Source organism: Erpetoichthys calabaricus, chromosome 16 (assembly GCF_900747795.2).
Source record: "Erpetoichthys calabaricus chromosome 16, fErpCal1.3, whole genome shotgun sequence".
Taxonomy (NCBI): Eukaryota; Metazoa; Chordata; class Cladistia; order Polypteriformes; family Polypteridae; genus Erpetoichthys; species Erpetoichthys calabaricus.
The window spans coordinates 69799606-69941827 of NC_041409.2; the positions used below are offsets into that span (position 1 = coordinate 69799606).

General features: G+C 39.3%; 3 protein-coding genes, 1 long non-coding RNA gene and 1 other non-coding gene across 5 annotated transcripts; 2 read left to right on the top strand and 3 right to left on the bottom strand.

Moving 5' to 3' along the window:
* Positions 1 to 14818: 14818 nt before the first annotated feature.
* LOC127525998 (uncharacterized) lies at positions 14819 to 23989 on the bottom strand. Its single transcript, XR_007933625.1, has 2 exons — positions 23750 to 23989; positions 14819 to 18138 (listed from the first exon to the last, which is right to left on the bottom strand). It is a non-coding gene; the product is annotated as an uncharacterized LOC127525998 (long non-coding RNA).
* A 936-nt stretch (positions 23990 to 24925) lies between these two features.
* Positions 24926 to 85706, bottom strand: LOC114666849 (uncharacterized). The gene is made up of 6 exons (XM_051919712.1): positions 85589 to 85706; positions 74088 to 75701; positions 71382 to 72665; positions 63420 to 63578; positions 62390 to 62584; positions 24926 to 25030 (listed from the first exon to the last, which is right to left on the bottom strand). The coding sequence occupies exons 2-6, from the start codon at positions 75643 to 75645 to the stop codon at positions 24954 to 24956; spliced, it is 3273 nt and encodes a 1090-aa protein (XP_051775672.1). The 5' UTR covers positions 75646 to 75701; positions 85589 to 85706; the 3' UTR covers positions 24926 to 24953.
* A 1103-nt stretch (positions 85707 to 86809) lies between these two features.
* actr10 (actin related protein 10) lies at positions 86810 to 107034 on the top strand. Its single transcript, XM_028821199.2, has 13 exons — positions 86810 to 87014; positions 88932 to 89004; positions 90831 to 90913; positions 91079 to 91187; positions 91733 to 91840; positions 94434 to 94501; positions 98215 to 98294; positions 98594 to 98629; positions 98868 to 98947; positions 99759 to 99832; positions 101042 to 101123; positions 102135 to 102336; positions 106726 to 107034. The coding sequence occupies exons 1-13, from the start codon at positions 86938 to 86940 to the stop codon at positions 106905 to 106907; spliced, it is 1254 nt and encodes a 417-aa protein (XP_028677032.1). The 5' UTR covers positions 86810 to 86937; the 3' UTR covers positions 106908 to 107034.
* A 10084-nt stretch (positions 107035 to 117118) lies between these two features.
* Positions 117119 to 117191, bottom strand: trnak-cuu (transfer RNA lysine (anticodon CUU)). Its single transcript has one exon. It is a non-coding gene; the product is annotated as a tRNA-Lys (tRNA).
* Positions 117192 to 119245: 2054 nt separating this feature from the next.
* Positions 119246 to 125417, top strand: LOC114666829 (acyl-coenzyme A thioesterase 5-like). The gene is made up of 3 exons (XM_028821846.2): positions 119246 to 119965; positions 120705 to 120907; positions 124517 to 125417. Exons 1-3 carry the CDS (start codon positions 119416 to 119418, stop codon positions 125123 to 125125), a joined length of 1362 nt encoding a protein of 453 aa, XP_028677679.1. The 5' UTR covers positions 119246 to 119415; the 3' UTR covers positions 125126 to 125417.
* The last annotated feature ends 16805 nt before the right edge of the window (positions 125418 to 142222 follow it).

Sequence of the window (142222 nt, forward strand, 5' to 3'; positions counted from 1 at the left end):
TGCCCTTACAATTCTGGCACGTCTTGTGGTAGACTGGTTTATAGGTTACTTTGGTTATTTGGTTAGAGGGAGTCAGTCATATTATGTTCTTTACCAAGTTTGCCTCTTGTTGTGCACATCAACATGTCCAATATACTCTACACCTTGCCTTGCCGTCCTTACTGCCACATAATGTGCTCTTCCACAGTGCTTCTCCAACCTGAGGTCGTCTTTCCATTTTGACGATTCGTGGAGCCCACATCACCATCTGTTCTAGTCTGGACATTTGCACTGTGCTGAAGGCCTGCTTCTCTAGCTTGCCTTTCTATTTATTCCTTTGCCGAGGATTAAGTGCATTAATTCAGTCAGCAGGAGAGGAGGGACCTCCAATAGAATTGATATGGTAGCACAATATAAAATAAAGTGTGGGCTTACAGAACTGATACAGTTGCATGATGTTGTCATGCTGTAGTCAGGATGTGGCTTATATTTATTTTTCCTTCAGATGTCTTCTTTGTTCATTGTTTTGTATTATTTTTTGTGTATTTATCGTATGCATTTTTTTTCTTGTCATTGCTCTGTTTTGTTAAGCATCTTTGTACTTCAGTGTGTTCCTCCACTGTTCCTTGAACTTTTTGAGTGGAACCCCAGGGGGTAGGGCCACCCTTTCATCACTACTAAAGCAGACAATGCAAATCCCTCAGCAGTTTACTGAGTGACTTTTCAAAGTGTTTTGTGAGTATTGACAGCTCTTTTCTTTTATTAGTTTTTTGATTATTTTTGCTTCTGAACTTGGATTTTGATTTCTGGAAAGTGTTTTGGGACATGTTCACCTTAAGATTGCCTTTCAAGCAACTCATTTTTGCTCTTTTTAAAATTTTCTTGTGTTTACCTATTTTATGAATAAATCCTGATATTTTTTTATAAAGATTCCTGGGGGAGCTGTCGCTATATAAGCCAGAGTTTTACAGTTCTCACTCTAGTGAGACATTTCTTTCTTTTTTTTTTTTTTTTAGATATCTGAGACTCTCTTGTTATTTTTGTAATTTAAATGCCTGTTCCCCATATTGGGGTCTGGAGAGACCCAAAGTCTTTCTGTTGCCTTAGGTCAGGCATCCCCAGGTGGGACTTATTCTGGTGCAGTCCAGTGAGGATTCTTGTTGTTTTTGAAGGACTCAGCTGTTTTTCTATTCTGTGGTGTCTGAATCAGGGAAGAATTATAGAATTAAGTACTGTATGTGCTTCATACAATTGATATGGTAGCACGACATAGAATTTACTATGGGCTGTATACCCCAGATGCTATTAAACTCAGAGTAAAAGAGATATTATACCATAGGTCCCTTTTAAAAAGACTCTGCACAGCTAAGAGAAGGGATATGCTTTGAGAAGAGGTGTACCCTGAAGCCTATCCATGATAAAACAATATGTACAGTAGATGCAAAAACTTTTTATTTATTTATACTAGGGGGCTCTGCCCCCTGCTTGCTTCACTCGCTAACCCCCTTGCGGGCCCTACGCGCTTGTCATTTCCCGGATCTGCCACTTGTGAGAAATTGTGCTGTGCTTTTAGATAAACACAAATATCAACTCTGTCATTGATATCTCTGTCTTTCGCAACTATTATCTCTGACAATTCGTCACATGTTGGTTTATGATATATGTGAACATGATCTTTCGGATTCACATAGATAATCCAAGAAAACTTCTTTGTCTGTGTTTTTCAGATAAATTTCGTGTAAGTGCGATACTTTTGGACGTATGGATTTGTATCCATTATTGGCTGTAGAATTTCTAATACGTCAGATTGTTTAACTCTTTCGATTCTATGTTGCATCGCTTCTCCGTGATCATATATATATAAACCTGACTTAATTGTGGTTTCTTTGAAATTAAACTTCTAACAGCTTTAATTGTTGCGGGACCACAGATTCTCATAGCATATGGTTCTGAATTGTGTAAATCTACGTTTTGAGCATTAAATGATGCAAACGCGAACAGATTATTGTAGATGTGAATATTTTGACTGTAGTGTTTGTGGATTTCACTTTCACCAAATAACAAATCTTTTATTTCTCATGGATACACCTCTTCATTGGGAAGAAACACTACTTTTCCCTGCTGGCAACATGAATTAGACAATCTACAAGTCTCCAACTTAAACTTTAAAGCCAAACAATACCTATGTCCATATATTTGATCTCTTTTCACTGTTCCGTTATTTCACCGAGTAATAATTTACATTTGTTAGCGCTAATACGATCTTTACTATCAGTTTTTTGAGACTTTCAAATTTTAGTACCTTCATAATCTCTAACCTGCTGCATGTGTATCATACCAACATTTTTGGACTTCTTTACGATGTTCTACTTTGTCTTCTACTCTTTGACTTTTATTTCCGCCTCTGCTTGGACCTGTTAGGTTTTCAATTCCACTTGGTCCAGACTGATTATAACTTTCCTAATTACGCTTAGATTATTTTGTTCATTTTTTAATTCTTTTGTCTGCAATGCTTTTTGGTCTCTTTTTGACGCGCTGCCATTTTATCTTCGCTTAGTTGTTGACGTTTCATCTAGAATGTATAAAATTATTGTCCAGAAAAGGACTACATCAAAGGAAACAAACAGATTGTATGTTGTGGCACACGGCTGGGGATGGCACCCAGCCGGGATGCCCAGGAGGACAGGAGGAGGGCTTATGCCTCCTCCAGACCATGAGGGGGCAACCGCCCTGGTTCCTTTGGGGGCCATGGGTGCAGGGCTTGGAAGCCCAACCCTGTAGGGACCCGTGGTCTCCGCCAGGGGGCGCCCCCATGCCTGAAGGACCCGGAACCCCAGCACTTCCGCCACACCAGGAAGTGCTGGGGGGAAGAAGACTGGGAACATCTGGTGGGCTTCGGGAGCGTAGCCGGCACTTCCGCCACACAGGGGAGTGTCTAAGGAGTGTCAGGAATCACCTGGAGACCATCCGGGTAATTATAAAAGGGGCCGCCTCCTTGCAGACGAGGACTGGAGTCGGGTGAGGAGTGGACAAAGTTTGGAGGCAGGAGAGAAGAGGCGGCCTGAAGAGCAGGCAGAGAGTGAGAGAGGCCTGGACTTTGGGGGAGTTTGGTGCTTAAGGCACTGGGTTGTGCACTATTGGACTTTGTAAAATATGTACAATAAACGTGTGGTGGACTGTACAATGGTGTCCGTCTGTCTGTGTCCAGGCAGCTTATCACAATGTCTTGTATTAAAATGAGGAAAACATAAAAATTTATAAGAGCTGAGAGCACAGGAACTGTGTCTGACAATAGCATTTACATGAATGAGAGATGAGTGGACCGTGGGCGCGGTTAAATCTCTTGGCACAAAGTCTTGTCTCATGGGACTTGAAATTATTTCTCTGAAAAAGTCTTATCTCATCCCAGGATTTTTTATATAATACAGCGATTTATTTCTAATCCTGAGTTGGATTCCTGCCTTGCATTCTATGCTGCCAGATCTCTAACTCTCTGAGACCCAGACTTGAATTATCTGTGTCTGAAAATTTTACATTATTCTACCAGCCATGTGATGGACTGGCATCCTGACCACTGCCATTCCCAGCTTTGCCCTGGATGCTCCCAGGATAGGGACTCTGATCCCCACAACCCTGAACTGTGTTAAGTGCGTTTGAGAATACTGAGCCATCTGATTGTTAAATTGTATTACAATTACTGGTTCTTAACTGGAAGACCTTCCCTCACCCTTGACATTGAATTAGAAGGCACTTGTGGTCTGTCTGAAGTGTACCTCGTGTTCTGTTTGTATGTATGCTTGAATGTGGCAATCATTGTATAAATCGAGGGAACATTTCAAGTCATGATGTTCACTTAATGTTCTGTTGCTTTACAGTTCTACTTTAATGTTTAACTAGGAAACAAATTCCCTGAATCGTCCGTCAGCATGAGTCAGTGAATTCTAATTTGAAATTTTTGACAGGAGTTGATTAAACTGAAACAAAATCGTTGCACCTTTATGCCTGAGCTATCAGCCATCATTACAAGCATCAAATTGATGGGCCACAGCATAATTAGATCAATACTCTCTTTTATATTGTGGCATTTACAGCATGCCTCATTATAAGGGGCTTTACAGAGCAAAACAGATTAATTTATTGCTTTAGAATAATAAAATATGAAGACAGTGGAAGTGGTCAACAAAGGAATGGTAGGAGCTTGGAAAGGACCAAACATCAGGAACAGAGAGCAAGACACTATGGACCAAGGGAAATCCTTTGGAACCAGAAGCGGCATCAAGCTAAAGTGGAGCAGAGGACAATTTTTTACAGTTAAACCGAGAAAAATATTTCTAGAGCACAAGAGACAGGACGAGAGTTGTCAGTAGTGAGTAAAATATAACACTTGATGAAGAATCTCAAACAGACCTGGGTAAAGTCATCCAAGGAATAGGAGCCACAAAAGTAAATTGATGTTGGTGAGCTTTAGTATATCATGAAAAGCCATGTCTAAAGATCAAAGTTTTCACACTGGCTTTTGTAAACATGGTACCTTCAGGTTAGGATGGGATCTTGCAAGAAAAAATGCTTTCATATCACCAAAGGAGCTTGTGAAAGGAAGTGCCACCATGGCAGTTCTGGATAATCAATAACTGCATCCAAGATTTGCATACCGTCATTTCCACATGAGTTCTGATGTCACTAACTTGGCTTATCACAACTGATGCCTGATCTACCCTCAGCAGCTGACTGCCACTGTAACACTGACCAGGATAAGCAGATTACAAAATGATTCATCCATCCATCCATTACTCCACCAGCCTAATCAAACTTTAAGTTTGTGGAGCCATAGCCATTCCTGGAATCATCAGTTCTGGAAGCACCTCTAGAGGGAATGCCACTCAATCACAGGGTCAGAAATCTAATGATGTGTTATAATCTTATTATCTTATGTACTCAATTCTTTAATTAGCAAACCCATCTAATTAGGTCAGGGTCACCATGAGATTGTACCTATCTGAATTGGGTGAATGGCAGGAGTCAATCCTGGACCTGGTGCGAGTCCTTTACTGGGAAATTTTAGGTAAGCAGTCATTACCTCTTTGCAGATCTCTTTAGAGCAGTTGGTTGAAATGCATGTCCTTGAAATGTTGGAGGAAAACCAGAATGCTAAAGATTAATTGACCCAAACACAGACTGTCAAGGCTAAGGTTCAAACTCAGGTCTGTGGAGCTGTGAGGCATCAGCACTAACCAGTGCACCACAATGACTCAATACTATCAGGTACACACAAAGATGAATATCAATTTTATATTTCATTCACAGGGTGTGTGAATCTGTTCCTGTAATCAACCAAAGCCTTGCATGCAATTTTACAAGAATTGTGTTTGTTACATTTCTGTGTGTGTTGATGTGTATAATAAATGCAGGAAGTAAAGTAAATTCATTTTAGGACATTTTTTTAAAAAAGCCAATGCACTTATATCAGTAAATAACTTTTAATAGGATTCTGGCATTCATCCACACATCCCTCCATGGGGCATCTTGTGAGTGTGAGATGGCAATTAGACATTGGCAAAGGACAAAAGGTGGAAAGAAGTCAACTAATCAGACCACTCAAACCTCAACTCTGAGTTCAGAACATCATAAGGACTTTCAATGGATGGTGGAAACATATTGCTGTAACTGTCATTGACCATAAATTGACCTTCAGGCTATGGGTGGGTTAGAAGAACCGTAAAAAATAAGTACAGTTTTTAGAGCCACAGCTGTACTACCACATACTGAAATCAAATCCTAAGTCAACTGTCATTAATTGTTTGAAATATAAAGTTACAATATCAACTGAATCTCTCTTACAGTAACATATTTAAAACTTTGCAAGTACAAAAAAGTACTCAAGGATTGATAAAGATATTGAAATAACAGAAAATGTTTTTTCTTTAGTTTGTTTGACTACTGATTGTAATTGAGGCAAAATAAATACCTTCTTAGTTTTTTAGGCAAGTTAGAAAACTTAGGAATGCCATAATGTTTGGAAGCTTTCTGGGATTGGGTTAACTGTTTTCTAGGTTTGAGTGTTTTTTTATTTACTTCATGAAAGAAATGTTTGTTTCTTAACTGTTTCATCGCAGTGGCGTGCGTGATGCATCGCAGAGATTTGCTCAGATCACCGTACCACTGTTTATACAGGCAGCACATTCGGGCATAAGAAGCAGACACGCAGGCTCAACTCGGCAGCCATTTCTGTAAGTCGGACTGACTAATGAGGATATATATATAATATCCATTGTCTGTCTGTATGTCTGTCCACTTTTCACGAGAGAACTACTTAATGGATTTAGATTGTTTTTTTTCTATAATTTGCTTGAACATTCCGGTTGATTTTGCGACTTCTCTCATTGCGCTAAGAATCATAGTTCGCTTACAGGAGCGATATATACGTGCTAAAACAAAACAGAGGCTACAGGTCGAGGGGAGGAGGAAGAGTGACGTTAGGAGTGGGGAGCCAGGCAGGCCCTCCTCACTGTTCTTTTTCAGTACTACGCGGGCGGAGCAGGGGAGCATGGCTAGTACTGAATAAAATAGTGCAAGTTCAAGATGCAAGTGACCTCTCTTAAGTGTAAACCTGAAATGGTAAACTGTTCTGTAATTGAAGTTGTACAGAATGTTTCTTTGTTTGTTGTATGAGTAGATGATATGTAAGAAAGAGTTGCTTATGGAAGGATGGATTTATTATTTTGCTCTTTCATAATTTCTATACTTACATTAGCTGTGGTCTTAAAAAAACTGGTGAGGACAAAGTACCCATCATCAGAGATTTATTTTAGTGACTTCCTACTGCAGACTGGTAGAACATTTCTAGCAGAACTGAGTGTCCTCAGGAAGTCCAGTTTGCTCTGGTCCTTCTTGCACAGTGCCAAGGTGTTGTCAGACCAGTTCAGTTTCTGAACCCCCAGGTAATTGTAGCTCTGCACCACTTCCATGTCCTAATCCTGAATGGTGACTGGCCTCAGAGACTTCCAGAGCACATTGGAAGTCCAACACCAGCTGTTTTGTCTTGCTGAAGTTGAGTTGCAGGTTGTTGTCCCTGCACCACAAGATGAAGTCCTCCACAACTTTCCTGTACTCTTGACTTGTCACCATTTTTATGATGAAGAGGTATTCTGAGAATTTCTGTAGATGGCAAGCGCTGGCATTGTGCTGGAAGTCTGTTGTGTTGAGGGTGAACAGGAAGGGGGACATGACAGTTCCCATGAGATATCCATGGGGGGAGCACCCCTTTAATTCTACCCATGCATAAATTTGATGGTTCAGAAAGGTTTATTTGGAAAACTCCCAGGCAGACCTAGGTAGGTTAAAGAAATGTGTATTTCGTGTTTAATATAATGAAGTTACATATTTTAATACATTGTTGTTTATCATAATGATGGAGAGTGGTGACGTGTTGCGAATTAGAATTTGATTACAATATACAAATACAATTACTAATACAGCTACGAATAAAGAATATATAAAAGCTGTTATGGGTGTCACTGTTTTATGAGGGTCACATTATCCAGCAACAAACACACTGCTATGTTTGATGCCATCATGTTACCAGTGTTGAAGATGACGCTGTGGATAAAAATTCAGAATGAACAAATCTGTGGTTTTGACTTTTTAACATTTTGTAGGTTTGATGATTGTTTTTCCTTTTGACTTTCTGGCGTTTTGGCAGTTGCTAGTCTTTTAGTTAGAAGAGATGCTAAAAAAAATGGACCCCGTCACTTATCCATTTATTAATTTTCTGATTCCATAAGGTCCATTACAGAAATCTGAGGAGTTAGAGCTTATCGTGGCACCACTGGATATAAGGAAGGGCACCAACAGCAGATGAGGTGCCAGTCACAGGACACACACACCCCCACTGGGCCAATTCTGAGTCAGCTGTGGGATGTTTCCTTGCAGATGGCGAGGGTACCAGGAACTGAATTTGGGGCCTGGAGCATTGAAACAGCAGTGCAGTTTGTGGACTTACATTCATTCTGACTAGAAGAGGACTCGGTTACGACCTTTTGAAGATTTATACAAGCAGTATATCATCAAAGTAAAATCATTAATACCATTTTGAGCTTACCCTCTTCTCTGTCAAGTATAAACAGGTCTTCTAATGGCTAAGCCCAGTATTTATTACACCTTTCTAGTATCAGGGCAGGTCCAGACATATGGCTTCCTCCTTCAGTAACCTTTGATCAAGCATCACGGATCCTTTGCAATCCGTTTCCTTGAAAATATGGCTGACATTATATCTGTGCCCAAATCTTAAACAAGTGGCATTGCACTGTGACAGCAGATGACATGATTAATGCTCCCTTTCTCAAAATTAACAGAAGTGTGGCTTACTGACTAAGACACTGGAATATAGAACACAAGGTTGCTGGTTATTTGGGAACATAAGCAGAGGCCAGGAATCCATTTCCAGGCGCACAATGTGCCAACAGCAGCTTGACAGCATTTATCTGTAAAACTTCAGGCCTTATGATCCAGCTATCATATAATTCCATTTCTGAAGAAAAAGCTTTAATTTCGACTGGTAAGTTAATCTTAAGTTTCTAAAACATCATAACATGTGAAAAACTGGGAATACTTTATTCAGTGCATTGCCAGATTGTTTAAAGGGCAAATACATTTGGAGAGAGTGCATTTGTATAATCTGTCACAGAAAAGCACCTCAACATGCAGAAGTATACCAATGTGAGTAATATGGAGCAGATCAGGTATGACAGTTGACTAACTCAGTGCTCATGGGTACTGGATATTTAATCAGGGTGACGTGGTGTTCCACGGCAGGTAATATTTGGTGGTACTGTAGAAACGTCTAGCGTGTATCTTGTTTCTGTAATACTAATGGGCAGTAGTCCTCTATGGGTAGTGTAATAGACATAATGTATGGACTGGCATACCAACTGGGATGTTCCTTCCCCAGCTGGAAGCCATTATGGAAGGACGGTGCACATGAATGCACATCTTGGCTTTGATGATTCCTATTTCTTTTGTCAGTCAGGAAGAAGATATAATGGGTGGATAGAGGTAGACTGCCTGGCAAGAACAACTGTTCCCCCAGTATGAAAAGTGGCAGGGGAACCCAGTTGGGTTCTGTGAGTGCTGCCAGGAAAGGATAGCCATGCTTTATGATGGTTCCACCTTACTGGCGGGTATTCCAGTGCCAGAACATTGTGTGTTTGCTCTTTCTGTATATTCATTAACAATAAGAATATTTTATCTTTGTCAAGGGTTGGTGCTCTTGACCCTTATGGACAAGTCACCACTGATCATTTGTTTGTAACTATCTTTTCATTTTCATCTTCTGGTCCTTTATCAATAGGAGGAAGACAAAAATTAACTGTGTGATGAAAATAGCTTTATCTGACTTTTGGGGGCCTCTTGGATGTAACTTGTGTCTAATGTGACTCAAAAACAAACAAGCCATTCAAGACACGTGCTCCTCCATACATTTTCTCTCTTTTTGTTCTGCTATTTTTATTTTACTTCTCTCCATACTCATACTACTCATAGCATAAAGAAGAGGGACGCCTCACGCCTGGACAAACTGGTGAGGAAGGCAGGCTCTATTGTAGGCACGGAGCTGGACAGTTTGACATCCGTGGCAGAGCGACGGGCACTGAGCAGGCTCCTATCAATCATGGAGAATCCACTGCATCCACTAAACAGTGTCATCTCCAGACAGAAGAGCAGCTTCAGCGACAGACTGCTGTCAATGTCCTGCTCCACTGACAGACAGAGGAGATCGTTCCTCCCCCATAGAATGCGACTCTTCAATTCCACCCGGGGGGGTAAATGTTAACATTATACAAAGTTATTGTCTGTTATACCTATATTTTTATCACTCTTTAATATTGTTTTTTATCAATTTGCTGCTGCTGGAGTATGTGAATTTCCCCTAGAGATTAATAAAGTCTATCTATCTATCTATCTATCTATCTATCTATCTATCTATCTATCTATCTATCTATCTATCTATCTATCTATCTATCTATCTATCTATCTATCTATCTGTTATATAGTGCCTTTCTTTATCTATCTATCTATCTATCTATCTATCTATCTATCTATCTATCTATCTATCTATCTATCTATCTATCTATCTATCTATCTATCTATCTATCTATCTATCGCTACTTAGCCTCTTGTTGTTTTGCCAGTTATTTTTCTCATGCCTCTCCACATCTATTGCAGAGTCCATCAGCTCCATTCCCACACTTCATAGCAACAAAGTACCATCAGCCTCAAGGAGACTGCGTTTTACAGGCCATTCCTTGGCAAGTGTTCTTCATTATATACTTCAGAATCCACAATTCAGCCATATCTCAAATAAAGAAAATGCAAAAAACTGGTTATTGCAAGCATAATAAAATGTCTTGTTTTTATGTAGTGTGTTAAATTTAATTTAGGTAAGCACATTAAACTAAGAATGATAAGTCACTTGAAAACGTTTCTTATTGGCTGACATTTAAGAGCTGAATAGAGTCCTAGGGCTTACCCTGCTCAGTAGGCCTCTGTGTGATTTGTGAGCACTGATGGTCGTTCTCCATGGTACTGTACAGCAGTAAAACTGCAGTTTAAGCTGATAAGGAATCAAACATTACTTACCACTGTAAAACTGGCAAACCTCCAAAACATGAGATGATTGGCCTGCAAAACAGTAAAATGGCACAGGAGCTGCGGGAGGGGTGCATCTTGAAGCTTGTGATTAGCTTTATAAAGATGACAAAATGAGTCCCAGGTGACATAAAACGGCTGCCATTTGGTACTAGTGAGGGGTGGAGAACCTGCCCTTTGCTGAAATAAGATATACTTTTTAGTGTCTACAAACCACAACCTCATCATGACCTGAATGTAAAAATGGCTGCAGTCCAATAATGCCACACACACACACACACACTACTGAACCCACTTAATGCACTTCAGGGTCTTAGGAGTACCTTAGCAGCATCAGGTTCAAGGTGGGGGCCTACAATGGAAACTATTTAATGCATATGGGAAAAGATGACCAATATAACAGAAAATCATAGCGCTGCCACCACATTGAGCAGAAAACAGTGACAGACCGAGCACCGGCACATCATGGCATGTTGGAAGCAACTCCAAATTAGACATCAGTTTCATTTTATTTTTTGCTGCAGTGCGGAAAAGTTTTCTATAACAATGCACTATTTCTATGCAGCGTTTCACATGATTGATTTTATGCTCATGCTAAAAGTTGTTCTTTTGGTGTTCGTTACGCTTTATTGAGTAGTATTTAATTAATGCACACGATGACTAAATTTATTTCTATAACACATCCCCACTAATATTAACATGTCTGCACCACTATTTCTTCACAACATCTTCTTGCAACCTTGAAAGCTTTCATGCTTAATTTCCGACGGAGATAAGACAGCCAGATGGACAAATGGATGAGGCAGTTAGGTATTTGGGGTGCAAGATGCAAGGTCGGACTGATTTTTGAAAGGCAGACTACAGACTTGCCATACATGTTCGGAATCAAATAATCTTTAAAACATAACGCTTATTTCTTTTCCTTTTATTCCTTCTTGCTATTCAGGATTATTTCTTCTTTTCAGTACTCACAGTTAGTTGCAGGGGTGGAGTTTCATTGACTTTTTTTTCATGTCTGAGGAAACTAACACAATGTTATCTAGTCAGTGCTTGCACTGTACAAATATACATCATTTATACTGTACCTATAAACGCACTATAGAAAAATTAGCTGAATTAAAAATGGGCTTCATTAATAAACCATTCACCTTTGGTATATTGCAGTGTATTTCCTTTTCGTAAGAGCTTCCTCAAAGACTTCTAGTGTGTATTTTTTAACATTCATCTGGTTAGGGCAATTTTTGACTCTGATTTTTGGTTAATCAGGCTTACTTCAAAGATCACTTGACTTCTTGGTTATTTGTTTCGACTGTGATTCATCTCCTGGTCCCATCGCTTGCTTACTGTCTGTCTTCCCTTTGTCCATCTCCTGGCAGAACAATAAAGTGATTTGTCTTTTCCTAAGAGTGATGGACTCATGCATGGTGAGCTCCTGCATCATATTGTTCAGTGCATTGGACTTTATTCCTGTGAGATGCTGGTTCAAATCCAGCCTTCAACTGTCATGCTTTCTGAGGACATGTACGTTCAGAGTATTTCTTCACTACTTTGGTGACACGATCGTGATGTCATTTTGTTGGTGGTGTTTGAGATAGGTTATGCAGTGGAGTCATGGCCACAGTCATACTGCTTGTACATGAGACCAAAGCTGTTATGTTTGACCTTATCACCGAGGTTTGAATAAAGTCTTTGGTGTGCAGTTTATGTGGGAAAGACTGTTAGACAGGTTATGAGTTCTTTGCTTTGTTCATTTGACTTTGACTTTTGCTTTACATTTTTCAGTTTGATTATTGGTTTTCCTTTTTGACCTCCTGGTGATTAGACTGTTACCAGATATTGCGTATTTTCCTTCTCCTTATAAGACTTTATCCCCTGCTCATGGTTTTGTAACTAAGATTTTGGGTGTCCCACATCTCCCTCACGAGATCTTTACACTAACTGCTTAGGTTAACAGGCATGTTATGATGTGTATAGGTGGTTGCGTGGCTGTTCCCTGTGCCTTACTCAGTGACTATCATGACCGTATTCATTGTTCATGACTGAATTTGGCAGCTTTTTATCTGATTGAGCTATAAATTATGATAATGTAGTGTTGATGAGGGATTTTAATATCTACATAGATGTGAAAACTGACACCTTTAGCAAATGTTTTACTCATCTGTTAAAAATACTATGGTTTTGTCAGATTTCCAATGGTCCGACTTATTGCCATAATCATACATTAGAGCTAATTATTACTTAGAGAAGTAAGACACAAAATTTAAATATTACTCTACTAAATTCTTCCAGATTAGTACTTAATTACTTTTGAATTGTTTATGCCTTTACTAATGCAATTGCAGATTAAACCAAGGACAGTGTGATATCTAGATTATTTCTCTGCATCAAAATCTGTAGTTATTTTGCGAAACTCAAACATAATTATAGAAAAAAATAAATCCGCTGATATCTACCTGTAAAGCGACTTTGAAGAACATAAATATATTATATTTAACAGAAACATTGTATTACCAAAATGTCAGCATAAATATAGTAGGAAATGTATGTCTAGTGTCCGCTGCTCTAGTGGTGCAGATTTAGTACATGTCAGCAGTATTGGAGAGATGAGACTGAGGGAGCCTTCTGTGACTCTTACTCATTAGACAATACTGTATACCCTAATCCTCAATTATAATCAGATTAACTGGTGGAGTGTCCTCTTGGACTGGGTGTTACTCCTAGGAAAAAACACCAGAAAAGAGCAAACTGAGTTTATGGACATAAATGAATGAGGCGAGACAAGTACTCTTAAGCAGATTTCATCTGAGATCATTACCGAAACCAAAATGCTAACCAAAATCGTTAGACAAAGCCAAACAAGAATTCTAGTCCAATCCTGATATTGTAAATTGTTATGTTTTATTGTTTGCCTGCGTTCTAGGATCTTACAAGTCTTCCCTAAATTTTCACAAAGTTCAGATGCTTTCTTAATTTGAGAGGCCATTATGCATCATGATGTCATGATGTCAATATGTATCACATGCTTAGCAACCATACAGCATCATAGCAACCTGGCACACAACATGATGGCAGCCATGAAATCTGGAAACATAAAACTGTGATGCAGTAAAGTCACCAAAAAAAAAAAAATTAAAAACTACCATTAATATTGTTCAAAAAATGTAAAACGAAACAAAGGTTTATTTTCTGACCTCCAAAAAAAGGACACGCAAAAAGATAATTTCCTTTCAGGGAATAACAAAGTATATCAAAATCAAAGAAAAAAATGTCTCCCCTTCCAGCACACAAAATACTACTGGATTAGAGGTAAATAAAAATAAAGCAAGTACATGTTATGATTGTGCATGATTTAAATTATTCTCATGCTTCTCATTGCATTTTTGCAGTTTTATTCTCAGGGGTTTTGTTTAGCGCAGAATTCAATTGTTATTTATTTTTATTTTTGATGTTATTTTGAGTTGAAATTTTTTCATGTCTCACTTTGGTGGGTACCAATTGTTTGTGGTTTCTACAGCATTGCTATGGTGGGACAGAAGGGAATGCACAACGGTCAGCATTGTGTACTTCCTAAGTTGTCCAAGATTGCAGATTCTCTCTACAAATTTCTCATGTGCTTTAGTGTTTATTTTCTGACTCTCAACTTTTTGCTTTCGATTATTTATCTACGATTTGGCTTAGCATTTTGGTTTTGGTGCTGATTATTGGCTTTTTTTCTCACTATGTTACATTTCCTGGTCCTTTATTAAGCTGCCTGGTATGTACAGTACAATAGTAAGACAGTATCACCTGAGCGCGGTAAACTGCACTGCGGTAAAGCTGCACAATCAACATGACAATAATCGTGGTGGTGACTACAGCGAGTGTAACAGAGATTGAGACATTAGAATAGTAGAGAAAGGCCAATGGTTGAAGGGGTTGGACTGCAGGGCTCATCATGACAGGAGATGTTCCTGTACTGTATGTCACAGCTTTAATCTCAATCTCTGTGTTTCCATTTATTTAATATTTCTAATGGAGCATTTTGACTTTCTTAGACTGCAATTTGCTCATCAAGGTCATGTTTGTCTTCCTAGAAACAAGAAATAATATTTCAGGACATGTGCTCTTGAATGTGAGGCATCGGTGCTCTCTTGTCTCTTCTCCTGCTGCTTCTCCTGGGTTGGTGCTTCGTATACTTGAAGGACCACAGAAGTCGGCATTAACGTGTTATCATTTATTTCAGTATATATAGGGACCAGAGCGAGTGCACACAATCAAATAAAAACAAGTCAGTTTTACGCATTTTCTCAAAACAGTTAGAGATTGTATTCCTCTTACAGAATGTAAAAGAGAGCCAAGTTATTTTATTGTGGTTTTCTCATAAAAAAATAACTAATCCAAATTGAACAGAAACTTCCACTATGTCAAGCAAGCTATGCAGGGACAGGGGACACTGAACTCAAGTAGAAGCTTGGGCTTCTCTAATGGCACCCGACTGCTAAACTGGCAGCACACAACATCCATCCTGGTGAGTCACCACACCCACTGGTTTTTCTTTGGGTTTAGTGTTTAAGGACTATGGAGGACAACAAGCATTGACCCACAGCCCAGGAAATGAGGGGCATCCTGTGGGGCACGGCCATGCATGCAGAGTAGGCCTTAGTTTATAGCCTGATGCCATGAAGGAAAAGCTGTGGCACTCCAAAAATGAGGACATTTTCAAACCTGGAGGCACATTATGAATAGAGTACTTTGTTTCTGTGTTAATAAGATCTATGTCCTTTAGCAACAATTAACCATTCCTGTTCATCTATCCATTTTTTAATCTAGTTATTCAATATAAGGTTGTAGGGAAGCAAAACTTATTCCAACCCCTGCAAGTGTAAAGCAGCAACCAGCGGCAAAAAGGACACCAGGCTGTGACATGATGCACACATATAGGTACTAACACTCAATCAGTCGTCTGTTACCCTAACAGCATCAGTATGGACCATGGGAGGGTAACGAAGTGTGTGTCAGCTGCTCTAATGCTATGCCTCGATAAACACTTACCATGTTGAGGTGGGAAACTGAGCAGGAAGAAAAGGGATACCTGTATTACAGGTGTGGATCTACGATCATGGCATTTAGGGTGTGCACTAAGGGGCCTGAGACAGTACGGAGCCATTTCAATAAGAGCCCTCAAGCTTGAGGAATTGTTAGAGTATCCTACGAGCTGAAATTACCATATGAGACCAAAAGACTCCCCCTACTCCCCCCACTAAGCAAGCAAGTATCTGATATGATCAAGAGGGACCCCCCCCCAACCAGATGGTGAAGTGAGTGAGAAATAACACACTGCGCTTAATGACTGAGTTTCTGCATTCTACGATCAATGCTCTGTTAAGGAGCTAAGTCACCTACGGGCCTGTGGGGGTCTTAATCCAGCCTATCTGTGGCAGAAATGGATACCCAAGTATAGTAGACAGAATAAAGCACAGTATTAATTGGAAAGACAATATAATAAGAGACTTAGCATCTAAAAAACTCAAAGCAAATCACTCTGCCTGTTGACAGGGGTGAATAATAAGTCTGGGGTTTATGACTTTAATAGAAAATTCTGAAGCACACAAGCAAAATGCATTATTGATAAAGTGGATAATAAAAACTGGAGTATTAAAACTAGCCAAAACAAGAAAGTGTTTTCATCATAATCATCACTACAACTTCAGCATATTCATTTACATTAAGCATGGAGGTTAAGAAACTAGGAGACAACTACAGATTTTGACAGTTCGCTGACCAGTCTAACCACGGAGTGCTGCTTGCTATTAATGATGTGGTTAGTCAAGACATTTATCCCTTCTGGAAACTATTCAAGGAGAATGGATTGCTGCTCTTTGAGCCAAAACGTCAAAATCCACTCTGTGCGGGTCCCTGTGTCTGCCTTGATAAGGTCGACTTTGCAGGGCATTTATAGACCTGGAAGAAACTGGAGTTGGAACTTGGACATGCCTTGGTTTTCTTAAAGTAGACTCTAATCTGTCTCTGTAAGAAAACGTTTGTGTTTTAAGCCAGAACATCCTGACAGCTACATATAGTCATACTGAGATGTACTGTAAATGCTGTAGAGGCGGTTTAAAAATGGATGGACATTAATAAAAATGAGCGGGTAAAAGAGTAGAAACACTCCATCAGCCTGGAATGCAGAGCAGAGCAGTGAGGATCTGAAGGACATCAAAGTGGCCACAACACCAAGGAAGGATGTGATGAAACTGGACTTGCTGAACATGCTTGCAGCTTAAAATTTGACAAAAAGGTGGACCGCATGAAAACTGTGGGATCATTACCCTGAGAAATCAAGCCAAGGTTATTATTACAATGGTACAACTCTTCAAATAAAACAGGATGGGCTTTTGAAGAGCCATAAACTAGTTGGCTACCTAGGAATCAGGAAACACCCCAGCCAAAGAGGCTGAGCCCTTAATGATGTCTGCTGCAGTTGCTCATTTGGAAGAACACTGGATAAGGCATTCACCTGAAGACAATGGACATCTCTGCCAGAATAGGTCATTTTTTTTACAATCCATCATGTTAGTCTGAAGATTTTTCTGTTGTAGGTTTATCTTCTGAAACTAAGAGAGGTTTGATTTGAAGCTAGCAGACAGCAGTGTCTCTTTAGTTCTTGAAATGACGTTGCCTTAAAAAATAAAGAAGTCACTTGTCCGATTCCAGAACCTGCGGTGTTTCAGAGGTTGTAAATTAGCTTGCATAACAAGATGTTGGTCAAACCTTCATTTTGTTTCTCTGTCTTTAATGATCAAGACTTTTCTTTATGATCCTATTCATCGTCTACTAAAACCAGGACATCAGATTTCTCAGACGTTGCTATGATGTCCTTGTGAATGAGGAAGGTTTCACTGTTTTCCTCTTCCATGATGAATCTTTCTGTTGTTGTCCTCAATATCCAGAAATTGTCTGACTGTACTAATTTGTGTCCATGTCTGTGTCTTGTGTGAATCAGTGTCCCACTTCAAATTATTTCATCGAACGCTGAATACTAGAGTTTACCAAATAATGGTGGCTCATCATATCATGACTAATATAGAGCCTCTGGCAGAAACTGAACTTCATGTGAGCTCCATCTTCAACCTCTACCAAAGCAGCTGAGTGATGAATCTCTTAAATTAGTCGGATGGAATGAACGGCCTCTTTGAGTTCCTTATCTATTCACTGTCTCTTATTTAAGACATCCCCATCTTATTTTTGTTGGGCTCATTTTGCAGATCCAAGTCTTGTTCCTCTTTTTTTTTCACCCACTCCTCTTCTCCAATCCCCATCCCAATCCCCACAAAGGCTGGTCCAAATAGATGGAGCAATATCTGAGGTAATGTAAGACACACGGTTGAGCTCCAGATGCAGTGAAGGTGCCGAAAGCTCCAAAAGATGTTGGAAGGATTTATTGCTAGAGAAGTGGGGATGCTGGCAGAATTAGAACTCATCTTCCGAACTGTCAGCCAGTAGCATCACTCTGTCCTGTCTGGTGCTCATTTCCCTGTGCTGAAAAACAGAAGTTAGAATAAAAGGCATCAGTAGGCATCAAGGCATGGCAATACACACTCACAGAAGCGCTGCCAATGGTTCCCAGGGCTTTATGCATATTTGCTGGCTACACCTGAACCTTTCACCTGGTTATCTGTCAGATGTCATAGTCAGCTGAACACGTTGTGGCACTGCCACATAAACGCTATATGATTTTCTTTTGTCTCTTAGCCATCCTCAATGTCAACCCTGTTGCTGCCTATGCACCCTTAATATGGGAGGGGTTGGCGGGATCAGGCACATTGGGCAGACGGTCATAAAGAAGACATTTGGGAGGGTGTGGTCTGTTGCTGTGGTTTCCAGGGGTAGTCATGAAGAAAGATGTCATGATACAGTGTAAAAAAGGCCGTGAAAGGCAAGAATGGGAGAAAAAAAAGAAAAGAGAAAAACTTGTCAACACATATTGATAAGCAAGAAAAAAAACAGCAAACATTCACTATCCACGGCCAGAGAAAGGATTGCCTAGCCTGCTTACAGAGGTGGCCACCTCAAAGACTTTGCCGGGAAACCCACTCTGAAGTAGAAATGGAGGGGACGGTTAGGAGGAATTAAAGTGGGTGAGCTAAGAGTGATCCTTGCTTATATGGGGTTGTGTGTTTGGAGACTCTGGGAAAAAGAGAACAAGGAAAATGGACTAATGTTATCATAAGTGTCTGGAAACTGCCTGGGTTTTGGGGTTTGCCTGGGACGAAGGGGTTTCTTTCTTTTAAGTTATTTACATACGGTATTTGTGGGAACGTGGGGGAGGGAGGTGCGTTCATAAATTTGGTTGTTGCCATTTATGTTTGTATATTAATTTTTTTTAAGATTGATTTAATACAGTTATTTTCACCTTGTCTGTTTCTCACAGTTATTTTGTTGAAGTTATATCATTTATCATATTAGTATCGCAGGAAGGGGTCCGAGGGCATTTTGAGGTTGACCTGCTATCCAACTCACATACACCAATGTGGTGACGTATAGCGATATCGGCCGGGAAAGGTCAAAACTTTATATTGTGTCATCCTTGCATTGTGTTTTTAGTATTTTCTTATTATTTATTTTTGTATTGATTGGCTAGCGATCTTACATGGCTCCAGGCTATCTGTGATGGCCACTCCATAATGACGTTATGGGTGATGTTCATGTGGTTGTTGTGCAAGATTATGTGAGTGTCGTTATGAGACAACAAGTCAGAATTATTCTGTGAATGAAAATCCATCAGGAAGTATGAAATGCACACCATGACTAAGGCCAAAAACAGGAAGAGAACCATAAAAAAGCAAGAAGCATGAGTAACCAACACCTAAGGACAAAGCAAAACTCAAAGTCAGGCACCCAAAGCCTTTCAGAAAGCCTAGTACTGGGGCCTACTTGCATTGAAAGCTGACTACCATTAATTCTCTACAGAGAATATCCACAGAAGCATAACAAAGAATACGAACGCCATATGTGATGAAGTCAATGACTCAACTGAACTGGTCACGTTATAAAATTAAAACAAGACATTAATAACAATTCAAGTCAAAATAAAATTAAACAACACAAACACAAATCCTCAACATTGTAAAAACAAACTATAAACTGTTATAAAATGACGCAAGTAAAACTGGCCTGAGACACGGCAAGTGTGTGCTACGTGATCGTGATGACTAACTTCCCCCCAATATAAGCAGTCAAGCACAGTATTATAATTATCCACTTTGGTCAGAGCTTCTCCTTATGATCTTCTTTTTTCAGCTGTAAAGTTTCTTTGCCTGTACCTTTGTATTTTGGTATTTAACTTTTCACATCCAAGTTTTTGTTTTTTGAATCAGGGTGATGGTTCTGCAGCCATTTTCATAGGCAGGTGCTCACACTGAGTACATGGGGTAAAATAAGTTAAGATTATTTTCCATTTTTAATTTTTTACTGTATTTCTAAATCATTATTTACTTTGTTTTTTTTTTAAGATGCAGAATCATTTCTGATGTCAGTTTTCTGTTTCACGTTCGTCTTAATATTGTTAGAATTTATTTATGTCTTTTTCCGGCTCCATTTTATGGGCACTGCCATTTTGTGATGTCGATAGTTACTGCATTACTAGGGTCGGAGTGTGCAACATGTGATGTCATCAGAGTGACAGCATAAAGGTCACGTTGTTCTCTTCCTCTTTATCAGAGCTTGAAACTTAGGTTACATCCACACCACTAGACTTTTGTTTAAAAAATGCAGACATTAGTCTCCATTTTCACCTTTCGTCCACACTACCCCAGTGTTAACTCTCTGCAGAGCTGTATACTTCAGAAGATGCCGGCTCGGCATTGCACTGTTGATGAGTGAAAATGTAGTCTTTTAAAAATGCAGACTGTAATCACACTCTGCTTTGCTTGTGCTTGTTATACATCCCTTTTCTGGTTGGTCATCCTTCATGGGAGAAAATCATATTCCAACATAGCTGACACAGAGGAGTTGTTTTCCACGGATTCGTTTAGAGTTTTGCAATGAATCCCACAGCTGGTGGTGTTACCAACCCTTCAAAGATTATTATGGGACATTCGGCATTGTACCAGCTGTTGTACTAAAATGGCAGTACCCATAAAGTAACCGATGTAATGGAATGACAAAAACAAAAATACCACACCTACTTACTAAATCCTGACATGTGCACATTTCACGTAGCTGACAAGTCTTGGAGCAAACAGTATCGTTTTTGTATTTACATATAATAGTGTGGAGATTTGTCTTCCTTACAGAAATCGGTACACTCATCTTAGAGAGTCAAGTAGATCACGAGTAGTTAAGTGATCAATGGCATCCCATGTTCCAGCATTTCCTTTTTGTCTTCTTGTTCTGTCATACCATCCTCCTCTTGCTTTTTCTTAGTTTGCTGTTCTACTCGTTTCCCATGTTGGCATTTTTCATTGCCATCTGTCCTCTATTTTTCAAGCATTTCCTCTGTTACCCACAGCTTCTACTTTCTTTGCCCTGTCTCTCTGCCAATGTAATTTTCGGTGCTAATGGGAATTGTGCTTTTTATGCTTTTCCAGTGTTTACCTACACTCATGTTTGCTCTGTAGCTGATTTTTTTCTGTTGTAGTGTTGCCTCAATCTGTTTTGAGAATGCCATTCCTTTTGTCCTTTTTGTAGTTTGAGATTCCATTTTTATTTTGTTCACTTGCATTAATTCACCTTAGTTTTAGCCTTGAAGTTGGCATCAACAAGGTGTGATCAGAGTCTGCACCTGCTTCTGGGTAGCTGTGTGTATTTCGCTTGCTGTTTTGTACTGTGGCCCTGAAGCGCAAGCTGAAGAAAATTAAAACAAGTGTCGTTCACAAAATAAGAAGAGGTATTTTTCTTTGCTTAAGTATGCTATGATCATTATTTACAGTATAATTCAATTACAAAAACCATATATAGCAACTAAAATAAAAGAACACTTCTATACAGTTTGCTACTATGGTTATTGCATTCACTCAGAAGTGATTGACAGTTCTTTCCACCAACCAGAATTCTTTTCTCATTTTGAATTTGTAACTATCTTTTCTGTAAACTCAATTCTGAATTGGGGCAAGACACTTATTTGAAATTTTATGTGTGTTACCAGTTATTTTGTGTGCAGCACTTGTTTGAATTTCCTGACAATCCTCTTATTTTGCACGCATCACCTCTTGGTTTGTGTGCACCATGTTTTATTTAGTGCATGGCACTTGTTTTAATTTTTCCTTCAAGTTGCCATAGTTTTGGTTTCTCTGTGTGTCTATGATACTATTAAGCTGGTATCTTCCAGAATCAACATTTTTTTCCAGGTATATCATATCTTCGTTTCATGTTGGAACTGTGTGTTCACTATGCAGAAGTTTCTCAATCTACAGTATTCAGTTTTTCCTTTTTTCGTTTCTAGCTATTAGGCCGTAACCTCCTGACTGAATCTTCCCTCACCTAACACTGCATTCCAATCTCCAATAATGACCTCTGTTCCTGCCTTCAAGCATCTCTTCAATCTACGTCTACATCCTCTTGTTCATGATCAGGTGATGGTGTGTAGATCTGAATTATGACTATGTCCACTGGTTGGGCTTTCAGTTTTACAATTAGTAGTCTGTCAATTTTTCAATCCATTGTGGTAACACTCTTTGCTGTCTTCTTATCAAGCAGCACTATTTCTTGTCCTCTGGCATAACCATACTTTGCAAAGCCCCAGAATTTTCAGCTAGGCATGTAACATTCCTTTCTTGATGTTTCCTTAATTTTCTCTCCTTCAGCATTGTTGTTTTTATTCCATGTTCCAGTCCTCACTGGTGCTTCCTTCCCTTTGCCCATTTAAGGATTTCACTTGATGACTCCCCGAGAAGCCTTCCTATCTCCCGTGCCGGACACGGCTCCTTCTACATGTGATTGTGTGGCACTGTTTATGTCATTCATCTCAATGATATGTTTGATTTGTGTGATACTTAAGAGAAAAAGCTGAGTTGGTTTCCCTTTGCCTTCCTCAATGGATGCAGTTTAATGTAATACCCAGGGCATTAGATTTCTCAAATTCTAGGATTTAAGGATGGTAGTGAGACCAGCTAAATTATATGGTTTGGAGATGGTGGCACTGACCAAAAAAACAGGAGACAGAGCTGGAGGTGGCAAAGTTAAAGATGCTAAGATTTGCACTAGGTGTGATGAGGATGGATAGGATTAGAAATGAGGATATTAGAGGGTCAGCTCAAGTTGGATGGTTGGGAGACAAAGTCAGAGAGGCGAGAATGCGTTGTTTGGACAAGTGCAGAGGAAAGATGCTGAGTATATTGGGAAAAGGGTGCTAAGGATAGAGCTGCCAGGTAAGAGGGAAAGAGGAAGCCCTAAGAGAAGGTTTATGGATGTGGTGTGAGAGGACATGAAGGTGGTGGGTGTAACAGAGCAAGATACAGAGGACAGGAAGAGATGGGAAAAGATGATCCACTGTGGCAACCCCTAATGGGAGCGGCCAAAAGAAGAAGAAGAAGTAAGGAATACATGACTGTCGGCTAAGTCCTGCTATGTAAAACACAACTGAAAGAGGGTGCACTTACTTTTTCACTTTACTGCACCTCTTGTTGAAGTCTCTGAGTTAACTGTACAATCAGTATCTTCTTACTTCTCCACAGTCCATCTTTCAATTCACCTTCTAGCAGCACCTCTCAGTCATGCCATAGTATCTGCACTTCCTCCCTTCTGATTTCACAGTTCTTCATCAAGTATGCCCCATAATTCCTGTGCCCTGGAGTCTGTCTCCTCTCCACCTGTCACACTCAGTGCTCTTTTTAGCCTATCTAATGTTCTTGAACACATCATCCAGTTCTCTCAGTCACCACCAACACGCCTACAAAATAAGTCTGCTATTCATATTCACTAGTTTTACTTGGTTAAGCAAAATTAAACAGTAGTGTACCAAAATTATGGAAATTATTCAACTCTGCGCGTGTAATAAATCATCTTTAAATGTTCCCCTGTATCTGGAGAAATGGGAAGGATATGAAATATCTGGTTGTCCATTCCACATACTGGCCTTTCTGCCAGTAATTTCTTCCTCCCTTACACAATTAGTCTTCTTCTTCTTCTCTCCTGTCTAGTAAAGCCTCACCTTTCGACGCTGTCTCTTGAAGCTGCTCTTCCTCTTGCGGTGAATCACCTTGATGCTGTAAAGGGCTCCAAGGATGAAGAGTGCCCCAGCAATGCCAATGCCAACAGGAGCCAGCATGCTCGAAACATAGCCCGCCTGAGGGTAAAGCACAAGAGAGGTAAGCATCAAGGTGACTGATGTCCTCCATATTCTGTCAAGTCTGTCTTGTGACCAGGTGTGTGCTACCATAAGGCAGCCTTATGAATTATCATCTTGCCTTGTCCTTGATTCTGCAGGGACAGGCTCTGGACCCCCATAATTCTGAATTAGATTAAGACAGGGTGGGAAGGTTATGTTATTTATAACTAATATTGTCATGGGGCAACACAGTTAATGGAGCAGGGCTCAAAACCCAAGGGGTGGGTTTTAAGTCAGGAACACCTTTGGACCTCACTGACACAGAAGTTGAAGCCCAAGTTAGGTAGCGTCACTTGAGGACCTCCTTGTTGGTGTGCCTTTGATCAGAGAAAAGTAGTCCCCAGACTTTGGCCTGAGTGGACTGCCTGTAGGTGGCTATTATGAACATTTAAAAAATGGAGAGGCTTCAGTGGAGGTCTGTCTGCTTTCTCAAACCATTAGTTGACAGTCAAGAACCTGAAAAGGGAAGACAGACTACATTCTGTCAGGCCTCTTTTTATCTTTATTTCATGGCTTTAGGACTGCTTAAGAATCTGTGGCTTCCAGAGGGTGACCCCACCTCTTTAATTCCAAAGCTTCTGACCCCAGGAGCTGCCTAGAAATAAACTCTTAGAGGAATATAAATAGCACCATCTTCCAGTGCCCACAGAGCTTGGCGACAGGAGGCAGAAGAAAAAGGCTAACTTGGCGTGGTGAAAAGATGGATCAAGTTTTGAGCTGAAAATTGTGGAGGCTGAGGATAAAGCAAATTGGTGTTTTCTTTTGTAGACAGGGTACTTAGAAAAGTGCGTTTCAGATTACTCAACCCATTGTGTTTATTTATTAAATGAAAAAGCTCTCAGTTATCTTAAATATGAGCACCAAAAAGCAAAACAGTGATAGCCCATCTTCTCAATCTGAACCTGCAAATTTTTTAGTAAATGGTCACTGGGTGATACAAAGCTAAAACCCAAGCCACGACCGGGTGAGCTCAGGCACACTATGCCCACATACCAGGCTCTTTAAGAGTCAATAATCACTACAGCATTCAGACCTTTGGGGTACACTGTATGGTAACAGAAGTAAGACCTACCTTGTCTCGGATTTTCTCCACCAAGCTTTGCACTGCAAGAAATAACAGACAGCTATTAGCATAGGGACTCGATCGCTTACTGCGTGGCATTGCCAACCAAAAGAAATGAATGGCACTTTGACTAATCAGTCTTTGTTTTACACAGTAGGGTGAGCACTGCATAACGGTGCTTTTGAAGCAACATACTGTGCAGAATTAGAACATCTGGCTGTAAATTATATTACGGCACAGACAGGCAGATGATAGAACTTCCATATCTAAGCAGTGGTGATTCAACTGAGGCATGCAGAAAGAATGGCAGTATAACCTTCAGAAAGAAACAGACGGTACGTAGCCAACACTTGGAGTCTAACTGTCATAATCACCTTGAAAATTGAGATATTTTAGAAAGAACGATTTGCAGGAATATCTAGGAACTAAATGACACTGTCACCTTGCAATATGAGACAGTTTAGCAAATCCGAAAACCAACATATTGAATCATCTTGGAAAATGAGATGGCTTGGAGACAAAAAGAAAAAAATATAGGAAAAATGAAACGGGCAGGCAGGAGGAACAAAAGAAGAAATTGTCTGGGTTGCAGTTGGAATATCATATCACCGGGTGTTAGCTTTTCTGCACACCAAGTTTTTAATCCGTAGCTGATTACACCTTTAATTAAGCACACCCTTCCATAGACGCCCAGTCCCTATTGTGCACTTAGTGGTGAGGGGTGACATGGTGGCACAGTGTTTAGCTCTGCCACCTCACAGATCCAGTTACTGTTTGTTAATGCTTGTGGTGGCTGTCCAAACCCGATGGAAGCTGACCATTACCAGTGGCTTTGGATGTGACGATATTTCTCAAGTGTTTGTCAGTTCAGGCGACATTCAATCTTCATAACTGGTTTGAGATTTCATGTTTTAATTGTTTCTCACTCTCCTCTTAATGGATTGTAGCACACATTTACCATTACTCCATTCTTTGTCCTTACTTTAAATGCTTTAGAAAAGTTGAATCTGGTATGGCTGAGTCACTAACGTCTAGTCCTTAGGCGTGGATGCAACTGAATGAAAACAGTGAATCGACTCAACGGACTGCGGTTTAGCATAGCCACAAGATTGTCCGTCCTAGTTTAGAAATTATTTGATATGGTGAAGAGGAAGGACGAGCCTACAGTGATTGTGCAGAGCCAAAGCTGCAAAATGTTACTGAAAAGAACTGGCCATGACGTATTGACTGGTCCTGCCATACTGCCTCTAGTGAGCAATCAAGGAGGACACACGGCTGTCCCACTAGGAGTATAAACAAGCAGTTACAGAAACATGCATTGCGTTTTGCTGCAAGGACCAGAGGCCTTTCAATATTGGGAATGGCAAAGGCTTCAAAGAGTTGTGTTAAAAATCTGAATGCTGGTTCAAGTGCCAGAAGTGAGAATAATGCATTGCTTAAAGTTTGGCAAAACTAGCTGGTGGGATTTTGCTTGAAGGTATTGCTTTGAAGGTAAATTGGAATTCATATTTAGTTTTAAGCGTCTGCTGCCAATTCGGTTATCCATCCATCCATTTTCTAAACCCACTTTATCCTGAACAGAGGGAGCTGGAGCTTATCCCTTACCAATGATTTTCCAATGAATCTCAATTTGGAATGCCAGGTTTTATTTGGTCATCGGTTGGTGGTGTTTCGTTTCTGGTTGAGATCAAACAGCTCTGTTATCTGAGTTTGTACGTTTCCTTGTTCCTGCATGTGTTCTCCTCTGGGTACTCTGGTTTTTCTCCTACATCCCCAAAGATGTGCAGTTATGTTAATTGGTGACTCCCACATTGGGCCCTGTTTGAGTGTGGTTGTATGTGTGAGAATAAATGGACCCTGTTATGAACTGGCATCCTTTTCCAGCCTTGCAACCCAGTGCTGCTAAGACAGGCTCCAGCCCACCATAACACTGAATTAGATTGGTTTGAAAATGATATGTACTTATGTTATTAATGGTGTGACAACAGCACTCTTTTTTTAACAGCTGTGTGTTGCATAACCATCATGAGTTGACAAAAAAAGAAGCTGATGGAATGCTTTGCCAGTTGAGACTGCTTGGCCACACAATCATGTGCCATCTGTCTACCCTGTCTACCCTATTTGTCAGCAACACAGGAGCGCCACAGGGGACTGTACTTTCTCCGGTCCTGTTCAGCCTATATACATCGGACTTCCAATACAACTTGGAGTCCTGCCACGTGCAAAAGTTTGCTGATGACACTGCTATCGTGGGCTGCATCAGGAATGGGCAGGAGGAGGAGTATAGGAACCTAATCAATGACTTTGTTAAATGGTGCAACTCAAACCACCTACACCTGAACACCAGCAAAACCAAGGAGCTGGTGGTGGATTTTAGGAGGCCCAGACCCCTCATGGACCCCGTGATCATCAGAGGTGACTGCGTGCAGAGGGTGCAGACCTATAAATACCAGGGAGTGCAGCTGGATGATAAATTAAACTGGACTGCCAATACTGATGGTCTGTGCAAGAAAGGACAGAGCCGGTTATACTTCCTTAAAAGGCTGACGTCCTTCAACATCTGCAATAAGATGCTGCAGATGTTCTATCAGACGGTTGTGGCGAGCGCCCTCTTCTACGCGGTGGTGTGCTGGGGAGACAGCATTAAGAAGAAAGACGCCTCACGCCTGGACAAACTGGTGAGGAAGGCAGCTGGACAGTTTGACATCCGTGGCAGAGCAACGGGCGCTCAGCAGGCTCCTGTCAATTATGGAAAATCCACTGCATCCACTAAATAGTATCATCTCCAGACAGAAGAGCAGCTTCAGCGACAGACTGCTGTCACTGTCCTGCTTCACTGACAGATTGAGGAGATCGTTCCTCCCCCAAACTATGCGACTCTTCAATTCCACCCGGGGGGGGGTAAACGTTAACATTTAACATTACTGTATACAAAGTTATTGTCTGTTTTTTTTTTACCTGCATTATTATCAATCTTTAATTTAATATTGTTTTTGTATCAGTATGCTGCTGCTGGAGTATGTGAATTTCCCCTTGGGATTAATAAAGTATCTATCTATCTATCTATCTATCTATCTATCTATCTATCTATCTATCTATCTATCTATCTATCTATCTATCTATCTATCTATCTATCTATCTATCTATCTATCTATCTATCTATCTATCTATCTATCTATCTATCTATCTATCTATCTATCTATCCACTTTGTGAGCTTATTGACTCCATCAATGAATCAAAGGGAGCTACAGTTTATCTCAGCATCACCAGCTACAAGGTGGGATCCAACAGAGTCTTACACTGTCAAGGTGCGTATATCTCTCTATATATAAAATCCAACGTCTGTATGTCTGCTTTTCACGAGAGAACTACTTAACGGATTTAGATCTGTTTTTTTTCTATAATTTGCTCGAACATTCCGGTTGATTTTGCAACTTCTCTTACCGCACTAAGAATCACAGTTCGCTTGCGGTACTGATTTATGTGTGAAACCTGAGAGAGACACAGCGGGCTGAGGGAAGGGTTCTCCTCACTCACACTAAAGCCTCAGGGCATGTACCTTAACTTCGTTTAGCTAGCAAACAAGGGAACTACCTCATGGATTTAGATCGGGTTTTTTCTATAATTTGCTTGAACATTCCGGTTGATTTTTTCCACTTCTCTCATCGCGCTAAAAATCATAGTTCGCTTGCAGGAGCGATATATTTGCTCAAATCAGAGACACGCAGCAGGCCCAGGGGGGCAGGGTCCTCCTCACTTGCACTCCAGCCTCAGAGAGTACCTTACCTCTGCTTAGCTAGTGAATGAGAGAACTACTTCACAGATTTAGATCCGGGTTTTTTTCTAGAATTTGCTTGAACATTCTGGTTGATTTTGCGACTTCTCTCATTGCACTAAGAATCAAAGTTTGCTTGCAGGAGCGATATATTCGCACTAATCTGAGACAGAGGCTGTGGGCCGAGGGGAGGGGGAAGTGTGACGTCAGGAGTGGGGAGCCTGGTAGGGCCCTCCTCACTCACGTGCCAGCCTCAATTCGAGTCGCTCTACCTCTGCGTTTTGGAGTGGACCTTGCCTCTGCTTAGCTAGCGATACCTGTTTGTTTATTGATTTTTTAAGTTTGTCCTGTTTCACAACTACACGGTGGGGAGGTACAGCTAATAATGTATATATTATACTAGCTGTGCTACCTGTCTAAGATGGGTTGACATCTAAATAATCAATGTAGACCTCAGTGATAATGTTTACAGCACATCTTCTATTGGAATGTATTTTGTAATGCATCCAGCTTAAAAAAAGGGTAAGTGTCTGTCTGTGTGTCTGTCCAGTTGCTGTCTCTATCATTCCAAAAGATGATGCATCACAAAAATTTTAAGCAATAAAATGCATTGCATTTGTCATTTCAACAGATGGCGCATCACAAACCTTAACACTGCTTTTACAAATGCCATACCAAATGGCATTTAACAGAGAGACATGGAATGCATGGTGCACTGCGAATGTTAACGCTGAGGTCTACGTTAATTACACAGACTTCAACCCGTCTAAGATGGGTAGCACAGTTAGTGAAATAATAAGATGCATTACTACAAATGTTTGTGAAAAGTTTATGAATGGGAAGGAAGGCTTGAAGCAGGAAGAACAAGTGTAACAGTCAAAGCTCGATCTGGTCAACTATAAACATTGCACACACACACCAACATCGACATGGTGAATGCCTGCATCAGAGGAGACTGATGGATTACGTTGTCCTCTGTTGCTGCACATTTGGATACCAGCTATGGGTTTGCACGTGCCATAGTGCATGGTGCCTTGGAGTAGTTTAAAGTTCATGGGAACCCAGACAGCTTACTGATCACAAGCCAACATCATTCAGTGAATTTCAGCAGGTTTCACTCCCTTTGTCCAAAGAAATCCTACTACTCCTGTTGTTCAACAATGGTGCAATCGTACAGAGGAGCCTACATGTTCATTTGACGTTGGCTTCAACTGGACTTATGGCGGAGCGCCGTGCTGTGTGTGTTCTAACTACCCATAAGCCATCATGAACATGTTGTTCTGTCAGCTTCTATCTGTGGTGGTTACTGCGTAATTTTCAAATTGCCTTTACTTTTTGATTTACCCTTTTACGTTATTATCTATATATTCTATACATCTATTCATTACAGTGGACAGCACATTTTTCCCACTGTTTTGCTTCCTGAAAAAGTTTTTCTGATTATGATAGATAGCTTCAATCTGAACACAAATGTAATTTCACATTGGCTGTAGCACGTAAGTACTTGGAGAAGCATGAAATTATCCTTTATCTAAATTTAGCATGTCACTTAGTGATGCTGACACACTGCATTAGTGCTACTGAGCTAAAAATGTTTTGCTGCTGATTTTCATCTGCACTGAGTGTCTCATGCTTCTTATTTCAGTGTCCAACAACAGCAAGCGAGCATTATGGACTCCACTTGCCTTGATACAGCTCTTCCATTGTTGCAATGTCCTAGTGCAGAAATAACAAAAAAGGGGGTGCGAATGTTGCCATATGTGGCATAATTTCGCTATTCGTGGGGAAATTTTAAACTTGTAGCGGTGTATCGGCAGAAAAAAATATAGGAATAAATTTTATTAGGGTTTCAAAAAAACGTTAGGGGGGCATGATTAAAACTGTTATGAAAACTCGGGTCGCAAATACTTAAAGGTTGAGAAACGTTGTTCTAGTGAATACGTCCACCATGTTCATCACTGGCTGCACCAAAATTAGCAATGAAGGAGAGCCGAGTGTGACTACAGAAAATGGATCTTTAGTGACCTGTTGTACTTTATGGCTTTGAATGCTTGAAGCAAACAGTTGCACATAGTCTGCTGCTCTGCATTTGCCAAGGCAAATCTCAAAAACAACCGTAAATAATTTCCATGAGATTTCCAGCTTGTTTTTGATGACTTGTTTGTTTTGAAGACAAACAATAATTTCTTCCTTAATCTTGACATCTGTTGTTCGTGGAAACATTTGTCTCAAACATCGACATCCTTCACCTTCCTCGTTCATCCCTTTCTCAAAGTCTTACATGAACAGGAGTCAAAATATCGTTGTTGGGTTGACAAGTTGTTTATGTGCCACACTTTTCTGGCCTTACAGAGAGGCCCGTTCTTTTTAATGGAAAGACACTTTAGCATTGCTGTCCTGTTTGCAGTACTTGGTATATCTGAGCTGCACTCCTAGTAGAGGTGTCACTACTTTTACATCACCACAAGTGTTCCAGCTGAAGTTGCTACGATAAAATGATATGTAATAAGAAAATGGAAAAGTGATCTTTGCAGGCCAAAATCTATAAGACCCACCCAAAAGTGTTCAATAGTAAAATTTCCATTGTCCAGTGTTATATGTACCAACTTTGTCCAAATCAGAGTGATTTTATCAGCAATCTATGCCCACCAGCATTTGGTATAAGGCAGGAACCACTCTTGGATAGAATACGAATCTGTCACAAGCAGCACCATACTCACTCGCACTGGGCCTGTATAGAGCTGCCAATCTACGTAATCAAATTGTGTTTGCAATATCGAGATCTCAACACAAGTCTCTGGATGTGTAAGATATCAGTGATGGCCACAGCACCACCATGCCACCTTGCATCTGCTATGAAAAGGGGGTAAGGAGTGCATCAGGTGAGATGGTTTTTGTTTTTTATTAAACAAAATCAAGTTCATTATTTAAATACATTCTTGTTATCATGGCGTTGGAAAGTGATGCCGTCTGGCATGTTGGTTGGATGTGCAAGTAAGAATCTCATTAGACTCTGCACACATGACAACATCCCTACTACTACTACTAATAATAATAATAATATATGGCTAATTTGTATTCTAGACGGACCACAGCTCTCCTTATCTTCTGTATAAACATTGGTACGACCCTAAATCTTCTATTTCATTTCACGTTCCGGCTGACTGTCTCTGTACCATCTGACCTGCATGCTAATGAGATGTCCTCACTGAGGCAAATTAACAAAAAGCAAAACAGGTCAAAATAAAACAAAACAGCTACAAGTCAGGCTTACTTAGTAAAATGTAAAAGGATTTTCTTTCTCTGATAACGTTCACCATGTCACTATCAACCATGGGGTTCAAAAGCAAAATAAATGAGGTGCCACCCGCAAAAGCTCCTACTCCCTCAACCTCATTCTGTTTTCAGTAAAACTCAGATCTGTCCTCTGGGAATTCATTCCTTTGCATCATGCCCGGCGCTAACAAATCTCCATTATTGATCGTCCAATAAAATCGCAGTGCCAGAACGCTGCTGCTCCAACACCTTCCCGTCCTGCTCTAATGAGACGAGAAAAGCAGCTTTGTTTCATATTCAGCGTTTCTGTCCAGATAATGGATATCTTGCTTCTTTGCCATACGTGATGACAGAGTAGTTAAGCTTTTAAAGGGGAAGCTGCCCCTCTGCCTCTTTGATGTCCTTCATTTTTATAATAATTTGGGACTTGTTGTTTGGCCACCAATTCTTTGTCAGAGTAGGCTGGAAATAAAAATGGCTCAAGAAATGGGAGTTGCTCAGCTAGGAGCTGTTCTAAGATACTGAAACCCAAAGAGGTAGCGTGGCCCTGTGATGGTAAGCGGATTGACCAAGGCATCTTGGGCTACTGGAAGAAATCCTCAAGGTTAGCAGTAGAGACTGGAGTGACCTTGATGCATTATTTTGAAGAACAGACAGTTCAGGGTGCCAGGTCATTGAAATGCAGGGATGAAGCATTACCGTGGCCACTAGAGGGCACCGTGTCCTACAAACCCTTTGGATTGTCTAGGGCAGGGGTAGGCAACGTCGGTCCTGGAGTGCCACAGTATGTGCAGGTTTTTGTTCCAACCCAGTTCCTTAACGAGAACTCAATTATTGCTGATGAAGCACATATTGCTTAAGTGACATGTTAATGCTTCATTTTAGTGGTCTCGCTTGTTAAGGTTCTCCAACGTTAATTGCTTATTTCAATCTTAAACTGCTGCATTCAGTGTTTTAATTGCTCCTTATTAGCAATAAGATGTAAAACAGGGGTTGGCAATGTCAGTCCTGGTGAGCCGCAGTGGCTACAGGTTTTCATTCAACCCAATTGCTTAATCAGAAACCAATCATTGCCAATCTCAGACCTTATTTAATTTTATGGCTTGTTAGTCTGTGCAATGTAAGGCTTTTATATCGTAGATTTTTTTCCTTTCCAAGGATATCATCCAAATGATTTGAAGCCTAAAACAGATCATTTTCAGTCTGTCACATTTTTCTATTAAGTGTTTTATTAAATCAAACCGTGCATGATGAACACACACAGATGTAATTGGAAAAAAGCTAGCTGGAGAACTGCTGGCTGCTTTGTCTTTTACATCTTATTGCTAATAAGGAGCAATTAAAACACTGAATGCAGCAGTTTAAGATTGAAATAAGCAATTAAGGTTGGAGAACCTTAACAAGCGAGACCACTAAAATGAAGCATCAAAATGTCACTTAAGCAATATGTGCTTCATCAGCAATAATTGAGTTCTCGTTAAGGAACTGGGTTGGAACAAAAACCTGCACATACTGTGGCACTCCAGGACCGACGTTGCCTACCCCTGGTCTAGGGAGGTGACTCCAGTGATTGTCCCTGAAATGACAGCAGGACAGGATTTAAAGGTGATATGAAGCCAAAGCGATTTCTCACTTTAGAGGACAGCAGCTAAGAAAAGTCAAATAGATCTGGGCTACAACTGGCAAAAAGTAAGCTCAGTACTGAGATGGAGTTTTTATTAGGTGTGTTCACATATAATGAAAAATCATCTACTGCACTTGCCAAGTCTGTCTGTCCATCTGTCCGCATGAAACAACTTGGCTTCCAGTGGACTCATTTTGTTGAAGTGTGTCAGACATATTCTTCAAGAAAATTTGCCCCGGAAGTTCAATTTTTGGTGAAATGTCTTGAATACGGTGTGCTGTAGAAGATTTTGAAATTTCAAAACTTTTTCTTGTAATGTCCTGTTTCTCATCAAACAGAGAAACATTCTGAGCAACTTCAATTACGGATTAGTTTACTGTTTTAAACATGGTTACTTCAGCTTGCATAATTTGTATATTTTTCTCTTTTACATGTTCGATAGGCGCTTCTATCCTCTAATGTTGGCAGAATAGGCAGTAGCCTACTTTACTCTGAATTTGAATAATTAGGTTACAGAATATTAAGAGATGTACTCATCATTACTGGTGTGGACACAGGAGAAATGTCCAACTTATTTTTTATCCCACAGACACCCTTTGCAATGTATTTTTAAAGCAGTTCCTTCATAGACACTAACCTAAGACACAACACATGTGTTATACATGGAGATTCAGATTGATTTGGTACTGCTAAACTAGGAAAGCTGTGTCTTGGTCCTGCCCACAACTGAAAGAAACAACACAGATAATCAGTTTGTTGTGTGCCAGTCCCAGTGAGGCCAATGCAGGCCCCAGTGCATGTGTACTGCCAAGAGTGAACACCTGGCAGAGTGAATTTAAAAAGAGATGGACTGGGAGATGAGACAGAATGAAGTCTGAAAGGTCCAATTCCAAAAGAACAGACTGACTGAAACAATCAAGCAGCGCTGTCAGAAATCAGCTAAATAGGAAACGCCTTGTTAACCAGAGGAGAAAACTAACAGGCACCGCAAAGTTTGTTTAGATTTATCCACAAATTCAGACAAACAACACTTAAATACCAGCAACCTGTTGACAACACATGTTGTCACTCCAGGAAGTGACTGCCAACCGGTGAGCATTGCCAACTATAGAAAACCATAAAACAGCAGTGCCCATGGGAAACAAAATCACAGCTTCCTAGATCAAAATAACATCATCAAAAAATATTAAGAACCAGCCACGTGACCTGTCAAAGACAGGTAATAGAATACATTTCAAACTCTTTCCCTACATGTACCTTCAGCGCCTTTCCTCAGTACCCTTGTGTGTCTGAACCTCTCTTGACTGGTGTGTCCCCATCCTTCTCAGGCGCCTTGCTCACCCCCTGTCCACCCTGTCCCATCCATGAAGGCGACTCTCCACATGACACATATGCCTTTATTCCTCCTCTTGGGTCTCATACTTGCACTCCCTCTTTTGATCGCATCACCAACCAGTGAAACTGTCCAATCACACCAAAGTCAAATTAACCAATCAGATCACTCTGAGGAATTGGACAAACACAGACATTAGCATTTTATTATATAATAAACAAGAAAATTAAACCTAAATGAAAAAATAGTAATAATAATGTGTTTATCACACTTCAAAACCTTAAAAGGTAAAAGAAGCAAGAAATGGATGCAAAATTAATAGTGAAAAAAAACACCAGAAATGATAACAACAGGACTGTAATATCCACCCAGTCCTCTGCAATTTCTTGCAGTTTATTTGTTGAAATGTCTGCGTTTCTAATTAGTCCAAGTTGTTTTTCAATGCAGCCCAGCCGGATGAATAAAGCCTTGACTGATGATAATGTCTGCATCTCTAATAGAAAATCAGCACAGGGACACTGAACCCTCAGCAGAAAGGTGTACAGTAAAGGCACCGTGAGTTGAACAAGGTGACATTGTATACAATTCAATTATTCCTCTAGAGGCGTCCAATCTTCTGCCTCAGTGTCCCCGACATTTTGTTTCCAGAAGCAAAAACAACCGTGATTGTAAGAATGAAAAATGCCTGCGTTCTTGTCGCTCAGTCTGATTTCTTTGATCTGAGAACAGATCTTCCAAGGAACCTATCCCACAATTTCATCACAATTTGTAATAATCCACCTAAGGCCTCACTTCTTTCTTTCCCTTTTCAAATGTAAATGTGCTTTACTGACATGGAAAAAGAAAACACAGATAACAGTTCAGTTTAGCAAAAATGTAACTTTCATTCTCCAGTCATAAGATACTGTGATTTGATTTATTATGTGGCAAGACTCCCAGTTTATGGTCTAGAAGATTTAACTGGTACCAAGGGTGCATGTGAGTGACTGTGACACAACTCAATGCTTAAAATGCATTAATAGTGTGGTGTTGAGAAGGGCTGCCCTCTACCAGAGGAGGCAGCCATAAATGATTGCCAGTGCAGGCAGATGTGGCGCCATGGCACCATTATTATTGTTATTATTCTGATTTATTTGGCAGATGCCTTTATCTGAGGTGACTTACAAAGCAAGCTATAATAATTACAAGAAAGGTTAGAAGGTGCAAGCATCAAAGTACAGAGAACAAGATAGGAAACCGAGCAAGACTGAGTACTGCTACTACTACTACTGTATAATAATATTTGCAACTAGACTAAGACAAAACTCTGTGTCAGTATGAGAGTAGCTATTCTATACAAGAGAAGATAAGCTGTTCTAAAATATTTAATGAAAAGATGCAATTTCAAAAGATGCCTAAGCATGAGTAAATTGGGTGTGGTTCAAATAGCCAAAGGAAATCATACCACAACTTTAGACCAAGAATGGAGAAGCATTGTCCAGTCAAGGCACGCTTAGCAAGAGCAGGGATGGTGAGCTGACTGCTAGAGACATATGAAGACATTAAAGATTGGAGATGCTAAGGAGCAGAACCATTCAGGGAATCGTAGGTCAAGACATGAGATTTGAACCGGCTCATTGCAGCAATAGGAAGCAAGTGAAGAGACCAAAGTTAGAGGAGTGGTAGGAGGGAAGTGAGGGACAGAGACCACCAGTCGAGAAACTGCATTCTGGAATGGCTGTAGAGACTGAAAAGCAGTTAAAGGAGGCCCCGCCAGAAGAGGCAATAGTCCAGCAGAGAGACAACCAGTGCCCAAGCAAGGAGTTCCATTAAATAATTAGTGAAGAAGGGTAAAGTCCTCTGAACAGGAGGAAAAAAAACGTGTATTATGAAGAAAGAAATGACAGGATTGGGTCATTTGAGAAATGTATTTGATGAATCAAAGTGAGGAGTCCAGAGTCATGCTGAGATTCCAGGCTATGACTAATGGTGAACGGATGACAACTTCAAGAGCATTCAGAAGTTGCTAAATCCATGGCCATTAGAGACGGTAGGGTGTCATCTTATATCTGGGTCTCAGTGGAGACTCCTGACTCTGCTCATAGTCTATTGACAAAGAGTGCATCTTATCGGGATTTACTTGACTCTATTCTTACCACTTCTTGGAACTACCATGATGAATTGTGTTTAATTTGTACCCTTACCATAAATACCACTGTTGGGAAGCTCAATATAACAATATATAGAACGTAAAATAATAGTAGTATTTTAAATATTGCATTGTTATTGTCTCCATCTGTGCTGTCTTGTTATTCTTCCTCTGTAAAAAACTGTAAAGTAGTAAGACAGACTCTTTAATCCAAGATGGCCAATATACTTCATTTTATTCTGAACAGGGTGTACTACATAAACCAAAGGCAGGAATACAGCATGTAAATTGGTGTTCTTGAAATTGAGAATGTTATGTTGTTTTTGTTTTTCCTTGTGTTGACACCATCAAGTGTCACCATTTGGAAGTCCGGGTGCCATGTGTTGCGAGGAGGAATCACTTTTATGCCTGTGCGCAACGTTATAGGCGTGTAATCGAATGGTCTTGTTGGCCATCTTATTTACGGGGAGCCATACACCCAGTAATTATCAGAACCTTGAGCAAATAAAGCAAAGTCTTTCTGTTTTTTTTCTAGACAATTTATTTGTTTTTAACATTTGCTTGTTGTGTGCCTTTGAATTTCTTTAGCCCGGTTATGTGGTTTTCTGTCTTTTGTCCTTTGGTATAATAATGCTTGTTACGATTTTGCCTTCTGAAAGGCACTTGTCCACTAATCACGAAAAAAAGGAATACTGTACAGTAATCCCTCACTATATCGCGCTTCGCCTTTCGCGGCTTCACTCCATCACGGATTTTATATGTAAGCATATTTAAATATATATCGCGGATTTTTTGCTGGTTCGCGGATTTCTGTGGACAATGGGTCTTTTAATTTCTGGTACATGCTTCCTCAGTTGGTTTGCCCAGTTGATTTCATACAAGGGACGCTATTGGCAGATGGCTGAGAAGCTACCCGGCTTACTTTTCTGTCTCTCTTGCGCTGACTTTCTCTGATCCTGACGTAGGGGGATTGAGCTGGGGGGCTGTTCGCACACCTAGACGATAAGGATGCTCGTCTAAAAATGCTGAAAGATTATCTTCACGTTGCTATCTTTTGTGCAGCTGCTTCCTGAAACGACATGCTGCACGGTGCTTCGCATACTTAAAAGCTCGAAGGGCACGTATTGATTTTTGATTGAAAAACAAACTCTGTCTCTCTCTGTCTCTCTCTCTCAGCTCCTGACGGAGGGGGTGTGAGCTGCCGCCTTCAACAGCTTTGTGCCGCGGTGCTTCGCATACTTAAAAGCAAACAGCCCTATTGATTTGTTTGCTTTCCTCTGTCTTTCTGACAGACTCTGCTCCTGACGCGCACTCCTTTGAAGAGGAAAATATGTTTGCATTCTTTTAATTGTGAAACGGAACTGTCATCTCTGTCTTGTCATGGAGCACAGTTTAAACTTTTGAAAAAGAGACAAATGTTTGTTTGCAGTGTTTGAATAACGTTCCTGTCTCTCTACAACCTCCTGTGTTTCTGCGCAAATCTGTGACCCAAGCATGACAATATAAAAATAACCATATAAACATATGGTTTCTACTTCGCGGATTTTCTTATTTCGCGGGTGGCTCTGGAACGCAACCCCCGCGATGGAGGAGGGATTACTGTATATCCATTTAGATCTTTTATTCCCATACTGTTCCTAATGTACCTGACACAGAGTAACAATAACAATAACAATTTGAGGTGGTGCAATTGTTAGAAGTGAGAACAACAAAGTCAGACTTGTGTCGCGTTTACATTTCCTACCCATATCTCTGTTGGGTTTTTCCTCTTCAATCCCATAAACATACATCTTAGGTTAATTGGCAGTTTTAAACTGGCCCCATATGAGTGACTGTGGGTGTGCGTGAATACCTCCTGAGATGAACCGGCTATCCCACCAGAGGTTGGTTACCACCTTGTTGCCAGGATAGGGCAGAGCCTCCGCCAACTTAACCTGGACTAAACATGTTTGATAACACATGGATGGACAGTTAATTTACTATAGGAGATGAAAAAAGTTGACAGCCTGTTATATTTCTTTTTCAGGTTTTCTACACTGGCCACTGACTGAAAGAATCATCCTCGGGGCGCCTTCATCCATTGTCTTTTCCTGCTTGAGGCTATAAGTCAAATTATATCACAGTGTAAATTGGTGGCTGGGAATCCAAAATTTAACAAGTGGACACTCTGTTCTTGACCAACTACTCTAACTCCTATGTGAAGCGATATAAATAATACATTCTTTTAAAAAATGCTTTTTCTATAAGGCTTCACTAGGGATGCAAGCCTCATGTGTCAGATCAACAATGCAGCTCACAAAACAGAAAAGACAGGCAGCATGCTGTAACCAATTCCGTGGGGCTCTGCATGCTTTGATGGATCACAAGGGAAGTCTGCTGGTGGTTTGTTTCCCCATCATCAGGCCCCAAACCCCCCCACCACCTCCGCCACCAATAACCCCACCACCACCCACCTGAGACTCTCCACAATCCATTTACAGCCTGTAACAGGCCGGCTGCTCCAAAATGACTTATGATTGCCATTAGTAGCCAACAGCACAGAGCAGCACCACATCGAGTAGGCAGCGGCCGACTGACACACCGAATGCTCCAACACTGTCAGTGGAGACGGCTCGATCAGGACTCTTAAAGTGCTGGGAGGCAGAGGTGCAGAGGACTGGTGGGATTTTCTGGTGGAAATTGTACCAAATGCACTCTTTACTTAGAATTAAGTAACTGGAAAAAATGATATCTCCCACTTCAGTCTTTTGCCCAGGTAATGGTAAAGTACAGCAGTTCTCAAACTCAGTTCTGCAGACCTCCTGTGCCAGAAGGTTTCTGTTCCAACAAGCTTCTGTTTTTAAGAGAACTCCTAATGTAATTAGGCACGCTGTTATTTGTAGTTCTTATTTTTTAGGTCAATGCAGAAATGACAAAACTAAGTCTGGTAATTTATTATGAAGCATGTATGTTATATGGGGATAATTCAATGTTTTGTTTTAACCTGGTTCACTTTTATCCTGCTTTTCCAGGTGTTCTGATCATGTAATCCATTATTTATATTACATTTACTTATTTGGCTGACATCTTTATTCAAGGCAGTTTACAACATTTATGATACAATCGTTTTTCCAATTGGAGCCCTGGCAAGTTGAGTGACTTGCTTAGGGTCACAGAGTGTGGGATCTGAACCCCAAGTCCAAAGCCTTAACCACTACACTACACCACGCTGCCTGCCTATTTACTAATGAACACATTAGAGGGTCTGACGCCGAAGTATTGGCAACTTTTCACCATTTAGCGTTGTTTGCCCAGGTGTCAGCTCTGCCCATTTTAGATTGTCATTATCAGGACACAGAACAAGACAAACTAACAGGAAAACAATCAAATGGAGTTAAACATTGTGGTACCCGGCTGGGGTTCATGCCCGGCAGGGATGCCCAGGAGGACCGGAGAAGGGCTTGTGCTTCCTCCAGAACACGAGGGGTCGTCCTACCTGGTTGCTGTGGGGGCCACGGGTACAAAGCTTGGAAGCTCTACCCTGTAGGGGCTCATGGTCACCGCCAGGGGACGCCCCGATGCCTTGGGAGCCCTGGACCTCAGCACTTCCGCCACACCCGGAAGAGCTGGGGGGGAAGAGGATTGGGGACACCCGGAGGACTTCTGGATACACTGCCAGAGCTTCCGCCACACAGGGGTGTGGCTACAGAAGCTCCTCAGGATGCACCTGGAGTCCGTCCAGGGTGTATAAAAGGGGCCGCCTCCCTCCAGTCAATGGCAAGAGTCGGTTGGAAGTAGACGAAGCTTGGTGGAGAGGAGTGGAGGCGGACCAGAGACTGTGAGAAGGCATCGTGTTGTGGCCAAGGACTTGAGGGGTGATTGGTGCTGCGGCACTGGGTATGTGCACTGTAAATATTGTAAATAAACGTGTGTGTGGTGAAACCATTATGTCTACCAGTCTGTGTCCGGGCTGTTCCCCACAACATATAAAGCTATGACAAAAATACAAATATTTATAAATGTCTTAGGAATGTACAAACCACACTGCTGTGCTTTTCTGAATGCAGAATAAGAGTAATAAAGTGAGATCAGTTTGAGGTAAAATGACTCCAAAAACCTGCAGTAACATGGAGTCCCCAGGACTTAGTTTGTGGACCACTGGTGTAGGCCAAGGTTCATTTCCCTACAGCACCTTTAAGTGAGTCATCAATCAGAATAGCTTAACTCGCAGCAAGTCCCAAAAATGTGGCATCAACCTTATTATTTAAACAATTCCACATACCAAAGCCCAAGATACGCACTGCTTCTTTAGTTACTTTTTAAAATTTAAAACAGGTAAAATCTCACGTGTGGTCTAAAAGGCGTAAATAGCGAAACAAACGGCAGCGGCATCATTAGTTTCAAAATGTGTCATGGTTTAGACTTTGCTGCGGTGGGTTGGCACCCTGCCCGGGATTGGTTCCTGCCTTGTGCCCTGTGTTGGCTGGGATTGGCTCCAGCAGACCCCCATGACCCTGTGTTCGGATTCAGCAGGTTGGAAAATGGATGGATGGATGGGTTTAGACTTTGTTTTGTATTTTTATTTATTTTTGTGTTTTTTTTTGCTTTTCTTTGGCCTCTAAAGCTAATGGAGGTATTGCTTATGGAGGTTTTAGAGATCAAGGAGTTTAATGGTCTGGTTTGTTTATTGATTTAGGACATTTTTGAGGACACTAATTTTGAAATCTGCCTTTCCAAGGCTCCAAGCACCACAATTGCTTGTTGTTTGTAAGGGAAGATGTCTGGGAGTGTGTGACACATGATGTACGTGATAACGGTATAAACATTAGCAGCAAACACTCTTTTGCTATCCTAGTTTGTGACCAACTCAGTACTTGAAACTCTAGTGTGATTGTTTTAAAGATCTCTCTGGCTACGGATTGCTTTCTGTTCTTTGACTTTGAATTATGCCTTGTGTTTTGACTTGGGCTATGTGTAATATTCTGGTATTTGACTCTTTCGCTACAACTCTCGACTTATGATTTTATTTCACGTCCTGGCCATTATTTATTTGTGTCATGTCCTCCCGGCACTGACCTTGGCTTGCTATTAATATCATGTTACATCTCCTGATTCCGTCCTTCTTAAAGCTGCTGCCGCCCTGTGCAGTCATTACGAAGTGTCTGCATGGCACTCTTGGCTAATACCTAATAGAGAGACTGCAGGCCTCATGACACATAAGCATGAACACTCAAATTGTGTTTATTCAAAATGAAGAACAAAAAGGAATGATTCTACAAGAAAGGTGACCACTCAGTTTCCCTATATAACCTAATATCCTGCTCTGAAGACCAATTCATCCAATTTAGGCACATGGTGGGGCCAAAGCCTATCGTGGAGCACAAGGCAGGTTTTCAGTTCATTGCAGGGTTTCTTCACATACATCCCCACACTTACACAGGGCCGGTTTAGAGCCTCCTCTACAAAATAACCTTCATGTCTTTGGGAAGTGGAAAACACGCAAACTCCAACAACCTCTGGATTACGCGCAGCATGCTGGATCTGAGAAATGAACCACTGGACCACCACGCTACCCTAAGTGTTCCCAATAGTTAAGCTATCTGGCTGTCTCACATTTACATCTTAAAAGGAGCTGGGGTGTCGCCTTTCTATTCTCCACATCTTCACAATTTTTTAATGAGAGAACTCAGAATGTAATTAACAGAATTGGAGATGGTCAGCTGAATGTAAGATTAGGTCGAAATCAGCTAGTTAATAATTAATAGAGCTGTAACAGCATTAAGTAATAAAGCAGTTACTTTGTAAAAGCTGCATCCATCCATTGTGTCCTGTATGGTCCTTTAATTTAAGATTCCATTTTTTTATTAGAAGGTAGAACCATCCATCCATCCATCCATCCATCCATCTTCCAACCCACTGAATCTGAACACAGGGTCACGGGGGTCTGCTGGAGCCAATCCCAGCCAACACAGGGCACAAGGCAGGAACCAATCCTGGGCAGGGCGCCAACTCACCGCAGAGAAGGTAGAACCAGAATTTAAAAAGGTAGCAGTGCACAAGAATCATGTGTAAATACCAATGCATCACTGGGCACACTTAGTCATACAGTACGTCTTTGGAAAGTGGTGGCAGGAAACCTAATTCACCAGAAAAAACACTATGTGGGCACTGCAATGGGAAGCAAGCCCCCTGCAGACTGGAAAGCCCCTCTGAACCCAAGCCACTGAAGCTGTGTGATAGCAGAACCAACCACTGTCCAAAAAGAAGCTCAGGCTCTCATGATGTAAAGGGTGACTTCCCGATTTTACTTTTATCATTACCTTCACATACAAGTCTGTATACACACACAAGGGGTCTGCATTTCACTCAGTGGTTACCCCTCAAAGCAGCAGAAAGAGCAGGTTTACTCAAACAGGATCTCTTCATGCAGAATGGTGCAGGGTGCCCTTCCCTGAAAAGCAGTACCACAGTCGGCTAAAACATTTGACTGCAGTGCCATATTGATCCTACTCCTTTCTTGTTCTCCTCTACTAACATTAGAATGACAGCGAGAACAAGGAGAGCTGATGGAAAATATGAGCTTGTCAGAAAATGGAAGAGTTGCTTTTGTATGTTCCACTGTTTTTGCTGTTGTGCCCACTGTATCCAGAAAACACATAGGAGGCACAAAGTTAACAAAATGAAACCTTTTAACACAAAATACTGTGATGGAGGGACAAAACCAGGGAAAACACAAAGCAGACATAAACAACACAAGCCTAAGCCTGATTGGTCCCCTGTGTTTAAGGTGTAATGGTACCACATGAAAGTGCTGCACTTCTCCACTCCTAGCACTGTTTTTCTCTTACTCTCTCAAACATGGTCTCTCTTCTTCCCTTCATTTTAGCCTCTGTCACTAATTCTCCTCAACTCCATACCCACCTTAAAGTCCCATCCCCATGTAACTAATTGTGAACCTTCAGAATTGCTTCAGGTCTTATTTGGCTACAGAGACACAAATATGGTGCCCCCTCTAGGAGTTCCTGGTGTCCTTTTACCCCAAGACCTCAGATGCCAGCTCTCAAGCTCACACGTTTCTTTCTTGGACTATTTGCCCTGTAGTGGCCTGACTCTTTGGAGTTTCCTCTTTTGACTCATTCTCTCATAAACTGTCGGCTGGTCGTCCCTTTTCTCTAGTGTCCTGGGGGGAATTGCCTGCTTGTGCCCAGGCTGCACCACTCTTTCGTATGCTGGTGCCTCTGTCAATGCCCTTTTAAATCACATATTAATCAGATTACTAGGACAGAATTTTTTCACTTAAGAAATATAGCAAAAGTTAGATTCCTTATAACTTTGCAAGATGCTTAAAAATTAGTTCACGCTTTTGTTTTCGGTCGGCTAGATTACTGGAATGCACTCCTCTCAGGACCACCCAAAAAAGACATCAATCGATTGCAACTTGTGCAGAATGCAGCTGCTAGAATCTTAACTAGGAAAAGAAAATTCAAGCACATCTCTCCAGTTTGGATGTCACTACATTGGTTACCTGTGCCATTTAGAACTGACTTTAAAATACTGCTTACGGTTTACAAAGCCTTATATAATCTCAATCCATCCTGTAGTTTAGAATATCTATCATCTCACACTCCAAATTGTAACCTTAGATCTTCAAATGAGTGTCTGCTTAGAATTCCAAGAGATAAACTTAAAAGAAGTGGTGAGGTGGCCTTCTGCTGTTATGCGTCTAAAATCTGGAATAGCTTACAGATAGAAACTCGCCAGGCTAATACAGTGGAGCACTTTAAAACACTGCTGAAAACTCTTTAACATGGCTTTGTTATAGCTTCATTTTAATATAACCCTGATATTCTATATATGCATTTAATTATCATTTTTTTTTCATGGCTCTGAAATTTGTACTGACCCCTACTTTCTCGGTTCTATTCAATAAGGGCGCGCACAAAAAGGCGACCTTCAAAAGGGCAACCTCAATTGGGCGCGGAGAATAAAAGCGCACATAAATAAAAGCGATCTTCAAAAGGGCGACCTCAATTGAGTGCCGAGAAAAGGCGCGCGTAAATAAAGGAGGGCTTCAAAAGGACGACCTTCAGAGCAAATTAAATTAATTGTCCTTGATTATGCTAATAGACCGCATCTCGAATATCTACGTGGCATTGCACATAATCTACAGCTTCAAGTGTAACTTGCTTTCACCTTTTTATACATTCAGTCATTGCCTTAATCTGATTTTCTGTAATTTTGAAAACAACGAAATATAGAGAGCTTTAGAAATAGTTCGTTAGAAGTAGTTCGTTAGAAGTTCATGCATTAATTAATTGGATGTTTTAATATTCTTGCTTTCACCTTTTTATACGTTCAATCATTGCCTTTATCTAATAAATTTTCTGTAATTTTGTTGCGTTTGCCTTTATTCGCTGCGCCCAATTGACGTCACCCTTTTGAAGCACTCCTTTATTTGCGCGTGCATTTATTCTGCGCTCAATTGAGGTCGTCCTTTTGAAGCTCGCCTTTATTTGCGCGCGCCTTTATTCGGCGCTCAATTGAGGTCGCCCTTTTGAAGATCGCTTTTATTTATGTGCGCTTTTATTCGCCACGCCCAATTGAGGCCGCCCTTTTGAAGATCGCTTTTATTTATGTGCGCTTTTATTCGCCATGCCCAATTGAGGTCGCCCTTTTGAAGGTCGCCTTTATGTGCGCGCCCTTATTGACGGATACCCTACTTTCTCTACTGTTCTTTTTCCGGTTTTCTGTGATGGCGACCTGTGCCCCCCGCCACCTAATCAGGGCACCATGCAGTCCCTACATTGATAGATTGAAGGCCAGAAGTCCACATGACCAGCATCATCTAATTCTTCCACGTGGAGCCTGAAAACCATGAGGACTGATTGAGATCATTTATGGCCTGGAACCCCTGCAGATTTTGGATTTTTTTCTCCTGCCCTCTGGAGTTTTTTTTTTTAGTTTTTTTCTGTCCTCCCTGGCCATCGGACCTGACTTTATTCTTTATTACTTAGAGGAGAGAGGTTAGGAGCACGTGCTGATACAATGCATTGCTGCACCCACCACATGACAAACCAACTCAGGATCCCAGATTAGGACCCGAGTGCAGCCAAGCAACGGGTGACACTTCAGCACCACACTAGTTCAGATGGAATGGAACAGTGGGAGGTTTTTTATGGTGGCTGGAGTTCCCTCAGGTTTTCGCTGCAGGTTGCAGGGCCTACATGCAGGGATGGATGCAGATTAACATCATACCCAGGACAGAGCAATTGCAGGTTAAGGACCTTGCTCAAGGGCGCAACGAAGTAGAGTCACTTTTGGTGTTTACGGAATTCGAACCAGCTACCCTTCGATTGCCTCAGAGCCACCACTCTGCCCATTTGTTACTTAGTATTGCCTAATCTTATTTTTATATTTTTCTTTTTTCATCTTGTAAAGCACTTTGAGATACATCATTTTATGAAAACGTGCTATATAAATGAATGTTGTTGTTGTTGTTCTGTGCCCTTCACATCACCTAGGAGCCCCTGATTTTTCACACTGACCTACACAGGTCCTCTACTTCTGCCAGCTTCTCTCTCTGGCTCACTCTCTAATACATGGACATTTGTTCCAAAGCCCCACAGCACTTGGTTATTAGGATGACTGACAGCACTAACTCTGCCCTAGCATATGTGTGATTGTGCCCTGTGATGGACGATGCCCTCTCCTCCATTTGCCTACTACTGCCAGAGTAGGCACCAGCTTCCCAAGACTTTGAAAGGGATTAAGATAGATAGATAGATAGATAGATAGATAGATAGATAGATAGATAGATAGATAGATAGATAGATAGATAGATAGATAGATAGATAGATAGATACTTTATTAATGCAATGGAAGGACTGAAGTACATTTTTAAAAACTGATAAAAAAAACTGATAACCTATGCAAGGCCCTTAGCCAGCTTACTGAGAAGTGCACTACTATGTAAGAATAAACTATATAAATAAAATACAGTATTATTATTAAACTTGAGTAAAGGGCAATAATTAGCATTAAAGTCAAACCTTTTTATTTAATAAATATAAAGACAGCAGTAAGCCCAGCCTTTAGGAAAACTTCAAGCAAACCAAACTGTAAATTTGGGTATACAAAACATTGAGAATGGCTGTTGTGCATGTAAACCTAAAGTCGATAGTACATGTACTTTACTGAAACAGAAGAGCTTTTGAACCGCTTGGGGCATTCTGAGTTTGCAGGCTACATTTGAGAATTAGGATCATGTTGTACACTTATTGCTTCACTATAAAATGAAAGTCAAGCAATCAGTTAGCCCAACAAACTCGGCCAATAAGATAATTGGTGTGGGAACATTTGTATTAAATGCTAGTGCTGGTCAGGTTGATGGGTCTTGTGTGAGGGGCATTGCAGGTGTGTGGGCATTCTGTCCAGGACCGTTTCATGCCTTACACCCAGTGCTGCTAGGGTTGGCCGTGGGCCTCCTGTGACCCTGAACTGGATTAAGCACTGTTGAGAGGGTTGTGTTGCTTTTTCGTACTAGTAATAGGTGTGAGAAGAACATGGAGGTGTGCACTGGGCACTCTGGGTTTCCTCCCACATCCCCAAGGCCTTTTGGTTACGTTAATTGGCAAATGGAAATTGACTCCTAGTAAGTAAGCGTGAATGTGTGCATGTTTTGACAATATGTCCAAAATTTGTCTCTGCCTTGTGCCTAGTTCTTCTGGTGTAGGCATCACTCTAGATCAGTCCAGGGATGGAAAGATAACGGATGGAGTTTGAATGAAGTGTGAGCCAATATATGCGGCCACAAATTGTCATGCTTGTCTTTCATGATCAGGGTTACTAAGGGTTCCAGACTGATTTAGGCAGAAATACTATTTAGATGGGGCACCCAGTATATTCATTTTTAAGTCAAGTTCTTTTGAGCTCTGCACTGATTTGAACAAATTTCTGCTGCCATCTTGTGTTTGCTGTCTGTAAAGACATTTGTCCACAGATACTGACTGGTGCTGTGTCATTCTTTGCCTAAAAGCAGCTCTCTCTACACATCTCCATGCGTTTGCAGCACCACAACTCCATGATGCTGGCAACATTTCCTGCTGTCTGCTGGCTTTGCCTGCATATTTATTTACCAGCCTGTCCAACATGGTCCTGCACTTGTGCAAAGCAGGGCACTGTGGGGGTCTGAGAGACTGGATTCAGATGGCACATGATTTCTTTCTTCAGAAAGTGTTTCTCTTAGAAATCTGGCTTTTGGAAAACTGTACTGATTGGATTCATGAGTTAGGGTTCAAAGAAGGTAGGAGCATCGCTCTGTGAGTTAACATGCATTTGCTTCAAAATGAAATGTGTTTTTGGAAACTGCTGCAATATGAAAGAGTGTTAAGTACCTTTAAATAACCAGAGGGCAAAGACACTCATACACACAATGAGGCTGCTCTGCCTGGGTTTCACTGTGGCACTCTGTCAATATTCTGTATGATACTATACAAGATCAGTATTTACTGTTCTGGCTGGATGAAATTACGCAAATAAAAATAAGAAGGACCTGTTTAGAACTTGAAAGTCAAAAACAAGGTGAGGTCTAAACTAAAACGTCCAAAGCCCAATATGTGAACCAAACTCCTGTCAAAAAGCATGCAAAGTTCCAACTCCCTCAAGAGATGTTTTACCTAACTAAACACCACCAGTCCAAAACATGGGCACTATGAACTGTGCACTGCCATTTTTCATGGCATCAGGAACTTCCAACACAATAACACGTCATCACTGATCATTTAGCGTGGCAGCAATAAACACGATGGCTACTACCATGAGAACATATTGCAAAAGAGTGGCATCCATGACCAAAATAAAACTAGTGATGTAGTGACATGATATAAATTAAAAATAATGTTAAAACAAAAAAGAAACACAAACATATTCTCAGAAATATATCCTGTAAAAAAATCTAACAACCTCAGAATCATAACAATTTACAGGCCTTGTACCAACACTGCTGTTGTCTATTGCTTTTGCAGTGTTTTCCTATTTTTTATTACTAGTTTTCCATTAGATTTGATTATGTCAGATGGAAACGCATTGATGATAAAAATGGTTTGGAAAAATAAATCATGTGTTAGGCTGTCTAATCTTCATATGTTACACAGTCTGATGACCTTCTCCATGGGGCAGTTTGCATTTCTGATGCTTATCGACACATTCTGTTGTTCACATGTTAAAATGACCAATCTCGTTAAAGACGTTTTCAGCAAAACTGCTTGTAAACCTTGAGTTATCGGTGCCTGATTTGCCAGCTCTGATATTCTTCGTTAGTTTCTTTAGATGCAAACATCTACAGTTTATGTGGCTGACTTTCATTGATTTACAGGTCAGTTGGAAATCCACCATACATTTATACTGTGATCACAAAATAAGAAAGGCATAGAAGAAGGAAGAGGAATACTGAAGATCACAAGAAAGGTCAGACTTTTTTAATTTTACAGACAGTTTCACTTACAATATTGTCATTTTTAATGTTTTAGATATAAACATTTATAAGATTAAAGGCTCCAAAGATAGTAGAAATGGAATCCTTTCTTGACATGATCTTATGCATTTTTTATGCATGCATGGTACAAGTTATGGTGTTGTTGTGGTATAGGAGGCAGGACCCAAAAATGCCTGAAATCGGTTAATAGCACAGGATTAGGGTGTAGTTATCAAATATGCCGCCAGGTACCCTAAGCCTACAGTCTGGTTAATTAATCAGTCCACCGAGTGGCACCGTGCTGCGCTGATCGAGTGCGTATTTCTGCCGTTTGTTCTACAATTATGCAGGGTGACGTCTGTGACTTATTTTTCAAACCACCAAGGCAGATTTTCAAGAGACAATGATGATTGCTGTATTATCGTGGTATTACCCTCAACTTTCTTAAGTTTGTTACCGGACTGGCCTACTTTTGCACCTAAAGATTAACATACACATACAGTACATAGATATGCAAATACACACAGACCCTAAACCACATAAGTGCCGTACAAATGACGCATACACAACCGTCACTCCTTAGCTGTTTAACCACTTAAGTGCCGTATGAACGCACAGCCCAACACTCCCTAGCACTTTAAGATACTTACTTATCATTGGCACAAACAACGGATGATGTCTTAGATATATCTCAGAGCTAAAAATTAGGTCTTACTTTGCTACATTGTTTCCTCATGGATGGAGCTCCCCTCCTCCAGAGAGAAGTGTATGGCAAACTTCCAACTGCTCCAGGTGCTCTTAATATTTACTTTATTTATTACTTCAGTCATTTTAGATATAAAGACAATAGAAATGTAAACAGAAACATGGTATTTATTAAAGAATAATAATACCAGTAGAAGAAGCATAAAAGAAATAGCAAAGACTGGATATATCTAGTCTTTAGAAAAAGCTTAATTGAAATTGTCCTGGAGCGGCTTGTGGCTTAGCAATAGATGTTATTCATGAGATGTTTCTGCTGACAATCAGATGAAAACATTTGCAAATCTCTCGGTCTCCTTTCCTGACATCTCTCACGCCCTCTTCTGATGTTGATGTTTCTTTTTCTGTGTTGTCCCCCAGACAAGCCATATTTATATTAAAATTCCACATGGGGCTTCAGGGACATGTGATATTATCCACACTTGATTGGCCGGCTGTCAATATGATGGATGACCCTGCTCAAACTCCTTGATCGTTTTATGCATGTCCGTTTCTTGACATTGACCGACTTGTTCATAAAGAGTTTGTTCCCTGTGGACAGACTGTTAATCAGGAACAATACACTGAAGTGTGGAGGCATCTGTGGGAAAGCATCAGGAAAAAAAATACGCCTGGAACAGTGATGCGTGCAAAACTGCATTTTACACTATGATGGCACACCTGCACACATACCATTATCAGTCAAAATAAGAGCTTTTGGTCAAAAACAACGTGGGTATTGCTTTGCACACCCCCATATTCACCAGATCTCACTCCCTGTGACTTTTTTTTGTCCCTGAAAATAAAACTGAGACTGAAGGAAGGAAGATTTGCTATTGTGGAAGAAATTCAGGAACGAACACTGAAGGCTGTAATTACGGTAAGAAAAGGTGAGTACAGTAAATGTTAACACTTGTTTATTGAGATTTTTGTTAAATAAATCTTTAAATGTAAAGAAACTTTGCTTACAGCTTTTGAGCCAAGAGTGTTTACAGTTTCCCTCTCCCTTTCACATTTATGAAGTTTATATGCCTTGACAAGTTTTCTGTTGAGGCTCACTTTGATGCTAGGCCTCACTGAATGTAATTTTGGAAGAAGGGCCTTATTTTGAACTTTATGAAGCCGAAATCACAATAGATGTTATATCTTACTGCCAAAAATCAAAGCTTTGTACTCACACATTTCCAGGAAATATTTGGTATTTTTTAAAAATTGATGTCTTACAAGATAAGTTCAGCCTTTTGAAACTTTATTTTTTTGCCTATTTGTGCAGGTATATACAGTATAAACACAACATTTTATTGAATATGCTATTTTCATATAACTAATCAAATGTGTACAAATTTACACAATACTACTCTGAAAGTGGTTCAAATAACATGTAGCGGGGCTACATAGGTATTGTTGTTTAAAATGTTTGCACCCAATCGCGTCTCGTCACAGCACCCCGTCTAAACTAATATGTGTTTGTTTAAATGTTGTCCCCGTAATGAGAAACGGGGAAGGATGTTGCGGGGAAGCATGTTGCGGGGAGGCAGCAACCCCTGAACACGTCAGTACCGGAGTTTTTCCAGTTACATCTGGCTCATCATTATTTAAACGATCAGGTGGGAAAGAAGAGGAAGGAGAGATGCGGAGACTTCAACTACCGACAACCGATCATCATTTTTCTGCCATTATTTACATCGTGCCTTGTTCCAGTTTGCTTCTCATTCAGCCGGAATCACAACACCACAGTCATCGCCTGAAACCCCGGGGTTGGACATTATTATCGACCATTTGCCGAGGAAGCACGGTGAGATTGTTCTGTTTTATTCAGGAGAATCAAACATAACCATTTTGATCAGCCATCAGTATTCTGAACAGTGATTTACCCAGGCTCAATTTCATGTCATTGACATTTAGTAATCATCCATTGATATTATTTGTGTTTTGTGTTTGTTATACGTTTGCAGGGGCAAGGGAGTATTATTATTATTATTATTATTATTGTATATGCAGTATTTTCACTTTACTGGTTTGGTGGAGGGATATATATATATATATATAGATATATTTTATGTTGGGGATTTGTATTATTGTTTTTGTCATTGTGTTTTATTTAATATATTTCTACACTTATTTTACATATCTGCTTTAGTTTGCTATTCTTTAAACCGTCAATTGGGGAGGAGGGAAAATAGTATTTGTCAGAGGTATGGCTTGGTATAAGTAGGTTCTCCTCTGTAATTTATCCAGGCCACAGGTCCTGGTAGTGTGGCTGCCGGCTGGGTAAGGGGTCGGCCGTTACAAACGTTACTCTTTTTAGTTATTATTGAATATAACTTTAAGTGCCTGCAGCATCACATTGTCCTTCATTGAAAGGAGAAAGACAGCCTGAACTAACATTACAGCTCTAACCAGGTGGGTTTGTTAACTGGGCTTGCATGGCCAGTCTAGGGAGCAGAAGTGATGGTAAGATGCATACAGGTCATGTTCTTCTGGCTAAAACATCATGGTAGCATGATGAGAGGTCCATGGTGAAGTGCAGTTTTAAATAAATAATCGCATCCTGGAGCGTAACGGGTCTGAACAGGTGCAGGTGTGTGTGAGCACACTCTATTCTGGAGTCGATAGGGGTGCTCGGCTGATCACGCACTCACATGCAAATGTGAACAGATTGGTCAAGTGCTTCATTCACACATCAAGGTGCGGAGAGGGTCACACCTGCATTCAATCAGCCAGTATAAAGGGAGACAACATATTAGATAAGGGGGAGAACATAGAGAAAAATCAATAAAGAGAAAAAAAAAAAAGACTGTAAATGAGAAGGCAGAATCAGGGAGCTCGAGGCGGCACAGAGTGAGGAAGCAGATGGTAGGTATAACTGAAGTGAGTGATCAGTGCTCCAGGAGTGGTTCGAACACGTTGAGCATTTGAGAAGGAGCGAGAAAAGAAGGCAGAACCCTCCTAGGAATCCGGTAGATGCCATGAAGGGCTTGTGGAAGATGGAGGGGCCAAATCAGGACATTGCAGCAGACACTGACGGAGGTAGTCTCGATGAGAGCCGGAAGAGAGGACTGCAACTGCTGGCGTCTCCGCCAATTCCAAAACCCATTGGGTGAGCTGGGAAGACAGGGAGTGAAAGACACTCTGGGCCAGGGAAGGACAAGAGAAATAACCCATTGACAGGATGGTTTTATTCTGAGATTATTAATGGCATTTTAACTCACAGGCGGTTCACCAGTTTAATTGGATTATTTATTTATTTATTGACTTTTGGAAGCACTGCACTCTGCAACACTTTGTTTTTAATAAAGCACTTGACACTTTTGCACCAACACCTTGCTGAATATTGTGTGTATCTTCATTTGCCCAGCTCATCTCAGTACATGACCATCGATGTTACGGGTTTGAGAGGCTCCTGGAAGCACCATGGAGTATGGAGCCAACCAAGACCTTCACAGGTAGAAGAAAGAAGATGAGAGATTTTACTCCCTGCAGCCCTCCTCTAACTGCATCCTTTCTATGGCTGAATGAGCAAACATTGCATTAAAAGAAAGAATGCTAAAGAGAGTTATTGTATTTTAATAGGCATGTTAGGAACTGAGTTTAAAAGATTTGAATACGTACAGAATGTAAAAATGGGCCACTACAGGAGGCATCCTTCCCATTTACTCAGCTTTAAATCAAAACTAAATCCCTCCATTTATTTACTTTTCAAGCCTGATTATTCTCCTTAGGTTGAACCATCTATCGCCATCATTAAGTTCAGGGTGTACATCCATCAGAGGATATATTCTTTTACAATTCCTCACACTAGTCAGCCTAACCTCTGTGTCTTTTGGGAGGTAAGAGAATACTTCATTACTTGAGAAAAATCCTACAGATATCTGGAGAAAAAAGTTGCCAGGATCAAGAGCAAGAGATTAGAAAACTGTGAACTCAAAGGAAACAAAAGATTAAGAAAGATTTAAGTGCAAGTTCTATCCGTAAAACTCAGAAACACTGGAGATATTTAGAGCAACTTTCACTCTTTAGATGCCACAAGCAGCACATATCCTACAGAATTGTGGGAGAATTGCTATGACAACAGGAAACGTCAAAAATCCTGAAACAGCAGTGCTAAAGGAAACAAAGATGGTGTCGCAGCATAAAATGAAATACTCTATTTACCCTAGAAATATAAAACATAACACTAAACACAAAAATGAATGAGAAAATCATAATTTCTGAGTTCTAAAACCCCTTGATCAATGTATAGATTGTGTAAATCCATTCAGGAAATCCCATTAAAAATAATAAAGTTACAGATCACAACAAAAGTCAAATAAGAAGTATTTAATAAAAAAAAGATGTTCATGTGATCTGTAAAGGGCTTAAGGTGGCCCTGTTATGGGATATAACGTTCATCCTGTGAGTGAAGACCATTTTGTAATGAGAAAGTAACTTTCTATAAATATGGCAAGACAGCAGATTACTACAATTTTCATTCTAGCATTGCCACAAGGTAGAGGCAAACCGACTGCTACAGGTGAGTATGTGATCAATTCTGAACAGTATAAATTCAGATTGTATCCAGTAGTTTTATTAATACGACTAAGATATAAATTACACATAAATACACATAAATACACATAAATAGAAAAACACAGGATAACTCAAATAGTTTAGGTAGCTTGTGTAAAATTAACATCTAAAAAATGATCCTACCTACTACACCACTAGGCACATCAAGATATGCCTCGCCAATAACCCCTATCTGGTCTTTACCATATCATCCACATTCCATGACACAAATCCAAGATAAGATTACATTTTTCAGACAACTGCAATTCCACAAAGAACATGGTGACAAAATGAAAACTCTGCAGGGGATATCATTTCTCTTATTCTATTCAAATTAGCTAATTTTTCATGATGAAGTTCAGTAACAAATGCCCTAGTCCAGTCCAGTTGTGTCCAGCTCCAATTTTGGAGGGATGCAGTGACTGCAGGCTTCCCTTCCTGTCACTTTTTTTAATTAGTGGTCAATTTTTGCGGTTAATTAACTTCATATCCCTTCATTTTAATTGCCTTGTTTTTTAAGACCCAGTCCTCTGAATTGTTTCTTTTTTCCTTAAATGGAAGTCATACAAAAATGAGATGTGAAGTGAGTTAACAGATAAAAAGTTGAAGCCTCAAACTCCAACCAATTTCACTCCAAATCAGTTTCTTAATTAGAAGACAATTCATGTTACTAATTATAAGCATTATTTAATTCCATGGCCTATTGGTGCTCTCATTTTGCCACAGCAAACCTTCATTACTTATTTTTTGCCCGATGCTTTTATCCAAGGCAATTCCCAACATTTGAAATACAATTAGTTACATTTCTTTTATTTTTCCAATTGAAGCAATTGCAGGAAAAGTGACTTGTTTATTGTCACACAGTTTTAGTAGTGGGATTTAAACCCATAAGCTCAGGGTTTGAAGTCCACAGCCATTACATCTACGCCAGACTGACACTCATTTCCAAAACTGTTGATTTTCTTTTTTTTCTGAGACCACCATCAAAATGTTTTGCAGACCTGAGCAGATCAATTTTACCAAGACCTTCACTTTTCTTTATTTTTAGATTTTGTATAAAGGACACAGGTTAGCTGCTCATCTGTTGGCTCATGTTGTACCTTGTTATTGTTTGGCTGCTAATTAAGGGAAAAAGAAACAATCAAGGGGGTCCGAGTCTTAAATTAAAAATCATTTAAACTTAAGAAGAAAAAATAGGTTAATTAGCAGGAAAAACTGGTAACTAATTAAGAAAGTGGTTAGAATGACAACCTCCAGTCACTGCGACCCTCCTGCACCAAAGCTGGACACCACGGCCCAGTCACTGATGTGTGAATGGCTTAGAAAAGCAAAAGGACTTCAAAGAATTAAAGGTTAACCTTCCATTTGTTGCAGCAGAAGCTCATTTCTGGTGATTAATCTGTTCATTAATCAGACTGCCCTCCTAATTGAAAAACAACGAGTGGCCGGAAATCGTGAGCCTTCAGGATCTGTTGGAGGTTAGACATCTGCCTAACAGTTTGATTGTCTGCATTATGTTTAGTCAAGGACAGTGTTTTAAAGAAATGAACTGAGCAAATTCAAAGTATAGATTTTAGGTTGAGGCATAGGATTTTTTTGTGATTTTGTGTTCAGTTTACCTTGTTTTTTTTATTACAATACTGATATACTGTTTTTCATATTGCTAATATCTCAATTACAGCTTATTTTTTGATTAACTAAATTGACTCCAAACAACAAAAGTACCCAACGATCATTTATTTACAGATCCATCTGTCAGTTTTAACTATAAGACAAGTCTTTGAGTGAATAGACGCCAGGGAGATTCAGACTATTTAATACTTCTAATGACTTAAATGACTTGACAGTGAGAGGTGTGAGACAGCTGAATGGCAAAGGCCTACATGGCAAAGGATTGCAGTTAATTGCTACCTGGTTCAACAAGCAGATGTGGATAGTGAGGAGCACCAACAAGACTAGTATACTCTCGAGATACCCTTAAGTGACTCCTACTTACAGCACTACACCACTCTGCTTTTAAAGCAGCGCAGCAGCAGGCGGGTGGTAAAATCAATATTTTGTTGTCAGCAGGCCTTGCAGTTCGGATGAATTGCTGACCATAGCAGTATAAAGCCAGACTTCAGTGACTCAGTGAGGGTCTCGCTCACCACACTGTTTTATCGAAGGCCTGTCAATGCTACACTTTTTGTTGCCTAAAGGAAGGTAGACAGCCTACAGATCAATACTTTTTTAGATATGGAATTGTGTGTTGCTTTTTGTCATTGACTACTAACTAACATTTGAAATCTCTCACTTACATACGAGTAGCCACATCCAGCAAGGTCAAGGCAAGCTCCATGCATCAGCATTATTTGGTTTCTAGAGAAGAACGAGGCTAACTGTCCTTCAATACACTGAAGACTCATGTAGTGCCATTCTTTCTGCCAAAACCATCTTTAACCTCATCCAGTTATTTCTACTATCTTTGGTGTTACATGCACAGTGGATCAAATCACTGACATCTGCTGGACATTTAGGATTCACCACAGAAGGACATTGCTTTAAAATGACAGAAGCTGCAGATACACAACTACCTCATTAATTTTTTTCCCCTTGTATAGGGTGACCCATTGTTTTTTTTGACATCATTGACCCAGTTTGCCATTATTGCATACATATTAAATCATTTTTATAGTGTGTGAACTTTTTTATTCTAAAAAATCTATCCATCCACCAAATGTTGAAATCTGCCCTTTCTAGTAAAAGATTACAGGAAGTCAGAGTCTAAGCCCTATAGTGTCAGGTGCAAGGTAGGAAGCAGTGCAGTAGAGGGTGCAAATCAAACAAGAGGGTATATTGACACCCACCCACCCACACATCAAGCATCACCAAGAGCCAGGGGGTGATGGAGAGGAACAATACATAACCATTAACCATGCTGAGAACTAAACCCAGTTTAAAATGTCTTCTTTAAGTAATTTTACTGTATATGTGGGGTGTGCCATGCCTTCGTTGTTTATTGTGGAGTGTTATTTTTTCAGATATTTATTGTATTCATGTTTTTGGTTACTATTGTTCTGTTTATATATTATTTATTATCTACATATTCTGTGTCCTCCTGTGTTCCTTTTGTTTTGTGGGTGGGGCCCCAAGAGGTGGAGCCATTCTGACATCACTGTTGGAGGACCACCCCCAGCCTATGTAATTGGAGGCAGGGAGTAGGACCTTCAACAGTTCCTTGTCGTTTGGAGTGTTCATTTAATTGTGAGTGTTGATTTTCTGGATTCTGAATTTCTTTTGCTTCTGTCTTTAGTTCTCAAGTATTGAATTTCATTTAGCCAGACGAAAAGAAGATTTACAGTTCCTCTCTTTTTTGGGGCATTTATGTGCATTTTTATAGGAAATTTAAAGAACTATTTTGAACATTTGAAGCCGGATCCCCTCTTGAAGTTTGGAATCAGGCTGCCTTTGGTGAGGTCTATTTCATTCTGGTTAAGGAAAGTCCTGGCTTGGTTTATGAGTGTTTTTGGAGGCCATCACCCTCTTTCACTGTTTCAAGTGCAGTCAAATCATATCAAAACCAAGCAGAAGGCCATATATTAGCTGAACAGGTATTCATTTCTGTCTAATTAAGAAACTGGATTGGACATTTGTGACCACTGCTACCCTTCTGGTCGTATCCAAATAATCCAGGATTGTGAAACTGGCCTAATGTCATGTAGTATCATTTAGACTACAACATGGTTGAGCTCCTCGAAGGCTGATTTCTTCCTTGTATCTCTCTCTGCCAGGACAATGTTCTGTCTAAATAATAGTTCTGGATTTTTTTGTGTAAAAGACCAGGAGGACATCATAAAGCAGAGACACGGAAGAATTACAAACCAGGAATCAAACCAATCTTTCATCAAAACAACGATGAAACAAGAATCATAATCAAAAGTTTAGAGCAAAACATGTTAAAACCAGAAAAGCTCTAAGAAAACACAAGCATTTTTTCACAAGTTTTTCCAATCTCAGACACAACATAAAAGATGTTCCAATATTTATATGGATGTTTCAATGACGTCGCATGTAGCACAACCCTGGAGAATCCTGGGACATTTTACCCTGGCAACCATTGACTTCATTGCCAGAATATGGTGATGTCTACAAGAAAACAAAATGGCATCACGGCATAATTGCAAAATAAGTAACTTTCTTGGGAAGACTTGGATCACAAAATAAATATTAACAATAAAGTTCTTGGGTATGAAAACCCCATAAACAATATGCAAATTAATGCAAACATTACAAGGAGGCGCTATGAAAGTTAAATAAAGAAATCAGTCGCAACAGATAATAACAAACTGTGATACTGAAGGGCTGTGCGTCAACCAATCAATTAATAACTAGCAGCCAAACAATAATGTGATGCTAAGTGAGTTGAATAGATAACCAGTAACATGAAGGATCCCACTTATAGCTATGTGTTCATCATTCAGTATCTATTTCAGTCTCAAGGTCTGAGAAATTTTGACCTTTCCTGGTCTGAAATTTTCTTGGAGTTCTCAGAAAAAAGAAAATCAAAAATTTTGGAAATGTTTGGTGCAGCAAAATGAAAGCATTAAGAAGGCAATGTGGTTCAGGAGCAGCAAGTCCTCCTGTTTGCAACACCTGGTCATCTTTCACATCACTTTGTATCCTGTTATTTTTGGTTGCTGGTTAAGGAAAGAAGAAACTAAAAAGTCACATCAATAACAATTAAGGTAAAAGTAGTATGTCCTATTAGCAGCGGTAACTGGTTATTACCTACAAAAATGGCTATAAAGTACTCCTGCAGCCACTGTGGCTATCCAGGATCTTAGTTCGATACCCCTGCTCAAGACACTAAGCCCAGTTCATGCTGGATAGGCTCTAGGGACAAAGACCCTTATATTCGTTTAGGCGGGTAAAGATAGATGGACCTGTATGTTCTTCTAATGTCTATGTTTGGCTTTCTCTGTGTACCTTGTGTAATGTCGTCTGTGCTGAGTTTGAGTCTTCTACCTGTTTCTGGGTGGAATTCACCCTACAGTTTATAAGACATACTGTACTGTCAGGCAACATTAAACTGTTCCAATGTGGTCACCTTTGTGTGTATCTATGGAATGGAATAAACATCTATTTGAGTGTGGGTGCAAGGTGACCTCTGACACTGGCTATGTTATTACCTAATAATGCTATTTAATAACTGCACAGTATTACATTAAACTTGTAACCAGGGTGACGTGATGGCAGTTATTGAAGTTGCCATATTTATAAATTGACATATTTACTGTATGTTTACTGCATTTATATACAACTTTGCACATATTCTGCACTGCTTTTCTTCTTTTTCAAAAGGTATATTTGAATTTTTACTGAACACTAACCTATTTTATTTTATTTTAATTACCCACCGATTGAGTTGCCCATTTTTAATAAATCACCTGGGTTGTGGGTGGGGTGTAGATTTTTAAAGAAGCTTGTTTGGGTTAGAGAGAGAGTTTGAGAGAAGAAGGACTTGGGTTCCACAGAGCAAGGTATGGAGAGTTGGGGTTGAATAGCCTGGCTTTGGGTTTTTGTTTCTTATTTCTTATTAAAGAGATGTAATTGTTGTAAGATAGCCATCTATGTGATAAATTTGGATAGGTGTATCTAGCTGTGTAAACTTTGTTTAACTAGATAGCTAAGTTAGTGTTGTCCTCCTGCCTTGTTTCTGTTTTGTGTAACTTTCTCCATAATTTTTGACAATAAATAGAGTTTTTTTTAGTTAGCTGGTTTAGTTATTTTCTGTGTTTTGTCTCCCTCACTCTCTCACTTGTGTGTGGCCTATTTATATATATATATATATATATATATATATATATATATATATATATATATATATACCTCTAGGCCTTTTGGTAGGCCATAACACAATAAAGACATATTTATGGAGAAACCAGCTCGAGTGGCTGATGTGTTTATGATTCTATCCAGATTCAGAAATGTGAAACTGGAAGGAATCTGAGTGATTGATCTTTTCAACTCACTAAAGGGCAAAATGAAACCTCTGAATCTGACATACAAAGTCAAATGACTCAAAATTCTTCCAACAGACTTTATTCTTCGCAAAGTGAGAGATCTCAACAAAAAAAGGGTGAGAATGGAGACATTTTCTGAACCTGAAAGCATCGTCAACATCCACCAACTGATATGTGTGCCATAACATTTTATTAACTGCAAAACAACTGATACAACATCTCAAACCAAACAAACTGAAACAAATATCAAATAATAATTACTACACATTAAAAAACACACCAAAAAAGTCTTAATAATGAGCTCAATCGGTCAGCAGTGCTCCACGTTCATAAACGAGAAGTGTGCCACAAAAATATACACTGAAATCTTCCTAACAGCATGTTACATATGCAGACAGCTTATCAAGAGGTGCTTCTAGAATGTTCGTCATCCTACCAGAAGTGGACAATTTGAACTATTGCTTAGACAAAGACAAAAAAAAGAACCAGGCTGATAGATGATAAACTGATCAGAAGACCCTAAATTGTTTCGCACCATTATCAGTTGTCTGCTGTTGAATCTCAGAAGCCCAGTAGGTCACAGGGCTTTTAATGAATGTAGAGGTTCTACAGCACTTTGAGTTACTTTCATGTATAAAAATATGTTGAATTCATATGTGCAAGCATTCAATCGTCCTACTTAAAATCTTTTATTGAGCACATTTACTGTATCTTGTTTAAAATTCTCCAAAATGTTTCCAGGGCAAGATTCAACATTTGAACATTGCAATCGACCTCTAGCCTCATTGGGTCACATGTTTTGGGCGTGCACCAAATTAACATCATTTTGGACCAAAATCTTTAAATGCCTTTTAGACAGCCTTGGTGTCACAATCACTCCAAATCCATTAATAATTGTGTTTGGCGTACCTCCAGATGGTCTTAAAGTAGAGAAGGACAAACAAACTGTAACTGCCTTTATTTCACTATTAGCTTGTAGACTTACAGTATATCTTGCTCAACAAGAAGAATCCCACCCCACCACTTTTAAGTCAATGGGTAACTGATGTTATATAATATTTGAAATTGGAAAAAATCAAACTCTCACTTAGAGGATCTGTTCAAACTTTTTTTTTAAATATGGCAGGATCTAATTAATCAAATCTTAGAATGAGCACTTATATCAGGGAAAAGGATATTCTTCTGTCTTTGTTTTTTTTTTTAGTTTTGCTTATTTTGTAGTTTCTCCTCTCTTTCTCTTGGGTGGGGCTAAGTTATGGTTTGTTAAACTTGACATGATTTTATGGAATGCTGTTTTTTAAATAAAATTAATAAAAAAAAAATTTGAATAAATAAATGCTGTAGTTGTTTGGTAAGCCCAGAAGAATACAGGCAAAACAGCACCTTCTTGTCCAAACTGTTCTTTGGGACAAGATGAACCTGCTCTACCCTGTTCTACATATTTTGACCCTAAAGCATACAGTCGGCATTCACTCCATGGTCACCTATGCATTTGGGAATAGAAAAGTGAAGAGAACATACCGAGACCCTGGTTGCGCTGTGCCCAGTCATTCCCAGCAGGAAGGTGATACGGAGTTTGGCTCAGGGAGGCTGTGACAAGGGTCACAGCAAACATCTCCAAGTCATCCTCCTGACTCTCATCTTCATCAGATTCAGGTGTGTCTTCTGCCTCCTCCTCTTCTTCCTCTTCATCTCTTTCCTCACTGTCATGCTCCTCTGCAGTAGAGGGAAAGACGGAAGTGAATGGAACTTCTGCTTCAGATTAGCCTTTCAATACTTACCATTTTCATGCCAGTATAGTGAGGAGTATCAGAGCAGATGGTGTGATGGAAAGCGGGGCATCAGCGAGCCCAAACCCCGACACAATCACAAACACACTGTCCCAGGTTCAAATAAGGGTTGGTGTATTCACCAATATCCTTTCCACAGTTGCAAGAACACAAAACACAGGTTTCTCTCTCCAATATCCACAAAATCTCTCTCCTTCCAACTCTTACCACTGCACTGCCCTCCTCCAGTCGAGTGTTGCCCTTCTTTCTCCCAGCTCCGATCTACCAGGCCAAGGGAGTACAGTCCCTTTTATTAAGGACCCAGGACTACTTCCAGTGCCAGGGCCATTGCCCGATGGAAGCACTTCCAGGTCATACGGAAGTCTATCACAGCAGGGAGCTTGTCTCCCTGCAGCGCCCTCTTGTGGCACCCAGTGACCCCAGCAGGGCTGCTCTGCCGGACTACATCTCCCTGCATGCCTCTGCCATCTAGTGTGCTGGGGGAGTAAAAAACCCCCAGCGATATTTTTTTCTTTCAATGGGCTGTCTGTCCATCCCTTCCAGATCCCTTTCTTCCCCCTGGCCGGGATGCTTATTTGGCTCTTAGGAGTCTCCTGTCCGGGCAAGGAACCATTCCCTCTCCTGGCCTGGATACCCGTCCTGCCCATGTGGCATCTACAATGGTTTTAAAAACTAACCAACTCAATACATTTTTGAATGCATCTTGGAAAATACTGATTTGCCCCCTCAATGCACACCCTCCCGCATTCCGCCAGATGTACCTTCAGACTCCAGTTTCTCCAGATCCTCCAGTCCAGTTTCAGGAGGGGGCCGCAGCCGACTAACCAGGCTTCCCGAATGCCTGCTGCTAGAAATCACAGGGTGGTGAGTCTGCATGCTGACAGAAGCGGTTTTGTTAGAAGTTTGGGTGTCTCCTGTTTCTAAAGAGCAGTGAAAGAGAAAACACAAAAGAAGGAAGCCTGCAGTTGACTTTTTGTATATAAATAAACTATCAATAAACAAATCAGTCATAGTCAGCTTCTGATTTTCAAAGCAGCTGTTCAGTCATATTCAGGGCTCTTGCACAGAGATATGGTAGTAAGCTGATCAGGGTACAGTGACTGTGGTCTTAAGCACCTTACTGGATTCAGTCTTATTATTACACATGAACATCATAGGTCACTCAACCATTAGTTTGTTACTGCACATTTATTTAAATCAGTGTTTTCAAGGGTTTTTTTGTACTCTCTGAATCTGTGATACTTAAGGTATATTTCAATGTTCATAAACTAGGACGACCTGGTTGTTGATTCTAAACTGGACCATTGTGAATGTGTGCCCTGTGATGACCTGGTGTCTTGGCCAGGGTTAGGCTCCACGCATTGGGGCCCTGTAATAAAGAAAATGGATTCATACAATATATGAAAAAAGAAGGGATACTGGTACAGTGGAGCACTAAATTGTTATTTTGATGGGGTGATTTTCCCTTTTGTGCATATAGTCATGACAAAGAAAAGAAGGATCAGAAATTGATGAGAACAGCAATGCTTTCATGTCTAACTAACCAACCTCCAGTCTTTAGGGCTGACTCAGGATGTAAAATTTATTGCAAGGTAGAGGAAGGTGACCAAAACCAGTTTGGATTCTTTGCAGGACATTCTATGAAACATCCCCCGCATAAAACTACCTAGCTGGCAAGTATCCACTACTTGAGGGCAGGTGTGAAAAGGCAGTGTGTGCACCCATTGGTCTGAAGTATGGTTGTTTGGGAATGGCTTTCAATCAGAGGCCATTCTGTACCACAATACCCCATTGGTCTAAAGATTTGGACAGGAATGTATAAAGTTGGCTGCTTTACCCCTCCCTCTCCTCTCTCTCTCTCTCACACCATGGCCATGAAGAGAACAACAATGAGGAGCACAACTCGGCAGCCATATTGAGACAGGCATGCGGCCTGTCCTGAGGAAAGCTGACTAGAAATGATGACTTGACCAGAGACATTTGAGTAACTACAAGTCTGTGTGCCGCCTGAAACTACACATCAAACATTCATCACATTGTATGGTTGCCTATATTCACGTGTACTTTGCTACTTTATTATTATTATCCATCCATCCATCCATTTTCCAACCCGCTGAATCCGAACACAGGGTCACGGGGGTCGGCTGGAGCCAATCCCAGCCAACACAGGGCACAAGGCAGGAACCAATCCCGGGCAGGGTGCCAACCCACCGCAGGACACACACAAACACACCCACACACCAAGCACACACTAAGGCCAATTTAGAATCGCCAATCCACCTAACCAGCATGTCTTTGGACTGTGGGAGGAAACCGGAGTGCCCGGAGGAAACCCACGCAGACACGGGGAGAACATGCAAACTCCACGCAGGGAGGACCCGGGAAGCGAACCCGGGTCCCCAGGTCTCCCAACTGCGAGGCAGCAGCGCTACCCACTGCGCCACCGTGCCGCCTTTATTATTATTATGAAAATTATAAATAATACATTATTGAAATGTGTAACTTAACCCCTGCTAGTCCTTTTACTCTGCCTAATTGCTTGAGGTACAAGGGAAGGTGGGGAGAAGTGCTAAAGTACAATCCCTTATAAATAGTGGTACTTTAAGTCTATGTGATTTGAGGCACCCTGATAAAGCATGCACAATAAAAAATACAAAAGCGAAAGGTTAAGTCACATAGGATGCTACCAAGACAAAACAGTAACATTTATGCAAAATACGTGACATGCAAAAATGAGTGATGTGATGCAAAGTGAGGCACTTTCGGGGATACTCCGCACTGTGTTGTTTCAAAGCAATCACAGCTTCATGGGGGAGGTTATTGCTTTGATGCAGTGAATGGTGTTGCACACCAGGGAACCAGCTATGAAAAGTGATGCAGTACAGAATGAAGAGCGATTGGGAGTTCATGGGGGACGCCCCCTCTGCTTTATTGCTTCAGTTGCGATCACAACTTCATGGGGAAGATTATGGCTTTGATTCAGTAAATAGCAAGGTGCACCAGGGAGGAGGCAATGACTATCCATCCATCCATTATCCAACCCGCTATATCCTAACTACAGGGTCACAGGGGTCTGCTGGAGCCAATCCCAGCCAACACAGGGTGCAAGGCAGGAAACAAACCCTGGGCAGGGCACCAGCCCACCACAGAGGCAATGACTAATATGGTGCAAAGTGTGGCATCCTATCTTCACAGGTAACTCTCCAAAGTCCAAACTACCAACAGATTTGTAAGATGGTGCCAGTGCTTGTGATGAACCAATCAGCACAGTTCATTACGCGAGCCCCACCCACAATAGTTCCTGGTTGAATGAAAAGTACGTATCCTGAAAAAAGCTAAAAGAAGTACCAGGAACTACTTACCATGAACTACAAATGGTCCCTGATTCCTGAAAAAAGTTCCTGCAGTGGGAAAGTGCCTTATTGTATGCTGTCATTATTGTTACTAAATAAACTGCAGTCAAGAAACTTCTGTAGTTTACAAAGCAAGAGAGTTATGGAGAATGTTTTTTTTTAAATTACATTAGAATATTATCTTTATCTAGTCATTTAGCCCGTTACAATAATGGGCGCTAGAACAGTAGTGCATAAACATTAGTAGGAGCAGTCTATATTAAATGGCAAGGGACTTTGACCTCATTCTCTTTGTTGGTCGTATTTTTCTTTCTTTCAGCCTTTCTTTTGTTGATGTTTACTTGCTGAGCTGACCGTTCTTCGTGGGCTGCCGCCGTGTATTGTGTGTCTTTAATTTTCTGTGACAGTAATACTGTCTTGTATGTCTGCTGGCTTGTACGTCAGTAATATACCTTTAATTTTCTCTGGCGGTAATACAGGTATGTGCATCGGTAATATGCCTTTAATCTCTTCTGACAGTAATACTGGCTTGTATGTGGCTGTAATATGCGTCACTGTATTGTATACCTTTAATTTCCTCTCGCAGTAATACTGGTTTGTATTTCCGTAAAACGCCTCTAACTTTCTCTGACAGTAATATCGCGCATCGCACCGTGCCCCGCGCATGCGCACTTCACCAGAAGACACACACACACAGACACCTGGACGCACACAGGGATTTTATTAAAGAGGATACACACAGTCCCTGGTGGTGCAGTAGTTAGTGCTACTGCCTCAAAGACCCAACATTGTAATACTGTGCCACAGGGTACAAGGTGTCCCTTTGTTTGTGAAGCCTTTTTAGCTATTCTTGATTTCCTCTCACATTTCCTGAGACATGCATACTCAACGTGGGTGAATCTTTGAGTGTACTCTGTGATAGACTGGTTAACTCCTACCCAATGCCCGATAACATAGACACTGGCTCCCACAACCCTAAATTGTATTAAGAGGGGTTTGCAGTATTATAATCAAAGAAAAAAAAAGTCTGTTTAGTGTACTGACATAAACACCTAGTGAAGTATGGGCAAAATATTCAACATGACATTACGTATGAGCGATGCCAGTATACTAGGATGAAGAGTGCATTCCATTTTCCTTCTTCTGTGTGATTTTATCAGTATATCCAATTATGAAGTGTTGCTTCTTTCCCTCTCTGCGGGTGTCTCAAATAGAGAATTAGCTTTTTTCCACAAGGTTTCAGGAATTAGGAGCATGGATCCAAAAGTAAGGGGTACATCAGGTAAGACAATTTGTGTTTTCTATTAAGTACAGTGAAGTTCTGTATTTAATTCGTTTTTTTATCATGACACTGAAGAAAGACTCTGTACTCTATACACCTGACAATACCACTGCTACTGCATTGCTTTCATTTTCCCCGTGTAGAAATTTTGAAAATGAATACATAATAAATTTTAAGATAAAACCAGGACCATGTGTGAATCATGTATGTCTCAAAGCTAACTGGAGTTTTTGTTTCTTCTTCTCCATTGTCAACTAGCTATAGTTCATTAATTCATTAATGGACAGATATTGTTGGGTTCCATTTGTTTTCCAGTCTGTTTAAACAAATCTATGTCTGTATGTGTACTCATTATGTAATTAGTCATTTTTTAATTGCATTTACATGTAAACTTGTTAAATACAATGTTCAGAGTCTGCTCTCAGTAAAGAGTGCTATACAAAAATAAGCTGAATTGAAATGAATTAATGTATGCAAAAAAATGTAATAATTTCTATGGAGGCAGACAACTGGTCGTCCTCACATGTGAATATTGTACAATATGTTTAAAATACTCCCCTTTGGAAAATAATATGGCTGGTCATGACCTCTGCATTCAATGGGTTGCATTCTCTGTAATTAATATGATTTGAAAAAGCTCTCTGAACTGAGTGTGCTGCTAACTTTGATATGAAATATAAATGTATGGGACATAGAACTGATTGTATCCTTGATTAGTCAATTATGTCCTGTAATGTCAGACAAGCCCACTTTGGGCTGGAGCCGATCAAAGCAGCATTAGACTGAAAGTAGGAAACAGCTTGGGACAGGACACAAGTCCACCGCAGGACCATTCAGGTTAATATTTCCACCCATCCATTTTCCAACCCGCTGAATCCGAACACAGGGTCACGGGGGTCTGCTGGAGCCAATCCCAGCCAACACAGGGCACAAGGCAGGGAACCAATCCTGGGCAGGGTGCCAACCCACCGCAGGGTTAATATTTCTCTATTATAAAAAAAAATCTTGGAAGGTTGGAAGGAGACGAGGTGTGATTTTCTCAGAGAGACACCTTCACGTCACGCAAGATGAGTCAATGTGCCAAGAGATTTAACCACGCCTACGGCCGGAAATAAAACAAAGAGTAGATGACAAAGTAGAACATTGTAAAGAATTAAAAAATGTTGGTGCGACACACATGCAGAGCAGGTTAGAGAAAATGGAAGTACAAATCGCAATAGCGTAAACAAACAGAAATTACTACTTGGTGAAATAACGGAACAACGAAAAGAGATTGAATATATTGTTCGGATTTGAACTTTAAGTCAGAGACTTGTAGATCATCTAATTCATGTTGCCATCAAGGAAAAAAAAGTAGTGTTTCTTCCCAATGAAGAGGTGTATCTGCGAGAATTAAAATATTCCAAAAATATTGGTGCGGTACACATGCAGAGCAGGTTAGAGATAATATATGTATGAAAATTCGAAAGTCCCCAAAAAAGGATAGTAAAGATCGCATTAGTGCAAACAAATGGAAATTATTACTCAATGAAATATAAAACAATGAAAAGAAATCGAATATATTGTTCGAATTTAAACTTTTAGTCGGAGACCTGTAGATTGTATAATTCGTGTTGCCATCAGGGAAAAAAAAAAGTAGTGTTTCTTCCCAATGAAGAGGCGTATCTATGAGAATTAAAAGATTTGTTGGTTGGTGAAACAGAAATTCCGTGAGAGAAATCATTTCTCACTTGTGTGAATGCTATTGTCAGACACATTTCTTGTAGAGAGAAAGAAATGATATTCACTCAAGGGAAGTTATACGTTGCATTGTCACGATGTAATTCCAAACACGGAATCAAAATTCAATGCGATATTGATGAAAAGGTAAAAGCGAAAAGAGTTTGAATATATGGACATAGGTGATATGACAGAAGTGTGCCACGTGAGATGGGATTTGGGTGTATGGCAAGCTAAGCAATTTATAAAATAAAAATAAATAAAAAAAGTTAATTTTCACCTGCAGAGGAATATTTATGTAAGAACAGTAGCCCTTTGTTGGTCAAGTGCAATAAGCTTAAAATGAAGTAGCTGGACTGTGGATAAACCAGATAATTCATCACCTGGATTTTTGAAGTAAATTGTTATGTCATAAGTATCTATAAAGGACGGTGTGCATGGCAGGTGTCCTGACCGGCATGGGTTAAGGTTCCTTACCTGGGCAGGTGGCCAGCCTGCTGGAAGCACAAGGAGAAAGGCAGGGTCTTCCCTGCCTTAGCCAGAAAGTTGACAGAAGATGCCAGTTTAGAAATGGGTACCCGGCTGGGTTGGACTGAGGAACAATACCAGCTGGGAGGCCAGTGTGACAGAAGGACCAGAGCAGACAACCGACCAGGGTTAAATGCTCCCCTGACATGTTAGGTGCCAGAATCTCTGATCCCTGGGAGGAATGCTGGGAATTGTAGTCCTATTGAAGCAGTCTTGCTGGGTTCCTGGGGGTGTTGCTAGAGGGGGCTGTGGGGATTTGTGATCCTTGCTCTCAGGGACTTCCACTCAACCTGGAAGTGATTTCATCAGGCTATGCCCTAGCACCAGCAGTATTCCCAGGTTTTAACATAAAGGAGGACACTCAGCCTCTTTGGGAATGGAGTTGGACAACATTCGCCTGGGAGGAGTGGAGAAATAAAAGAGAGAGAGAGAGAGAAGAAAGAAGTGGAACATTTGTGATTCTACAGCTTGTGAGAAACTTTTTTGTAAGGAATTTTGGTTAATAAACCTTGTGTTTGAACTTGGGACTTGTGTATTTGTGGTAGTGTTTGGGGTTTGGGTGCTGCAATGCCCCTAATAGTCACAATGTATAAAATGTATTCACAAGCTAGTGTGAAAAGACAGATGCAGAAGAAAACACAACATAATAATAATAATAATAATAATAATAATAGGAAGAAAATATATGTGCCCAACCAGACATACCTTTATGGTCAAACCACTTTACAACACAGTTGGGCAAAACTTTCCCAAAATGATTACATTGTGGTATCACATGAGGACTGTTTCATAACCAGTTTTGAACTTTGACTTGCGCCAGTTCAGACAGTTTATTCTGTACGAAATGATTTAAACATTCATTGCCATAATAACTTTCACCAAGCAGACTTGGAAGTGATAACCCAAATGCATCAATGCACAGTTCCCATAAAGAGCAAATTGTGTGAAGCGCTCCCGTTTGTCACGGGTCAGTGAAGTGGCAATTGCAGAATGCACAGTACAGTTTCTAAGATAACTCACAATTGCACAGTAAGCATTTGGAGCCGGCTAAGGGCTTGCATACTTTACTGATTTCGTACTGTAGCTAATGGACTTTGTCCATTCCATATGGAAAGGGCATGCATTTACTTCAGAGTTCTGTATGCTCAGTTACAAAATGGAGTGTAATGTCTGCTGGGGTGTACAGTACTTCAGAAATCCCAACAGAGGAAGGGAGAGTAAGATGAGGGATCCTGACATGATCATAGAAGAACTGGGAGCTGGTTAGGCAGAGTCTGACAAAAGAGGGATCCAGCTGTACAACACAGGACTGGACTCAGCTGTTGTGTCTGTATGTGTGATATATCATGATACCTTAGGCATATCAGATATGTTCCTTTAATCCCTTCTGTAACATTCTCTGTGGCAGGAAGATATTGAGTGGGTCCATCTTCTAAGCTGTTTCAACAAATTACAAACTAATACTGGCAACTTGGCCAGTTCATGAAAGATGAGGTTTTATTTATAAGTGTAAAATTGTGATCAATATGCCCCCACAGCTGATTTAAATTTCAGTCTGAATCTCTACAGTTTGATAATTCCCTTGAAACTGACTGCCAGAGAGTGTCTTTATTAGCATAAGCAAAGAGTGTCTTGAACAGCAACGCACAATAATGGAGTTTCCTAAAGCCAGATCAGTTAGGGTAGACCTCCTTGTATTATCCTCCTGATAAATTCATACTGTTATCCACAAATTCCTGCATCTAAACCCGGGTTGATGTATTAACACTTATGTGGTGTAGATCACCTTAGCATGCTTGACAGTGTACAAATCAACATGAGCAGCAGATATAATTTCTTACCAGAATGTGTGGTGGATATCCAGGACAGCCTTGGTTGTATAGATGCTGGAATGGTGTCTGCTACCAGTATAGACACAGTTGGCAGAATGGATGTTTCATAGGATTTTTCAGGATCCTTTGAAAAGAATGTTGTTTCACTAGATGGTGGTAAAGAAGAAGGAGAGGAGAATCTGACTGGTGGCTGAAAATCTACATCTTCCTCCTGACCTAGAGATGAGATTTTGGAAGGAGATAAAGACAGGTTCTCCTTAGGGGTGGTTTCTGGTGTCTCAGGGGATGGTGTGCTAAGGTTCAGCTCAGATGCCTCCATTGTTTCTGAAGATGGTGCCCTTTGATCTACATACGATGACTCTGATGTATCAGGAGAAGCTGTGCCAAGATCCATATCAGAGAACTGTGGATTATCAGGGTGGGATACACTGGAGTCTTCATTAGGGTCTTCGGGTGTATCAGAAAGAAGTAAGCCAGGGTCAACACTGGAGACCTCTGGTGTATCTGAGGGGAGGATGCTGAGCTCCTCCAACATGTCAGAGGGTGTTGTGCTGAGGTCTAGTTTGGGGATATCAGTTAAATAAGAAGATGGAGTACTGAGGTCTAGATCAGATATCTCCAGTGCATCTGAGGAGTGCACTGTGCGGTCAGAATCATACAGCTCTGGGACTTCAGATACAGCTAGGTCAAGGTCTGACATCCCTGGAATTTCAGAAGGAGGAGTACTCATATCTAGATCTGTTAACTCGGGGGTTTCAAATGGCAGTGTTCTGAGATCCAGATCTTCTATGTCTTGTGTTTCAGAGGAGAATGCTTGAAGATCCAAATCTGATGGCTCTATAACTTCAAAAGGGTGTGAACTAAGATCCAGATCCAAGGGTCCTGGTGTTTCTGGAGAAGGTAAATTGATTGGAAGTTCACTAAAATTTGGTTCAGAGGTTTTTGAGGGATGAGTGTTTCTGTCCTTCTGTAAAAAGGATCTGGTTACATTAGGTGGATTGCTGCTATCTGATAGATACAAGGCTGCTGTTATGGGTGTAATTAAGTCCAGTTGTGAGGGCACAGGTCTTTCAGTGAGGGATGTGGTCAGATGCTGAGCTCCAGGGAGCTGGGTTACATTGAATGCTGGCAGTGATACCTGCACGTCCTCTGAAGAGGGCGCCACAATTTTGCTGTGCACAGTGTTATCCTTTTCAGTTTTACTTTTCAGTCCTTGACTTGTGTTTGGCAGCAGTTTGGAATGGGCACTCTTTGCTGAACTGGTGGATTCTGACACTGGTGTATAAGAAGACCCTGTAAGGGTAAACCATGACACATATCAGTAAATTACAATTTGAGCTTTTTAACATTTCACAGACATTTATGGATCCTGTTTATTTCAAATCCACACTAAGGGATAGAAAAAAACATTTGCACAAGAGTATGAAATATGCACAGCTTATTAATTACAGCACTTGTGAGATGTTTACTGCTCTGTAATTAGTATAACAGATTTCCATTTAAATATCTAAATATTTTAACATTTTCTGTAACATTTGTGATAGCATGCACTGCTACTTCACGGCTCCAGAGCATCAGGCTCCAACACAGGCCCTACCTGTGCGGAGTATGCATGTTCCCTCTATGACTCTATATGACTTTTTTTTCCAGGTTTTCCTGCTTTCTATATAAAAGATTGCCAGGTTAACCAGAAGTTCTAAATTAGCTCTGCAAACCCATTCAGAGTTGATTCCAGGCTTTTGATCAGTTCAGTTGGGGCAGGCTGCAATTCCACTTAAGTGCAAACTGGGATTGGATTATCAAGTTCAAAAATGTAATATTATGTTAGGAAACATCAATGTCCTGAACCCACTTAAGATAATCTATCTAAGCAGGGCACTGGAAAATGACTCCAACTGCTTTGGGAACAAGGTAGGAAGCAACCCTGGGCAAAATGCTAATCCATCAGTGATCACACTCACACACTGCTGAGGACCTGAACGGCTTATGTAACACCTGGCTGCAGCAGATAGATGGTCATTTCCGGAAAGTGGGAGTGGACTGCGTGTCTGCCTGGGGGTTGCCAACTGGGATCTCAAGCTGTTTTGTCGTGTGGTGGGTACAGCAATGTACCAGCAATGTGCTGTACCAGAGCATGCTCCCCAACCTGACCTGACTTGACCTTTGGTGCCCCAATATTTCATCTTTGCCTCTTTATATTTATAATAGTTCATCTGAATTTATGCCTTATGGAGTATCGGAGGAACCCACATACATAAACACAGTAGGAACAAAAGGCATCATAGACAGGAATCAATCCTTAAGCAGAACTGCAGAGATACAGCAGTGTTACCACTCCAACATCCTGCCAGCTAATGATAAAATCATATCCCAGTGACTCTTATTTTTTGATTACCATTGTATTTTTAGATATCCTGTAACATTTTCACTCCAAGATTCATGTCCACTACAATAATAAGTAATTATTGTACAAATAATAAGTACTAATAAGCCCTTTATTTATGTAGATGATGCTACAACTCATATTTAAAGATATTGAAACACTGGCAAATAGTGTTGCTGGCTTAGGGTCATGCAACAGGCCAAAGGTGTGAACTGAATCAGCCTACTTATGGTGTGCAGTCCCAACATTTACTTATTGAGGACACACTACTACTTCATGCTTTGAGCAATAAAGCAGGTTGAGCTGATGAATTCAGACTTGCTCAGATTTACCATTTGTTTCCATCCATGGGCTCTGAGAGGACAGCGTCATGCCTTCTGGGATGTCTGGGCCAACTGGATTTGAGGTAGGATAGATGTTCTCACTTTTCAAGTCATTAAAGTCATCTGAAGGTGTTTTTGCTTGCATGTTCTCTTCAAGCTTAGGGACGCTTGTTTTCATTTCAGTGAAAGAAACCATAGGCTCATTGACTGTTGTAGTCAATAACAAACTGTTTCGTGTCAGAAAGCTTGGGCTTGTGATGGCAGTCTGGACTTCCTTTCTGTCTTCTGGCATTTCCTTGGACAGGACTATAGCCTCTTTATTTTCTGTTCTGCTTGACACCTGAGTTCTGTTGAGTGAGTTGTCTGTCATGCTGGTATTCTTTGAATTCATGCCCATGCCCTCCTTCGATGACCATTTCTCTCCTTCATTCCGTGTCTCTCTGGATGTTCCCACTTCAGTCTCTGGCAAGGCAATCTTGGTTCTGTCAAGACTGTCAAGGTTTACAAAAACATCTCTGCTTTTCTCCTTCATTAAAGATTTTCTTCTTGAAGGGTTCCGCACTACATCTGTCTGGCTTCTCTCCGGGGAGGTGATCGGACCTTCTGACGCCTTTGTGATTGTCTGACTGGAATCAATTATTGTTGAATTTGGCTTCACTTCTGTTGCCCCTATGAAAGGGCTACTTTTCTGCTCCACTGAACTGACTGCTTCGCTTATCATCTTGGGTTCCTCAGTGGCATATATCAAAGTGGCTTTCTCCATGGCATCCCCAGCAATGACACTGGCTCTTCGCCTTTTACCGGACTTAACACCCTCTGCACGTAATTCTAGGACATCTTCAGGGCCTCTGAAAGCTTTTGAACCAACTTCTGGAGTTGTATGCTTTAATCTAGTGATCATGAATGGATTTTGCAGCCTCTCAGTCTCTCCATCCTCATTAGACATGTCTCCATCTTCTTCTTTTTGAGGTGCCAAATGATTTAGACTTCCAGCTTTATGAGGTCGAGTTCTCTCAGCAGAGGCCTTCAGATCAGAAGAGCTTAAAACTTTGTCCTTGAGTTTAAGAGTTTGATTAACTAAAGTCATAACTGGAGGCATTGCCACTACATTCCTGTGAGGGCTGACTGGCACTCTTGGCTTCTCTAGGTGAAGTGATGTTGGGTCATTAGTGGGTCTTTGTGCCCTTCTGTGGTTATTGCCCTTTACTTTCACAGAGCTTCCAGGACTGCCAGTCTGGAGTCCTTTCATCTGAGACTCCACACTGTGAGACATCTTCTCGTATCCAGCACCATGCTCCCTTCCCCCACTGTTCATTTCAGCCATCATTTGTACAGGAGCAACAACAGCAACAGTGTATGGGAAATGTGTTTCTTTATTTTGCATATTTCCCTCAATCTCCTTAGATTCTGAGACAGACCTCCCTTTGGGCACTCCATTTTGACGTCCAGAAATTTGTTGTGGTAATGTAAATGTGGGTGCTACCCCTGTGTCAAGTAGTGGAAGAGCAGAGACCACCACAACGCTATACACAAGTAGGGAGACACTGAAACCAACAAGAGATTCCATGTCTTTCAGTGAAGTTGTAATGGACACAACTTTGTTCTCACATCTTCAGGCAGAATCTGCATGGAGAAGGAAAATTAAAGAGACTTAAAGATGTAATCTAGTAGCATAAACCATCAGTTCACATTTTGGATAAATCAGGCAATGCAAAATTTTAAATATCTACTTTTACCACATGATCATGTCATGATATATCAATTCATCCTCCCATTTTCCATACAAGTTTACCAGGTCAGTTTCACAGGGAACTTGAGGAAGAAGGAAGAATCCCTCTGGGGAAACCAGTCCATCACAAAGCTATTTAACTCAGAGTGTGGTCCAAAGCAGGGTCTATAGATCAAGTCCAGGATGGATGGTGGGGTTGGAGGAATGGCCCTTGAACTGTTTTTACAAATGGTGACTAAGACTTCATAACCATTGGGCATGCTTGTTATCACATTCATCCATGGATGTTGGATGGGTTTTCTACAATAAGGGATGAAAGTGGATGTTTATTTTGGATTATGTATGCTGAGGATGAGGGGTTTCACCTTTGAAAGAGACAAAGCCGTCATGCCAGCTACACCAATGCTCACCAATAAGAGGTCAATTTAGAAGTCATTCATTCAATCATCTTCTAAACCTTGCTTTTCAGGTACATGGCCTTTCCCAACTGTGACGTATGGCCGGGCCCTTTCCTGGCTGGAACACCTCTACACTGGAAGGACCATTGGAGGGAGTGTATCTAGAGCATTAGCTCCTCCAGAGCACTAGTTGGCAGCCCCCCTGGGTTGCAGCAGTGCCTCGGACTCCTGCATGGCTCTATGGGAGCTGAATTTTGGTGCGGCAAAGTTGGACTCTGTGGGCGCCGCCAGTGGGTGCTGCAGCTGCTGCTGAGCCGTCAATTGTAGCACTTCTGCCGCACTAGGAAGTGCTGCCAGATCTAGGTCAACGGACACTTCCGGGTGCCTTATAAAAGGAGCCAATACTGTGGGAGCCAGAGTCAACAAAGATTGCCAGGAGGAGTGGAGGAAAAGAGAGAAGAAAAGAGAAAGAAAAGAAAGTGTTTGGTGCTTGCATTGGAACTGCGCTCAACATGTAGGAATGGGGGAAGGTGTTTCCTATGAGAAAAAAAAATTAAAAAATAAAAACTTTTGATTGCACTTGTGTCCCATGTCCGTCTGTATCGGGGTTGGGGCTGCTGGTGCACCCCCTGGTGGTCCACACCAAAAACAGTAGGAAGAGTTCAGGAACCAACTGGTCAGTTAATGAGATGATATTCTCCCACTTTCACACACACACAAGTTCTTTTACTTGTTCACAGTGTGACATTTCAGATTTATTACAAGATGGTACAGAGAAGCAGTTGGTAGCATTGCTATTTCACAGATCGTCGTCTTATGTTCAAATCCTTCACCTGGATGTTTGCACATAACTTTGTTTATGTGTGGCTTTTCTCCAAGCACTTGGATTTTCTTTGCACACCCCCAAAGGTGCCTGTGTTAAGTTTATTGTCAATTGGCCACTGTGTTCAGTGCCAGGGCTAGGTTGTTTTTCGCCCTAGGCCAAGCTTATTAGTGTGCCAGCCGACTGTTCAGTAACTAACCCGTGTGGCTGGGCCTCCCACCTCTTATGGTCTGCGCCCTAGGCAAATGCCTAATTCGCCTTAATAGCAGTGCCAGCCGTGATAGTGTGAGCACCCAGTTCAGAGCTGATTCCTGCTTTGTGCTCATTGCTGCTGAGCTGGGCCTCATTCTCTTGTGACCCTGAATTGAATACGGCAGATTTGAGAATGATATGCTATATTTACTGACTAATTCATTGCAAATTTTTGAAAAACATTTTCTTTTATAGTAGTTGCAGACCACAATATCTCCAGAGCTTGCTCCAGAATCCCTTCATTTTTTTACTAATTGTGTATTTTGTCTTCTATGATGTAGTAAAGTACTGTATAATGTTACACTTGTCAACAAAATGAATGCATTCACTTTACGGAACAAACCATCCCTGGCTCCAGAATGATGCTATTAGTGGGATGCTAAGATGATACATATTTGCCTGTTTTAGCCATCAAAATGATTTAAAGGGTAATTATAAATCAACGCACTGCATGGTTTCAAATTCACAATGCTTCCAGTGGCCTAACTAACTAGATCAGTGGCACAGTGTAGCACTGCTGCCCCACAGCGGTCAGCTCAGAACATTTCTGTACTGCCTTCTGTTCAAGACAAACAGTAGATAACACACAGTACCTTAGAAAGATAAGAAGTATCATTCAAGACCTCCACCATCTTGCATTGTCGCTTACTCACTTCTGGCAAACAGTATGGGGGCAATGGCACTCATGTCAGTAAAATTAGAGACAGTTATCATCCACAGCCATTAGGCTACTCAACAGCCAGTCACACCGACAAACTGCATGAAGCAGAGGCGTAAAGTAATAGCTGCAGATTCGGCATGAATACTGAGGTAAGTGAAACTCTCTTGAATGACATCCAACCACTGATCAGACAGCTGTGCTAAATGAAATTTTCCCAATAGACTCTAGCTGCGGACCTCCAGAGCTCCACTCCATTCAGGAGGTTGTGGCTTTAGAATATACGTCAGTGACAACACATGATTGCACTGTGGGTACGATTAGGGTTGGGGGAGGGTTATCTGACTCAAGTCAGAGTAAACCGAGTGACAAAAACCTGCAATCCAATTGGTTGTCCAGCGGAGCTACTCAATCACAGAGCTGCGGAGGTCTGCAGCTGGACCCATCTCAATTTTCCATTTGTTCCTCTCTCTGAAGCATTCAATTTATCAGCACTAATAGGATCATGTTCAGTAAATAAAGTTGATTCGCAGACTTAATTAATTAATGGAGTAATCATGGTAGAGGGGAATTGTTGAGGACAGTAATTTTATGAAGTGTCTTGAAAGGTACCATCCTTCTTGTCAACAAAGAAAATAACTACCCTAGCAGGATATCTAAGGTGTGTTTTCCGAGTACACGTAATTAGAATGTGGGGTGTATCTTCATTAACTGTGAAATTGAACATTCAGGAGGCCATCTACTGCTGTCAGCACTTCACCTCATCCCATAATCCTTTAAGGTAGAGGCACACCATAATGGCCCTTCCACTCTTACAGTGTCTGCCCAGTGACACTGGAACTGATTAAAGCGATGGTAAAATGGAGACACTGAGGTTTAGTGAAATTCACACTTCTCTACTTTTACATATAATCTGTGTGCTTGTATTGATTATATCAACTCCTGAGCACATTTTAAATGGGTTTTGTAATTTAGAAAAAAATATATATATATATTTATATGTCATTTAGTGTATTTAGACTGAAACCCATCTAATTCTTAAAATGTTTTTAAGAAGGACAGGAATGACAGGCACATTAACTTCAGTGTTTCTTATATACTGTATACATATTGTGTTGTGTTACGTTTATCATATTTATTGTTGGTTGTTGGAATTGCACTACAGTAACTAGTCTGTGGGAAACATGCTAGTGTACTGTGTACACATGTTAAAAAAACTTGAACCTGACCTATCTGTGCGAAGTTTGCATTTTCTCCTTGTGTCTGGGTGAGTTTTTCTCTGGATTCTGAAGGTGCATGCTCACTGTTTTAGTAGGTGATTCTAAACTGATCCCATATGAATGACTGAGAACTGGCTTCCCTTGTATTTAGTCCTATTGGAATGGCCTCAACCCAATATTAGTGCTGAATTGGCCCAGTAATCACTGGACAGAATATGCTCATCCTTGACATAATCCATAAATCTATTCCTTTGTTTCTAGTTAAATTCTTAAATTTATCATGGATACTGATAGAAATAGCCAGTAGCTCACTGAAGAGGTTTCTCTGTAGCAAACAAAAAATAACAATTAATATTTGATACATCATTGTGATTTGTGTTTTGCTGACAGATATGCTCTAGATACATACCTACTTAAACTTGCTTCATCCAATTCATGGTCTGGGGGTGTCAGAGCCTATCCTAGCAGCACAGAACATAAGCAGGGTGGCAGCCCATCACAAGTCTAATTTGGAATTGCTAAGTAACCTGACCAACGTCATGGCCGGGCTGGAGCTCCACCCCATCTTTAACTTTTTTGTTCCTCTTTTTGGAGGTTTTTCTCAATGTTAATTGTTTCCATCCTTTTTATTTAAGAATTGAGCCTGAGGAAGAAGGACCTCCAATTGCTGCAGGTGTTAATGGTAAGTATGATTCTACCCTGACTCTGCAAGACCTACCTTTCCACCTCCTTTACATATAAACTGCCACACACCCGGAAGTCGTTGTTCATTTTGGTACCTGCTTAGAAGGAGATGGAGCTCCATAACAAGTAGCAGTCCTTTCTGATCATGATGAGCTCATAACGACTAAAGACTCACCTCAAAAGTCCTACATAATATTTTTCATCTTTTTAAAACCACTGGACATTAAATGGGGCATCCTCTGGGACCCCAAACCTTTAACTGCCTATTTGTGTTTCTTTCAGATGTGATTCAGCAGTAGTAGTCACTGTGCCACTGTGCTTTCTTCAGTGACATCAGCAATATAATTTAGTAACATATTCCATGACACAAACCATGGATTTTGACGCTTGGCCCTGAGGGACTGATGTGGCTGCTGGTTTCCTTGTGAACCGCTTTCTTCAGCCTGTCATTGTTCTGCTTTAATTAGTCCGATTCTTTTTTCTCCTACTTACTCATGTCACAATACCCAGCAGGGGTGTACTTTATTTTTTAAGAATTAGGACAAATGAATGTGTGGTTTAAACATAAAAACTGAAAGCATTTCTCTTCTAAAGCAACAATGTACACCTAAAGAGCTTTGGGTTAAAAAGAACAATTGGTTCAAAGTGGTGGAAATATTAAACAGCAGTCACAGTAGTACACCACAGTGCCACATTTGGACAGCGCTGCCATAAACCCTCCACTGAAGATCACACATGATGAAACACTCTTGTTACAACTACTCATTAGTGAATGGTGGGTGCTGCTTTTATTCAAAAGTTATCTGCTGTTTCCTATAAAATTTTACAGAAGCCATCTTTACATGAACCTGATTTGTGTTTTTTATTAGAGGCTGCTTTATAATTGTCTCCATGTATCCATTCATCTTAATAACAGTAATGTTGTGAAAATGAACCTATAGCTTGGAACTATCTTAAGTTTTCCTCCCACATCCCAAGCACAAGTGTTTTACGTTCACATAAACAACAAACTGGACTGGTCTGACCACACAGTGGCGCTGTACAAGAAGGGCCGGAGCAGACTGGACTTGCTAAAAAGACTCGAGTCTTTTGATGTGTGCAGCAAGCTGTTGGAAATGTTCTACTGGTCCATAGTAGCCAGTGTGGTGGTCTACACTGCAGTTTCCTGGGGAAGCAAACTGAACACAGAAGAAGCACAATGCCTGAACAAACTTATCAGGAAAGCCTGCTCCATCACAGGGCTAACACTGGAATTTGTAATGGAAAACAGGTTGATGACAAAAATGGCTGCCACCATGAAAAATCCCCTCTTATCTCCCCCAGGGAGTGCTCTCTTGGAGCACTTATAGCCACAGGTTCATTCTACCACAGTGTGCTATGAAGCGCATCTCAGGGTGTTTTTCTGTTCACTGCTATCAGGGAATTCAATGTTTCCACCAGATATCCTTATTAAGTTTCTTTATTTATCAATTGATCGATTAATTGTATTATCCATCCTGTGAGTCTGTACCCTTGTTTTTTTTTTTGTTTTTGCTGCTGCATGCATTTGAATTTCCCCATGGGATTAATAAAATGTATCTAATCAAAATGAATCTAATTGGCATTTCTGGCCTGGCTTGGTGCAAGTGAGTGAGTGAGTGCAGCTATAAGTGTGAGATAGACTGCCATCCCATTCAGCATTGGCTTGTGTCTTACTCCCTCTGGCGCAATGACCCTAAAATTGCATTAAGCTGATATGAAAATGCTGCGGTGGGTTGGCACCCTGCCCAGGATTGTTTCCTGCCTTGTACCCAGTGTTGGCTGGGATTGGCTCCAGCAGACCCCCGTGACCCTGTGTTCGGATTCAGCGGGTTGGAAAATGGATGGATGGATGGATGATATGAAAATGGACAAACACAGTAGATGGGTGAATGGAGCTTGGAAAGCAGTGGCATTGGGGGAGTACAGAGGCCTAAGCCCCTGATCTATTGTCCCAAGCCCCCGACTGTTTCATCCATTTATTATTACCCCCATGCCCACTCATTGATGCTATACAGTCAGGTTCATAAGTATTTGGACAATGATACAATTTTCATTATTTTGTTTCTTTTCGCCACTATAATGGTTTTGAAACAAAGCAATCATTATATGACTGAAGTGTAGACCTTTAATTTAAGGTATTTAGGAATGACAGCAAGTTTTCTACAAAGTCCCCCCCCCAAATTTCCAGGGGCAGTGATAGTATGTGAATATGAACATCCTTGAAACACCAAGGTAGGCCCCCCAACCCATACCTAGACACCCATATTTTCTTCTCAGTATCTTGCTGTGAACAAGAAACCAATATTGCATTAGCCACTAGTTTGTCACAGGGCGCACTCATCCATCCAGTATTCAAAGATTCAACACATTTTAATGAACCTGCACTTCTTTAGAATAGTGAAGCAAAGGGGCTATCCACCCAAATAGGAAAACAATGTGGAAACTCAACAAAGACAACAAGCAATCTCTTTAAGGCAGCAACACTAGATATTGTGCCAACTTGCTGGCCATTCTCAAAGTAGGTAACACAACATGCCATTCTCAAATCTGTTTATCCAGTTCAGGGCTGCAGGGGGCTACAACTACCCTCAGCAACATCAGCAGCAAGGCAGGAACCAGCCCTGGGTAAGGCGCCTGTGTATGACAGGATCTGTGCACACACACCCCTGCAGACACTTGGCCAACACAGAAGTAACAGTTACCCTAACCTGCACTTCCTTGGGGGAGAAAAACAACATTCTCTGGAAGTAAACCTGTGCAGACATGGAAAGAACGTGCAGACGTCATAACGACAATGACTGGGAATGGGATCCATGCTACCCTGTTTCCAAAATAAATGACTGTAACAATCTCTCTTTGATCCACTTGATTTTTAACTTTTCTTTCTCGTGAGCACCTGGGCTAAAGTTCATAAATTTTTTTCTTGTAATTTCATTAGCCTTGTAAGGCAGCTTGTGTTGTGGGATGCTATTAATGGCACAAAACAAAATAAAGACTGATCGATTTAAATAAATATATATGTGTACCTAAATATGCTGTTGTTGCATGGCTATGTGTTTTGCTTTTTTTTCTGTTTAATGCTTAAAAATTGGTATGCATTCTATGTCTGCCTTCAGTGAAAAGTGTAACATAAAGATAAGTTGAATTGAATTAAAAAGGAAATATATGTGGTGGACTTGCTTCAACATTCATTTAATACATTCAAGCCAGACATACCACACCATATCATTTTCTTAGCCCACTTAAGCCACAAATTAGACACATCAAATGAATTTGTTTGAAAACATAATATCTTACTAAAAAACATGGGCAAAAACAAACGTCCACCCATCCATTTTTAGAACCTTCCTGCCAATATTAGGTTCACTGATTGGTGGAGCACAAGCTGGCAGCACAGGGGCAGGAAGGGTTAGGATTAGGTTAGGGGTGCACACTCACCCATATTCAGTCAACTAACACACATTTTGGATTTGTGGGAGGTAAAGTCAAATTATCAGAAGAAAACCCTCATGGACAAAAGGGGACAATATAGATATCATCAATTTAGAGTCTGCATCAGTGCCCTGGAGTGCTAACCACTGCAACATTGTTCTGCCAAAGGGAAATAAAAGTTGGCAATGTGCAAGTGTATACAAAGGGCACAAAGAATAATTTGTTTTGAGTATATGTCAACAAGCATACAACTGCAAGTGATGAATGATTTTAATGAACACATCCATCCAATTCCGAAGTGCCTTATCCAGCTCAGAGTAGCAGGATGTCTGAGTCAGTCCCAGCAGCAATGCATACAAAGTGAAAGGCCTACCCCATGGGCTGCAAGTCAACCCAAGGGCACAAAGAATCCCCCTCTTATCCCCACTGGGCCAATTCAGAGTTACCAATTAATTTAACATAGACATCTTTAGGATATAAAAAGAAAGCTGAGTACCCAGAGAAAACCTCAAACTCACACACACTTGGGGAGAACATGCAGACTCCACACATGCACTGCCCAAGTCCAGGATTTCAATACAGGACTCTCATGTGCTTATTAGTGCACCACTGTATCAAGTTTTCATTGTATACTATCTTTTACAAATGAAATAAAAACATTCCAAGATAAGTCCGACAAAAACGTTGGACTGTGGTGAGTTCAGCACTTATAGATCATTTCCATGTTTTGTGTAATGCTATGAAAATTAGTTTGTTTATGTTGGGATGTTAAGCTGCACCGCACCTCACCCAGATGATATGTACAATATTTATATATTGGACACAGAGATGGGCACAGAAACAAACAATACGACATAGCGATTCTAAAGAAATAAGCTGACATTCCTCTAAATTAAAAACAAACAGACAGCTAGTATAATATACAGTATAAGGGGACTGTTTCAGATTGCAGTCACTGGCTGTATATAATATATTAGCTAGCAAAGGCAAGTGCAGTGCTTTTGAAATGATGGCCTCTTAGTCAATAGGACAATATATAAAGGGAGAAATAAAAAATAAAAAACAGGTAATACAAACTTATATGCTTTTACTTTGATCACATTTGCATTTCATCTTTATTTGCCTTTGGCTGTGTCTTGTGATGGTTCTCTCTGAGAAAGGTGCTATACAGAATTAAGACTGATAGATTACAGTGTTAATTAAAACAATTTCAGATATATCCAAGTAGGCCATAGTATGCTACGAACTAGCAAGACAGACACGTTATGCCATATTAAAAGATAGGGGTTGGACAATGACTGATAGATAGATAGATAGATAGATAGATAGATAGATAGATAGATAGATAGATAGATAGATAGATAGATAGATAGATAGATAGATAGATAGATAGATATTTAACCTTAGCAGATTGTGAAACATCCCACAAATTTAAAAAGTCGGGTGTTGTTACATAAACGATGACGAAATTACGAAAAAAATTAATACAGCAGCACTAATACAAATACAGGTAAGATTTGCCGTTCAGACAGTTATAAAACTAAATAACGCCAATCTTTTGGGCCCTAAAAGTTTAAGATGGTTGTAAACGAACAGGCTAGCTAATAAATCAGGCATGTTATCATCTTTTATGGTGAGCCCCCTTCACCTTATTCATCACCTCGCATCCACAGAGTCGTACGAAGAATACAAGTGCTGTCAATAGCACAGACGATAATATTTCGCTCAGATTAATTAAATACTTCTGAATCACCGAAGCTGTAACCCACCTTGCTAGCTTCCGTCATTCGCGTGTGAGTCCACACATGCACAAGTCATCGTTTTGGAGAGAACAGTGAAATGAGTGGGCCAGCCACCCATACGACTATCAGAATACTTGTCGTTAATTACATAATAAATATGTACGTGTAAAGTAAAAACATTCGTTTAATTAGATCTCTAACAAATACATACTTAATGCATCTAATGCAAAATGTACGAAATCGAATAAACATTTATTTAAAAAACTGATTACTTACAAGGAAATAATGTATTTAACGTACAGTATTTCTAAATAGCCTAAACGTTTCAGTAGAGGCATACTACGATCTGATAAAAAAAATCAAGAAATCATATGCGACCACTGAAACAATTAATAGTCGTGACTGCCATACGTTTACACACACACATGCCCAAAATGCCACAGGACCACCGACACCTGTCCAATAGCTCCTAACCTTTTTGTTCTAATGTTTCAACTCAACAGATTGGCGAACATGCTAAATATAACGGGCCGGATGGAAAGACACCTTACCCGTAGATACGTTGGGAGTGACAGGACCGCTCCTGTCTGGAGAGAGGGGCTTGTCCTCGGTGTGCACAGAGCGATGCGTCTTTTGTATAACAATGGAAAAGAGAAGCACTAGCGACGGCGAATCAGCGATGGTTTTATTATTTGGCCAGGGGGCGCTGTGCTTAACAGAGCAAGAAAGACTTAAGACCTAGACATCAGGCATAGCGATGTCCCAAAACATAGCAATATGCATAAACATGAAGGAACTAAAGGGCAAAATTCACGTGCCCTTAGTAATCAAACATCGTGAAAGGACACAGACTATCTATCTATCTATCTATCTATCTATCTATCTATCTATCTATCTATCTATCTATCTATCTATCTATCTATCTAAATAGTAATATGTATAGAGACGCAAAATCACTATATTCGTTCTCTGAATGCACTCAGAGTAACAGAATACGTTATTATTACAAATAGAAGAGGCAAAAGTAAATTTACTGCTTAGCGGGAACGAATTGTCATAAACTGGGAACGAATTGTCATAAACTGTGGGAGGTGTGACAGCCCATATATGCCGGGTTAATTTCGAAAGGTCACTAAATATACAGTATGAAACATATAGAAGATGCACACTGTTTAAAATGCATTCCAGCAATCGTACGAATCAACTACTTTTAACCAGTTCCTACCGGTGATCCCTTTAGGGAGGGGTCTTTACCGTTAGGTACCGTGGGCGTTGTTTTTCAATGTAATATAACATTTTATTGACCTAAATTCAGATTCTTCTAGCAAAATCTACAAATCTTTTTCACGCTATAATTAGGCGCTATAAGTTCAGGTAGACTTTGTAATCGTGATCAATTATGATGGCTGTATTTTATAACCTGAATTTTATAAAACAAAAATAAAGAACACTTTAATTCATTGATATGTTTAGTTTTGCTACAATAGTAGGCCGAAAACACAATATACTTGTAAAAAGAGCAAGAAGAATTTACGCATAGGGACGCTTTATGATTTAAAAGATCAGAACAGTACAGCAGGACCTTTTGCGGTCATGGTTGTTCTTTGTTTTTGCTGGCCGTAAGATTGCCTTAATTTTAATGAAAACCTATTCCGCCTTGTATCGTGTGGATTGCTGAAGGAATAATCTGTGATCTAATGACACTTCATAAATTCATAGGTATGCTCGAATTTTTCAGGCACATACGGGGCAGCCTCTTTGAAGAGCTTGGGTCATAGGACCCCAGTTTCAGCCTGTCCGCCCCGCCCTCAATTCGCTCTGGTTTACATGTTGTTCTGCGTTTGTTATATGGTTTCTTGTCAATAATACTGCAAATTTTTGCGAAAACTGGCGGGGTAAAATGCCTTTGTTTGAGGGACTGGGAACTGGAGGCGAAAAGACAGCTGTTGTCGTCGACTTAGGAGCAGCCTATACAAAGTAAGATCCGCTTCTCCTCTTGTGATTGTTTCTGGCATAATAGTGTTGACCATCTGTAATGTTCATTGTCTTTAGCTTACTCCTAAAATCGAACATGTCAATATTGCTTTTCATTTGAGGTGTTTTACTATGTGTGGGTTGATGTCAGGTTTTTCAGTTTTTCCAATCAGCTTTTACGTGGACATTTAAAATCATCCACTCCCGGAGTACTAAGTGAAGATGCTGTTTGATGGTCGTTATTAAATAATTGTATTACGCTTTATGTATTTCAGTATACACATTTATTTTTCGGACATAAATACCTGGCAATATTATTTTCTCATTAACAGTTCGAGTTGGCTTTCTAGTTCATATTTTAGACGAGTTATACTGTATATATTTTGAACTATCTGAATTCATGAGGCGTTACCTTAGTTCTGCGACTGGTGTATAGTTTTGTTACTTGTTTGACGGCAAGCCGGAACAAGTTTTTTTGTGTTCATCACTTAGACGGGGTGCCTGTCAAGTTTGTCATTCATGTTTCTAGATGTTCAGGCATAAAGGTTGAAGGTAAAATTGTTAACTATGTAACTGCGATTCTCTTTCCTGAACTGATTTTGTTTATATTGGAGCATGCATTTTTCTGAAATTTTAAGCAGAGCATTATGGGATATATGCGTGATAATCTCTTGAAATATGGATACTGATTTTGTTTACATCATTTTTATACCTGAGAATAAAAAAATCTAGATACGTCAATTAAAAAACTTCTGAAGTTTTGCATCCACTCCTGTTGCAATAACAAAAAATGTCCAAGTGTTTTAAAATCATCGCTGTGTCATGAAGAAAACAGAGTCAAAGAAAAGTCAATGTTTGTGAATTGTGTTAATAATATACGTGAGTACTGTGCAAACAATAAAGTGCACATTACACAAACTGTTTAGTTGTAGATCATATCGGACCTTCTTACACTCTGAAATTACCTGTAGTGAAGAGAGAGCAAAAAATATGCATCATCTCATGCGCAAAAGGTGCCTTATCGGAGAGCACAGATTTTATTGCGAAAATAAAGAGAAGCTGTGATGACAAGATGAATGCATATGAAAGACATCATCACTGAAGGAAACCTTACATGATGCTGAACATTATACTAAAAGAATAGAATAGCAAGATATTGTTAAGTATGTCACTTAAACAACAACAGACTAGAATCGCATTACTATATCAACATGTCCAGATATAACTTTGGGTGTCATGTCAAACACTGGACTTCATAGCAAATTGGAATTTTTTTTTTCTTCCCTAAAAAATCATCTTTTCAAAGCTAGGTGTGACATGACCATGTTGTAGATTCCTTGAGTACTGATATGAGTAGGGTGTTTGTTTCCATATTTAATGTCTTGAGCTACATGATGATTACTTCCCTAATGTTATTTATTATTTACTTGTTAAATTATAAAAAAATATGCAATGACTTCCATACTATTGCTGTCATTTAACATGATTTTTTTATTGATATTTATAAACTTATGTATTATTATTTACAGTCCCTTTTATATTCTACCTAATGCACATTCTCAGAGATTGTATGTGACCAATCAAGTTTGATTTATAAATCTAAAATTAAAAAGCTATTTGATATATTAATTTCCTTGTACCCGTGTATTTAAAATGTAGCTCTAGTAGCTCGTTTTAACATGGTTCTGGCAAATACGTTTGTGATGCTAATATTAATCTTCAAAAGTGGATTCTAGAGTAGATAGAATTCAACAATAAAACATGCTAGAGCATTTTGATGCATCATTACAATGCAAGCACTGCACTTGTGTATTAATTGACTAATATCTGTTCAAACTGGAGAGAAGAATGATTTTCATTTAAAACACTCATAACTTTGTGTATCTTTTGAGACTCTTAATAATATGTATCTTTGTATAGATGTGGTTTTGCCGGGGAATGTGGGCCAAGATGCATTATTCCAAGTGAAATTCAAAGGCCGGGATCTACACAGGTGAGTCTTTGCATCTTTTAGCAAATTTGTTGTTAATAGCAGAATTGTTTTCTTTGAGTGCCCACCCAGTTTTCAATTATGCATGTTTATAGTTTTTTGTTTATCCCTACAAATGTAATAATGCATTCTTTATTAGAGACTCCAGTTGCAAACAAATATCTTTCTGCTTTTGGAAGTTTTATTTGCAATTTAGTATTTTATACTTAATGAAAATTCCAAACTGTCTTGAAAATAATTTCATAAAAGCTTTTGATTGATAATGGATTGTTATTAGTGCCCATGTAAAGAAACTTCTGACCTATATCCCTTCCATAATATTCAGTGTAAATCTTTTTTTTTTTTTTTATATCCTCCTGCTGCATTACCATTTTTTTGTATTTGTTGTACATTGTTCAGCTTCTCTTTCAATTCCGAAGTTTACATAAAATTTCAGTATAGGAACTTTGTGATTCCACTGCTTTTAAGCAGAAAATAACATTTGTAAACCATATGTTTAGCTGTAAATCTAGCTAGACACATTGTGATAAGAAAATGTGAGATTGTCATTCCACTTTAAATACTTTTGTTTCAAATACACTTAACGTGTTAATTACTCAGATCCATAATGTACTTAGAATGCTGGATTCTTGAGACAGCAGTGCTGCCAACAGTGTCACTGTCTTGATTAAACAGAATGCAAAATGTTTTTTATGACTGGCTTTTATTGTAATGTTTATTTGTGATTCTATTGTCATCTTTAAAAATTAGCCTATGGGATCCTGTAATATTTGCAATTTTTTTGGGGTATGGGTATTAATCCAGTTCAGATCTTTTTCTTGTTAATAGTATAGTAGCACATGAAATTCACACAAAATAGGATCACATGGCAAGAAATCTGTTGTAATGTTACAACATTACAGTTAAAGTATTGTAACTACCAGTTTCAATGATTGTTTCGTACCTGAGTGATTACTGATGCCCCCTGCCTGTCAGAGCAAGATAATGGCTGAAATTTCCATAGGTAACATTCAGGAAAGCCCACTGTGTTTATATGGAGACTGCTATATTGTCAGGCAATGGGTAAATCCCTTCGAAGGAAGGAACATAGACATTTGATTTTGTTTTAACTCGTAAGCCCTATAGTAAGGCTTTTGTACCTGAGAGCTTACAAGTAATGAGCATTCACTCAGAAGTACAATTGGCATTAAATTGGCTTTAAGTGAGTAAATGGGGTTGATAGTACTATTATCTGAAGGCTGTTTTTTTCGTTTAACAGCCAAAGGAGCAGCACCTTCTGAGCCAAAGTAAAATCCAAACTACATGGGATACCAAAATATTGACCTTTATTAAGGGATTTGAATATATTCGTTAGCAATATCAACAAAAAATAATGTGCCAGTTGAAACTGGGATGTGTGTTCAGGCGGTCTGAGCCTTGTAAACTATGTCAAAAACTCATCTGCTACAAGCAGTTGTTTTGTTGGAGAATTAATACCTTCATCAGATAGCAGAATGTGTGCCTTGTTTCCATAAAAAAAAACAAAAAACTATTTTCTTTTACTCCTCTTCCACTTCAGAGAAATATGTTGAAATTCAGTTTAAGTAGAGTAAACATCTGTTGCCACATTGCCTCTGTTCCATCAAAGAAGAACCTGCAGGGATCAAGAGTAGTTATTCTCTGGACTAAATGTACTCCAAAACATATATTTACTCAAGTGGAGAATAAGTATTTTTTGCAGGTCATGTTTTTTGACTATATTAAGAGAGAGGTAATTCAGTTTAAAATTGGCAAGATAGCAAGGTTTCCTCATAGTCTGGATCTAATACAGGTCTGATTTACCTTTTCAGCCAGTTAAAGTGGTCCAGTACAATGTTAACACAGAAGAGCTGTTCTCCCTCCTCAAGGACTTCATTCACATGCTGTATTTTAGGTATGCACTTCTTTATCACCAATATTCTAATCTGCCTTTAAATGAAAACGACAAAACCTAAAAATGAAAACATCTTGAAATTGCTAATGGTAATATTATGATGTCTTAATGTACCGTATAGTCATCCAAATGTAATTGTTCACAGATCATGTTCTTATTTTACAGACACTTACTGGTGAATCCTCGGGATCGAAGAGTTGTGATCATTGAGTCAGTTTTGTGTCCCTCACATTTCAGAGAAACACTAACTAAAGTTTTCTTCAGATATTTTGAGGTACTTGGCTTGCAGCACATAGGGATAATTTAATATTTAAGGAAAACAGAAGCAGCTGTACCAACAGTAAAACTATATTCAAGTAATGAATACAGTCTATTAATTCTTTTGAATGAACATTTACACTGTAGACCACAATTAACTGATAAGAATAATAATTAATATAAAGGTGCTACCACAGATGACTTGTTGAATTGCCAGATTGGCACCTGGGTGCCTAATTGATAAAGTAATATTTTTTTACATAGGCAAAGACATTTTTATTTTGCAAACTATATGAAGTCAATTTATTTTATATAGCCAAAACATTCATTATTAATGTTGGTTTTCTTTTGCTGTATTCCTTTTTCAATTTATCAGTAAAAATTTGATCACAAAAAAAACTGTATGAAGTCAAGTTTCCTACACCTTTTAAATTACTGTAAGCTAAAACAGTAAACATTTCCTACAGATTTAATATGTATCTACAGTATTGTAATATATTCATGTTTTATTTCCAGACTGCAGATTGCTTCTAGGTCCTCATTCCCCTCTAATTTTTACAGGTTCCTTCTATTCTTTTTGCTCCAAGTCATCTTATGTCTCTTCTAACTCTTGGAATTAATTCTGCAATGGTGATGGACTGCGGTTATACAGAGACTCTTGTTCTCCCAGTATCCTTTTTGAACAGTAGTTTTCAATCTATGGGCATTGTCCAATTTATGGGCAATGCAATGTTTCCCAGGGGCCTCAAGATAGATTTCTGAAAATCAGGACAGATGATTGTTGCAGGTTCAGAATTAATTGGTAGAATCTTTTCTCGGATATTGTTATTTTAGCATAGAAGTATTTTTGTGCTATACTACCTATCATCATAGATCTGCGTTTCTCAACCTTTAAGTATTTGCAACCCGAGTTTTCATAACAATTTTAATCGTGCCCCCCTAACATTTTTTTGAAAGGAGCCCACTAATACCAATTTGTTCTTTTTTAATAAGTGATATATCATAGATGTATATTTTATTATACCTACTTAACTTTTATCAATATTTATCTAACACTATATTTATTTTTCTAGTATCAGAATGTAGTTTAAGTTAATTTGCTTTGGTTTCAATACATATATTTTTCATGTTTTTGATTCTTGTTTTCTTTTTTTCACATCTTTGCGCCCCCCCAGGGTGGCCCGCCCCACAGTTTCAGAACCTCTGTCATAGATAGATCTATCTATCTATCTATCTATCTATCTATCTATCTATCTATCTATCTATCTATCTATCTGTCTATCTATCTAAGTTTGAAATTTCAAGTTCGTATTGTGTAGTGTAAATCACTAAGGTTAAACACTCAACTCAGTGGGTGCCTTCGTTTGGAATTGGCATTGGATTACAACATACATTAATGACATTGAAAAGTCTGGCTTTCCAAAGTGAATCACATAGTAGTAGCATATGGCAAAACGGTATCATATGGGAATGGCTGAAATGTGCAATGTTTTGCAGTACCTCTCTGACCTGCAATAAGAATACATTTCTTTATTTTAAAATATTTAATTTGAACTTCCCTGTGATGATAATTTCCATCAATTTAGCTTACTTTTAAAATTAAATGTAATGAAATTATTGTAGTTGTTGCAGACATGTACAAGTTTAAAAGTATTACTGAAGAAAAACCTATACAGACTGAATATAGCCATAACTTATTAATCTAAATACATGTTGAGCATCTAAAATCCAAAACTTATTGAGCACTGACATGGCATCATGAGTATAAAATTCCCCACCAGGGGTTTCTTTTATATACTTGACTTGGATGCGACTGTGAAAGTATGCTTACACCAGAAAGTGGATAAAATAGTATATGTACAGATTCAAAATGGATTTGTTCTTTTCTGAATGGGATGTCTGTTTGAGCTGGAGTGGCAAACTTTTTTCTTTTTTTTTCTCTAAGTCAGGGTTTTAAAGTTTCATTGGGCTAATTTCTTTATTGTCCAGAATGGATTAGAAATGAAAAGTTCAGGAAGAACTGCTTCTGTCCCTTTCTGAAGAGGACCAAGCTTGATAGACTAGCAGCTCTCATTCAGAATATAGGAACGTTGTGCAGGTTATTTATGTCGTTAAGATCTCTGAATATACATATTTCCTTTTATTGGTGAGCAACAATGGATACCGTTACAATGGCAGTGTTCACCCAACACCTTATTAGGCTCTGTTAGTCTCATTATTGGTATTCCCCAGTGTGCTGCCTTGGCGCAGTATTCTTTTTGGAGTCTCAAGTCTGTAATCCTTGGGAAATGTGCACTTAACTATATACTGTTAGGTTGATGAGATTTACAGTATTAGTGAACTGATATGGACAGGGAGGGAGAGGCCAGAGTTATTGAGAATGAAGTATTTCACCCTCTCAAAGTCAGCTCCCAATCACCCCAATATTACTCCTAATCACCTTTGTTACTAAGACCTGTTCTTCTTGGATTTGTATTTACTGAATACACCCATACCTGTGCAATCCATAGAACTCTGTTTTTTTTTTTTACATCTGGATAGCTTCTAACATTATTTTTGCTCGGGTCATAATTAAGCATACTGAAAAATTAATTTGGAATTTTTCTCTTAAGTGACAGCTAAAATAATATGCATCTGTCTGTTATACAGTTTCCATCCATTGTTTAAGCATTTTTTGTTCATGGTCTTCTATCCCGTTTTTAGCTTAGGGTTGCATGGTGCCAGTTCCTCTCCCAAAAGTACTGGGTGCAAAGTGGAAAGCAATTCTGGATGTGCACACTTTGAAACACATACATACACTTTCAGTCACAATGGGGCTATTTTGAATTACCAATAGGACTAACATCCATTTCTTTTGGATGTGGAAGAAAAGTCTAGACAAAGGGAATGTAAATTCCACAAGACAGTGTCTAGGCTGTGATTTGAACCCAGACGTCCTGAGATGTGAGGTGGTAGCTCCAATCAGTGTGTCAGAATTGTGTGGTTATGCAGTTTATTTTTCTTTTACTCTTTTTTTTTTCTCTCCAAACTTCTCATTAGTACTATTGTACTGTTTCTTTTCCTTATGTTGGTGTAAGGTGGCGGTATGCTGTAAAACAAAAAAGGCCCTTAGCAATAATGTGACTGCTTTATTGTCAAGATCCACTAACATATGTCTTCAGCAATAATAAAGTTGTTTAGTAAAGTGTAGTAAATGGGACAATCAATGTGTAGGAGAATGATGTGGAAATTTGTTCTGTTACATGTCCTTATCCCAGTTAAGGTTTATGAAGGGATCCCTATTTTATCATTGTGGGAAGCTCTACCTTTGGGTGGAAAAACCATCCACAAGTAAGTGTAACTCCATTTTACAATTATTATAATGAAACTGACATCATTATATTACTATGTTCAATTTTTTTATTACACTTTTCCTGTAATTCAAGCAAGATAAAGACTACATATTGATTTAGAAGTTTTTTGCCCTTATAATATAGTGACCTCCATAACATTTTCTAGTACACTAATTTTGAAGCTTTATCCTAGTGTTTGAATTTGGATTTTATCTACTAATTACAGATTATTTCTTAACTGAACTTGAATTCCTTGTTAAATTAGACACTATTTATTCCTGTATTTTTAGAGTCTGGTATTAACAGCGCACAGACTTGTAAGAATGTTTACCAAGATTTATATTCTACCTAACTTGTAATTCAGAAATCCTTTTTTACTTGCAGTTTATTTTCATTTTGCATACACTACTTGTTAACATTTCCCTCTGTTTTTTTAGTGAAAAAGACTAGACACTCATGCACAATAGTAATGTAACTCATATTGTTCCATCTGTTTAGTGTCTGCTGTTCTGTATGAGCTAATCAAATAGAGGAATGCTTTTCAAATATTTACACATTTTGGCAGAAACCATAAAAAATGTCTGAACAAAATATTGTATTTGGATAAACAACAACAACATTAATTTCTATAGCATACATACAAGTTATGAGCTCAGAGTGTATTATAAGATGTCACATGTTTTGAGAAAAAAATACTTAGAAATAAGTATATGAATGCATGAAATACAAAAAAGAGTAAATAAGAATGAATCAATACACGCTTAAATAATAAAGATATACAGTACAAGTAATAGATAATGTTGAGTTCTTAATTATTGATTCATTTTCAGTATTTATTTTCATTTTCAATAATTATTCCAATGCTGGTCAGATGGCCCAGGCGAACAGAAAACATAAAAAAAAAAACCTTTGGGGATTCCAAAGTTAAGAGTGCCTGCCCCCACTGGGCATACTACCTAACATAAAAATGCTTAAGCAGTTCTTATCTTTTTTTAAGCTTCTTCCTAATACATTCAATGCAATGGGCCCCTTTCAAAGTTGTAGCATCTACATTTACTCCAATGTAACAAGTAGCTGATCAATACTGTAAACAGCAAAAGAAAGCAGAGAAAAGTAGATGATTGCAAATTCAAGAAGTATATGTTATTTCAGTACATGTAATTCTTTGCATTTATATAGCGCTTTTCTCTACTCAAAGCGCTCAGCAATTGCAGGTTAAGGGCCTTGCTCAAGGGCACAACAGAGCAGAGTCTCTTTTGGCATTTACGGGATTTGAACCGGCAACCTTCCGATTGCCAGTGCAGATCCCTAGCCTCAGAGCCACCACTGCACCTAATGTATAATCTTTTAGAAGTGGAACTAAAATGCAGCTATGAAAAAGCTAGATTAAAAAAAACTTGTTTTTAGGAGAGTTCATGTGCATAACATCTGTAGTACTAGGGTGTTGTACCGTGTTAGCCATTATGAATGACTTTTCAGTATGTGCAAAACATCAAAAGACCACCTGACCAGATTTGCTCGTTTGCTCATTATTCGAAGAAGTAAGCATAAGTGTTCAAGGATATAAGAGGTCAACTGGGACAATAAGGTGACAAACACTCCAAAATGTAAGTAGGAGCAAAAGTATCAAACACTTCATATACTACTGAGAATATTTTAATATCAATTTTAAAGGAGACAGGTAGCCAGTGTAATGATGCCAAAACTGTTGAGGCATGCTCAGAATTTCTTTTATAATAATAATAATTCTTTACATTTATATAGCGCTTTTCTCACTACTCAAAGCGCTCTCCACACAGAGAGGACCCGAGAAGCGAACCCACAATCTCCTTACTACAAAGCAGCAGCACTACCACTGCGCCACCTGGTTAAGATTTTTGCTACTGCAATCTCTACTAACTGCAACCAATTCATGCCTTTCGTTCAGGTCCCAATCTGGGAGGTTCGTCGTGTGGTGGGTGCGCTAACGCCCTGTAATCCGCGCATGCTCCAAACCAACCTGTTAGGACTGCATTACAGTAATATTATTAGCTAAAAACAAAAGCATTAATTAGTTTCTCAGCATCTTCTAAAGTTATGAGAGATCTGACTTTTGCAATGTTTTTTAGATGAAAAAATGCAGTCCTAATAATGTGTTTATTGTGAAAGCATATAAATAAAAATTGTGGATAGATGTCTATAAAGGAACGTTCATCACAACTGAATCCATTCCAGTGTATACATTTTCATAGGTGTTAGCATTACTACCAGAAACATTACTACCAGAAAGAATACTACCAGAAACAAATTAAACTTTGGCATTGGCAGCTGTTTAGACAGTGGTTTTAAAATGAAAAATGCAGGCACAGTGGTTCTTAAGTTTGTGTTTGAAATGATTACCCTAGCCCATAATGCAGTCTAAACATCTGTTCTTCTAATGCCAGATAGATGCCAGTGCCACTTTATTGACCCAACCTCTTCCTGCTGGATGAGGACAAGGTTCACTCAGCTTTGTTTGTATTTTTTTTTAAATAACTGTGCTCTGAATGCTTAGGATGCTAAGATTTCTGTTATAAAGATTTCACAAATCCATAGAATTCAATGTACAGTATGTTGTTGTACAGTGATCATTTACCTGCTGTTTATGCTTATATACAGTATCTTTCGATTAAAAAAACACCCATCAAAAAATAAGGAACCTCTGTCAGTCTACAAGGTTTGACAATTTAATTTCTGGAACGGCTGTGTAGCGTCACCTGTGCTACAAAGTGCTACTGAGACATTGGAGTTTTTGAAAGGGATGTATGGTGTGAATGCTATGAAAAAGTAGAGTGTCTTTGAGTAGCATAAGAACTTCAAGGAGGGGCATGAAGATGTGAATGATGATGCCAGAAGTGTATTATCCATCATGACAATGTCCCAAGCCATGATATGCTCAGTGTTCATGACTTCCTGGCATACAAATCACTCACTAAATTGGATCTTCCACCCTATTCACCTGACGTATAAATAGTCCCTTGTGATTTCTGGCTCCACCCAAAAATAAAAACCTCCATGAAATGATGAAGATTTTCAGATATTTCTGGCATTCAGTGTAAAGTGACAAAGGATCTCAAGGGTATTCTAGAAACAGAGTTCCGGGTAAGCGTCTAGCAATAGCAGCAGTGTCTAACTAAATACATTGCTGCAGAAGGAAATTATTTAGAAGTTGACAGTAGCCTTTAGTGAAAATATATCCACGCTTTTTTTTTTTTTTTTCTTTCTACAGGTTCATTCCAGAAATTAAATTGTTACAACCTTGTGCAATATGTACTTTGGAAACCAGCATTATGTGTAGATTTTGTGTGATATTACCTTGCATTGTGTAAAATAGCTTGTTTAAAAACAAATTATTACATCTGGTCATATTGGCAGTTTTATAACAGTTATGTAAAAATAAAAATATAACATGATTAAAATTTAAAAGCTGTATTGACTTGGGTCCATTTTCAGAATTATATACCCGTAATTATCAGATTTTACTTTTTTTTTTTGCATATATATCATATATAACAATAGGAAATGAATGTCAAAATGTATGATAAACCACTGGAAGACACAGTAGTCCTTCAGTTGAGAAGAAAGTTTGAAAATAAACTTCAGCTTTAAAGATATTTTGGTTTAGAGTGCATTGGTTTTTATAGGAGGCTTTCTTCATTGTATTTAATTTTATTTTATACTATATTCATGTAGGGAGCTAGAGAGCATGCTGGTTGATCAGTGTACTGTAGACACTGACTCTACCAATGGCCAAAGTCTGCCATCTGTCATGGGTGAGTACCTGCCAAAGCCGAACAAGTATTTCATTAAGATAAGCAATTTTGTTTATTTTTTGCTTTCCTAATAAAATGGATGTATGAAAGGCATGAATTGCAAATTTTCAGAGTATAGGCCTACTGTGAATTAAAAAAACAATCTATCTCCATCACTGTTTAATGCTTAATTGTCTTTTGCTAAGAAATGCGTCAGTTTTCAAAGTAATGTTTTGCATACCTAGTTTTATGTATTAAGTAGTTTTCATATTTAAAACATACATTCAGGCAGTTGTCATTTTTGAATTTTGCATTCCCAGGTTCCATTTCAGAAAGCATCATTGAAGACATTAAAGGTAAGTGGTTCACTTAATGCAACATCATTAAACCAGAAACTGTTCCCCTTGTGACTGTTCTGCTTTTCATACACTTTTTGTTTTCTTTTAGGAATGCAGACTTATGCAGAATCTTTCTATTAATCATATTCATTTAGCTGAATGGCTTATTTCTTATTTCATTATTTGAGAAAGGAAATTGCCTTTCTACAGTTATCAGTAAATATTTGTATTTTTCACTATCTCTGCTTGTTTTCAGTGCGTACATGTTTTGTTAGTGATCTTCAGCGGGGGCAGAACATTCAAAAGGCCAAGTTCAATCTTGATGGGACAGCACAGGTAAATCTAGGTTTATATCCATTAGTATTTGTTGCCATTGGAGAGACATAAATAGCCTGTAAAGTTTAAAAAAAAAAAAAAAAAAGTTTTTACTACATCAAATAGTCAATCTTTATTTTACACTAGACAAAGAGCCCGTTTCGACAACGTAAGATAAAATGGGCACAAGTGGAATAGTATAATATATAATAAGTATAAGCACCACAAACCTGATATAGGTGTATTGAATGAATGCGTAATTAGGCCTCGAGCTGTAGTCGAAATCGCCTTTCAGGCATCTAGAGCTTTAATCGAAGTCGCCTTTCCCTTTGAATTTTCGTGGCTGTAGTCGCCTTTCTCTTTGAATTTTCACGGCCGTAAATCTGCTGCCTGCCGCGATGTAGGTCTCGTAAGGTTTTTCGGGCAGCTGCGCAGAAGGCGACTGCGCATTCGGCTTCAGACATGCGCAGAAGGTGACGTGCGCAGAAGGCGACTGCGCATTCGGCTTCGGACAGACGTGAGTGAGTGAGGAGACTGGCGAATTATGTATTAAGATTAATCCTTTAATACGAATTTAACACTTGTCAGACTTTTGTGAATAATGAAAAAAATGTTAGCATCTAAAAAAGTATGTGAAGCATTTGGCCTTAAATTAAGGGTTATTGTCAGTATCACCACTATGAAATTCTGGTGGCATATGGGATACTGTACTGGAGTAAGTGTCATCTTTGTGGCTAAAAGCAAAATGGTATTGAATAGATTTCCCTTAATATACCATTTTCTTGATCATAAAAAGAAAGTTTTACTTATATGAAATCAAATGTATTTTTAGCGTCCAGATCCACCTCCAGATGTGGATTATCCACTGGACGGAGAAACCATTCTACACATCAAGGGATCAATCAGGTGAGATGAAAGACTTCAAATTAAATACCCACTTCTGTTTTCTGTTAATTGTCTTACTTATTGGAAATGTTGGGGTTTTTTTTGTTTGTTTTTTTGCAGTCTAGAACAATTTATTTTATCAGATGGAAGACTTTTTCTTGGTGCTAAAATGGTGACCATTATTACTATACAGTGATCCCTCGCTATATCGCGCTTCGCCTTTCGCGGCTTCACTCTATCGCGGATTTTATATGTAAGCATATTTAAATATATATCGTGGATTTTTTGCTGGTTCGCGGACAATGGGTCTTTTAATTTCTGGTACATGCTTCCTCAGTTGGTTTGCCCAGTTGATTTCATACAAGGGACGCTATTGGCAGATGGCTGAGAAGCTACCCAAATTACTTTTCTCTCTCTCTTGCGCTGACTTTCTCTGATCCTGACGTAGGGGGTGTGAGCAGGGGGGCTGTTTGCACACCTAGACGATACGGACGCTCGTCTAAAAATGCTGAAAGATTATCTTCACGTTGCTACCTTCTGTGTGCAGCTGCTTCCTGAAGCGACATGCTGCACGGTGCTTCGCATACTTAAAAGCTCAAAGGGCACGTATTGATTTTTGACTTTGTTTTTCTCTGTCTCTCTCTCTCTCTCCCTGCTCCTGACAGAGGGGGTGTGAGCTGCCCCCTTCAACAGCTCTGTACCGGCGGTGCTTTGCATACTTAAAAGCCAAACAGCCCTATTGATTTGTTTGCTTTCCTCTGTCTTTCTGACAGACTCTGCTCCTGACGAGCACTCCATTGAAGAGGAAGATATGTTTGCATTCTTTTAATTGTGAGACAGAACTGTCATCTCTGTCTTGTCATGGAGCACAGTTTAAACTTTTGAAAAAGAGACAAATGTTTGTTTGCAGTGTTTGAATAACGTTCCTGTCTCTGTACAACCTCCTGTGTTTCTGCGCAAATCTGTGACCCAAGCATGACAATATAAAAATAACCATATAAACATATGGTTTCTACTTCGCGGATTTTCTTATTTCGCGGGTGGCTCTGGAACGCAACCCCCGCTATGGAGGAGGGATTACTGTATAGGCAGCAAATTAATGTGAAGCTGATTCTCATACTGCCGTATAGAAATTACTTTTAGAAAAAACATAGTGTTACTTGTAAATATTAGATAAGAGATATTGTTTACAATACTTTTAAATAAGTTTAAGACTCTACTTGCTTTCAGAGATTCTGTAATTGAGATCCTCTTTGAACAAGACAATGAGGAGAAATCAATTGCCACTTTAATCCTGGACTCCCTTATTAAGGTAGGATGCTGTGTATATCAGACGTTTTTGTCTCCCATTTAATTTTGTAACAGTTGGCCAAATTTCCACATGTATATTTTTTACTTATATCGCCAGAAATGCTTGCAGATGTGATCTTGAGTATCAGGATGACATTAAATCTATAGGGAAAATGGGTTTGGGATTATGCCTTATGATACTCTTGAGCTTTCATTTTTCCATCAGAAAAGGGTTAGATGCATAAAGATTTAGAAATATACATTTAATCTAGCTCTGTCTCTGAGACTCCTCTTTGGCCTCTGTGGCTGAAATCTTCTAAGGATATTTAAAAAAATAGCGGTCTTCTCTTTCTTTAAAGTATCACATTCTGTTTTGGAGTTTTCTCTTGCCTCTTCATAACTACTCAATATAAAGCCTTACAGAAACATTTTTATTTTTGTTAATGATCAGGTGTTTTTTTGTTTTTTTTTATGTTATTACTCTGTGATTGTCTGTATAACTAATGGAGTGTGAAGTTTGAACATTCAGATTTGTACTTTTCATTTATGATTCTTTTATAAATTAAGCCATTTATTTCCTAGTAAGCCCATTGATTTGCATTTCTGTTTTAGATAGTATAGATAGAAGGCAATTTAGAGATTTTACTTTTCATTTGGTTTCAGTATTTACTATTTCTGTGTACTTTTTGGCTATGGTTTTTATAAGTAAAAGTTGTTTTGCATGTCTTATTTTTGTTACTTTATGGGTGATGTTTTGAAGAGTTCTGTGATCACACCTAAGAAATACACTGACAGAAATATAATTAATTGAATATCTTATGCAGTGGCTACATTCCTTCTTCTTTATTAGAGACAAAGGTAGAGCTGTCATATGGACTTACAGTCTTGTGGAGATTATACAAACTTTTCTTATTCTGTCTCACCTTGGACAAAAGTAATATTTCCATGTCTGTTTCTATCAGAATAGCCTCACTTCTGAGATATAAAGACTTATATGTAAGATTTCTAATGTTGCTACCATCTTTTTTTACAGTGTCCAATAGATACACGGAAGACTTTGTCAGAAAACCTTGTAATAATTGGTGGCACAGCAATGCTGCCTGGATTTCAACATCGTCTCCTTGCTGAAATCCGAGCTTTGAAGGAAAAACCCAAATATAAACAATCCCTATCAAACAAAAACTTCCGCATCCATAGCCCACCAGCCAAACCAAACTGCACTTCCTGGCTTGGAGGTGAGTACTAGTGAAGCATTTGAATGTTTTTGCAGCTTGCAGTGCAGGGACAATTGATTCCTTGATTGAAGAACTAGTAATTTATTTAATATGGTGCTCTATATACACACATTCTCAAGGGCCTTTACAAATTAAAGCTCTACTATTGTAGATAAGCACAACATCTATGATAATCTTCTTGTGTTTTATAAATATTTTTAGTCAAACTGAAGCTTTATTAATAGGTTTCTGTTACCAGAATGCAGGCAGCACACTCTTTTCTGCTTGGCTGTGCGATTGAGCCCTGCAACGGACTGACAAAGTATGTGGGCTTTTTGCCTTACACCCAGTGTTGCTGAAATAATAATAATGCAGGTATTTTTACTCCAGTAAGATAAGTAGTGTGCAAGGTTATTCATTACATTAAAAAGTAACTTGACTAAGTTATGGGCATTTTAATGCATTACCCTATTGCACTAGAGACTGTGTTGCTGAGTTTAGCAATGTACGTTCAGCTCATCAACATAAATGTACTATTTCTGTAATATTAAGACAAATTATTTCAGCCAGGAAACGGAATAATGTGATTGCCTGAACATTTGCCTCTGGAAATCTATTTTGCGGACGCTGCTACCTGTGGCTGTGTGTGCAAAGCAAATACACGTGCAGGCTGCAAAATCCTTAAACAGTAACCCAGTTAAGAGTTAATGGCCACATAATTAGGTTTTCCTCGGATAACTCTGTCTCCATTAACCAGGTTTCTCAGAGGTCAATAACCCTATTTATCTAACTGGAGATTTAAAAAGGTTTAAATGGCATTGAAATCAGATTTCTGTGAATAGCTGGGTTATTGAAGCACATGTAAATGCACTGATTGGCAATTGATTAAATAACTTAACATTGCTGATGGATGGTAGTTTGCCGATGACTTGAATCACATGTTTGAAAACATCATAAATACCCAGTTTACACTAGATACTTGTATCCTGATTTTATAATGATAGATATTAAAGGCATTGTATTTACAGAAATGCATAGAAACTTTAAATGTATTTTTAGCAAGTGGCTACAATTTGATTACATTTTCCCATCTCAAAATGCAAATTAGCAATCTGACATCTGCTGTGGGAGTCAAAATGGTGGATGGGTCAATTCTGTACGCTTTATGCATAGTTATGCAATTAATAGCTCATCTTGTGAATGTAATTATTAACAGTTACATACAGATTAATTTTTTCATGCTTGTCTCTCAAAGCACAATATAACCAAATGCTTTAACTTTAGGTTTAATGGTGTAGTTACAGTAAATCAATAAAAGTATACTTAGAAACATAACCACAAGAAACAGAACAGTAACAAGGTTTTAGCTGAAAGAATGCAGAGAGTGGCAAGATTTTTTCATTTCTATAAAAAGAATATTTAACTTTTTTAAATTGATGTGTCATATTTATGAATTAATACAAGCATAATATCAATTTAGTGAGATGCCTTTACCCCACTGAAAATTTAACAAATACTGAAAACTTCAGTTTATGTTTCTTTACTTGGTGAATCCACTACTTCTGCTTTACATCTTTTATTTTGAAAAATCAAATGCAAGCGATGTGAGTGCCTTTCTATTAGATACAAAATATATAAACTTCACAGCTTGTTTCCGACTTTCCAATACTCACATTTTCACTTGTGCAATTAATTTCTCTGAGGCTGTCAAGGCTACTGTCAGCATGAAAAAATGTTTCGGACATTTTCCCAGTAGAAGGGTAGGTTATATTATGTATCTGAGAGAGACTTGAGACACACAGGGTTATTTTCAGCTTTTGAGGAACAAAGTAGAAAGACTGATATTGTCCCGAAACAACATATCCTTAATTGTGTCTTGCTAATTAGTCACAAAATGCACCAGAGGTACAATCAACCTTATTCAGTAGTTACAGAAGCACCATTTTATAATCTACTAGCAAAATGCCCACGCTTTGCAGTGGCAAAGTACTGCTTTAAAATTTTATTAAGAAGAAAAGTAAACCTTTTTAAACTGAGGGAAAATATACCAATAATTATTTGTTAAGGATCTCTTTGTATACCACGTTGTCAGTTCGGCCCTCTGGTTGTAATATGACCAAGCTGTGCGCGGAGCTTACTCTTGAGCTTGCAATGTATAGTTGGCCATGTGAAAAGCAATCTTGCCTCAAATCAATGCCAACCTTTTGTAGGGGTTTGTCCCTGAGACTTGTTAATTGTCATTGCGAAGCAGAGCCTTACTGGAAATTGGAGGCATTTGAATCGAAATGGGTTTCATTGATAACTTCACATCCAGCTTTTGAGAGTTTAAACATTCATAAACATCAAAGTGTCCACTACTCAAATTGTCAGCTGTGAATCTAAGATGTTTAAGAGGCATTGGCAGTTGTCCAAAGGTGTAAAATATTTGGCTATTTCGGTAAACTTGAAAGCGACAACCGAACAATTCAGTGGCAGCCATCATCTCACATGGAGAACCATAGGTGAAGGCCTTAAGCATTTCACTCTTATAGTGCTCCTGTGTAGTATAATTTTCTCCTGTACCGTCATCAGTCCACACCTTGAACCTGTCCCAGTCATTCAATACATAACACACAATGTGCCTCCGGATATCAAGAGTGAGCCTGATATGGCCGTGCAATATGTAACACAGAGAATGGAAAAGGCAGTCGCCATCTCCGGGCATGGAAACCACTCGGTAAGTGACAGTTCTTTGATTGATGGTGATCACCTCGATAGACATGTTAATGGGGGTACGGTTGGAACGATAAAGGAATGGGGTACCTGAACAATGTAAACTAAGTCTAAAATACCTACACAATAACTATAATCGTAATAAATGAACAATAAAACAGAGGAGAAGCCGTGGCTTAAATAAAAATGCTGCAGTTATCAGCAGGGAGACGTGAATACCGTGGCGAAGCAAGGAAGGGAATGAAGAGACCGGAGTGATGGATGGCCTTATGTAGACAGGCAGCCAACTACGTGGCATGCGTGGGGATGGGGGACCCAACGCCACCTCACATGGCTATGGACGTATATATGTACGTAAGTAGGATTCAGTTAGCGTTGGGAACCCGCGTACCAAATTTCTTGAAGATGGGCCTATAACTAACAAAGACTGCTGGAAAGTTCAGTATGGCGGCCAACAGTGGCGTCATACCACCGAAATAAGTACGTACATTGGTTTCGGTTAGCGCAGGGAAGCCGCCTACCAAATTTCGTTAAGATGGGGCCATAAATAAGAAAGTTTAACATGGCGGACGTTGTTGACTGTTATGCATAGAATTTCGAAATGAAACCTGCTTAACTTTTGTAAGTAAGCTATAAAGAATGAGCCTGCCAAATTTCAGCCTTTTACCTACATGGGAAGTTGGAGAATTAGTGATGAGTGAGTCAGTGAGGGCTTTGCCTTTTATTAGTATAGATTAAGTAAGTGGGATCATTTGTTGGCTGCATACTTGTCAGTAACAACCAAATGTAATATATTTTGTACCCGTTTTTTAATTAATCGCCACCCTCATCTTTCCCATTTTTTATTAAGAGTACAATAGTTTTCTTAATCAGCATCCACCTAAATACGGACTGTTTGTGTGGAAATTTGTTTATGCATTAACTAACGCTTACAAAGCAAACATAGGAATTGCCAGTGAACATACATAATGCACAGTATAATACGATTTATTTTTGTATAGCCCAAAATCACACAAGAAGTGCCGCAATTGGCTTTAACAGGCCTTGCCTTTTGACAGCCCCCCAGCCTTGACTCTCTAAGAAGACAAGGAAAAACTCCCAAAGAAAGCCTGTGTAGGGAAAAAAATGGAAGAAACCTTGGGAAAGGCAGTTAAAAGAGAGACCCCTTTCCAAGTAGGTTGGGTGTGCAGTGGGTGTCAAAAAAGGGGGTCAATACAATACATAGAACAGAACACAAGTAATCCTCAATACAATGTAATAGTGCAATAGAAATATTACAAGTACAGAGCAGAATTCAACAGTAGATGGTAGTATCACATAATACATTTTGGATTTGTTCAGAATTATAATATTTTATATAATTAAATTTTAAGAGAAATTATATACTCTGAGTAACAATTGCAATGGAAAGTGAGATAACATGTACAAAACAATAATCTAAAAACAAATTGTTTAGAATGGAGGTCCAAGTGACCCTTGCTAAATAACTAAAATGCACAAAAGAGCAAATACAGAAAATGAGATGGAATGCTTATTTTTAAGTGATTGGTGCATGGCTTTATTTACTTTTGCCATGAATGTAATAGATTTTAAACAAGGATTTTCTCAGAAGCAACATGACCCTCTAAGAGTAAGTGCTTTATTAGCATTATACTGTTTCTTGAAATAATCTTTTTTTTTTTTTTTTTTGCATGACAGGGGCTATATTTGGCTCGTTACAGGACATCCTTGGGAGCCGTTCGATATCTAGAGATTATTATAATCAGATAGGTCGTATTCCTGACTGGTGTTCTCTCAGCTCTCCTCCACCAGAAAGTGTCTATGATCCCGGCAAAACTCCACCTCCACTGATGAAGAGAGCTTTCTCAACAGAGAAGTGACGTGACTGGAGGCAGGAAGAACTAAGCAAAGATGCTTCAGTTTGAATGTTGTTTGATTGACTTTCCAGTTTGTACTTCATTTGTTTCTGAGCATCTCAACAGAAAAGTAATATATTGTGTTATTGAAGTAATCTGAAGTCATCTGAAGAAACACAACAAAGGCAACTCAAACTAAGTGGACAAATCCTCGTATCACTTTTCCACAGTTTTAACTGAGACCATAATTTTCCTCTTGGCAAACCTGTTCTATATTTAATGAAGCTTTATGTCACGTTTAACTTTTCTTAAATAGCACCTTACCTGCATTTTTTTTCCAGTGTAATTATAATACTGTATTGGGTAGTCACCGAGAAGACAGCAAAACAGTTAGCTTGGTTCAATCGCAGTTAAAATGTTTAAAGTTTTCACAAATTAACTGGGCCTTCACATTAACATTTTATGCCTGTATTTTTTCTGCAGGTGCTCATGTGTATGCTTTTTTAAGATGTTTTCTGTTATTTTTGAAGTTCTTAATTAGATTATATTAAATAACAAACTTAAAATCAATCAAAGTGCATTGTAAATAGAATCTTTCAAGGAGCCCACCTATTCAACATGCTTTTCAAACACATAACAAATAACTAAAAGTAAAAAGGCACATCCTTGGGAACTATTCAAAAAAGAGAAAAAATTCACTGACAATATAGTAGAAGACGACTAACATTTTTATATACAGTAATATCTTCCTATAGTTACTAGTGTCAAGGGATTTTACAATTACAGTAATTGTTAATTTTATCACATTAATGAGTGTAATAATTTGTAATTTGGATTGTGTTTATGTTAACTTTATGAGCTTAAATTGATAACAGCCATACAGGGAACTTTTGACTGGAATAGCTAAGTAACAAATAGAGTGTTATTTATTAAGCATGTCACAGCAGCTGCAGTTTGGAGTGTTGAGACTAATTTCTATTTTTCTCCTTGTGCAGTATTTTCTCTGGGATTCTGTCAATCCAAAGCTTCAAATCTGCTATCTTCATGCGGCTGCTGTGGGACCATTGCTCTTCGTATGTTAAGTTAATGAGATCCAAACCTCATTAGACATTTTCAGTTCTCTGCACTCTGCAGACTGAGAACGCACCACATTTTATGATAACAGAATAAAACAAAACCATACAACATTTACACAAATAAAAGACACATCAAAGTAAACAAAAAGGATTTTTGACTACATTCATAGAGAAAATAAACCTTGAGTATCGGTATGGGGGATTTGGGGGGCCGTCAATGATTACTTGTAGTAGACAAAGCTAAAATTTTCCTGATTCACCTGGCCACCTGTAGCTTTTTATAATTTCATAAGCACTTGCTGAAGTCCACCACTGTGTAAACTAAAGTGAGATAAGTGTGGCGTTGTGTCAATAAATTCTGAATCCTCATATTGGGAGTTTCTCTGACTTCTCATTCCATTGAACAGGAGAAGCAGTTTTACAAACAAGCACTGGCAAAAAGTGTTACATGACAATAGTAAAAGAACAGAAACAAAATAGAAGGGGCTCAGTAACAATAATGATAGAGAGGCTTTTAGTTTTGAGTGAAAAAACAAGCAGTTCCTGTTTGAGCAACTTGTTCCCCTTCTGTAATAAGGTTATGGTATAATGTGTATTTGGCTAAGCCCACTGGGACGTCCTAACATGCAAATTGCTCCAATGTTTGGGGACCATGGGGTTTAAATGCAGCTACTATGGGTTAAAAATAATTTCTAGTGTGTTTATGACTAGTTGGGCTACTTGTATCAGGTTTATTTTGGTTTTCATTAAAGTACATTATCTTTAATATGCTCTTTGCACACTTAACATACATGACAGTTGGAAAGCCACATGAGGTGGAAAATTTCAAGACAACTCTAAGTTATCCTGGTACAAAGAAAACATAAAATTAAACTAACACATTCTTTGAATTTACAACAATGAATAAAAATCTTCAGTTTTTGTTTTAGTTAGTGTTTCAGGAGCAGAAGTACTACTATTAAGGTAAAGTAGCTGTTGGTTAGATTGAAGGCTGCAATTTTTTTTTTTTGCTGCACCCAAAGCTACCCGTTTCATGTATGGATGGTACATGGATGTATCCCAGTCCATTTTCTGGAAACTGCATTGGGTGCAGTTTTTTTAAAGCCAGTTTAAATAAAGTCCGCTTCATGTTGTTAATGAAATATTTTGTTGTTTCTCCTTTAATTTTGTCATACCTAATTTATTTCTGTAATTTACTTTTTGGATCAAAAAAATCAACAAAACTGAATTGTTTGGTACAGTTTAATGACTTGTTCTGTTTCCTTCCAATTATTATTCAAGCAACAACATAATGGTGAATGTACAAAGGTGCAAATATGCCCAAGTTAATTGCTGTTAATAATGCTGCTACACTACATTTCCATTAGCAACTTGTTATAATATGAATTAGTTAATGATACAAAAAGTGAAGTCTAAAACAAATTATTGAATAAAAATCTACAATTACAATGTAGACTAATATTGAATTGTCAGTGATCTCTCTTTTCTTCAAAGCCACATTTCAATTTACATTTATAGGGTGCCAGAGCGTACCCTGACAGGAACAAAAATATCTCAATATATTATAAAAAAAAATCTTATTAATCAAGGCTAGTAAATATTAGTAGATACATAAATGATGACATCTAATTTACAATAAATTGAGACATATCACTAGTATTTGTATTGGGGAAAAAAAAAAAGTTGACACTGGGGTACATTATGAATAAATGAACAGACATGTGGTCACAGTCTATGATGGCTAACATTAAAATGTTTGATGAACATGTACAGTATATGCTGACTTGCTAACATGAGCAGAAAAGTATAAGCGACAGTTCTTCCACTTGTGTGTTGGGAGTTAACATTTTAATTTTTGACTGTCAATCCATTTTTGATACTGTAGTACAGCAGTGGAAGTCTTGGACACAAGCAAAGAATCGTCCCTGGCTGATCTCATACACCCATATTCACACAAAGAAGGCAATTTACTTTTCTCTTTGCCATTTACAAGGGTTTTTAACTTTTACTGTATTACTCTGGTTCATCACAACCCTAGACTTGTTCAGTTAATAAATAGATATTTAGATGCAATGATAATATACTTTTAATATAAAGAAAACTAGTTGGTGAAAAAATGGCAGTGTGCTGGTTCTGTGAGCAATGCAGCAAAACTAAGCAACCATTCTATCCATATCTTGGAGATTGTTGCCAAATTCTGGATCATATGTTATAAAGTCCTAATAAATTGTTTCTCACAATGAACGATTGTGTCACAAAGATCAGATCAGTGTATACTCCGTGATTTGCAGGCTACATTTTTGCATGTCACCTAGCATAAAAAATATTGAATAGTTGTACAAGCCTTCATTATAGATGTGCATAATATACAGGGTAAGAACGCCTTGCCTAGATAACTGTTATGACTAATCACAGGAGAACTTTTTTCTGATATTATCTGAACAAAAGGAGTGGGAGAATGGTTGCCATTTTTTTTTCTTTCTTTCTCCATATTTCTTATATTCCATTTAACAAAACTGTTAACTCCACTGGAATTTTTCTAAGGGATTTTTGCTACAAGGTTTCAGGAACTGGATGCATAACTAAACAAGCAGTGTGGAAACTGTGAAGTACATCAGTAAGTAGCTTTCTGGTTGCTAATAAATAACATGTATTTTAATACAAAATAGTTTGGAATATTTCAGAACTGCAGTTTGCACAGCTTCTCCACACTATGAGCTTCTAACTTTCAAAACGGTCCATGTCTATTTTGAAGCTTCGATATTGCTGTTCAATTTTCTGATTTTCACATATGGCATTGTGTATATACTGTACATATGGTCATTTTGCAAAGTTTTGGTAATTTCTGGAATGTTGTTAAGATGTCAGTCACAGGTGCAATGTCTGTTACGTGGCAAGATCTTAAATTAGCATTGTGTGTTTTAGTTAAAAGGACAGGCAACTTCTAACATGCAGGAGAGTTTGAAACTGCCACGGTATGCAGAGAAGTGGGAGGAATGCTAACAACAGCTGAGTTTTGTTTTGCATTCATTTTTGCAAATTGCAAAACTCACAAAATATATACATTTTTGTTGTTTTTAATGTCTGTTCTGTGTATTTAATTGCTTTTTTAATTGCTTTTATGCTAATGATTACCTTTTTTCAGGTTATTTCCCAAAAATAATTTTGCCTGTTGTTCCTAGTAGTATGGGAGTAATTACGAGGGCCTTTTAAAAAGTTTCAGCACTTGTTTTTAACTCTATTTATTAAGAATTTCAAAAACAAATTACATCACATTTCTACATGGAGTGAGGTGGAGCAGTGGCTCTGAGGCTAGGCATCTGCATTGGCAATTGGAAGGTTGCCGGTTCGAATCCTGTAAAATGCCAAAAGGGACTCTGCTCTGTTGGGCTCTTGAGCAAGGCCCTTAACCTGCAATTGCTAAGCGCTTTGAGTAGTAAGAAAAGCGCTATATAAATGCAAAGAATTAATGAAAAAAATTATTACATAGTCACCTTTGTTTTTGACGCAATTTTTCCAGTGTCATACTAACTTTTAAATGCCCAATTACTACTCCTCCCGCCTTTACCGTTTCCAATGAAAATATAAAAGTGCAGAACCTTTTTGAACGTCCCTCGTATATTATGAACCCTGTATCACATTCCGTATTTTACGCGAAAGAAGTGCTTACATTCATGCCTACTAAGGATATATGAGGGGTGGGCATTGATAATGTGCCTTGACTCAAGTGGCATTATTTAACACACCGGCCCTGCCCAAACCATCTATACACAACCAGTTCTGAAGTGGCACTTAATCAGACCTGCACAGCCTTGAAAGGTTGGAGGAAATCCCACAGACTTACTGAAACGAACAATCCAAAATAATTTCACTATAACAATGGATGTGGCACACACGATATTAAAAGTACCAGAATTTACAGTTATAGAATGAGGAGCAAACAAACAATTAGAAGAAAGATAAAACTGAAACGTGCTGAACATTTAGATGTTTTGGATAATACGCACAAAATACTACAGAAGAAAAGGGAATTGGGAAACAGACACAAAGTTGGGAAAGCAAGCCAGTTCTTTTCCTAACAATTAATAAAAACAAATTATAATATTACGGTACATTCACGTGAGTATATTGGATATTAAAAGAAGTATTTAAAAGACGTTGGAAAGGTCAAAAAAAAGTAAATCGGATGCAAATAATAAAATAACCAACGTATGTATATAGGACATCCATCCATCCATTATCCAACCCGCTGAATCCGAACACTGGGTCACGGGGGTCTGCTGGAGCCAATCCCAGCCAACACAGGGCACAAGGCAGGGAACCAATCCTGGGCAGGGTGCCAACCCACCGCAGTATATAGGACATTCTTACAAAAAAAGTGTAGCATAGTAAAGTGCTTTGCAAAATGTAAACGAAAGGCTGACCCCGCCTCATTCTGACATGCGCATAAGCGTCACTGCTGTGCAGTCGTTCCGCCAACAAACCAAGAAAGAGCCATTTCAGGGTTCAGTAAGCAGGATTTTTTTGTGTCTAAATTTTGTTTCGTTTAAAGTGTGCGTGAATGTAAAGTGATTAGGGATTGCCATGTTCTGGGATGGTGCTGGTGTTAAAGTGTTCTTCCATTGACTGTTCTGTGTAGTGTTGACCCGCTATCCTTTGAGCTACTTTGTGTTTGTTGTATCCGAGAAGGCGGTAAACTGGCAACTGTGTACAGTAGGCCTATGTCCTGTTGTTTCGATATATGCAATATAAAGCATTTCTTAATGTCATTACTTCATTTGAGCATGTAGTTTTTGTTATATTTAAACATGTGAATGTGGTAAATATTTAGTTACAGCGGATCTACACGTTACTTTTGTAAAGAAACAATGTTATAAGTAATTTCATTAACGCACGTATGACGTTCAACTGTCATGACAGTTTGTTTCCGTGTTTTCTGAAAAAAAAAAAAAATAATAACTAGCATTTGCTTATATAGGACATTCGTATAGAAAAGTGTAGTAAAGTGTTTTGTAATTGTAAACGAAAAAAAATCCACTATTAAAAAGTCTGGCCCAGCCTCATTCCGACATGCGCAGAAGCGTCAGCGTTGTGAAATCGTTCCACCTTCAAGGCAATAAAAACGCCATTTCAGGATGTAGTCAGCGACAAATTATTATGTATAAATTTAGTTTCGTTTAAAGATTGCGTAAATATAAAAGTAATCGATCTCTCATGAAGTAATAAGGGGTTCCATGTTCTGTGATGGTGCTGGTGTTAAGATGTCCATTTAATGACAATTCTGTTGTAGTGCTAATCCCTTTGAGCCGCCACGTGTGTGTTGCATCCGTGAAGGCGGTAAACTGGCGACAGTGTGATTCTATATATAACCTTTCGTGATATTATTACTTCATATGAGCTTGGTGTTTTTGTAATATTTAACTATGTAAATGTGGTTAAATAGTTTCAGAGCTTTCAGCGGATCCATGCATTACTATTGCAATGAAACAATGTTGTTCATTCTAAGTAATTTCAGTAACGCAAATATTATTTCAACTATGATGATGAACTGTCATGACAGTTTATTTTCGTGACTTTCAGAAAAGAACACGCAACTCCATGTTTACATGCATGTAAAAAATACGATTGTTTATTGCCTATCCCATCAGAAATTTAAAAGGCGGATTAAAAAATAAATTGGTTACTCTGAAAGATTTTTTATTGTCTCTGACCAGACACCTGCCGGGGCTTCAACTTTAGTCAAAGCCCAAACAGTAATACGTTCTTTTTATTACAATTACAAAAATAAATTATCGGAATAGAAGAATGCCAAAAGGAGGCGGATGGAAATTGCGCAAGTTAAATTAAAATTGCATTGAAGTTTGTAGGTCTCTTACGGTTAGAGTGGGAAACATCAATGGTCGAAATGGCCCAAGAGGAACAAAAAACTCCTGCCGGTGAGAATGCTGAGGAAAATAAACAACTACAGGTCACCAAGGCTAAAAAAAAGGTCTGTCCGGCGCCATCTGGGGCTGCAGTTGGTGTAATGCTGTTGGAAAATTGTGCTTTTACAGTATGCTTAATACCACTCATAATATATAATTTTGTTTGTTTTATTTCAGTATTTTTTTATAATTATTTAGATAATGACCCTTAACTTGTGGACTCGGAGCTCATATGGGAAAGCTGATATTTCTGTAATCCAAATGTTCTGTAACTGAAATAGCGGGCAGGTGCAAATGAGCTCAACAGATCATTAATATTCATGAGGTAGTGTTCCAAGACTATCAAATTTGGGATTAGATTAAAATTCGGGGGTGTATACAGAATATACATCGACAGGAATTCTGAAAAAAATATACCTAAAATGGTTAAAAGAGCGCCATTGTTTAAGCTTAGATAAAGTGACCAATGTGTGTATGTTTGTAAGAATATTTTAAATAGAGGCTTGGGACTTCAGGATTACATGTTTCACAGTTAGCCAAAAATCAGTTTTTACAGATAGTATGATATCAGTCTTTTTAAGAGAAAGAGCACACAGTTGTGTAGCATGCACACTAATTAGCAATTGCTCTTACACTGTATGAGGAGATTTTTTACTGTAAAACAAATGCAAAAAGGACAAACTTAAGATGGCGGCAAAGGGGCATATATAGTGTAGGTTTTGATGTGATTATTTCATTTGACACTAAATGAATTCCATAGAGCGTGGTCACGTCATGGACAAACGTAAATCAAGTGATTTCGCGTGCAACAGTTAATCAGGCGAGACCTTGAATTCTCTGGACAGCCGATCCCGACACAGCAGTTCGAACGAATCCGACATCTACATAAACCCTGGCTTCTTGTGACCTTTTAATGAGTCCCAGAGCGGATTCCTAAAGCGAATGAAGCGAAAAAAGCATTTGACATATATGACAGATATTTTGTACACACTTATGTTACACGTTTGTTTCTGGCGTGTTGTACACTCGTCTGACCTGCAAGATTTTACTGTATTGTGTACACGTGGCCGTTCTACTTGCTAATATTCTGAAATAATGTATGATCAATTATGTTGCAGCAGAATCAGATGATATCAGATCCTTCATTCCAAAATGAGAACAGCAATAGAATTGAAATAGAAGTCAAGTAGAGAACAACCTTGGAATACGAATAGGATAATGATGTGTATAAAAACGAAGGCACATTTTCGTTTTTTCTGCAGTAGCAGTGGTGGAGAAATCAGTAGTTCGTACGCCCGAGGCTAGCAGTTTTTTAAATACTGATAACCAAACTGCAGACTCGCAAACTCGGCGGACCACAACTTTTTTTTGACTATTTGGTCCATTGTACGGTCTTAACTTGGATGTGACTTTTAAAGACCGCTGATTATTCCACTCCTTACTGTCGTAACCCCGCCTGAAGAAGACGCTGAAGCTACCTGGATGAATTTCCCCCTGGGATTAATAAAGTATCTATCTATTAGTACTTTTATGCTTGACGAGTTCGTGCTGGTCCCGAGGACAGCAGTGTAGGTGACGTCAGAAGCGACGAGACGCGTTTTGTTTTCGCTGCGCGTCGCGGCGCCGTGCACCCGAAATAGTGAATTTCGAAGAGGGGCAAGTTACGTGAGTGCTAGAAGGATGAAGGAATGGGTCAATACGACAAAACAATTCGTGAAAGCGCAAGGAAGACATGCAAAAATATGTGAAGTGCATCTCTTCATCAAGAAGGTCTCTCACTGGCAAGAATACAGCACCTGTATTATACTCGCCCTTCCTTTTGGTTAATGGAGCTGCACGCACACACCCACTAGCGATCAATATAGCGAAAAAATGCAGCAAGTCGAAAAAACAAACGAGAAACAATAGCGTTAAGCTGAAAATAAACTACAGTGAGAGCAAGAATGACAAAAGTTAATCCTATTCTTTCGTCGTTCACCGAGATGTATGTAATGATTTGGCACATATGGATTTAAAAAGGAGAGGACATGGCGGAACGTTCCTCTACTGCTCCAGTACCTATTACAAGTGAAACGAACTATAATCGCAAACAGCATTGTGACAAGAATTAAAACCAAAATAACTTTTTACTTACTTTTAGAGTGGATTAAATACGGAGCATATTCCGCCCAGTGACGCCGTTTGTTTTTTTGGAAAATTTTGAAGAAGTGAGAAAGAATAGTAATAATAGACTGTTTATTGTACTCGTTCGCCTGCAATAATTACCAAATGCTGAGACATATCATGAAACGTACACAGATGCAGCGGTAATTCTTGAACTAAATGAGCTTATACTGCAGCTGAGAGAATGACTTAAACTACTCTGCAGCTTGTTGATCACATATAATCCAATGACTATTCCGACAGTGCTCCTGTCACAAATTTTAAAGTGTTCAGCCTTAAGAAATGGACATTAACCTGCTAAAGGTATATGACACTGTAAAGGACATATTTTACCACAGAATAACTCTGAAAGCCGTATTGATGGTATTTTTGATATAAACTAATTGGTGGGAACTAAATTAGGTCTGAAAGCAACGTGAGAATACAACATTTATTTTTTAATATATATTTTTTAATATATTTTTGTCGACATTAGAAAAAGACTACACGTCAACATGACATATTCCTTTAAAAATCAACCATTTGTTAAAATATTCAGTTCAAAGATGTCAGTTGTGTTTATATTGTGGTAGTCGTGAGCTATTCATACATGTACAACAAAACTTTACAAATGAACGTTTCTGTAAAAAGTTGTAGGTAACCGTCCGCCCCGTATATAAAGCTGATCTATCGGAAAGCGTACCTTTACTACCAGGTTTGCAAAAAATGGCAACCCAGCAGACTACCTTATGTACAGTATTTACATTGCGCCCAGCCCTGAGTGGTTTGATCAGCATGCATAGATGAGTGTTGTATTGAAATGGTTGTATGAGAATGACTACTGGTGATCATATCAGAAAGTCAAATTTCATGCAGCTGACAATATGTCAATAAAGTGTCAACGAGGTAATGGCTGAACGTTAAGCAGTAAAACTATTTATCATTCACCATTTACATAAAATAAACAAAAACTTTTTGTATTATGTGTCCGTTTTTACGTTGCTAGTATATTTTTTTCTTAGGTTGTTACACACATGAAGTACTATATTTTTATTACTTGCTCCAAGAGACAGAAGAGTGGAAAAATGTATTTCGCCCAACGTGGGGCTCGAACCCACGACCCTGAGATTAAGAGTCTCATGCTCTACCGACTGAGCTAGCCGGGCATTGAGTAAAGAGTTGTAAGTGGGGTTAATTCTTGGTAACAAGAACCAATCAAAAGCATGTTCCGTTATTGTGACTACCAAGAATTACGACAGCGAACCAATCACAGCCCATATCTACCAAGAATTGACAGACCAATCCTATGAACCTCGACGGGTATCGTGTGTTAGTCGAGGTATAGCTGCGATTCTTGAGAGACAGTCTACCAGAAATGATTTCAGGGAGCCAGATTCGAATCCCGCGCATTGTTAAATGGAAGAATATATTTCTAAAATATATATATTTTTAACTTTCTCTTCGACGAACGGTGCTTTGAATTCTACTTTGCAGATTTAGTTGTTTATTTTTCTTTTTTGATTAAACAAAAACTTTAATGAATGATTAATTTGTTAAGGAACACGTGGAAAACAAGCATAGTTAAAATCACAATTAAACAAACTGCCTGCAAATTCTATTGAATCATAATTATAACAAATAAAAACGCATTTCACTTACTTATATAGCACCTTTACCATGGTCTCAGACGTCCGCACAGATAACCAAGAGGGGTACAATAAAAATGAAAGCACAATAAGAATGAATAAATAATAGTTCACAGCCTTGTGTTTGTATGTATTTATAAAATTTGGGAAGTAATATATTCTAGTTGATGGTGACATTTAATTTGAAGTAGCTAAAAATAAATATTTGGAAATATTGCAAAGGGAAATGTTTATATACTTATAGTAAACAGCACACACACCATTTAGTTAACTTAATTATATTGTATATATCTTCTTCTTCTTCATTCGGCTGTTGCCGTTAGTGGTTGCCACAGTGGATCATCTTTTATATATATATATATATATATATATATATATATATATATATATATATATATATATATAATCTTTTATTTTTTATATATACTGTTCTAAAGCACGATTAGAATCGTCCGAGTATTAAAGGTGTAGGTCTATTTTATAAGCATATTTGATAACATCAGTGTTAATATAGAGTATTACTATAATTATTATTTTTCTGTGTTAGCATTGATATGAACGATTTGTGAAATTAGTGTTAAGTATAAAAAATGAAACTATGATTATACAATTCAGTGCTTATTATATTTATACATTATACATATGTCTTTACACGTTTTGTACACATATTTAATAAATGTAATAAACTGCACCAAGAATGGCTAAAAAATCATTCAAAAGATGTGTACGTGAATGTAAATATATCTGCACAAACCGACACTCGTGAGTAACATTTTTAGAAAGTTCAAAATGAAACGCAAATCGCAAAGCGTCTGTGTGCCAACTCGAACAAGCTTTTGCAGAGTTCATTATCTAACAAGAGGCTGACCCGCCCTTTCCGAGTTTTGGTGGCCAACACGAGCCGTGATTCGCCAATTCTTGGTAGCCGACCGAGCCGTCATTGGCCAATTCTTGGTAACTGAAACGGGTTGTAAATGGTCAATTCTTGGTAGCCGATACGGGCTGCGATTGGCCCGAGCTTTCAATTCTTGGTAGAATCTTGGTAGCAGAAAGCGATCTGATTGGTTTTCGCTACAAAAAATTACCTCGACTCATGGCTGCTCGGGGGCGCCATACAGTCAATATTATTGTTGCTCGTGTACTTGTTTATTTTTTTATCACTTAAAAATATATTTAAGCCTATCAACTTCATAATGATTGTTCAATTGCTGTTTTAGGGTTGCCTATGTTGTTTCTTTATTCGCGTATTTTTAACCCAAAATTATATATATTGTTGTCTATATAACAAAACCAATATCATTGCAAAGAGAACTAAATACTGTAGCTCTATAAAGTAAGCAAATCATTACAACTCTGTTCCTCTGCATGAAATGAGTATATTACATGTATTTTAATCCTCTATTATCGTGCAAATATGTACTTTTACTTGTGGTAAATTGTTTACTTTTTAATATGCAATTCTAGCATCCTTTGGTGATTTTTTTTTTTTTTTTTTTTTTTACTTATTTTAACTATTATTTTCTTTAACGCATATCAATGTATTTCGGCGGGATTCGAACTGCGATCCATGAAGCGCTTCATTTCCTCAGGGTATTCTCGAAAGGCGGTTGTTTGCTTTGTAGTTGCGTCACTAACTCACAAATACGTAACTTTTGAAATTTGGTGGTGATCTTAACAATGTTTCGATCAAATATAACTTTGAAAATCCGTGTTTACCCCGCAGACTCGTGGACTTTGGATCGCAATGCGGCTGCTAAGCGCATTCATTCAAGCGCGCTGGGCGCTGCGAGTTCCCGTTGTTTTCTGTCATAGGAGCTTCCCGGGTATTACTATGACTTCTGTTCGCATCACGGTAAAGCCCGATAGAAGCTCTCTCTTCGACCGTTCGGTAAATCTGAAAGTAGAAGGCCTTCGGCCGCGGGAGACGGTGACGCTTCAATCCACGCTGACGGATGAGAAGGGGGAGCTGTTTGAGGCCCGTGCTCGATATCAGGCGGACGAAGAGGGGCACCTGGATCTCGCCTCCAGCCCCGCGCTTGGCGGCGACTATTCGGGGGTTGAGCCCATGGGCTTCATATGGGCTCTGAAGCCTCGGAGCCTGCACGGTCGACTTGTGAAAAGGGACGTCACCAAGCCTTTCAGAGTGGATGTCGAGGTGAGAGCGGGCTGGCAGAACCGCTCTTTGGGGCCGCTGCTGGCCACCTGCGCACTGAAGCGGCATTTCATCGCCCAGGGAGTGCGTAGAGTGCCCGTCAGAGAAGGCCGCGTGCGTGGTACGCTCTTTCTGCCTGCGGGTGAGTTTGTCTGGAACTGAATGTGTGTGCCATATGCAGATTCGTCGCACAATAAAAATAATATTAAACGCTGATAACATTTCGAGATCTATTTTGCGCTACAGAATGCTGAGACTGAAATAATTGTGATTTATCCAGATCAGCGGTTCCCAGACTCAGTCTGTGGGACTTTTGTGATTGCACTTGAACAAATCTGTCAGTCCGTCCGTGTTCGTTATACCTGTCTTGTATGAAAATATGCTATAGAAACAAAAGCACCTTGTGTTGGTTCGTTTATCCATAACATACACATATCCAGGTTACACACTATCTTAGAAATTCACTGGGCTCACCTTAAATGATAGACACATTCCTACTCAACATTTCCTTTTCATTTTTCTTGTTTTCCTCTTGTGTTATATAAGTAAAAGGTGCACCATCACTAGAATCTGTGCCGTGTGAAACAAACAAGTGTATCCCCAGTCTAAAGAGCATGGCCTGTTTTAGACTTTAAGTTATGTATTTCAGAGTTTCAAAGTCAGACGACAGGAGTTGGGAGGCATCCATGCTAAATACTAGTGAAAATGTAAATATCCAGATACGGGTGTAAAATATGGTAATGTTGGAACCCTTTACTGCAACTGAATGGTGTGCCTGAATTGAACTTCTTTTCCCACAATATTTAGATGGCTTCATTCAAAAGTAAATCAGTACAGAGTTAAAGGTGCTTTTTTGATGACTGCTAGTGATTGCTTCCTAGGAGATGGCCCATTTCCAGGAATAATTGACCTTGGTGGTACTGCAGGAGGATTGCTGGAACATCGTGCTAGTCTCCTGGCCAGCCATGGCTTTGCTGCCATGGCCCTCGCCTACTTTGGTTTTGAGGATTTGCCTGCGATGATGTCTGAATTCCACCTGGAGTACTTTGAGGAGGCTTTACGATATCTGCAGGGGATACCCCAGGTGAGATGACCGGCCTTGCAACGTTTGGGTTACAAAGTCAGTTTTGTAATTCAGAAGTGCGTGCTTTCTGATACTAGACATGGAATTAAGTGACAGTTGAGAATTGATAAATTTGTTTAGTGTCATGTGCATCTGAGTGCATCATCATTCATAGTGTGTTTATAATTATCTTGTGAGTTTTATGTGCTTTGAACACACATGCTGCTTAATATGGCCTGTGATACAGACACTAGATTTTAATTATTCAGAATTGTTACAGGCATTTGAACATTTGTGTCGGACACTTTGGTGTATGCAGGTCTGCTTGACAATTGACTAATGTGACGAAAGACTTGAAACAGTTCTAGAATTCAAGATAAGCTATGAACATACTGAGGGTATTTGTTCAAACCATCAGTCCTTGTGTTATATAGTACCTTTGACAGTGAATATTTTACAAAACACAACAGTACATTACAAAGAAACATAAGAAAGCATGGTAAAATCTACAGCTGCAAATGAATGAGGTCCAAGCTTTGAAGCTGTTCCTAGAGAAATTTAATTTACTCATCCAATAGCCACTCCAGTCCAAGTTAGTGAAACAGTAGCAGAGTTATGTATGTGGTACTGGTTTGTGTCTGATGTGATGGTGCCTGTGAAAGTGGTGGCAGAGGCTGGCACAAAACTGTTAAAACCAGCTTGTATTCTTCTGCTCATGATCATCAGGACCGTACAAGTTAAAAAATGCAAGCAAATGTATCTCGAAATGAATGAAAGTGGAAACAACCTTGTTAAGTGTGGCTTTGTGATTCGTTCTGCAAACAGTAAATAAACAAGTACTCCTTATTTACACTACACTAAAACAACCTCACTGCTGCATCATCTGTTAGATCGTGTAAAGATTCAGTATCTAACAGACACTAAAATTGGTCAGCAAAGTGCCACAATGACCTTCTATCCATCATGGTCTGTTTCAGCCAACTGTTTTACCTTGGAACTTATCCATTGGGTACTTTTACAAAAATAAAATAGGTTTCAAAAAAGTTGAACTTCCAGTAGTCATAGATACCCCATAACCAGCAATTAGATAGATAGGACATCACTCGATGTGATTTTTACATCACCTCAGTTGGATTCTACTGTGTCAGCCACCACAAGCCACAGTTTACCTGTGTAATACAGTAATCCCTCCTCCATCGCGGGGGTTGCGTTCCAGAGCCACCCGCGAAATAGGAAAATCCGCGAAGTAGAAACCATATGTTTGTATGGTTATTTTTAGAATGTCATGCTTGGGTCACAGATTTGCGCAGAAACACAGGAGGTTGTAGAGAGACAGGAACGTTATTCAAACACTGCAAACAAACATTTGTCTCTTTTTCAAAAGTTTAAACTGTGCTCCATGACAAGACTGAGATGACAGTTCTGTCTCACAATTAAAAGAATGCAAACATATCTTCCTTTTCAAAGGAGTGCAAAGCAAGCAGTCAAAAAAAAAAATCAATAGGACTGTTTGGCTTTTAAGTAAAGAAAAATAAAAATGGTCCACCTCTCAAAGCAGTGAACTAAATCTCCAAACGCACTTCAAAGTTAATGCCATGTGTACAGTTTCTTATATTCTTTGTTTTCTTTTTTGGAATCTCAGCTGTTATTTGTTTCTGTTGCATTTTTCACATAATTTTGTTGCATCATTAAATAAAATTGGTTTGGTCTGCAAGGATTTTATGATATGAAATGTATTTTCTTGTTTTGGCTTAAAGAAAGCTATGAGTCATAGCAAGAGGAACCTAAATTATGTTGCAAGTAGAGGGTCCCTTATTACTGCTAGGGGTGCTGCACTCTTTTTAATTTATATAAATATAAATAAAAATGCAATAAAGAAGCTGGGTAAGTTTGACCACAATCAAGGTGGATCGGTGGACACAGAATCATTACAGATGGGCTCAAACAGAATTCAGACTTGGGTAGATACATGGTAGTTAAAATGTAATGTAAATAAATGTTAGCAGTTATGTGTGGGAAGTAAAATATTGAGTGTCATTACACAGTGGGTGCAAGCAGAGGACTGAGTTGAAAGCATACCTTGTGATTTCCAAGACTTTGTAACCAGAAGGAAATTACTGTTTATTTAGTCTGATACAGTCTTTTATGTATGTAAATGTTGTTGAACGATTATGTGCCTTACTGTTGTGATTTTAAATGTATACATTTGCCTAAGTGTTGTGCTTAGTAAAGAGACAAATAGAAGAAAAGAATTCAATTAAACTTTAATATATTGTTTCATTTTGAATGCTGTTTTGACAGTGATGATTGATGAGTGTGTAATTGTAACCTATCGATTACCACTGCTGAAAACAATTCAGGTATTTTCAGTGTCCATTAAGGTGTAACACAAACAGTACCTGTTTTCTAAGAATGTTATATAGTATAGCTCTTCACCTGCATGAATTGAGCTGTACATCTTTATTAAATTCAGATGTCTCTCTCATTAATACAACACCATAATGTAAGTGCCGAGTATGCAGTCAAAAATTGTTTTCAACAAGCAAATTGGTTTAATTTGTTGGTGTGCACATGCAGTAAGATGGTTAACAGTATGCTTAGTTACATAGTATTATGTGTGAAGTACAAGTCAAGGAAGGTTAAGCTTAAGCTAAATAAAGCATTTGTGAGGCCTCATCTCTAGTACTGTGTGCAGGTTTAGTCTCCATCTTACAAAAAAGAGATGGACAAAGTCCAGGACTGCAGGGTATGAGAGCTATGAAGTAAGATTGAAGGAGTTCAATCTTTTCAGTTTAAACAAAGGGGTGACGTGACGACGTTATGTAAATGTTTAACAGTAGGTGTGAAACTAATAGAGTGGATATTGGATGTTCCTTTAAAAAGACTTCTTTAACAAGAACACGAGGGCACAGATTGAACAAAATTCACTCTTCATAAAGGTTAGAAAGTATTCCTTTAAACAAGCTTGCTGGTGAGTTTCAGCCTCAATCCCAACCTATTTTGTAGGAAGACTTTGGAACAGCAACACTGGTGATGGAAGATTTTATTTGTCTTACAGCTTTATAGGGACTAAGCAGCAAGGATGTGTGTGCACGTGACAGCTTTTTAAAATAATATTTATAGTTAATACAGCTGATCATTGTCAATTTGACAAGAAGCCCGTAAATCAAGTTTGGACTCCCAATGGTTGAAGTTTGAAATTGTTGTAATTTGCTGATACCTTGTGAGTATTGAACAGTAGAAAACGGTGTGTCAGTTGGGACGAGCAGCTGCGACAGTACAGAGTTTTTATACACCTGATTGTTGAGATAATTCATTACTGCTCTCCAAATCTGACAATTTGTTGTATTAACATCTGTCACATGTTGGTCATTCCTGGTTTATTTATTTACGTTTTTAACTTGATCCAAGCAAAACTTGATAGTTGTTATAGCAGGTGTAACAAATTCATTTCAGTGGCTGATTTGATTCACATACTGTGCACCACATGTTCTTCATCTGAATAGTTCACTTTAGTCACCATGTAAAAAGACCATATGACTTGTCTGTGGGATGAACTAAAATTATTACATTAAAACACTCCCATTTTTTTTTCTTTCTTCTTCCCTTTTTTTTAATGCTCTCATGCAGGTAAAGAAGTCGGGCATTGGAGTTATGGGTTTATCCAAGGGAGCTGATTTGGCTTTATCTATGGCAACATTTTTGCATGGCATTTCCGCTGTGGTCAGTGTGTCTGGCTGCAATTCCAACTCTATTGCTCCTCTACATTATAAAGGAGTGGTTGTGCCTGGATTAGGAATGAGCCTTGACCAAGCCCGAGCTGATGAATTTGGTGTTCTGGACTTCTCAGACTGTTATGAGGACCCTCGAGAAAATCACAACCAAGCTTGTGTGGTACCCATTGAGAGGTCATCAGCTCAGTTTCTGTTTGTGGTGGCAGAAGATGACCAGAACTGGAAAAGCAGCTTTTATGCACAAGAAGCTGTAAAACGATTCAACATGCATGGCAGAGCACCCCCTGAATTTCTGAGTCTACCTGGAGCGGGCCATCTCCTTGAGCCACCCTATTTCCCTCACTGTCGATCTTCATTTCACAAAATTGTGGGGGCCCCACTACTGTGGGGTGGGGAATGCCAGGCTCATGCTGTTGCACAGGAAAAAGCTTGGAAGAAAATAAGTCACTTCTTTCAGGAAAATCTGAATGAAGACGAGTGGCAGGATCCAAAGAGCAAGCTTTAGTGTCATGTAGTGATTTGGTGGAGCTATGATCTCTAACTGGGATAGTAGTGGTATGAAAGAAGTGGAAAAAAGCCTTCTTGACTATCAGATGCCTTATATGTGTAATTTGTTTTACATTATGCAGCACTTTGTTTTGAAGTTAAATGGGTGATTTTACTTTTCAAAACAATATAGAGGATTTAAGTATAATACAAATAAACCTAAAACTGAATATTTTGTACAATAAAACAAATGATTTTGAGGGATTGTTTAATTTGGAATAGAAAATTAAGTAAAATGTATGTACATATTACCTCAGCTCTCTGGTGTGGTTGTTTATGCCTAATTAGACTTTGTTTATGAATGACTTCTTTGTGGTCCAGGGTTATCCTAAAACTTTACAATATATGTGTTGAAGTACTCCGATACAAGAGATGACATTGTGTATTTTTGTCAGACCAGTTTTAACTTTACTTCTAGGGGGCACTTTAAAGAGTATATGTATGTAATGTAACCCTATATATATGAGGGACATTCAAAAAGTTTCCACACTTTTTTTTTTTTTTTTTTAACTCTATTAAGAAATTCAAAAACAAATTGCATTATTTTTCTGCATAGTCACCTTTCTTTGTGGTGCAATTTTCCCAGAGTCAGACCAACCACAGAAAACATCCATCCATTTTCCAACCCGCTGAATCCGAACACAGGGTCACGGGGGTCTGCTGGAGCCAATCCCAGCCAACACAGGGCACAAGGCAGGAACCAATCCTGGGCAGGACACACACCCACACACCAAGCACACACTAGGGCCAATTTAGAATCGCCAATCCACCTAACCTGCATGTCTTTGGACTGTGGGAGGAAACCCACGCAGACACGGGGAGAACATGCAAACTCCATGCAGGGAGGACCCGGGAAACGAACCCGGGTCTCCTAACTGCGAGGCAGCAGCGCTACCACTGTGCTGCCCACCACAGAAAACAAGCGCAGCAAAAAAAAAAAAAACAGTTTGAGGAAAGTTGGAAGAAAGAGAAAAATTTGCAATGTTTGTGTTCGGGGATCGTTGTGCACAACTGAGCTGCGACCATAGAACTAACTGCTCTGTGGATGATTCATTCAGGCATTTCAAAGTCATTTGGGCACTTCCTTGTAATGTAAGTAATGCCCAATTACTAGTATTCCCACCTTCACCATTTCCAACGAAAAAACAAGTGCCGAAACTTTTTGAACATCCCTCACACATTATAAATATATACAGAAACACACACACCTGGTATTTTATGAATTCACTGTTCATATTCAAGATGTGGCTTACAAAATTAAAGTCTCACAGTTTTGCTTTAATTTTTCCTAGCAAGCTGTGACAATACGCCATTTTCCCCAGAGAGACCATCTGCTCTCTTCTCGGCTCCCAAAAATAAACTTGAATTCATAGCTCATACAGCTAATTTGCAGAAAGACACAGCATGATCTGGCCCCTCATGCTGTGTCTGTGATACATTTAGCAAATTCGTCATTTTGGGATGCTGCAATGGGTTTGGTTTTTTTTTTTTGGAAAGAAAGACGTCCTTGAGGTTTGACAGGATTGAAAGCCAGACTGCAGAAACCCGAGTTATGCCTATGAAGTGCAATGCTTTCCAAAAGTGCACGCTACATGTGGTTTCAAATTAGTACCTTCAATTATAATTAATTTTTCTCCTTCTTGCTCTGTTTAATTCTTGTAGTCCCAAGCATCCACATATTAAGTTTTTGTTTAGATATTGTTGTCACATTGTGTCCCCTCCACCTTTTTTTCCCCACCTACTGTACTCATTTTGCAGTCTCCAGAATCACCTGAGCTTTTGACCAGATGAGGTTATTTTCTTCCACTCTGAAGCCACTTTTGCTGTTATAGTGGGTTTCTTGAAGTTCTGGGAACATCTTGTAAGACACCCCCCACACTGGCTTCAGTTATCCTTGTACTCCCCATCCCCAACACTTAAAGGGGCATGTCTGCCCTGATGGTCTGTGTTCGTAGTGGCCCAGTGTCACAAGCAAAGCCATTGGAGTTACCTTTGCCAATGCACGGTCCACTGAGAATCGGACACTTGCCTGTTAAAGCATTCCAGGGGTGGTAGTCCTGGAGTCCTCTGTTGCAATATATTTTGTATGCTATTCTTTGTTATTTGAACATTTGTAATTTTATTTAATACATTACTCAACAGCTTTTACATTTAACAAATAGTCATGTTGTTGGCGTTGTTATAAATGTCACATGGCATGTGCTGTTGTCAATTGGAAGGTGAAAGAAGATGCCTGACAAGGCCAGAATTTCTTTTAATATGCAGTCTAATTTCTTTGTTAAATGCCTCCATTGGGAGAAATGTGCATGTAAATTGCACATGGGCTGTGATCGAGGTGGGATTTAAATCCAGATATCTGTCCACTGCACCACTAAGGTACTTGCTTTAAAACAGCTTGACAACATGGGTGGTGTGGTGGGGCTTCGCGCTGCTCTATTATAGCTCCAGGATCCTGGCCCTGGCACTTCCATTGTAGTTAACAACTTAAATGCATGTTTTTTTTTTCTTTAGGTGTTTTGGGTTTCATTCAAAAGATATGCAAGTTTGGTTAACTGGTGACTCTAATTTGGCCCAGTATGCGTTAATGTTCTATGGGAAGGGCTGCCTTCCTCTCTAGGTTTAATTCCTACATTGTTTCCTGATGCTGCTGAGAGACTCATACCTTCATGATCTCGACGCATGTTCAATGATTGATATGTGGACAGGTGACTGACACCAAGTTTATTACTTAACTACAAATGTTTATCCATCCACTGTCTAAACCCATGTAGTTTAATATTAGCATCACAGAGATAACATTATGTGCTGTATGCATTTATATATTATCCCATGGAACATAATATAGATGGCTTCTTACCTGGCTGGGACAGCCTTAAATGGAAGGTTTGGGATAGATGGGCTGCCCAACCATGTTGGGACTGTCCTTTGTGGACAGATAGGCCCCTGATACACAGGATGGCAACATCCCATTGGCGGTGCTCTCAGTGATGCATACAGAGGGAAACTGGGAGCTGCAGTCCTGGTAAGCAGCTTTGCATGGTACTTGGGGACCACCAGGCAGAGCTGTGGATGGAGGTAATCCCCTATTTAAGGAGATCACGTCGGAGACAGAAATGCTTCCCAGGTGTGACACTGGGGCACTGGAAGTAATCCTGTGTCAGACATAAAAGGAGAGGCTTCACATTCCCTGGGTGTGAGTGGAGTCACGACAAGGTTGCTGGGAGAATGGAGAAGAAGGACAAAGAAGATAAACATTTTATTTTGCTTAGGTGAACTGTGTACACACATATATATATAATATATATATATATATGTAACTGCTCAAAAAAATTACAGGAACACTTTGAAAACACATCTGATCTCAATGGGGGGAAAAAAAATCCTGCTGGATGTCTATACTGATATGGACTGGGTAATGTGTTAGGAATGAAAGGATGCCACATCGTTTGATGGAAATAAAAATAATCAACCTACAGAGGATTGAATTCAAAGACACCCCGAAAATCAAAGTAAAAAAATGATGCGGTAGGCTAGTCCATTTTGCCAAAATTTAATTGTAGCAACTCCAAATCGTACACAGTAGTTTGTATGGCCCCCACGTTCTTGTATGCATGCCTGACAATGTCGGGGCATGTTCCTAATGAGATGACGGATGGTGTCCTGGGGGATCTCCTCCCAGATCTGGACCCGGGCATCACTGAGCTCCTGGACAGTCTAAGGTGCAACCTGGCGGCGTCGGATGGACCGAAACATAATGTCCCAGAGGTGTTCTATTGGATTTAGGTCAGGCAAGCATGGGGGCCAGTCAATAATATCAATTCCTTCATCCTCAAGGAACTGCCAGCATACTCTCACCACATGAGGCCGGGCATTGTTGTGCACCAGAAGGAACCCAGGACCCACTGACAATGGGTCCAAGGATTTCATCCCGATACCTAATGGCAGTCAAGGTGCCGTTGTCTAGCCTGTAGAGGTCTGTGCGTCTCTTCATGGATATGCCTCCCCAGACCGTCACTGACCCACCACCAAACTGGTCATGCTGAACGATGTTACAGGCAGCATAACATTCTCCACAGCTTCTCCAGACCCTTTCAAGTCTGTCACATGTGCTCAGGGTGAACCTGCTGTCATCTGTGAAAAGCACAGGGCGCTAGTGGTGGATCTGCCAATTTTGGTATTCTATGGCAAATGCCAGTCGAGCTTCGCGGTGCCAGGCAGTGAACACAGGGTCCACTAGAGGACGTTGGGCCCTCATATATATATAGGCTGGCGTCCTTCAACATCTGCAATAAGATACTGCAGATGTTCTATCAGACGGTTGTGGCGAGCGCCCTCTTCTACGCGGTGGTGTGCTGGGGAGGCAGCATTAAGAAGAAAGACGCCTCACGCCTGGACAAACTGGTGAGGAAGGCATGCTCTATTGTAGGCATGGAGCTAGACAGTTTAACATCTGTGGCAGAGCGACGGGTGCTCAGCAGGCTTCTATCAATTATGGAGAATCCACTGCATCCACTAAATAGTATCATCTCAAGACAGAAGAGCAGCGTCAGCGACACACTGCTGTGTGACAGATTGAGGAGATCGTTCCTCCCCCAAACTATGCGACTCTTCAATTCCACCCGGGGGGGTAAACGTTAACATTTAACATCATACAAAGTTATTGTCTGTTCTTTACCTGTATTATTATCAATCTTTAATTTAATATTATTTATTGTATCAGTATGCTGCTGCAGGAGAATGTGAATTTCCCCTTGGGATTAATAAAGTATCTATCTATCTATCTATCTATCTATCTATCTATCTATCTATCTATCTATCTATATACAGTATATATAAACATAGAGAGAGAGAGAGTGTATATTTTAATCTTATGTGGTCATTCAAATTTATTAAAGCCTCAAGTGATGAAATGTAAAATAAAGTAGCTTAAAGTACCAAATGAGTAAACAAGTAAATATATTTTAGAAGTTTTGAAAACCAGGGTTACAAAGCACATTATAAAATAAATAACAATACCTACAGAAGTTAAAAAGCATGAAAACATCATGCACAGAAAACACAAACTTTAGCACAAATCATCAATAAACAAAAATATTTTTTACAAGTACAGGAATGTCTTAAGTTGCTCTTTAGTAATGCCTGTTGATCCTGGTAACCTCAATTTCAGGTAAAAAGCATTCCAGAGTTTGGGTGCCCACACTGAAAAAGGGACCCACCTGCTTTAGTTACAACCTTGTCCTTGGTGCACCAGATAGCATTTGATTTGAAAATATGAGGGGTCTTGAATTATTGTAGGGACAGCATAATTCTGCAAAATAGATAGATAGATAGATAGATAGATAGATAGATAGATAGATAGATAGATAGATAGATAGATAGACAGATAGATACTTTATTCATCCCAATGGGAAATTCACAATATTCTTGTATACAATGTTGTGGGCACAATATTCACAAATATTCTAAAGCCTCGCCATGCAGAGCCTGATATGTAAGCTTCAAGATTTAAAAAATTATTGTTAAGTCTTGCAGGAAACCAGTGAACAGAGGCAGGAATTGGAGTCGTATGTTCTCTACATCTACACCTAGCAAGAAGGTGAGCTGCTGCAACTCTTGATAATCTGAAGACAAGCCAGAGCGCCACTGACTGAGACGTGAGTAACGAGCATTACAATAGTCCAAACCTGACGGCACAAAAGCAGGAGTCATTTTCTCAGTGTCCCAAAACATCTAATTTAGGGAATATTTCTTAACTAAAAAAAATAACTGAACAAGTTTCCCAATATTTATTAAAACTAAAATCAAACCATTAATCAAGCGTAATGGCATGAATTCTAATAAAAAGTTTAACACAAAATGCCAAGAGTCCATGAGCAAATTTCAAGTCCATAAGAAATATCAGACCGACAATTGACATTCATTCAAGTGTAACAAGAACTGCACAACATTCAATCATTCAAGCTGCAAAGCAACTAGTTAGGCTTGCTAGCGTACTAAAGTCATAAAGTTAAAAAAAAGAGGCCATTGTTGCATTAAAATGAGAACAACTATTGGAAGTGTTTTATTAAATGTCTGGAGGATTCATGTAAAGCAAGAACAAAATGGGCCCTCTGATGGATCCCTGTGGCACCCCACAAGAAAGGAGCAGCCGACAAATTCCTGCTGTATCAATGAATCTTTTGATATAAAAGAAGAGAACCGTTTCAAATCAGTTTTATAAATGCCAACCCAGTTGCTAATCCTCTCAATAAAAATGCCACAACAGTGTCAAAAAGGCAGACCCTCAATAACAACACCAAGGTAGAAACCACCTTGAGTCATCTTGTGTGATTATCATTTAACAGAGCCGTCTTTGTACTGTGCCACTTCTGAAATGGATAAAAAAATGTATTTGCCTCCTTTTTAAGTAGCAGGTTTCTCTAAAATCTTATGGTAAGTAAAAGAGTATACAAGTCTCCATTTTCTATAGATCTCGGAGAAGTTAAACCCTGGGCATGTTGTGGGCAAAAGCTCTGCTTGAATGGCTTCAGACAGAGTTGTGCAGCCTCTCGCTACGCATTCTACAATATGCTACAATAGAAGATGCTGGCCATGATCTGATGGTGTTCCTGTCTCTAGTGAAGCCTTTGTCTCCCATTAACTCTGATGCCTCATTGCCACTCAAGGAGTAGCAATAATAGACACTGAGCCGGGATCAGAGTGGCAATTGTCAATTAGCAGTTTTCACAGTGCTCTGTGACAGTTCAAAGACATTAGAAATTATGACTAATGTGTAAACCGTGGCACTTTGGAATATCCTATTGAAATTGAGAAAGGAAAGACCTGCAGATCTCTATACAAGAATAGTTTGTACCATTGACCTCCAGTGAAAAGAAACTTGAAGAACATCAGTAGTGTGCTGAGTGAGCACCTGAAATACTTGGGGTATGCAGCCTGATGTTGTTATGCTGTTGTTTGTGAACTGCATGGCAGTACATTTGTTGTGAAATACTGTACATCATACTAAAAAGTCTCTCATTGCAACACTTGTAGCCCAGCTGGATGGATCCATGCAAAGGGATGTTGACTACCTTCAGCTGATGACTTCTTTCCAGGGTTCTGAGCAATCACTGTTTACACAAAGCCCTTGACATTTTCCCAAATTAATAAGTTAAACAGGAGATGCGACCATAGACGCATTTATCAAAAGCTTTCAGGAGCTGAGCTGTTTACTGAATAAATGGTATGGAAAATGGATAAGGAGTACATCAGGTAAAACTTGCAATAGATTCTTGTTTATTACCACACTGGAGAGTGGAGAGTAGTATCAGCAGAAGTGTTGTCGTCCGCACAGAGTACAGTGATATTCTCACTTGTGTGTGACCAGCATGCAACACATCACTGCTGCTTTAGGCCTTGTATGTAAAGTATTGGCCCTCCTTAAACTCTCTAACTCAGGTTCAGAGGGGAATTTGGTGCAGGCAGGTATCTTCATGGTGACTGTGACTTCATAGTGCTAGTTTTAAACAAAGTAAAGCTTTTCCTTCCTGTACCAGTTTTTAAATATTGTATTCCGCCTTACCTTTCATTCCAGCATCTTTGCATACTCTGCATTTTTATAAGTGTGGCATATTATAGCCACTAGGTGGCACTGTAGCATCAACAAACACCATACACTGTTGCATTTCTTTAGATCACGCCGAGATATTCAAGTCGAAACAATTATGCTTTGTAGTTTAAATTTTATTAAGCCATCGGCATCCATCTCAAATTAATAATGAATATTCTCTATTTTTTTCTCTGTATTATAAAAAGGCCAAGAATGTAAATCACAAGAATAAAGTCTGTGCAGGTGCCTGTCCAGTTCACAAGCAGGGGGGTCTCTTGTCCTACGGTGAGTATGGATAAAGTCTTATTCTGCTACTTTTAAAATGCAGGAGTGACAGGTATGGCCATATGTAACCATACTATAGAGTTTTCTAAAGGGTCAGAAGTGTTACGTTCATATGTAAACATTTTAATGGATCTCATTTTGACTAAAGTATTTAAATCTATAACTTGTATGGAGCAGATTTGATAATCAGTGGAGTTGATGTCATTCTTTATTGAATCAAAAACAAAATGTTTAATATATAAAAAAAACTGAAAGTGGTGTCACAGTAAGCAGGGCCTCAGAATAAAAAATGCTCATGGCTCCCCTTCAATCTGTGCTTATGTCCCAATCTGGGTGATGTCTCTCTACTCTAGCTTATAGGCTCTCTGGGAAAGTTTTCCTTTTTATTCCCCTTAGCTTGATTTGTTAAGATAATAATATTAGTCATTGTTCTGGACCTGTTTTTTTAATCAATTTAGGATCACAATGAATATTGAGCAGACCCTCTCAGCACTGGGTGTGAAACAGGAAAACAGAGTTCAGTAGGACACAGCACCCACATTGTCACTTCCATTCAAAATCACATGCCATTTGACGCACCTTCTCTGGACAAAGATACTTTTGGTCATGTTTACCATGACATTCAGCAACGCTGAATTATAAACATTGCTGTCCTACCTTACAGATCAGGATTCCTACTTGGGCACTGTCCTGTCTTCAGTTTGATTTAGCAGTACAAATCTTCTACCATTTGAATCAGATGTTAATTGCCAACATCAGGGCAGCTGGCCTGTTAGCCGTAGATAGAAGTGCTTGCTCTTCATGCATGGACCTCGTGAATGTTCTTCTGAGCTGTGCTCTTTGAGTAAGCCATCCTCAGGTGATTCCCACGCACTTGCTTCAAGATGTCAAGGAGCAGATTTGCTAAGCACAGTTTCTGCAGTGATTTAATTTCTGTCATACATTTTGTGGTAGACATACAACTTTTAGTCTTTCCTTCTCCAAGCCTTTGTTAAGTTGGTAGGGACAGTCTTACAGGAAATACATAGGGTGGAGTCTCCATTATTAATCCTCAGGCCAGTTTGACTTGACCCTGTCCAGGATGACCGTGGCCTCTCCACTTCTTTCTTTCCTAAGTGCTCACCTCTGTTCCCCCCAAGAGTGATGCATTGGCCCAGTTCAACTCCTGACTTTGGACTCACGTTGGCTGTATCAGGGACTGACTCTTAAACCACATCCAACATTCCAGACTCACTGGTGGGCTTACAAAGTCTGCCAGGTCAGTGGGTCCATTGTATCCCCCAAGCCCTGACCTACACTTTAAACACCAGGGGCCTCATGTATAACGCCGTGCGTAGAACTCACACTATAACATGGCGTAAGCAGAAAAGCGGGAATGTGCGTACGCACAGAAAAATCCAGATGCAGGAATCTGTGCGCACGCAAACTTTCACGTTCTTCCACTACATAAATCCCGATCAGCGTGAAAAGTAACGTACGTGCACGCGCCTTCTCTCCCACCCCAACTCCTCTCAGAATTACGCCTCTTTGAATATGCAAATCAATATAAATAGCCTTCTGTGAAAAGACAGTGGGAAAAGCACAGGGGAAAATACAAGAATTTCAGCGAATACCAAGTGGAGGCAAAGGAAAAACGTACTATTTGTTGGTTTAAACAGTGGAATAATCAACAAAAGAAAGTTGATCGAGTGACAGAGTGTTGGAGAAACTCGAAAGATCAAGTTCACAAAGTCGCACAGTGCCCGAAATAAAAAAGAAATCACATATCAAAGTCGCCGTGAAAAGGCGTGTTGTAGGCCACTGTCTGAGTGTCATATGAAAGCTTATTAGGGTACAGACAAAAAAAATAGGCACACAGTGGGAAAAAAGCACGAAATGTCAACTTTAATCTCGAAATTTCCACTTTAATCACGTAGTTTATTTTGCCATTAAAGTAGAACATCATAAACTTCATCTTAAAATCGTTTATTTTATTAGTTTCTCAAGTAGCACGTTAAATGCTTTGTTCTGTATTTGATCTTCTATGTGCTCTATGTGTGTGAATCACTACGTGCTTCCGTTCTTTCTCTTTCTCCGACAGGACACAGAATCCATTACATTCGTGATATTACAGCTCTCTGAATAATTAAAATACTGAGATGTATACGTGATATCATTTTCATGATGATAGGAATGAAAGCATGTTATTAAACATGGGAACACGGTGGCGCAGTGATTGTTCATATCTCACGCAAGAGTCTTGCTGCGCTATGTGCGACCTTCGATTAAATAATTTATCACAGCAGTACTGTCTCTTTCAAACGTACTAACCTCCAATTCCTGTCCTAACTTTTCTTTCTCCAAATGCCCAATCACCACACAATCAGCTCTGTAATAGACGTTAAGCCATCTGTAAGCTTAGAACGCCGATTCTTCAAAACTTTTAAGGAACATTGAAATATCTTCGTAGTACATGTTTAATTATTCTATCCGTCTATCTTTCCAGTGTTGCGTCAGCACCAGCAAGAATACAACGCAATGCAGGAACAATCCCTGAACTAGCTAGCGCTGCGGCACCGTGACCTCACATGTTTAATTATTAACAATACAGATTATTTAAATAAAGTTAAAGTTTTATCTGTATCCTATAAGCAACATATTTTGCTGCATTTCATCTTAAAAATGATATTGTCATCATACGCGCTTCATAAAGTGGCACAGGTTGTGCAATATTATAACTGTAGTGCAAGTTTACAGTGAGGTGATTGTACTTATAAGTACAAACAGTTCTACAAGGAGCACTTGATGGACTGATTGAGTGCGTTTATAGTTCTTGGGATGAAACTTTTTCTAAACCGCGAAGTCCGTACAGGGAAGTCTCTGAAGCGTTTTGCAGTGGCTCAGGCAGCGTCTGCTTCATGCTGTATACCGATAATTCTCTTTCCGATCAGCTGCTGCTGTGAGTCCCCACTCAGATACAAATATAAATACTCCAAGTGGTGCAGTGAGAGTAATATGGAAAAAGATGATCTGCTGTGGCAACACCTAACGGGAGCAGCTGAAAGAAGAAGAAGATGCAGTGAGAGTTACAACGCTAAAGCAGTTATGGTATTTGGAACACTATGGCTATTTCCTGGACCATTATATTGCTGCAGGTTAATTACAATCAGATGCATTACACTAATAAACAATATGCAGTTAGTTTCAGTGTATTTATAAAGCCGCGTCAGGAATGTGGATCTAAGAAAGAAAGGGTGATCACACAGGAACAGTAGCACTGCTTTGACGCTGGGTGCTGCCAGTCTGCAAAACCGAGCGGAGAAATTGCGTACGCCAAGGTATGAGTTACCATGGAAATGTGCGTGGCTTTACGCCAAGTTTAGGTTTTATACATCGCGATTTGAGCGTGGAAAGGTTTGTACGCAACATTTCTGTGCGTACGCACCGTTTATACATGAGGCCCCAGGTCTCCAAGACAGTCTCTGGGCTTGTCATTCTCCGTCTTTGGTAAAAGGGCTCCATTTTCCAGCCTGCTGAACCCCACCATTCTGGTATGATACTAGGATTTATACTTAGGGCATCAATTGGTGGCATGTTGCCCAGAGGCAGTCTCTGCCCACCCACAATTGTGTGCAGAGGGGCTCTTTATCCATCAGTATGGTCTTCTGCCCTGATGGTCTTACTCCAATTATCACTTCTACTCTGGAAAACCCACTCCAAATAGGCCCTTGACCACCAGATTCACTTAATCAATATTTCAATTTTGCAGGTAAATGAAACTGTGTTTCCTTAGTTCAGGACTTTCACAGTTTGCAAATTTGAGTAGTTTATGTAAAATGCATATTTGATTTTCAGTTGGCAGAAATCCATCATTAGATGTTTAAGGAGAAATATAAAAATAAGGTATCTTTCCACACAGTGCTTGAATTAAAAACACAATCGGGCAAGAAAATGCCAAATCTAGTAACCACAGTATGTATATACTGTATGCAGTATAGAAGAAAAAATGTGGGCCTCAAACATGAGCCCTGTAAGACTTCCTGTCTGATCTGACACAAGAATGAGTGAAAGCTACTTCTTAAAATGTGAAGAAAGGACCAAATGCTTGACCGCACATTCATATGGTATGTAGTCAGCCATTGGATCTTCTGGCTCAAGGGGAGCAATGCAGCTTCTGCTTTGCAACCAAAAAAATTACTTTGTTTCTTACTCTCTCATTACGTTTTTGACAGCTTGAGAATTTATCCCCACTGGAAACTATGGCTGTTAATTCCATCTTTGCAACTGTACAGTTCTGGCGTACACTCAGTGAGCAAATTGTTAAGAAACGCCTGCTGCTCCATACATTGATCTAATCAGCCAATCATGTGGCTGCAGAACAATGGGTAAAATCATACACATGCAGGTCAGCAGGTTCAGTTCATGTTCACATCAAACACCAGAATGGAAAAAAGCTGATCTCAGTGATTTTGATTCTGACATGATTGTTGGTGCCAGATGGGCTGGTTTCAGTATTTCTGCTGATCTCTGGGGATTTTCACACACAGCAGTCTCGAGAGTTTACTCAGAATAGTGCAAAAAAAGCATCCAGTGAGTATTAGTTCTTTGGACATAAATGGCTTGTTGATGAGAGAGGTCAGAGGGGAATGGCCATAGTGGTTTGAGCTAACAGAAAGGCTATGGTAACTCATATGACTACTCTGTACAACTGTGAGATACAGAAAAGAGTCTCCGAAAGTGCAACATGTCAAAACTTGAGATTGATGGGTTACAACAACAGACGACCACGTCGAGTTCCACTCTTGTCAGCCAAGAACAGAAAGCCAAGGCTGCAGAGGGCACAGGCTCATCACAACTGGACTTGAAGACTTGATAAATGATGAATCTCAAATTCTGCCTAGGCACCCAGATGGTAGGTTTTAGAATTTGGTGCCAACAGCATGAATCCACATACCCAATCCGCCTTGTATCAACAGTCCAGGCTGGTGATGGTGTAATGTAGTGGGAAAGGTTTTCTTGGCACACGTTGGGTCTGTTAATACCAGTCAGTCATTGCCTGAATGCCATTCTTACCTGAGTATTGCTGAACATATGCATCACTTCATGGCCACAATTTACTCATCTTCTCTTGGCTATTTCCAGAATGATAACGCACTGTGTCACAAAGCAAAAGTCATCTCAAATTGGTTTCATGAACGAGACAAAGAGTTCACTGTTCTTTAGTGCCCATCCCAGTCATTGGATCTGAATCCAATCGAACACCTTTGGGATGTGGTAGAACAGGAATTTCGTAGCAGGAACGTGCAGCTGACAGATCTACAGCAACTGTGATGCAGTGATGTCAACATGAACCATAATCTCAAAGGAATGTGTCTAACAACTTGTGGAATCTATGCCAAGAAGAACTGAGGCGGTTTTGAGAGCAAAAGGAGGCCCTGCCCAGTCTTAGTGTAGTGGTCCTAAGAACTGGCTCAGTGAGTGTAAATTGGAAAAGAGTTAACATGGACTGGTGTCAGTTTACATCAGAAAACAGGTCAGCCAGGAGAAGTGCTAAAAGGTTTTGATGTTCTTTCACAGCCCTTTGTCAGTTATTGCTCAGTCAGCAGATACTGCAAAAGTGGTAGCACTCAGATTCATGTGAATGTTGTCACTGAAGAACAGTCCTCACAGAATTAATCAGAACAGTTTAAATTCAAGTCTGCTTGTTTAGATAACCTCTGTGGATTTATACCAAAATAAGAGGTTATAAAAATAACAACTATAAATGAGTTGGTAGAAGGACAGAAGTATTTCCAGAGGTTTGAAGGTATAGTCCTGTTGTTAGGGCTTGAGCCGAGGCCAGCTCATGTCTTGTTAAACAGCTAATAAAGGCAAACCCTCAGTTTGTGTCTCATCCTCAATCCCCACTTTCCTTCTAAGTCAGGCTGTCAAACATGGAATTGCAGAGAACCTTTTAGGATGAACATTGTATTATCCAATAACTAATAATATTGCAAAAAAGATGGCAGTGGAATTGCAGGTATTATTTAGAGAGTTAGCGTTCCTTCAGATGTCTGCTCTGATCCAGTCTCCTTAGACTGCATCCATAATAAGACACATTTATTAAACAATAGGGGATTTCTGAGTTGGGTTTTTTTGTTAATTTTTGTCAGGAACGGGTTGTTGAACTTGTTTAAGAAATTTGAATTTCAAACTTCAGTTGCAGGTTACCACACCAATTAGCACTGACACTTCACTGATCTCTGACCCAATCTAAATTGTAGCCCGGGTCCTTTTTCTGGGTAGTTTGCATGTTTTCACTGAGTCCATATTAATGTGTCACCACCTTCATCATAATATTTCATTTTTACTCTGTGACGTGTCTACTATTCTGAGAATCTGTTGTAGTGAATGTAGTAGCACAGGCTAGTACAGTATGTCCTCTGAGAGGAAAGTCCGGAACGGCTAAATCTTATATGGTTTCAGGTGATAATATAAGTTGTGGTTATAAGCGGTAAAGACAGTAAAAGTGTCATTTGAACCACTTGGTATATTACAGTTAAGACATTTTAGTAAGTCAAACTTCCAAGATCTGACGATTTGTCCAAGTGTGAAGTCAAGCAGGTAAAGTCACACCATGCGCTGGATGTCCACTGCATATCCTCTCCATACCTCTGACCCTTTATTTTATTGTGCAGTTTTTAGCTTTTTCCAGTTGTTATTTTTGGTCCATCAGAATATATGAAATACTGTATTTTATTAAGAAAAGTAGGCTGTGTTAGCGCACCATGACTTGACAGTTGACTTTTGTTCATTCCCTTCATAAAACAATATTTTTTGTGGTCAAAAACATAAAACAATGTTTTGCTTCACAGGGTTTACATTGCAGTGTGTTTAGGGTTGACACTCTTAAAATCTCTCTCTGTATTACTATATAGAGAAATGTATACATGCTCCCTACACACTCACACCAATATATTATATAAAAGTAGAGACATGCGTTAAAAACATAAAGCAAGGATTTTAATGGGTTATGAGGAAAATAAAAGTAAAATCATTTGAAAATTATTTAATACAAGCTAAAAAAAAATCTGTAAAAGTGAAATCATTTGAAAATATTTATTTAATACAGACAACATAGAAATATTATTATTATTTAATATAGGCAGTTAGAAAAAAAGTGGGCCGTGGCGAGTAGTAACAACACACTTTGTTGACACTGTATGTTGCAATGCTGATACAGAACTGCAGAGCAGTTAAGATTATTAAGTTACAACTAAGTACCATAAGAAGGTAGTAAAAATATATTTTTTATTACGAAATTTGAAAATGAACTAAATACGGGACAGTTGGGTGTCCCTGAAAGGTCAGTACAGGACAGGGGACAAAATGTTCAAATATGGGACATGTCCCGTATATAAGGGACGTCTGGCAACCCTAGCTGTGTTTCATGTCAATTAGGAAGATGGGATTTCTGAGTTCCAAATAGGAACTTTCACCTGGAATGTCCCCACAAGTCAGATTTCCTACTCGGAAAGTCAGGAGAGCCTAACTAACCCCGACCTCAAAATCCAAGGTGGCTGTACTGCACATCAACAGATGTAAAAGTTGCAGTATTACACTGTTTGACACTTTTGTCTATCTGCGTCTCATTAAATCAGTTGTACATGCAGTACAGTCCAGCTTCTATCTATGGACATGTTGCAATGGTGTTTGGATGAGTAAAATAGCAGGTAATACATTATTATTAACTTGTTCAGTAGTTATCTGTATTCCAAAAACGCAAGCATGGCAGGTTTTCTGGTCAACTCAGGTGTGACATCATTCCCAGCTCTGAGATCCAAATTCTGATGTAAATGGAATGCAGCATTAATGTAAAGAGTCCTGCAGGGCCAGGCACAGGGTAAAGAATCAAATCTGTACAGGCTTCACTAGTCCAGGGGTCTCCCCCAGTCAGCTCACCAAACAATCCCAGAATTATTTATGACAAAGATCCTCTGGCTATGTCTGAATTGGTGCATTAACTATCATGCATTTTGATTTAGGCTATTAGTACATCTTGTATAAATAATGAGCTGTAACTTTACTTGCTGACCTATCCCACCTATCCATCTGTGCCATTGCCAACATGCTTCTGCTGATTATGTACTCAGATTAGTCTGCCAGTTAAGGCTGAATCTCCATCCTGGAGCTCTGGAACCTTCTCACTGAGACTGGCCAGCCTTTGTCAAGCCACAAGCTACTAGATAAACTGGGAATAATCACTGGGAGTAATAAAGCAGGTCCATCAAAGGAAAAAACAGAAGACCTGCCATTTCTGTCATGCGGGTTTTTGTTGACAAGTGTAAATATCAAATGTGTCTTTTTAATGCAGTGTGTGGACTCAGTGTTACAGCTGAGGAAAATAACACAATGTCGAGCGGCACTTTACCACAACTCACAAGAACTTTGAACATAATTCCCCTGCAGGTAGTCAGTGTTCTGATTAGGTTAGTGAGATGGAAGCAGGATTGGAAAAGTAGGCTTCCTTAGAACAAGCTAGACGAGAACAGGCCATTCAGCCCAACTAAGCTTGCCAGTCCTATCCACTTACTATTTTTAAAATTACATCAAGTCAAGTTTTGAAATCCCTAAAGTCCTACTGTCTACCACACTACTTGGTCACTTATTCTATGTGTCTGTGGTTCTTTGTGTGAAGAAAAACTTCCTAATATTTGTGCGAAATTTACCCTTAACAAGTTTCCAAATGTGTCCCTGTGCTCTTATTGAACTTATTTTAGAATAACAGTCTTTATCCACTGGACTAATTCCTTAAATAATTTTAAACATTTCAGTCATGTCTCCTCTTAATCTTCTTTTGCTTAAACTGAAGAGGCTCAGCTCTTTTAATCCTGCCTCATAATTCATCCCCTGTAGCCCTGGAATCAGCCTTGTCGCTCTTCTCTGAACTTTTACTAGTGGTACTATGTCATTTTGTGGCCTGGAAGCTAAAACTGCACACAGTACTCCAGATGAGGCCTCACCAGTGTGTTATAAAGCTTGAGCAGAACCTCCTTGGACTTGTACTCCACACATCAGGGCGCTATATAACCTGACATTCTCTTAGCTTTCTTAATGGCTTCTAAACACTGTCTGGCAGTTGATAGTGTAGAGTCCACTATGACTCCTAACTTCTTCTCATAAGGTGTCCTGTCAATTTTCAGACCTCCCATTGTGTATTCAAAC

Bases quoted from the DNA above. Each gene is read 5' to 3' on its own strand.
- LOC114666849 (XM_051919712.1), bottom strand. From the start codon at position 75,645: ATGGAATCTCTTGTTGGTTTCAGTGTCTCCCTACTTGTGTATAGCGTT. The intron at 72,666-74,087 runs GTAAATCTGAGC...TTACCCTTACAG, and splicing joins CCCATGGATGGAAACAAATG to GGTCTTCTTATACACCAGTG. The intron at 63,579-71,381 runs GTAAGAAATTAT...ACTGCTCTTTAG, and splicing joins GATATCCACCACACATTCTG to AAACAGGAGACACCCAAACT.
- actr10 (XM_028821199.2), top strand. From the start codon at position 86,938: ATGCCTTTGTTTGAGGGACTGGGAACTGGAGGCGAAAAGACAGCTGTT. The intron at 87,015-88,931 runs GTAAGATCCGCT...ATCTTTGTATAG, and splicing joins TTAGGAGCAGCCTATACAAA to ATGTGGTTTTGCCGGGGAAT. The intron at 94,502-98,214 runs GTAAGTGTAACT...ATATTCATGTAG, and splicing joins GGTGGAAAAACCATCCACAA to GGAGCTAGAGAGCATGCTGG.
- LOC114666829 (XM_028821846.2), top strand. From the start codon at position 119,416: ATGCGGCTGCTAAGCGCATTCATTCAAGCGCGCTGGGCGCTGCGAGTT. The intron at 119,966-120,704 runs GTGAGTTTGTCT...ATTGCTTCCTAG, and splicing joins TACGCTCTTTCTGCCTGCGG to GAGATGGCCCATTTCCAGGA. The intron at 120,908-124,516 runs GTGAGATGACCG...GCTCTCATGCAG, and splicing joins ATCTGCAGGGGATACCCCAG to GTAAAGAAGTCGGGCATTGG.